The 144,179-nt window shown below is 35.8% G+C and overlaps 10 protein-coding genes, 1 long non-coding RNA gene and 2 pseudogenes across 11 annotated transcripts; 1 reads left to right on the top strand and 12 right to left on the bottom strand.

Moving 5' to 3' along the window:
• The first annotated feature begins 33,322 nt into the window (after positions 1-33,322).
• On the top strand, positions 33,323-35,123 carry LOC121248358 (transcription factor bHLH36-like). Its single transcript, XM_041146814.1, has 3 exons — positions 33,323-33,768; positions 34,095-34,430; positions 34,551-35,123. The coding sequence occupies exons 1-3, from the start codon at positions 33,463-33,465 to the stop codon at positions 34,635-34,637; spliced, it is 729 nt and encodes a 242-aa protein (XP_041002748.1). The 5' UTR covers positions 33,323-33,462; the 3' UTR covers positions 34,638-35,123.
• A 4,530-nt stretch (positions 35,124-39,653) lies between these two features.
• LOC121248269 (receptor-like serine/threonine-protein kinase At4g25390) lies at positions 39,654-42,636 on the bottom strand. The gene is made up of 2 exons (XM_041146676.1): positions 40,356-42,636; positions 39,654-39,773 (listed from the first exon to the last, which is right to left on the bottom strand). The coding sequence occupies exon 1, from the start codon at positions 42,468-42,470 to the stop codon at positions 40,467-40,469; it is 2,004 nt and encodes a 667-aa protein (XP_041002610.1). The 5' UTR covers positions 42,471-42,636; the 3' UTR covers positions 39,654-39,773; positions 40,356-40,466.
• Positions 42,637-51,492: 8,856 nt separating this feature from the next.
• LOC121248259 (subtilisin-like protease SBT1.3) lies at positions 51,493-54,286 on the bottom strand. The gene has a single exon (XM_041146662.1). The coding sequence runs from the start codon at positions 53,962-53,964 to the stop codon at positions 51,637-51,639; it is 2,328 nt and encodes a 775-aa protein (XP_041002596.1). The 5' UTR covers positions 53,965-54,286; the 3' UTR covers positions 51,493-51,636.
• A 26,910-nt stretch (positions 54,287-81,196) lies between these two features.
• LOC121249215 (3-ketoacyl-CoA synthase 5-like) lies at positions 81,197-82,681 on the bottom strand. The gene has a single exon (XM_041147935.1). The coding sequence runs from the start codon at positions 82,679-82,681 to the stop codon at positions 81,197-81,199; it is 1,485 nt and encodes a 494-aa protein (XP_041003869.1).
• An 8,573-nt stretch (positions 82,682-91,254) lies between these two features.
• Positions 91,255-93,631, bottom strand: LOC121248289 (pentatricopeptide repeat-containing protein At5g66520-like). The gene is made up of 2 exons (XM_041146708.1): positions 91,624-93,631; positions 91,255-91,341 (listed from the first exon to the last, which is right to left on the bottom strand). Exon 1 carries the CDS (start codon positions 93,529-93,531, stop codon positions 91,852-91,854), a length of 1,680 nt encoding a protein of 559 aa, XP_041002642.1. The 5' UTR covers positions 93,532-93,631; the 3' UTR covers positions 91,255-91,341; positions 91,624-91,851.
• A 471-nt stretch (positions 93,632-94,102) lies between these two features.
• LOC121248309 (mitochondrial metalloendopeptidase OMA1-like) lies at positions 94,103-98,432 on the bottom strand. The gene is made up of 3 exons (XM_041146737.1): positions 97,350-98,432; positions 97,080-97,228; positions 94,103-94,641 (listed from the first exon to the last, which is right to left on the bottom strand). The coding sequence occupies exons 1-3, from the start codon at positions 98,295-98,297 to the stop codon at positions 94,392-94,394; spliced, it is 1,347 nt and encodes a 448-aa protein (XP_041002671.1). The 5' UTR covers positions 98,298-98,432; the 3' UTR covers positions 94,103-94,391.
• A 1,856-nt stretch (positions 98,433-100,288) lies between these two features.
• LOC121248382 lies at positions 100,289-100,697 on the bottom strand (annotated as a pseudogene).
• Positions 100,698-111,564: 10,867 nt separating this feature from the next.
• LOC121248407 lies at positions 111,565-111,929 on the bottom strand. The gene is made up of 2 exons (XR_005937451.1): positions 111,804-111,929; positions 111,565-111,719 (listed from the first exon to the last, which is right to left on the bottom strand). It is a non-coding gene; the product is annotated as an uncharacterized LOC121248407 (long non-coding RNA).
• Positions 111,930-111,966: 37 nt separating this feature from the next.
• LOC121249213 (pentatricopeptide repeat-containing protein At5g66520-like) lies at positions 111,967-113,838 on the bottom strand. The gene has a single exon (XM_041147934.1). The coding sequence runs from the start codon at positions 113,683-113,685 to the stop codon at positions 111,967-111,969; it is 1,719 nt and encodes a 572-aa protein (XP_041003868.1). The 5' UTR covers positions 113,686-113,838.
• A 798-nt stretch (positions 113,839-114,636) lies between these two features.
• LOC121249212 lies at positions 114,637-121,744 on the bottom strand. The gene is made up of 4 exons (XM_041147933.1): positions 121,571-121,744; positions 117,968-118,909; positions 117,698-117,846; positions 114,637-115,060 (listed from the first exon to the last, which is right to left on the bottom strand). Exons 1-4 carry the CDS (start codon positions 121,742-121,744, stop codon positions 114,793-114,795), a joined length of 1,533 nt encoding a protein of 510 aa, XP_041003867.1. The 3' UTR covers positions 114,637-114,792.
• A 233-nt stretch (positions 121,745-121,977) lies between these two features.
• Positions 121,978-128,436, bottom strand: LOC121248266 (DEAD-box ATP-dependent RNA helicase 7-like). Its single transcript, XM_041146673.1, has 14 exons — positions 127,815-128,436; positions 127,494-127,628; positions 127,271-127,411; positions 127,039-127,150; positions 126,721-126,791; positions 126,424-126,578; positions 126,201-126,312; positions 125,241-125,342; positions 125,088-125,148; positions 124,833-125,001; positions 124,653-124,749; positions 124,421-124,515; positions 123,369-123,502; positions 121,978-122,557 (listed from the first exon to the last, which is right to left on the bottom strand). Exons 1-14 carry the CDS (start codon positions 128,298-128,300, stop codon positions 122,313-122,315), a joined length of 2,115 nt encoding a protein of 704 aa, XP_041002607.1. The 5' UTR covers positions 128,301-128,436; the 3' UTR covers positions 121,978-122,312.
• On the bottom strand, positions 122,994-123,112 carry LOC121251275 (annotated as a pseudogene).
• Positions 128,437-131,574: 3,138 nt separating the features above from the next.
• LOC121248372 (embryo-specific protein ATS3B) lies at positions 131,575-133,091 on the bottom strand. Its single transcript, XM_041146832.1, has 3 exons — positions 132,849-133,091; positions 132,597-132,704; positions 131,575-132,031 (listed from the first exon to the last, which is right to left on the bottom strand). Exons 1-3 carry the CDS (start codon positions 132,966-132,968, stop codon positions 131,708-131,710), a joined length of 552 nt encoding a protein of 183 aa, XP_041002766.1. The 5' UTR covers positions 132,969-133,091; the 3' UTR covers positions 131,575-131,707.
• Positions 133,092-144,179: the final 11,088 nt, after the last annotated feature.

Genomic DNA, 144,179 nt, shown 5'->3' with positions numbered 1-144,179 from the left:
TTCTTCTTCTTTCGAAGGAGCCGGTGAATCGTCAGATACTGACACTTTTAATACTTTTGACAAGCCCTGTTGTCGCAGTAAAGCCTTCATCTTGATGCGCCATAGACTGAAACTGTTCTGACCGTCAAATTTCTCCACTTCGAACTTAGCCATAGCCATCCCTCCAGATCACCCTGAGCCAAGCTCTGATACCAGTTTGTTGAGAATAACTGTAGCTAAGACTAACTCGAAGTATAGTAGCGGAACTAAACGAAAGAAATTGATGACAATCACACAGGAAGAACACTAAGAATTAAGTGGTTCGACTCAAAATGAGCCTACGTCCACTGGTGGGGTCGGTATCGAAGATTTCACTATCAACAGAGATGGAGTACAGATGAATACAACAAACTTCACACGGAAGTTATCTCTCAAACTCACTCTAGACTTCTCTCTCAAGAAAACACTTAAAACAAGACAAAATGTATTCTGAAGTTTTAAGGCAAAGAAGAGGCGCCGTTTGATATTTATAGGAAAAGTGAGAATTCACTTTTGTGAACATTGGCTCGAGCGAGTGTCGAGCGAACATAGATATTCTGCACTTCGCTCAAGCCAACAGTTGTGCGAGAGTCGAGCGAAACTCTCTGCCTGAACTCGCTCGAGCTGGGTGTCGAGCGAGGGTCGAGCTAAGCTCTCTGACTTGGATATTGCTCGAGCTGAATGTCGAGCGATACTTGAGCGAAGCTCTCTATCTGAATTCGCTCGAGCTGAGTGTCGAGCGAATGTCGAGCGAAGCTCTCTGTCTGACTTCGCTCAAGCTGAGTAAACCTTCGCTCGAGCGAACCTACGACACATGCACTGTTCAATCTGAATTCAAGCCACCTCTTAACAATGATTATTATAATTGAACAAGGAGCTGATATGCAGAGCCTCGAGAATGGATTAGGGGCTGGGCTCCACTTGTTTTCCTGCCAAAATCAAGTCTAGCTAGCACAGGGCTGCGTTTTATAATATATAAAGTTGTTGAGGCAATGTTGGGGATAAACCACTCAGATCATCATGAACCCACACACACACACATATATAAATATATATATATATATACACATATATATAATATAGGGTCGTCTAGAAATCTGCAGGAAGCATTATTGATCGTGAGCTCCCAAACCGGAGCACAGGTTGCCGTAATCCTGTTAGAGCACGGCAGTATGGCCCTATCCGTAACTGTCACTGAATAATTTATTGTATCCAACATTATGCATGGGAGTATGGCCATATGTATTTCCAACATGATCTGCTATCTGTTTTATAGCAGTAAAAAAACCAAAAATAAGTTACATTATTGATGCATGCCACGTGAGCCATTCAAAACAACTTTTTCTTTTTCTTTTTCTTTTGTTCTGATTATTTTATTCATTGTTGTCGTAATGTATATTTATTACCAAATAATCCTCATTAATAGATAGTATTTTTTTTAGTAATGACGACAAACAGATCAAGAAGGGATACGAAATCGATCGGAAGAGGGACGACGGAGTATCTTTCTTTTTTTTTTTTTATTAATTAATACTTCAATATTTTCTTCGATCCATTTGAAATGCTAATTAAGCAACCATGGAACTGGTGTGACGACGTACGTAGTTGATCTTATTGAATTAATAAATCTTTTACTAATGTAGAAAGAGATCATACAATACAATGATATGTTCTCAACAAATAAATTAATATTCTATAATTTATGGCATGGCCTTAAAAGTTTTCTGAAAATCACTCGACGCTAATGCATGGGTATCCCAAAAGTCACATTATTTTTTATTTTAAGATATCGTGGGTTTGGCAGCTTTATTGGCTAATTAAGAAGGTTTATTGGCCAGTATTTAATAAATGATCCTACTACTCTTGGGATTCAGGATATGTATGAGTTTCAATCCAAGATATATGTAGTTGGAGAATTAATGCATGTAGCAGTCTCAGTTGATAAATTAATCATTTGTCATTGGATAAGGTATATGAGCAATTGTTGTCTATTCTTGATTAGGAATTATTAAGATATAAAATAAATAATAAAATTTATCTTTTTTATATGTCTAAGTTTTTAGGACAAGTGGTGGTAATAAAGTAAATGAATTCAAATTCTGACTCTACATTCTATCTCTTTTAATTAAATATTTGAAGTGTTAGGTTATCTATTGAAGAGGAGTCTAGCTCACAAGTAAAGAATAATATTAAAATATAATATAAATAATGAAATTTATCTATTTCTATGAGATTAAACTTTTGAGTTTCAAAAGATGAAGGCATAGAAATTAATCATCTAAAAAGGAAAGGAGAAAACCAACCCCTTATGCAGTCCATAAATCCAATAAACCTCACGTTTTATATTTAAAAAAAAAAATCACTACATTCAATACTTGGCCCAAAAGTAATCTCTCATCAAAGGAAAAGCAAGCGAATTGGACTAAGTTCTGGCCAAGAAATGTGAATGCGTGTTACCTACAATTTCCTAGTCTTGAAATGGAAATACCCACAATTTTAAAAGGAAATAATAAAATTCGATAATTAAAAAGGACAATGATTGCTCTTCTGCGAAGACTTTCATTTGAGGGACAAGAAGGCATTGATCTTGCATAAACCACTCCAATTGGCTATCCGGAAGTTTAAAATAATAAATAAAGGAACTTGTGTAAATAAGAAAGCCAGAATATGATTCGCATCTGTTTTTGGTCGATCGACGTACCTTCAAAAGTACTTTTTTATTCCTTATTGCATAATTTCTTTTTCCAATTATGAGCCTCGTGGGGTATAGAGCACCACTACAACACAATTACTTTTTAATAACGATTAAAAAATTGTGACAGTCTCTAGACCATCACTAAAAGATATTTTCTGTGACAGTTTTTGAAAACCGTCACTAAAGATAATGAGATTTTTTTACGTTCTAACGTATGGGAAATATGCGTTCGAACGTTACATATACGTTCGAATATTATGTCTGTTTACGTTTGAACGTAAAATATTTTGGCGCAACCGTTCAAATGTTATTAATTTTACGTTCGAACGTAAAATGTTTGCACCAATATTCGAACGTTAAGTAATAACATTCGAACGTTCATTGTAAATTTAAATTAAATGACTTTAATTTAAAAATTATGTGGTTTTTATTGTGCATAATTTGTAAACAAGTCTAAAAAATTGAATTGTATATATTTATATATACACACTTTGTAATATATAAATATATATTATTGATTTATATATATTTGAAATGCAGTGATTTAGTATTAAAGTTGAAAAATATAACATCAAAGAAGATTAAAAATTGAAATTAAAAAACGATAGAAATATTCAATAATATTTTTCATTACAAATATTAAAAATAAAATATAAAATTTGATATTAACAGTCAGATGATAACGTTATCCGCAAAAGTCGAACTCCGTACCTCCTCAGTCAAGGTATCAACCTTGTCGTTAAGGATAGTTACACGATGGGTGAGTTCGGCAACAGACGCCGATATAGCCTCGAGCGATCGATCGATCTTATGATCGATATGCTCAGTCAGCTGTGAGATGACCGCATCAACCCAAGCAGGCCGCACATCTCCTGCAGATGACTACTACTCCCGACATGACCTGGCTCAGGCTGCGTCGGAGGAACTAGATCCTCTACAGGGGTGGCTGACGTCCCCTCGCCTGTCCAATGCTACGTCGATGCGTGGTCATGTCGATGGGGCTCATCTGATCTTTGACCCGCTCCTCTGGCTGGGTCGGCACTCCCTGTGCAAGTAATAGTCGGCTGATGAGGACACCATATGAGAGATTATCCGTGGAGACGATGCTCGCCTCGTAATGGATCCTCTGAAAGATGTGCAATGGCAAATCTATAGGATCTCCACGTGCCACTCGTATCAAAAATTGTGCCCGAAGCCGACTAAATGTGGTTTTATGAGCCACAGGATCGACATTTGTTGCAACAATAAGGTGCAACATGCGGAAGAAATGCAGCAGATGGTTCTGGTTGAAGGCATTCTTCCGCTCGATCTGCATGCGATCCATCCCGGTGAGAATGTAGAAATCCTCGTCTCGGTCATCATCCCCAGCCTCGACGCCAGTATCCTCAGCCTCTGACTGGCCTGCATCTCTGGCTGATACTGGCTCACATCCCCGACCAGTAGATGATGTAGAAGTGCCTACATCCTCTCGGGGTGTCGAGTGTGCAAATATCTCCACTCCTCGACGAATCCCAAGGTGCTCGCCGATGACATCTGCTGATACCTCAATGGAAACACCGCGTACAGTCACGGTGTGAGAGGATGCATCCTGAGGCATGTCACACATCCCCATATAGAATTCTTGAACCATTGAGGAGTATACCTTCCCCCTCAATGTGCAGATATTTCCCCAGCCTCTACTGAGGAAAACATCTCTCAGGTTCGTCTGCTGCCAATAGAATTCGTCGAACTCATTAATTAAGACCTCTCGCTCTACCATAACAGTACGAGCTCCGATACGGGCAGTGTCCGACGTGGCTCCTTCCCTCCCTCGTTTCTTAGTATGCAGTGGAAGAGCCATATCCTGAAAATATGAAAGGAAAAAAAATTATTTACAATAATGCATTTTTTTGTATTAATTTTAAGATGCTCTGCCGTAACGTTCGAACGTTTTATCTTTAACGTTCGAACGTTAAAGATAAAACGTTTGGATGTTTATTTATACGTTCGCATGTAAAATAATGTCAATATATTTACATTCGAACGTAAAACAAATACGTTCGAATGTAACAATGTACGTTCGAACATAAGCAGTAAATAAATATTGGCTGACGTACGTTCGGACGTTAAAACAAATACGTTCGAACGTATTTGTTTTACGTGTGAACATAAATATGAACGTCCGAACGTCGAAGCATGAATAATATAGAAAATCATTACGTTCGGATGTTATAATTAAACGTTCGAACGTGGAAGCCGTAACAGCTCTGTAATTTAAACGTCGTACGTTCGAACGTCTTGGTGAAACGTTCGAACGTTTCGACGCAGAATGGCTGAGTCGACTCAGCCATTATTGAAATCTCAAAAATTTCTCTACACGGTTCTAAATACCGAAATGTCACCGTGCAAATGAAGTATACACTTCAAGAAACATTTCTACGGTGACTATTCAGCCAATGACTAGCCGTGGTGGCCGGAAAATGAAGTTGAAAATCCGGCAACCACTTATCCGGTTTTAAACAAAACTCAATCCAAATCTCAATAAAATATATGTTACTTGAATAAAAGATGAATGCCTACCTTCAGTGACGATTGTGGCGGAGTTGACGGCGGCGGTGAAGGAGGCGTGGCGGCGTGCTAGGAAACGACGATGATACGTATTGGAAATGTCGTTTCGACGTTCGGTTTTGGCCTTATATACACAGAACGTTCGAACGTACTTATTATTACGTTCGAACGTTTTTCAATTTAATATTATATTATAAATGTTTATGTTATATATTAGGATGTTATATAATATTATTGACAATTAGATTATTGGTTTTTTTGTGAGTGCTTGTTATATTTCTAAAGTTTAGCAATATGTTTATATATATTGTTGTGATTTTATGCTTACTCTTGAAATAATTGTGATTATTGTTTGTGAATTTTGTGAATAGTTTATGAGCTTATGGTGTTTATTGATAATTTAATAAGTAGTATATAGTTATAAATAGATATATAAAATGTAGTATAAATATTATATTATAAGTTAGTATATAATAAAGAATTTAATAAGTAACAATTTAATATATATTATTGATTTATATATATGGTATAATTTATATATTATATACATTTATATTCTCATTTAAAATATTATGCTATCATACTATACAATGTAGTATATAGTTATAGATAGATATATAAAATGTAGTATATATATTATATTATAAGTTAGTATATAATAAAGAATTTAATAAGTAACAATTTAATATATATTATTGATTTATATATATGGTATAATTTATATATTATATACATTTATGTTCTCATTTAAAGTATTATGCTATCATACTATACAATGTAGTATATAGTTATAGATATATAAAATATAGTATACATATTATATTATTAGTTAGTATATAATAAAGAATTTAATAAGTAACGATTTAATATATATTATTGATTTATATATATGGTATAATTTATATATTATATACATTTATGTTCTCATTGAAAGTATTATGCTATCATACTATACAATGTAGTATATAGTTATAGATATATAAAATATAGTATACATATTATATTATAAGTTAGTATATAATAAAGAATTTAATAAGTAACAATTTAATATATATTATTGATTTATATATATGGTATAATTTATATATTATATACATTTATGTTCTCATTGAAAGTATTATGCTATCATACTATACAATGTAGTATATAGTTATAGATATATAAAATATAGTATGCATATTATATTATAAGTTAGTATATAATAAAGAATTTAATAAGTAACAATTTAATATATATTATTGATTTATATATATGGTATAATTTATATATTATATACATTTATGTTCTCATTTAAAATATTATGCTATCATACTATACAATGTAGTATATAGTTATAGATATATAAAATATAGTATACATATTATATTATAAGTTAGTATATAATAAAGAATTTAATAAGTAACAATTTAATATATATTATTGATTTATATATATGGTATAATTTATATATTATATACATTTATGTTCTCATTTAAAATATTATGCTATCATACTATACAATATATTATATAGTTATAAATATATATATAAAATGTAGTATATATATTATATTATAAGTTAGTATAGTAGGAATCGTACGTTCGAACGTTTCAAGTTAACGTTCGAACGTTAAAATAAGAGCGGGAAATTTCCCGCTCGATTAAGGTATCTGTGTGATTATTCAGACGTTCGGACGTTTAGACTATACGTTCGAACGTTATTTGATGAAAATCACCAAAAAATTATGTACATCCGAACACCAAATATGTTAACGTTCGAACGTTAGGTAAATTAGTGCGGGAAATTTCCCGCTCAAATATGGAGAGACTTTGATGAAATGTACGTTCGGACGTTTAAGTTAAATGTTCGAACGTTTATCTGTAAATTTACGAACGTTCGAACGAAAAATTGTGATACATTCGAACATATATGAGGAAAGTGCGGAAACTTTCCCGCTAGATTTTATGTTATAAATAAGAAGAGTACGTTCGAACATGTACTGTAAATGTCCGAACGTTATGAGCGGGAATAATTTTAGCAAATAACGTTCGGACGTACAACTTAAACGTTCGAACGTTTAAACTAATAATTTGCGGTATTAATCAGTACGCGCACGGGAGGAAGCGGATCATTTCTTCTTCTCCCGTGCGTGCAACAGACAGAGAGAGAGAGAGAGGGTGTTAGTGTGAGAGAGAGTTGAGTTAGAGAGTTAGAGAGTTAGAGAGAGTTGAGTTTTGGTAAGAAAAAATTTTTATTTCTTGTCTTTATTTGAATTTTATGATATTTATACAATGTGTTTTTGTTATAGAATATTTCTAATAAGTTAGTGTTGTATTTTTTTGAAGGATTGCTTGTTTTGGGAAGTTGGAAGATTTTGATTTGTAAGAGGATATTGTGAGTGCTAGGTATATTTCTAAACTTTATCAATATATTGTTGTGATTTTATGCTTACTCTTGAAATATTGTGATTATTATTTGTATAGTTTGTAAATAATTTGTGAGTTTTTGTAAATATGTTGTGATATGAATTTGAAATATTGTGTTTCTTATTAGAAATATATTTTCATTAGGCTTTGTTAATACATGTTTATTACTTACTCAACTTTAAAAATATGTTAATACATGTGGCATGTTATTTTGTGAATATATTGTGAGTTATTATGAATATGTTGTGATATGGACTTTAAATATTTAAATTATTATTTGTGAATGACGTTTGAATATATTTACATTATTACAAATAAGCAATAAGTTAGTATAGTAGGAATCGTACGTTCGAACGTTTCAAGTTAACGTTTGAACGTTAAAATAAGAGCGGGAAATTTCCCGCTCGATTAAGGTATCTGTGTGATTATTCAGACGTTCGGACGTTTAGACTATACGTTCGAACGTTATTTGATGAAAATCACCAAAAAATTATGTACATCCGAACACCAAATATGTTAACGTTCGAACGTTAGGTAAATTAGTGCGGGAAATTTCCCGCTCAAATATGGAGAGACTTTGATGAAATGTACGTTCGGACGTTTAAGTTAAATGTTCGAACGTTTATCTGTAAATTTACGAACGTTCGAACGAAAAATTGTGATACATTCGAACATATATGAGGAAAGTGCGGGAACTTTCCCGCTAGATTTTATGTTATAAATAAGAAGGGTACGTTCGAACGTGTATTGTAAACGTCCGAACGCTATGAGCGGGAGAAATTTTAGCTTATAACGTTCGGACGTACAACTTAAACGTTCGAACATTTAAACTAATAATTTTAGCAAATAACGTTCGGACGTAAAACTTAAACGTTCGAACGTTTAAACTAATAATTTTAGAACTTAATCAGTACGCGCACGGGAGGAAGCGGATCATTTTTTCTTCTTCCGTGCGCGCAACACAGAGAGAGAGAGAGAGAGTTGAGTTAGAGAGTTAGAGAGAGTTGAGTTTGGTAAGAAAAAATTTTTATTTCTTGTCTTTATTTGAATTTTAAGATATTTATACAATGTGTTTTTGTGATATGGATTTGAAAAATTGTGATAATAATATTTCAAATTAAGTAATAACAAATAAAAATAACTCTTTAAGAATTATAATAATTAAAATTATTGTATAACCATTGAAATTTAAGAATGATAATTAAATATTTATAATAATATTTAAAATTAAGTAATAACAAATAAAACTAACTCTTTAAGAATTATAATATTTAAAATAATATTATACTTCTTTTACAATTTAAGTATAACAATTTAAATTATATTTTAAGAATGATAATAATTAAAATTATAATATAACCTTTAAAATACTCTTCAATAAAAAAGTCTTGAAACTACTAAATAAGTAGAGTTTGAATATGTAAATATACTTATTTATTATAAACTAAAGAGAAAGGAAATAAGGATCAAATATATTCTTATATAAAAATTATATACTTATTGTCTATATAAGTAAATAACTCACTCAATTAAGTATAACAATTAAGATTATAATTGTGGAATGATAATAATTAAAATTATATAATAACCTTTAAAATTATATATAACAATTATAATCTGTAAATTTTGGTCTAATTGCTTGACTGTCATAGTCTCTTCGGCCTTGAGATGAGAGTCGAGGTCGGATAGTTTGTGACGGTTAAGTAATTAGACCAATTTTTAAACATTTCTTCAAGATCATTCTCCCTCGTTGTGTACAAGACACGAAACGTAGGGTCACATAATCTTCCATCCCTCTTTAGTTTAACAATATGGAGATATTGTTGTATGATTATACTGCTAGATGCGTGTGACATTGCATAAATACCCTTAGACCCGTTTGGGAATTAGTGTACATTTATGTGTCCACTGATTCCTGAATTGTCCAGTGTGGACAGTTTGAGATTATATTATCTGTATTGCACATTTTTGTTACTCGCTACTTTCCACGTTTAATATGAAGTTTCGGTGTCTTCTTCTATTGTTCTTCGGGTATACTGTTCGTAGGGTCACAATCTCGATATTTGAACATGTATACTTGGAGAATTATGGGGAGGTGCTGCCGAAATTTCTACTAACGTAGAAATTAGTAGAGTGACGAGATTTGTGCAATATGGAGAATATAATCTCGAATGGGATAGGACCAACTACCTTATCAAAAAAGTAATGACAATTGAAGCATGATATGCATGTGAATTTTCAATGTACGTGTTATTAATATATAGATGTTTTTAGAAATGGACAAAAATTGGATGCGTCTGGACGATAGACTTGGAAAGGATTACGTACCCTATGCATGTGGAGTAAGAACTTTCATTGATTTTGCACGGGCTTCTGCTGATAGTCGTGGTTACATTAAGTGTCCATGTCAAGGGTGTAAAAATTTGTGTGCGATAGGATTGGATGAAGTAGAGCGTCATATATTTGTGAACGGTATGGATCTGGGGTATACGCGATGGGTACTGCATGGTGAGCCGTATGAAGGGTCAGCAGATGTATTGGTCGATCATCACAATTATTTGCGGCACATGGATGATGATTATGAGCATGATGAGATGGAGGAGATGTTGGGTGACATTAGAGCTAGGATGTTTATGGATGAGGTTAACGACAATGCCTCAACTGGTGGATCAGGGACTGATTGTGATAATTTCCCTTCACTGTGGGAAGATGCAAAGCGCGAGCTTTACCCAGGTTGTACAAAACATTCCAAAATGTCGTTTATTGTGCGGTTTCTTCACATTAAATCATTGTGTGGGATGTCGACGAAAGCAATAAATATGGTATTAGACTTATTTAACGAGATTCTTCCCGAAGGGTCTGCATTGCCTAAGAACTTTTATAAAGCGAAGCAGTTGAGAAAGGGATTAGGATTTGAGTACAAGTCCATACATGCATGCAAGAATGATTGTGTATTGTTCTGGAAGGAGAACGAGGAGAAACAAGCATGTCCTGTATGTGGAGAGTCGAGGTGGAAAGGTAAGAAAAACGTCCCGGTTAAGGTGTTGCGGTATTTTCCCTTGAAACCTAGGTTGCAAAGACTATATATGTATAAGAAAACAGCTCATGATATGAGGTGGCACGAGGAGAAAAGAGTTAAGAATGACGGGTATATGAGGCATCCAGCTGATTCACTTGCGTGGCAGTCTTTCGATAATCAGTATTCAGAGTTCTGGTTAGAAGCTCGGAACGTACGCCTGGGACTCACAACCGATGGATTCAACCCTTTTGGGAATATGAGTACAAGTTATAGCACTTGGCCCGTGGTATTGATTCCGTACAATCTTCCACCATGGAGGTGCATGAAGGCGCCAAACTTTTTGTTAACTTTACTCATCCCTGGCCCTAGATCACCTGGGAATGATATTGACGTATTCATGCAGCCGTTGATTGAAGAGCTGAAAGAGTTATGGGAAACAGGGGTTAGAACTTATGATGCATCTAAGTCGACATCTTTTCAGATGCATGCTGCGATAATGTGGACCATAAATGATTTTCCGGCGTATGGCAATCTTTCCGGCTGGAGTACGAAAGGGAAGTTAGCGTGTCCGACGTGTAATAAAGAAACTGCTAGTGAGTGGCTAAAATTTTCTCAGAAGTTGTGTTTCATGGGTCATCGACGTTATTTACCAGCAAATCATGCATGGAGAAGAGAATGTGCCAAGTTTGATGGAAGAGTAGAGGATAGGATTGTACCAAAAGAGTTGTCTGGAGAAGAGATAGTGGAACAACTGCAACATGTTAGAGCGAACAATTTTGGCAAAGGTCGGGGAAAGAACAAGAGAAAACGAGCCGTACAAGAATTGAATTGGACAAAGCGTAGTATTTTTTTTGACTTGTCGTAATGGTCGTCATGCAAGTTGCGACATAGTTTGGATGTAATGCACATAGAGAAGAATATTTGTGATAATATACTGGGTACATTGATGAGTATTAACAAAAAGATGAAAGACACGATCAAGACGAGGAAAGATCTTGAGAGAATGAGAATTAAACATAATCTGCATTTGTGGGTGGAAGGCAACAGGGTGGTCATGCCGCATGCATGTTTTACGATGACGAGGGAGGAGAGGATGGATTTCTGCAAATGGTTGCAAGGTGTGAAGTTGCCAGATGGTTATGCTTCAAATATTGGTAGATGCGTGAGTCCTGATGATTGGAAAATCAATGGATTGAAAAGTCATGATTGTCACGTATTTTTGCAGAAGTTATTACCTGTGGGAATTCGTGGGAAGCTTACATCTAATGTACGTGTGGCCATATCTGAACTATGTATGTTTTTCAAGGATTTGTGCGCTCGGGTAGTAAATCGAGATGTGTTGTCGAAATTGGAAGAAGACATTGCTACTATACTACGTAAATTCGAGCAGATCTTTCCACCATCATTTTTTGATGTCATGGTCCATTTAGCAATACATTTACCGCGAGAGGTACTTCTGGGTGGACTAGTGCAGTTCCGTTGGATGTATCCAGTTGAAAGATATTTGGGTCGATTGAAGCGCACTGTTGGGAATAAAGCCAAAGCTGAGGGTTCAATAGCAGAGGCCTATATACACGATGAATGGTTAACATTTTGCTCTCTATATCTTCGTGGTGTTGAGACACGATTTAATCGTCAAGAGCGAAATGCTGATCTTGCTACTCCGCCTCCTCGTGAGCTATCAGTGTTTTCCCAGAATGTACGACCCTTGGGTGCACAAACAGGTTACGATTTAATTGATGGAAAGTTGGGTAAAGTTCGGTGGTATGTGCTAAATAACTGCCGAGAGATTGATGATTATCTTAGGAATGTCATTTCATTTCTTTGAATAATTATAGTTTTCTTTAAATTAATTAGAATTGTTGTGCTCAAAATATACTTCTTTTGCAACATGTTATAACAGTGACCACATGGACAAACTTAGGACGGAAGGCGTAAAAAATATAGAGGCAAGACACGAGGAAGAATTTCCCGGATGGTTTGAAGAACGTGTATGAACTAAAATTATATATATGTTATATTGTGAAATTTTTAACTCTGGATAATGAAATAATAAATATATACTATTTCAATTTATAGATTTTGGAACAACGTGCTCGTGATCCCGGATCAATTTCTTCTGAATTGTATGCATTGGCCCGTGGTCCCTCAAATAGAGCACTTCGATATACTGCATGCACGGTTCGAGGTTATAGATTCCATACTTTGGACCGTGAACGTAATAGAAAGACTCAAAATTGTGGTGTGTTGGTCGAAGGGAGTCATGGAACAGATGATATTGACTATTATGGTGTCATACGTGATATTATCGGATTGAAATATCTGGGTGGGTCTGTAACATATGTCTTTAAATGTGATTGGTGGGATCTAGGCGGTGGTCGGGTTTCGATACACAGGGATAATCACTTTACGAGTGTCAATACTGCATCTAAATGGTACGAAGATGATCCATTCGTATTGGCTTGTCAAGCTACCCAAGTCTATTACTTAATTGATCAAATGAAAAGTGCTGATGAAGATAGTGGGGAGATAACTTGGCGAGTCGTACAAAAATTTGTTCCTCGAAATATATATGAAGCAGGAACGGGTGCAGATTACGAGAATAGTGGAGATGAAGATGACACTCCGATTGTTGAGGCATACCAGGAAGATGGAGAGGGTATTAATTTGTTTGTTGACCTCGGTGCACTCGAGTTGCTCCCCTTGTGTAGAGATGATGTCCCACCCGTACATCTCGACCCGTCTGTATTAAATGATCATTCAATTCAAGTCAGTGAGGAGGAAGAAGAAAACGAGTCAGAAGATGAAGACGAATCAGAATCTGGGCAGGAGGTGGATAAAGATGATGAAGAAGAGGTGCATGATGATGATGAAGATGTTATTGATGGAGATTCTGAAACAAGCATGGAAAATTCATCTGAAGAATAAAAGTACTAAATATTTTATTCATATAGGTGACTATAAAATATCTTGAATTTTCATAATTTCTTCTAATTAATTTTCTTTGATATAATTAATTATTTTCAAGAATGCCGCCAAAACGACAACGAAGAAATGTGCCTCCGTCAAGTCCAAGTCCTGAACCCATTGAGGACTTCCCACTCGAGGAATCCGTTCCTGAAGATGAAGCTAACACAGAAGAGAACAACAGCCAGTCGATACCTACCAGTAAGGAAATATTGTCGTTGATAATTATATATATAGTTAATATTTTTTTCTCAATAACTATATAATTATAATTATAGTATATCTATTATCATGTAGTTGATGCATCTGCACGTCGCGGTCGTGGCTATACACGTGGAATCTCTCTTGAAAAAAATAGAAGGCATGGTAAACTGAAGATCACAATTCCTGATAATTCCACTGGAGGAGTGGATGATAGTGCAGCAGCGCTTTCCTCCTATATTGGCACAGTAGTTCGAGCTTATGCTCCATTTTATGTGCGCTCATGGCGAGATGTTCCGATAGAGATTAAGGAGCACATTCGAAGTCGTGTGCTGGTGAGTTTACTTTTCAGTATATTTTTTTCACCTAGATTAATATATTATATTTTTTACCTGATTCCCTTATTAGGATGAATTCGACCTCGACTTTGGCCGTAGCGAGGATTTGAGAACCGTGAATGAGTTGATGGCTACACTATTCCGACGTCACAAAGGACGATGTCATGACCACTTCAAGAAGTTTGAGACGTTGGAAGAGGCTGCGCAGTCTCCTTTTCAGCAGATGAAGTTAGATGATTGGAGAAAGTGTTGTGATCTTTTCGCATCTCCAGATTATTAGGTATTTTACATTTATATCTTTTAATTATTTACATTCATATTCGTTTTATATATTATATGTATACATATTACAATTAACATTTTTAATATATTTTGTAGCACTTGAGTTCTACAAATGCACAGAATAGATCCGTTCTGACTGTCCACCATCGTGCCGGTTCAAGGTCATTCCACTGTCTTGCTGAAAAAATGGTAATTAAAAAATTATAGAATTCATTTATTTTCCTGATATTATTTCTGATAAGTACTAATATTATCTTTTTAAAATTGTTAATATTCTCGCTTTGTTAGAAACGTGATGATCCTGAAAACTTTTCCCTCATTCATGTCTATGCTGCTGCTCACACTAATGAGCATAGTGAGTGGATGGATCCTGTCGCTGCAGATAATTATGTAAGCAGTGTTAATTTTGTTAAATAAATTATTTATATAATATTTTAATAGTTTATTTCTTATTTCTATTTCTTTTAATACGTTACTAATTATTTACGATCATTACCTTTTAAATTGCAGAGCAAAATGTTGGAGATGCAGTCGGCTTCTGAGGAATCCTCTCCTAGTGACATAAACATATTCACGCAAGTGCTTGGGCTGCAGTCTAGTATGGCAAGAGGTTTGGGACGATCTATCAAGCATAAATGTTCATCCTCCTCAACCTCATCGGCTTCACAAATTAATAATCTTACGGCAGATTTAGAAGCTGCACGGCGTGAGAATGAGTATATGAGGTCGAGACAACAAGAGTTAGAGTCTCTCTTAGAACAACAGTCTCATTTAGAGACGCGTTTGCAGGACCAACAGAGAGACCAGGAGGAAAGAATACGCAATGAAGTGCAAGAGCAAGTGCAACGGGAGATGATGGTGCAAATGGAACGTGTTATGTCGTTGCAACAGAATCCCCGTGGGCGAGGGAAAAAGAAGAAATAAATTTTATCAATATTTCTGACTAGTTTTAATATCTAATTTTGTACTTTTATAAGACATTGTTACTTGTTAATTGGGTATGTAATATGATACAATTGGTATTATGTTTTTAAAATTTATGAAATTAGTATTTCTGATCTGTACGTTCGAATGTAAATAAAAATCGTTCGAACGTTGGTTCACACTGTAACAAACGTTCGAACGTAAATACAATTGAATCGTTCGAACGTTAAACTATACGTTCGAACGTACTCACGCTAAAACGAACAAACCGTTCGAACGGTAAAGCGACTAACGTTCGAACAAAGAACTTGCATTCGGACACTCCTTCGTTTACATTCGAAATAACGTCCGAACATTAAACGCGCTACGTTTGAACATTTACGTTTACGTTCGAACAAATATTCGAACGTTAAATGTAATTAACGTTCGGACGCATTAACATTCGAACGTAAATTTTATACGTTCGAACACGATATCCAACGAACGTCAACTTCTCTCATTCGAACGCCAATCGGTCGGGTATAACGTCCGAACGTTTGATTTTACGTCCGAACGTGATTTTCTGTGACAGTTCATAACCGTCACAAAAAAAGGAACGTTTGAACGTTGTACCGAACGGAACACTTCCAACCGTCACTAAAAGTATTTTTTGTGACGGTTGAACAGTAAACCGTCACCAAATATTTTCTGTGACGCACTTTAGGTGACGGTCATGGTGACGGTTTCAAACCGTCACCAAATATGTTTAGTGACGGTTTGCCATTTTTTTGTGACAGTTTTCTCTATCACAAAACACACATTCTGTTGTAGTGCACCTCGCCATTCATTCGTGAAATCGAGTGAAAAATATTAGATTTTCTATTTTATTTTTCATCATCTTTAAATATATTTGTTAATATCACATATTTTAAGCGATCACCCGTTAAAATAAAGAGTATATTTTTTTAATAAATCACGTGTCACTATATGATAATGTCACGTCAAGAGAATCATCTAAACAGTAAATTTCAAGTGGTATAGTAGCCGTACTCATTAAATTAATGAACTACATGCTCTTACAAATCCAGGAGTTGAAGCCTAGTTAAGTATAGTATTGTGATAAGACTTTTCCATGGTTGTGAAAATAAAAAACAAAATAGAAGTTGTTTGTTGAATTCATTTTCAGAAATGACGGAAAGAAAGGAAGAAAAGTAAAGTTGAACAAATTAAAATGTATTCCCCACTTTGGGGTTTAGAGTGAGGTGAAAAGTGGAAGCGGGTAAAATATAAGTATTTGAGGTGTGATGACCACGATAACTTTCTACGTCAAATGCCAAAAGTGGTGTGTTAGTAGTAGGTAGTAGTAGGAAACGAGTCGAGTCTGTCTTTGTACTTTATATAGTATCGAAACTGTGCCGAGTAGAACTATTTTTTATATTGTTGTTCTTTGTTCTGTATTCTGTTCCGGATGTGCAAAATGGAGCTACTGAGGCTGGCATGGGAAATGCGATTTCATCCTGTTATTGGGTTACTGTACTTCTGGTCATGGTATATTAATGTTGTATTTATTCTGACATGCATGGCTACGGCTCGTGGTTGCTTTTGGTCTGCTGAGTTCTTGGTATTCTATGCGATCATGGCATAAAAATGGATTTTTGTCCTTTCAGTTATGGTTGTTTTCAGAGAAACAGATCTGTTTCTCTGCTTGTGCACTTCACAAGGTTCTTTGCAAAGAAGAATGTCTATCAGTAGAACCTCAGTCTCCAGCATTTCTAGTATGAGGAATTTGTAAAACTGCAGCAGGAAAACTCTTTATCCCCAGCCAAAGCTGACATGGTTATATGAAGCATTGTTATAACTAGTACTCTTTCTATACCAAAGTACTTGTGAGTTTAATTATCTCTAACAAACTTGCATAAGAGCTAGATTTCAGTGTTTGAACTTTGAAGGAGATTTGAAACTTTAAAACTAGTTATCTGCATGACCTCATTAGAAGTATCCTATGAATATAATATAGCATCAAAGTGTATGAATGTAATGTGGAGAACCATCTTATTTTTTGAAAGCAAGAGAATCCTTCTTAAAACATAGAAGAACCTTTGGGTAAAACCGTCGTGTATTATATGGCAATTCATTACAAATATATAGACAAAGTTACATGCAACGGGTATAAAGTAAATTAGCCTAGGATCATGCAGAGATTATATACGTTAGCATTGATTTATAGGGATTTTAAAAACAAAGTGCAACCTCTATTGCTGCGTGAGTTAAGCTCCTAAATTTCACGTTGCATGGGAGGCAACTTGCTAGTATTGATGGTTGTCAGTGGAAGTTTCCTTAATATGCCCTTGCAAGCGCAACGTGGAGGGAACAACGTTAAGCTTGGTCCGTAGTAGTGAAAACTGTGTAGAAACAATGGTTTAGCGAGCCCATTGGCCAGCTGATCTTTGCTGGATCTGAACTTGACTTCAAGTGATTTTTGTTGAACTTTTTCCCAAACGAAGTGGTAGTCAATTTCGACGTGTTTGGTGCGAGCGTGGAAGACTAGGTTGGCGGTGAGATCAGTAATGCCGATATCGCACCAAAGAACAGGACACTGAGGGAGATAGACACCAAGTTCACGTAACAAGGATTGTAACTAGAGTGATTCCGTAGTGGCATGCGCGGCAGCTCGGTATTCATCTTCGGTACTAGAAGAGCCACCATGGGTTGCTTTTTGGAGCTCCAAGACACCAGATTATGGTGCAAAAATATGCAAAAACCTGAAGTCGATTTGCGATCGTCTGGGCACTCAGCCCAATCTGCATCCGAGTAGATGGACAACTAATTTGAAGAGTTTGGTCAAAGCAGTAAGTCAAAGTCAAGTGTAAACTTGAGGTATCTTAGAATGCGTTTGACTGCTGTCCAGTGTGCATCGGTTGGCTTGTGCATAAACTGGCATGCTTTGTTTACAGCAAAGAAAATGTCAGGACGGGTGAGAAAGATATATTGTAATGCACCAGCGACACTCCTGTATAAGGACGGATCGGCACAGGGGGTACCAGAGAATAGAGATAACTGATGCGATGAAGACATAGGTGAAGAAACTGGCTTTGCAGCATGCATATATGTGCGCTGGAGCAAGTTGGTGATGTAGCGAAAAGAAGACCATCTGCAACGTGGAGAGCTTCAACACCTAAAAAATAGCTTAAGTGATCGAGTCCTTCGCAACAAATTCATTGCTAAGATCAGATATAAGCTTGGTAATTGCAATGCTATCAATAAACGTGGGATACCTTCTTTTAAAAAAAAAAAAAGATTGGTAATTGCAGAGGAGTTGGACTCAGTAATTAAGATGTCATCCACATAAACTAGAACAAACAAGGTGACTGTGCCGTGGTGAGAAATGAACAAGGAGGAATCCGAGGCAGAGTTGGTGAAGCCAAGTGTGCAAAGGTGTTCATGAAGTTGAGCATACCAGGCCCTGGGGGCTTGCTTGAGCCCATAAAGAGCTTTATGTAGTCAGCAGACACGGTTAGGGAAGCTCGGATAGACATAGCCAACAAGATGGTTCATAAAAACTTCTTCAAACAAATTCCCATGGAGAAACACATTTTGGATATCAATTTTTCGGATAGACCACTGATGAGAAACAACAAGGCTAAGTACCAACCAGATTGTCATGGGTTTAACCACTGGACTGAAGGTATCGAAAAAATAGATACCTTGTTGCTGGTGATAGCCCTTGGCAACTAGACAGGCCTTGCGCTGTTCCAGAGTCCAATTATACTTGTGTTTGGATTTAAAAATCCACATTGAGCCAATGATGTTCATACCAGGTTGCACAGGTACTAACAACCAGATGCCATTTTGAGAAAAATTAGACCAAAGAGAAGGTTCTTCTATTCACTCGAGAAATTGGTTACAATATAGTTATGCTGTATATATACAAGTATCACTCTAAGTAAGGAAATTATAAGGTATTCAAACTAAGAAGATTACAATAAACAAAAGAAGGAAAGTGTACAAACATAACTAGGAAAGAATCAAAAAAGAAAATAATTAACTGAATCAATTGCAGTCAACTAACAGACTGATTATCGTGATTTGTCTTTCCAAGAATGTAGATTGTTATCAATGCCATTAGTTAAGGCTCCATTGCCTTCATTGTCCAGCTATATATGGCCTTGAGTGAGGCCATCAGTCAAGCCTCCATTTGAGGCTGAAGATACTCTAGATACTTTAACATCCCCCTGCAAGCTGATGGATGATGTTGTCACTTTCAGCTTGTCTATTAGTAACAAGAATCAATCTGAGATGAGTTCTTTAGTAAAAATGTATGCAACTTGATCAATGGTTGAAAGGTATCTAGTGGTGATGTCTTTGTTGACAACCTTTTCTCTGATGAAGTGATAATCCACTTCTATGTGCTTTGTTCTTACATGAAAAATGGGATTGGTTGCCAAAGATAGTGCCCTTAAATTGTCACACCAGATGGTAGGGGCAGTAGTGATAGGTACCTTGAGCTCTTGAAGAAGCATTCAAATCCAATATAGTTCAGCAGTAGTGAGTGCAAGTGATCTATACTCAACTTCTGTACTGGATGTGCTTACCACAGTTTTCTTCTTTGCACTCCAGTTGATGAGACATGGCCTAAGGTATACGGCATAGCGTGTTGTAGACCTTCAATCATCTGGGTTTCCTGCCCAATCTGAGTCACGATAAGCATTGAGTATGAGAGATCCTTTAGTGAACATGAGACCATGATTAAGTGAGCCTTTGAGATATCTCAAAACTCTTTTAGTTGTTGTCCAGTGTGCAGATGTGGGGTTGTGCATCAATTGACACAGCTGATTGATAGAGAAACGGATGTCTGGTCTTGTTAAAGTGAGGTATTGTAATGCCCCCAACAAGCTGCCTATACTTAGTAGCATTCTCCAAGGGATCCCATGTTGTTGTGACAATTGACAGCCTATTGGAAGGGGTGTTTTTGTAGGTTTAGCTTCTTTCATCTTGAACCGAGAGAGTAGGTCTAGTGTGTACTTGGACTATGATAGCAGCATGCCATTGGGCATATATTGGGCATGAATACCAAGAAAGAAGTTGAAGAGCCAAGGTCTTTCATACCAAAGTGTTGCTTGAGACAGTGAACCAATTTTGTCATAGCTGGAACATTGTTGCTTGTAAGAATAATGTCATCTACATAGATCAATAGAAACAAGTGAATGTTAGATTGATGAAAGACAAACAATGAGTAGTCCACTTTGGATTCTTGAAAATCAAGAGCAAGGAGAGTGTTTGCAAGCTTGTTAAACTAGGCTCGATGGGTCTGTTTAAGTCCATAGATGGATTTTTGCAGCTTGCAAACATGGTGAGGATATCTTTGATCCACAAAACCATATGGTTGTTCCATGTAGACTTCTTATTTAAGTGTGCCATGGAGGAAAGCATTGGAAACATTAAGTTGTCTCAAGGGCCAATTGAAATGGACAGCAATAACTAAAATGGTTCTAATAGTTAACACTTTAAATACTGGATTGAATGTCTCAGTGTAATCAATTCTATTTTTTTGTTCATACCCCTTAGCTACTAGTCTAGCTTTGAACCTGTCAAGAGAACCATCAGTCTTTTGCTTGACTTTGAAAACCCACTTATTATGAATAACATTCTTGTGAGAGGGTCTTGGGCATAAGGTCCAGGTTTGGTTGGTTAAAAGAGCCTCAAACTTTTCTTTCATGGTCTTTGTCCAGTGCGGTGATTTAATAGCTTAGAAAAAAAGATAAGGTGTGGTTGGCAATGTAATATCTGAAACTAGTGTATGCGATGCCATGGGAGGATGATTAGTGGTTGTGTAAACTTTGCAATCTGAGAAGCTTTTGGGTTTCCTAGAACCATCCATTGACCTAGTTGTCATAGGATGTATAGGCATTGTTGTGGGTTGAGGAAAAGGTACAATAGTGGTTGTTGTGTCCTTTGCTTGAGGTGGCTCAAGTATGGAAGAGACTGCTGGCTCTTCTTCTTGTGATGGTTCCGAAAAATGGGTGTTGGATATATGATTCTATGGGAAACTAAATTCTGTGCAACAGTGGCATAATTTTCAGAAGTTGAAATTTGTGTTGATGCAATGTGGTGCAAAGGTAAATTAACATCATTAAAATACAAAGGACTAACCTGTTGAGGAGGCTCTCTTGCAGTAGACATAGGTAGAGATGGTTTCCAGTCTTGGGCAAGAAAAGACTACTCATCAAACACCACATTTCTGCTGATTAAAATTTTCCCTATCAAGGGATCAAGGCACCTATACCCTATATAATTTGAGCAGTAACCCAAGAATATGCATTTCTTGGATCTGTACATGAGCTTGTGAGTGTTATAAGGCTTGAGAAGGGTATGCACAACCAAAGACTTTAAGAAAAGAGTAATCAAGGCCTTGTTGAGTAGCTTGAAGTAAGGACAACTATTGTTCAACACAAGACTGGGAAGTCTGTTTATGAGGTATGCTGAGGTGTTAAAAGCATCAACCCAGTATGTATTTGAAAGTTTAGACTGAGTAAGGAGGGAAATTCTCATCTCAACTATGTGCCTATGTTTTCTTTTTGCAAGACCATTCTATTGAGTAGTATAAGGACATGATATACAATGGGTTATGCCATTAGAAAAGAGGAATTCTTTGAACTGGTTAGAGAAAAATTCACCTCCACCATCAAATTGAAAAGCCTTTATTTTTCTTGACATCAAATTTTCTGCTAAACATTTGAACTTGACAAAACATTCAAAGGTTTCAGACTTGGTTTTGAGAAGATAGATCCAAGTGAATATAGAGAAGTTATCAATAAATGCAACATAGAATTTGAAACCATTGGCAGAAATAACAGGAGAGGTTCATAAGTCAGAATGTATTATTTCCAATGGTTTCAAGGTTACATTAGCAGAATCTAAGAAATGAAGAGTTTTTGCCTTTGCCAATTGACAAGCCTCACACATGTCAACATTTTTATTGGACTCAATGATAGGAATATGAGCATATTCTTTGATTTTATTCAAGATAGGAAAAGCTTGATGTCTTAGTCTACGATGTCAAACAGTAGCATTGGCTGAGATTCCAAGAAAACTTGTAAATTTCTTGACTTTATTGGTTGCATTGGAGAGTTGAATAGGATAGAGCCCATCTCTACTTTGTCCTTGCATAAGAGTCTGCCATGTGAGGTTGTGGACAAAGAAATGACTGTTAGTTAGGTTAAACCAACACTTGTTATCAACACAAAATTTTTGGATGGAAATCATATTTGCTGCTGCATTTGAACAGTGTAAAATGTTATTGAGCTTAAAAGGTTTGTGGGAATGAAAGAAAGTTGATGAACCAATGTTTAGAATGGTAAACCTGAACCATTGCCCACAGCCACTTCTTCATCACCCTTAAATGGCTCTTAAAGTGTGAGATTGTCCAAAGTAGCAGTAACATGGTTGTTGGCACCACTGTCAGCAAACCAAGGTTGCTCATCAGGTATAGCAGCTGTAGTGTTCATCCTGGCAGCCATTGCAATCAACTGAGAGGGTGGATGCCTTCCTTGATATGAATAGTTCATTCTATGACCCTTAAATGGCTCTTAAAGTGTGAGATTGTCCAAAGTAGCAGTAACATGGTTGTTGGCACCACTATCAGCAAGCCAAGGTTGCTCATCAGGTATAGCAGCTGTAGTGTTCATCCTGGCAGCCATTGCAATCAACTGAGAGGGTGGATGCCTTCCTTGATATGAATAGTTCATTCTATGATAACAGTCCAATGCTTGGTGTCATAACTTCCCACAAATTTGACAAGGTCCTCTCTGAGAGCTAGATTGATTTGTCTCAATTTTAGGTCTATGTCCTTCATACTTCTTATAGAGAAAGGTGTGCCTTTGCTGTCCCTGCCTAGTGTTCTTCCCTTTGTAATTAGAAGATTTAGGCTTTTGAGTGTAGAGAGCAAAGTTTCTTGACTCACTAGTCTGTTGGTTGTGTTGATTTCCAAGAAGGATCTAATGGTTAAACAACTCGGCTTGAAAGTCTTCAAAAGACATTACTGGATCTCTAGTGGCAAAGTGAAAGGAAGTGATAAATGCAGTATACTTTGGGTTAAGGCCACTCAAAATATAGGAGATCAAGGCATCATCATCCACTGCTTTTCCTGCTACAGTGAGTTGGTCAGCTAGAATCTTGGCATGACCAAGGTATTGAGCGCAAGTTTGTGAGCCTTGACTTAAGGACTGAAGTTGTCGCTTCAAATAGGCCACTCTGGACCTAGATTGTGAGGCAAAACTTGTTGCCAAAGAGTTCCACACTAGCCTAGAGGTATGTAGGCCATAGACAGATGATAACACATTGTCAGACAAGGTGGTATTAAACCAACTAAGAAGGTATTGATCCTTCTTTTGCCGTAACAGAAAATTGAGATTGACTTCAGTTGTCAAATTCCCTGATTCATCAGAGAGAGGTTTTGGTGGCATGGCTTAGTGTCATCCACAATGTCCATTAAATCATGGTTGCACAACACAGGTAGGAACTGTGATACCCAGTTCAGATAATTGTTACCATCTAGTTTGATAGAAATAAAGTGAGTGATACTAGGTAGAGAGAGAGTGGAGGAGGAAGAGGAGGAGTTGGAAGACTGACCAGAAATCGACATAGTAACTAGAAATAAGAAACAAAGAAAGGTGTTAACCCCTGAGGGGCTTTGACCATGAGAAAAATAAGACCAGAGAGAAGGTTCTTCTATTCACTCGATAAATTGGTTACAATACAGCTTTGTTGTATATATACAAGTATCACTCTAAGTAAGGAAATTACAAGGTATTCAAACTGAGAAGATTACAATAAATAAAAGAAGGAAAGTGTACAAACATAAGTAGGAAAGAATCAAAAAAGGAAATAACTAACTAAATCAATTGCAGTCAACAAATAGACTGATCATCGTGATCTGTCTTTCCAAGAATGTAGACTGTTGTCAATGTCATTAGTTAAGGCTCCATTACCTTCATTGTCCAGTTGTATATGGCCTTGAGTGAGGCCATCAGTCAAGCCTCCTTTTGAGGCTGAAGATACTCTAGATACTTTAACACATTTTTCATAAGAGCAGAGAACTCGTCATCCATAGTTGCACACCACTCACTATGTTTGGAAGCCTTTGAGTAGCAAGAAGGTGTTTTCGGGACAGCACATGCGGTGATATATGTCCGAGGAAGAGGGTATCTGACAGTACCATTGATAAGGATAAAGTTCAATCGATATTAACTGATATTCAAACTACGTAACTTACCGAAGATATCGTAGTTTGGTGGTTGACGTGGTTCTCTGTTTTTCCTCTTCATGTTGTTTTGCAGCAGTTACCTTTTACACTTAAGTTTAAATTCTTGTAAATCTTATCTTTTGTAACAATTTTAATTATATATATATGAATACGAATACATACATCTCTGGTAAGCAATTCTAGAGTTGTTTTAGTTCTTTCATGGTATCACAACCTCCTATAGCTAACGCTTCTTTTGATTCTATGGCTGCTACTACGAACTCTTCGTCGTCTTCCTTTGCATTTCACCTTCCAGTTCAAGTTATTTCCATCAAACTTGATGGAACTAACTTCCTTGCCTAGAGTACTCAATTGCTTCCTCTATTTCGGAGCTATGGACTCATGGGAATCATTGATGGTTCCGATCTATGTCCATCTCATTTTTCCAGCGATGAACAAAAGGCCCAAGGTATTCTTAACTCTGCTTATATGGCTTGGCAGTATAAGAACCAAACGGAACTTGGCTGGATTATTTCTTCTTTCTCTCCTGCGGTGGTCTCCACCATTTATGGACTTGAAACTTCTCGGCTTGCTTGGCAAGCTCTTGGCACATGATTTGCTGCACCCTCGACGTCTCGTATTTCTCTTATCAAGAGAAAGTTGCAAACTTTACAGCAAGGCTCCTTGTCTTGCCAAAATTTTTTGGATGAAGTTAAGTCTCTTGCTGATGAATTATCTGCTATTGGAAAACCGATTGATGATTCTGATTTAATTCTCTCTGTTCTCAAGGGTCTCAATTCCTCTTTTCACTCCTTTGTGACAACATATATGCTTCTCGCCGAAGAGAAATCTATGTCATTTTCAGATTTCCATGCAGAGTTACTAAACCATGGTCTTATGCAAAAATTTCATAACTAGTCTCTCCACTCTGAGGTAGTTCCCTATGCTCTCTACTCGCATAAACCTGGTTCTAAACCAGGTTCTCGGTACAACAGTAACAAATCTCATTTCTTAGGAACATCTAAAGGCTCGAGTAATTCTCCTACCCAGTTTCGACAACCATTACCTCACCTGCCGTCTTCGTCTTCAGCTGCCCATGCTCCGTCTGAGTCACGTTCTCAATCCCCATGTCAGATCTGCAAATGCGAGGGACATCAGGCCTTGGATTGCTTTAATCGCATGAACTACTCCTTCCCCTCCTTCCACAGACGTCATCCTCCTACTGAATTAGATGTTATGGTTGCTGAGGCTAATACGACTTATTTAAATCAGCATCAATGGTATGCCGACAGTGGTGCTAATATTCATGTTACCTCTAATATTACTAATCTTGCGACTTCTCAACCTTATGAACGTGATGACTCCGTGGGTGTAGGTAACGAGACAGGTTTGCTCATATCTTGTACTGGCAATGCTTCCATTAAAACATCTTCATCTACCCTTGCCTTGAATAATGTTGCTTATTGTCCTAAAGCTTCCGCTCATCTTCTCTATATCTAACAATAATAATGTTCTTTTTGAACTCACTGGTTCTGATTTTTCTGTGAAGGATATCCTGACGAGGGACACGCTACTGACAGGACCAAGTTATAATGGATTGTACCCGATCAACCTGCGTCAATTATCATCACCAAAATTGCATGCTCTCACAATGACTGTTGGCGTCAAGGCTTCTACCTCCACTTGGCATTGTCACTTGGGACATCCTTCCATAGCAATTCTTCATCGTGTCATTTCTAATTTTTCTCTTCCAGTTAGTGATTCAATAAATAAATCGTCTATTTGTGTGTCTTATCAACTCGGAAAGTCAAAACAGTTGCCATTCTCTTATTCTTCAAGAGAATCAACTACTCCGTTGGAAATAATTCATTCTGATGTTTGGTCCACTTCCACTCCTTCTTTGAGTGGTTGTCGCTATTATATAATTTTCATTGATGACTTCACTCGTTTTTGTTGGATGCTTCCTATTTCAAATAAATTCGATGTTTACTCTACATTTGTTAAATTCAAGCTTTTAGTGGAAAAACAATTTAATTCCACCATTAAACAATTTCAAAGCGATAATGGTGGTGAATATTGTTCTACCATCTTTAAGCAATTTCTGAGTGCTAATGGAATTTTTCATCGATTATCATGTCCTCATACGTCTCAACAAAATGGCATCGCCGAGAGGAAACATCGTCATATTATGGAAATGGGATTTACTCTTCTCGCTCAATCAGGATTATCTAAGAAATTTTGGGTTGATGCGTTCTTAACCGCTACTTATATAATTAATCGCTTACCTACCTAGGTTCTTGATTATTTATCACCTTATGAACGGCTTTTTCATCTTCCTCCCGACTTCATATATTTTCAAGCATTTGGCTATCAATGTTTTCCATGCCTTCGTCCTTATACAAATGATAAATTATCATATTATAGCACACCTTTCATTTTTATTGGTTATTGTTTTAATCATAAAGGCTTTTGGTGTTCGTGTTTATATATCTCGCAATGTGATCTTTGACGAAGGAAAATTTCCAGCTCATGTACAATCCAACGTCACTGATCCTACCAGCCACATACACCCCTCAGGTAATTCTCCAAGTTTACTTTTCGCCCCTCCCTCATTTCCTTTTATTTCTTCCCCTGTTTCGTCTAATATTCCAGAGACTTCTTCCCCAAATATCTCGTACGATACTACGTAACTTATTGAAGATATCGTAGTTTGGTGGTTGACATGGTTTTCTGTTTTTCCTCTTCACGTTGTTCTGCAGCAGTTACCTTTTACACTTAAGTTTAAATTCTTGTAAATCTTATCTTTTGTAACAACTTTAATTATATATATGAATACGAATACATACATCTCTAGTAAGCAATTCCAGAGTTGTTTTAGTTCTTTCAACCATCTGTGTAATTTTGGGGTTTGACAATACCATCTCTTTTTACACTACGCCGTGCTCATTGCGTAGTGTAAAAAGAGAAGTGTATTCAAACCCTTGAAGTTTTTGCTATGGAGTTGCTCGACGGAGGCAAAGATACGTTTGTTAAGAGAAATCTTTAATGGGCCCAAGATGACGAAGATTCCTAATCACTTCGAGTATAAGGTTAGGTAGGGACTGAACCACTCACCGACCACATCACTGTTTGCTTGTGGGCACAGATGAAGCCCCACCCAGACTTTTCCCATTTAGGTGGACCATGCACGTCTTTCCCAGCTAAAAGATTCCTAATACTACGAATTTTATTCGATTTTCCTCCCATCTAATGCGATCAAGACATATGTCGGAGGACTTAGGTTTCGTTTCCGACCTAATAATTGGGGCTCTATACACTCATCAGCGTGTAAGCATCACAGTGGACTAGGACTGTTTGGACTGTAGAGAGGCTCAACTTCAAATGAAATAACAAGAGTGCAATATTATTGCATGGAAGCAAAAGCAATGAAACTTTAAACAGAATTTGCAGAATTGCAGATATGTACACGATGATTGTATTTATCTTCATGTTTAGCTGGCGAAGCGACCCGACAAATTTACAACTGTAAGCTAACTGCCACTGTTACAGTACTATACCCAACTCGAAACGGAACTCGATGGAGAGCACTAATCAAGCTCAAGCTCTGGCTGGATTAATTCCAGGTTTTATTGCTTAAAGTATCAGTTTTCTGCAAAGATTTTCATCTATAAACGAATCGAAACGACAGTATCATAAAGCTTCCGGCAATGATAAAGTAATCTACATGTTTCCCTTTTTTTGGGGTTGGTACGTACGTAGATTTGAAAGTAATATTCAAAAGTAAGAAACAAACAACATATAATTCCATTAAATTTTGTGAACAGGTCACTCGCATGAAGAAGACTCGGAATCAATTTATTCCCTTTCTCTATCTCGTTTTTTTTTAAAGAGAGAGAGAGAGAGAGAGAGAGAGAAGATAAAAGCAAACTGTCACAGCTAGCTAGCATTTGGAGTTGGCATCGTAAGCTGGAAGATAGCAATAACATTTCTTTTTAATTCTAGCTCCCCATTGGTGCATATTTTGCTTGCCCTCCAGTTTATTTACGAAGGTGTTGGAAGTTTGCAGGTTGGATGATGTCAATTAAGAAGTAGAAGGACAATTAAGAATTAGAAAGCCTTCTGATTGCCGCAAGTTGGATTTTTTTTTTTATATAATAATTTTATTTATGTCCAAGTATATATCTTGCCCGTAACAAATCATAGCCAAGAGAATCCCAAACATATGATCTAAACTAATGCTTCCTACTTTCAGTTGGTCAGATCTTGAACACATCATCATCAAGTAGAAAATATCAAATAATCCAATTAAATCAACCATATATATATGGGGACCTGTTCATGTTGTGTATTTTATATATATATATATATATATATATTATAAAGAGCCAATAGCCCCACACATAGTGATTCCGTCTCAAGTTTATTAAAAAACTCTCAACTATAGCAGAGGAATACCGTGGTTACAACTTATATACTTGAGAGTTATAATATTCATCATAAAACCAAAACCCAAGTATCCAAAAACCTAACCAACTTATTACAAACCAATCAACAAATAATCAACAACCAGCCAATAATATAAAACTATAGACCAACCAATATTGTTCGATGTTTTAGTTTTGTAAGCTAATAAAACTAGCTTATAAAACCAAAACATCTTACATTTCTTGTGCTGTGATCCACCGCATCCAAATTATTTTTAAATTATTTTTTTTTTTAAATGTGCTTGCCGGCACCAAAGATGTGAGATTTCAAATACAGATATTTGAGTTAATTTTATTCAATAAAAAAACTATCGGATATATATGTTTAGAATAAATGAATGAGATGAGTTTATTTGTTCACTTTAATCTTTCTTTTTTACGTGACATTATATATAAGAGTTTTATTTTGTACAAGTAAATTTACGTACTAATCTGCAAGTTAATATTGTTATCTTTTTATTCTAAATTTAAATTAGTATTATTTTTAATAAAATCTACTTTTTAATCAATTATATGAATAAATATACATATTAATATGTAAAATCACTTACAATTAAATTTTTTCTATTCTTAATAACTTTTCCTTAAAAAAACAAATTTCTAGAGCATACGTAGTCAATGGAGACAGAAGAACATAATCATAGCGAAGAAAATAAGCACCATGCTATTATATTGCTAGAGTGGCTCACGTGGCCTCAATTATGTCATATTTTCAATGATTTTCTGTAAACAGGGTAAATGCTAAATGCCCACGAGGCCTCACGTGGCCCTCAACTTCAATGACGTGAGCAAGCTGAGTTTATTTTTCTTTTCTTTTTTCAATAAAACTGACGCGAGCTGTCACTCGTAGACTCCGTAACTATTGAAGGTATTTGTCCTGATCTTGGCTTCTGCATATATATATATATATGGGTTTAACGAAATAATGGCATTATGCCAATAAAAAATTAAACTATCGCAGTCAATGTCAATGCCAGTATTCCTCCATTATCTCTGGATGCATTCGGTGTAATTAGTACCGTTGATGTGTTCCATTTTTTAAGCATGCTAGCTCTACAATATTAATTAAGATAGATTAAATATAAGTTTGTCCCAATTGATCATTCCATATTAATTCTTGGTCAACTTAAGTTGGAGCCAATTGATTAGCTATTTTGATACTATTTATTTGACAGTCTCATCTGATGTCTGTACTATTGGAGATTGCGGCCAGATGAAACACACTACAATTTATTAATTTGGAATGGTAGATGCATGGAGAGATTGATTGCATCTTCTTTCATCTTCAATAAAGGTTAAGACAGAGACTCGATCACATCTTAGTTAGGTAGAGAAGAAAACTGATAAAAGTAGCGGTAAGATCAGTAGCGTACGGCTCGTGTGCACCACATGATCATCGAGTCACCGACGATGGTGCATGGCCCGCATTTGCTGTTATTGTGCTGAGTTTTCCATGGAATGGTGGATTTTGTGTATAAAGGGTAGTGGGGCGGCACATGATCATTGCTTTTGATGGGTGGACATGAACACGGAATCGATCATCTTCTGCACTAGCTAGTACGTACAAAATTAGGGGAAGATAAAAAGAATGAAGAAGGAAAGGTTAAAAAAGGAAAAGAAAAGGCTGGATTGGATAGAGTATTGGGCATGAGGCTCATGACCAATAATATTTTGATCAGCTGAAATTAAAAGTCATGTGATATAATAAGATTAAAGTTTGCGCTCGTGATCTTTATATATAGTCTTCGAAAGCAATTAAAGCTGGTTTTTAGAACTACTGTTTTGGTGTCTCGAACTGTTCGGAAAGCAAAGTATTAACTGTTAAGGTTATAGACTTCATAATTATAATATTCGAGGTTTTAATTAGTCTTCTAAAGCAAAGTTGTTAAGAGTATGGGGTTTCTTGATCTCTATGTTCTAAAAGCAAATTAATGCCTCCGATGAATATTGTAAGCTTCTTGTGATAATTTATTCCGATAAAATAAGAAATGATCATTTTTATTGTAAATAATTGATCGCATATAAGTATTTTTTTTGTAATATATATTATATAGTATATATATATATATGTGTGTGTGTATGCTTTGAAGGAGATAATTAACTTGAACGGTTGAACCCACGTACAAAATATATCATAATTAATACGACACTAGGAACATTTGTGATAATGGAAGAATGCGCCTCTACCTTTAATTAATTAGTCCCTATATATATTACTACAATTTCTTGACCAAATTTCATCATTCCCAATCCTAGCTTCTCTCTAGTCAGGGACTGCTCATGAAAACGGTGGCCGGCAGTCGAGGCTACCGTCTATATGTAAGGCCCCATGGGCCATTAGAGAAAACGAGAAAGCTCCCATATATGCAAGTAATTAGTGGGTTAAAATGAAGAAAGCCATATAACATGTCTAATTGAGTACCAATTCAAACCCGGGATCATTGGGATTCAATTAAAAGAAAATTAGCCCACTCGAAATATGGAAGTGTACGTCGGAGAGAAACTATATATAAAGTAGTAGCATAAAAGACTGTAAAAGTTGACCCATAGCAGAAAAGTTGGCAAAAAGTGTAGATAAGATTAAAGAGTGTAAAAAATCTTAACAAAAGAAAATGAGAAATACTACGGCCACGTTGCGAGTTCCCATTACTGTATTTAATTTATGTGTTTTTTCTTTTGCTCTTTTTTTAACACTTTTTTAAATATTTTTAAAAAAATAAAAAATTTTATAACATTATTAAAAAATATTTCCTTAATTAAGAAATAAAATAAAATAAATAATCCAACGGGAAGATAATTAGTATTGTTCAAAGAAAATATACCCAAAATGTAAAAAGCAAATTAGTAAGAAGAGGAGTCAAAATGTTAATAAAAAATTCAGTACTGCAATGGAATTAAAACGGTTTACTCAAATTAAAAAAACCTCTTGAAAATATATATATATATAATCAATATAAAAAGCCGATTAGTACTTTTGCATTTCAAAATGAAGAGCGATTTTAAAATAAAATTTCGTTCTTTATATTTAAATGTATTCTATTGTTTTTAAAACCAAACATCTAATCCTAATTATTAATGGTAGCATGCATGCATCAGGTCGTCCCAAATATGTATATGTTAGCGGCGGCCAGCACCACCCCGGCCAGCCTCGCGTGTTCATTATTAGAGCTGCCACTAGTACTAGTTTTATGGTATTGTGGTTATCTGTACTAATCAAATTAGTGGGGTGAAGCCGCACGGGGAAAGAAAATAGGAAGCAGCTAAGACACGACTGACTGCCCTCTTCACATTATAATAGTACACATTACCAACTCATGCACTAGTCACAAGATACGACCTCATCTAATGCTATCTTCTTGGAGATCTTCCTTTGATACTGTTGGTGCTGTCCCTGCCTTTTTTTTTTTCCCCTCCCTTTGCCGACCCGGGCCGGTCTCCTTCTTGCAATGTGAGAGGGAGAACATGTTTTGGGAATTATTAACTAGATGGGGAATAAGATCGTTATAAGATAAAATAAAGAATTAATTGATTCAATTATTCTATTATTCTATTATTTGACAAGAAAAGGAAAATGGTGCTAGTCCAGGCCGATGTTTGATCTTATTAAAAGCTGTAAGCCAGCTAGCTGGTTATCGAGCGCCAAAGCAAACGGATACTGTATTGATCTTAATGATCTTAAAAGTAATTTGGAGATCATGTCGAGTTAGCCTTTATCATTATATATAAAAGATAGCTAAATTGTTATGAGATGTTTGATATAGGATATGTACGTTGATTATATATATATGATATATATATATATATGTGGATGCAAATGATTAAGGGTGTGTGTGGATGTTGAAGTGAGTTGAGTTGAGTTGAGTTGTGATGATAAAATATTATTTTTTAATATTATTATTATTTTAAAATTTGAAAAAGTTGAATTGTTTATTATATTTTGTATTGGGATTTAAAAAAATTATAATGATAAGTTGAGATGAGTTGAGCTGAATTTGGTAACCAAACGAAACTTAAGAGAAGGTTTGTGAGTCGTACGCTCTGCTTATAAGTCATGTGGCTACACATTTTTCTCCGCTATTAATGTGAGCGGATTTGATTTACGAGAAGCTTTTAAAATAGTTTTTCTGCACAATAGGGCCACTGAAAGCTTTTAAGGTGTGGACGGTGAGGTCACTCCTTATCTCACCATTTATGCCTAGAGACTAGAAGGAATCTTTGGCATCCTAGTCCTGTCAAAAGCATCCATCGGCTGGCTGCTTCTTTACCCTTAATTCCAAGATAAACTGGGAGAACTTTGAGAGCGTAAATAGCTCTCTCTCTCTCTCTCTCTCTGATCTCTCTCTCTCTCTCTCTCTGGGTACAATGTTTCCTTTACACCAAAGCAATGAGCTGGTCTTCCAGATTTGCTCTCACCCCCACCAACAGCACAAAATCCCTGATCAAGATCTGATCGTGGGTCATGCTTCACTGGATTGCAGTAGTTTTAACACCACCATGATAAAGGGCCAGCGGCGGAAATTATGCGATAGCTTGGATCACAACTACGGCAGTTTTAATGAGAAGAAGAAACAGAAGATGACGCATAGGGACATCGAGAGGCAAAGAAGGCAAGAAATGACTACGCTTTTCGCGTCTCTTAGATCCTCACTCCCACTTGAATTTATCAAGGTGAAGAATTAATCAGTATTTTCTTGTTCTTTGTCATTGTACTTTCTTGTAATCCCCTACTCCCTAGCTCTTGAATTTATCAAGGTTAAGAATCGAACCTGTATTTCGTTTTCCTCTTCTATGCACGCGTTTGTACTACTTTTGTAAAAGTTCATGGATGGGTAGAATTTTGTCCAGAAATTAAAGCATGACCGTTACATCTTCTTCCTCCTAAATTCCTGGAAGAATCTCCCCCTCTTTCTCTTTCAAAGCACCCTTTAACTTCACTGCTATAAACATATTCTTCATGATTATGACCTCAAGGTATACACTCCATGACGTTCCAGGGAAAGCGTTCCAAATCGGATCACATAAATGAGGCTGGGAATTATATCAAACACTTGCAGAAGAAGACCAAAGAACTGAGTTCTGTAAGAGATAATCTAAAAAAGCATTCCAATACTACCGACCATGGGAGTGGAAGCTCAAATAGTTCTCCACCCAGTTTTGTGAAGGTCAACCCATGTCGCGATGGAGTGGAAATCTTAATCACCAGCAGCTTCGAAGAGGAACGGATGCCCCTTTCAAGAGTTTTAGAAGTTCTTATTGAAGGAGGACTTACTGTTGTAAACTGTGTTTCCACCAAAGTGAATGAAAGGTTTCTCCACACCATCCAGTCTGAGGTACTTCGAATCAACATCTCATTGATTTGTCAGATTTAGGGTTAGGGTTTTTTGTACACCTTGAAAGATTTCACAGTGCAAGAAATTTTCTGTCACATACTAACTAATTTTACTTAACAGGTCAGCGATTCAACAGAACCTGATCTATCGGAACTGCAAAAGAAACTAACTGAAGCGATTCCGTCATTGAGATGTACATCCCCATAGAATCGCATTCATTGGAGACTCCGGTGTGGTACTGATCTACCGCCTCTGGTTTTTTTTTTTTTTTTTTTTTTTTTTTTATAAATCTGGGCACTGAACTTGGCCGGTTTGTATGACGTCTTGTGAATATCTGACCTCTTACGTACCCTCACATGATATAGTTTGATTGATTATGTTCTTGCATTACTCTGGTTTGCAAATGACTCTGCACGCCCAACCATATTTTCAAAACTTCGATCGTTTTCAACTAATTCACTGCAGCATAATGTTCTTGTTATCACTTGTAACATGGTTTGAGTTTGCTGTGATAGTTCATCTTGTCATGATCACCTCATCGTTGTACAGTTTAATTAAATACATACACGATTTGATCAGACTTGAGTGGTAGAGTTGATCGGGGTATTATCTTCATGTTTAAATTAATTAGATAAGAAAAATATTTTCAAGGAGAAGGTTCCCCCTATCTAGCTGATTTTGTGTTCCCTCGTAATTCTTCACCTGATCTTAATCTTCAGTCTCAAATTGAATGGAAAATGATAACGTAAATTAGATAAAATTTGACTAAACACAATATATATATATATATATATAAAATATCTGCAGTAGTATGTATCCCTTATTGAAATGAGTGTGACTTTGTCCTTACTATATATGGATACATTACAAGAAAATTGTTTATTTATTACGAGCTATTTTCTATAAAAATGATTATTTCTTGTGAAAATGAGATTATTTTCTGTGAACATGAGCCTGTTTTGTCTCAAATGGTCATTCTCGCTATAAATAATTGTCTCAAATGCTCTTTTTTTGTGGTGGTAGTACGAGCATAATCATGATCTTGCATAATCGTTTTAGTCCTTATAATATGATCAGTTGGTAATTCAAAAAAAAATCTAAAATTGGTTTTGAGTGCCAACTCCATATTTGTGTATCTGTATAACAACTATTCTAAAGAAATTATATTCTAGATATATATTGGACTCTGGGTTCTTTTTTTTTTTTTTTTTTTTTTTGTACTTGGATCTTCTTTAGTTGAAACTATATATATATATATATATATATATATATATATATATATATGTTTCCTTGCTTCTTCTACCAAACTTATGTTAGCTTCATTCATAATTAGTTTGTTTTAAATAATGGTAGCATATCTCATAACAATCTACTAACATGATTAGTTTAATATGTTGGAATATTAGGTCTTGATTCATTTGATTTTATTCAATATATTTAAGAATATAATATAACTTAGTTTTATATATCATCCTATATATAAGTAAGTTTTTAATATATTAAAAGCTTACTTATAACTAGAAAGTCCCTCCAAAGTCCATTTTTTCCATTATTTTCTTTTCCAGTACTATCAAAAGTACTTATGCTTATAAATTTGTTATTTTTTTTATTATTTTGAGAAAATAAGAATTTCATCCTATCATGTATGCATGATTTTGAAACGTACATCCTAAGTTATCAAAATTAATACACTGCAATGATCTTTTAATTGAGTACTATCACCAAATGCTAAATAACACCATATTTGTCCATTTCTAGACATGCATTAAGATCATTAATGAGCATATAAATATAGATGATGTATGTAACACAACATTAACAGATAACGAGGTAGATCATCAGTAACTAGTTTGGTAATTACAATTTGCACGTACTGCGTTCATTTTAACAGTTTTTGTGAGATATATATATATATATATATATATATATATATATATATGTACAATGAAAATCGCAAGTTAATTAAATGGTGGAAAGTGTCTAATTTTGCCCAATAAAAGTTTTTGAAAAGTTGATTATGTAGAGGGCAATTGTTGTTGTTGTAAATTAGTTAAATCCAGTTGACTTCCAATGCATTTTACTTTTATATGCTTTTCTTAATTAAACTTTTGTTATCTCACATAACCTACGATCGCGCGATATATATTCATCCAAATTCTCTAAATGCAAGAACCACATGCATGCATGCTGCATGCTGGTCGATATTAATATATTTCTTAGATTTTTAGAATGGAAATTAATAATAATTATTAATAATAATAATAATAACAGACATGTATGCATTAATAAAATTAATGATATAATGTGGCCTGAGGTCCCATCATGTTGTTTTGAACTCCACAAGGAATTAAATATATATATTTATGTAATATATGCTCTTGAGTGTTGTGATATATGAAATACAACCTAGCCAGGAGTGCTGCCAAAGTACTACGTATAGCCATTTCAATATTCTTCGATTCTCAGAGTTAAAAAGCCTCCAGCATGCATATATATATATAGAATCGATCTGATCTTTGATCCACAACATGCATGCAGTTTTTCCAGTACCTTGATCACTTAAAACAAATTAAACACAATGATCCCTTCCATGACTCGAGTATTCCACTAATATCTCCCGGCCAGCTTCAAACAACATAGGTTTAAACCTTTGGTTGCCGCCGGCCATTTTATCTATAGTACTTTTCTTTTTAAGCATTGCAATTACTGTAATGAGACTTTTAATTATTTGGGACATCCCATAATATTGGATCTCCTTCTCTTATACTTCTGACTATATTTTAATGTAATTCTGAGAATTAAAACAATACAAGGACAAGGGTGTGAAAAGAAAAAAACCCAAAAGACAAGAGGAGCTGTTTTATCGGAATTATATATCATGACATCATGTACGTGTTAGTGTGCGCTGCATGCATGCATTTATTGGATTAATTTTGCATTGGATGCTTGACACTGCAGCTAACCATGTCTTCCGGAAATGAAGACAATTTGAATTTACAGTTTCCAAAATTAAATGCGAACGTATTTTATCGTTAACTTTTCTGGGCCAAGCCCAATTGACAAAACCAAATAAGAAAAAGGATGGCAGCTAGCAGCTCCGGCCCATTCAACTCCACACTAAATTCAAAAGCCTAAATATCCAACCCTATTAAAGTTGGGTGATTTATTATTTTGTACCGTATAGTACCCTCTTTCTTTTTAATAATTTATTTTTTTATCCTTAATTTCAAAAGAAAAATTGTTTATCCTTTGAATCGGGCGTGGTCCATGGTTCATGACATGACCATGTTGCTTTTTCCCTCTTTATTTGGAATAATGCAGAAACTGATTTTAACTGTGCAAGTCTCTAACTTTTTTCTTTTTTAAAAAAAAAAAAAAAAGTTATTCTGTTGTATACATGAATAGGATACAAAATTACAAAAAATGAAGTTCAAAAGTCAACATTTGTTGGAATCGATGGAGTCTTCATTTATCACTTTTGTAGTCTGAAGAAATTACAAGGAAAAATAGTACTCGAGAATCAGTCGTTAAAACCTTCCCATCCTCCACATTTCAAATCCATTTTTAATCTTCTATTTTTCCTTGGGGGTCCGACCACACACCTTAAACTTTTTATTGACTTTGAAAGGTATGGGGTCTAGATGGAGCTTAATACGAATGTACAGCGGGCTTCAGTGGCTAGGAAAACACACGACGGGAGAGGGAGTGGAAAGATGCTACAAAATCCCTCTTCAGGCGCAGAAAACATGATGTGAGCTCCATTAATTTAGCCCCAATGGAGCTGGTGGTTAAGGAGGACATTTACCATCGCCTCATACGTGTTCTTCTAGAGAGACCACAGATTTTCAAGGAACGTAAAGCCCCACCAGACAACCAACCTTAAAGAGCAATTTCCTCTGCCCCTGATTTTACAAGTAATGTATACAAAGACTTGAGACCATACAAAGCCTCAATAGCAATTATCTCAAGGACCATAAATAACACGGCAATTAACCAAAAGCATAGCTGATAGCTAATACATCTTTCAAATTGCAATAATATTACAGCTTCTGTGTGTACTCCAGATAAACAATATTCCCATCTCAAAAGATTACATAATTGGGTGTGAAACTATTTTGCACGAGGGACTTAGCTGCTAAATGAAAGAGGATTACACACCTATGAATCCACAACCCAGATTTTTAAGTATGCATTACTCTTCCATTCAAAGGATACCCAGCCTGTTTTGTTCACACAATTCCATCTCCATGACAGAAAGCATAGGAATAACTCTCTCCACTTCCATTAATGTTATCTTTTTCATCTCAATGGTTAGTGATTTAAATGGAGAATCCTTTTTTGTTCTATGTAAAAGCTACAAGGACCCAAAACTATTTCACCAAGTCTCAACCACGATTGGTGTTAATGATAGACATTCTAAATTCCCATACTAATGACTCAAAGCATGTCTCAAAGTTTGGGAATTATAATTTCTATCAATTAAGCCTACTGACTCCATAAAAAAGAGATGATCTCATGCCTTCTCCTTGATGACAGGAAGCAGCAGAACATTGAAATAGGACACCGGCAAGCACCAAACCTAGATTATAAGTCGCAATATGGTAATGCCAGGACTTAACAGTTTCTCTCAACTCTTTCATGGATTTTTGGCTTACAGAATTTGACTAACTATTACTTCAATGTCAACTGATCCTTAACCAATACTTTTTTTATAAGTTGCAGAAACAAACACCGAAACCAAAACACATTCTCAATTAATTTTACCCTGTTAGCAAGCACCACGATCATCCACATGGGATGGTTAAATCCTTCTATCTACATAGCCAAAAAAAAATTAAAAAATCTATTGAAAGATCTTGACATCATTCCCTTTCGAACTAGGAATAAAGTTACATTGGCGAAAAGCTCCCCCAACTCCCAAAAGTAGGGAACAGTACAGGACAACTACCGAGGCCATAATTTCTCAAATGATGTTTTTTTTTTTTTCCTTTTGGATGAGAAAAGACAAAAAAAATGGACTGGTGGCCAAAGCACGGGGCATGGTATTGAACTCTGGGCTCTAATGAATATTTACAAAGATGGACTGGTGGCCAAAGCACGGGGCATGGTATTGAACTCTGGGCTCTAATGAATATTTACAAAGATGGACTCGTGGCCAAAGCACGGGGCATGGTATTCATAAAAAGCTAATCCAGTTACTCGTGGCATTCCTGAAACCCTGTGTAAAGAGGAAAGCGAGTGGGGTCGGTGTATTGATTTGCTTGAGAACTATGGCATACAGAAAGTTCAGGTAAGTTTCGGATTGGTAGGGCCTACCCGTATAAAAACCAAGGGCAAATAAAAAGAAGAGAAGTGCTACAGAGCAGCCACTACAATGTGTGCAACATTACACACACTACATGGCTGCTTCTGGTATTTTTTTTTTTTTTCCTCACTTTCTCTCTCTCTCTGCACTGGCCCGATTCTCCCCACACTCAATTTACCTTCAGCCCAGCCCGATGCCGCCATGCGCCGTCCAGCCTCACCGCCACCACCGGCGACTCCACCTCATGCCGACGACCAAGCCAGCCACCACCGATCTCCCCCACGCGCAGCTCTCTCTCTCCCCTGCGGTAACCCAACCGAAATAGGTGAAGGTTTCACCCATTTCGAGGCCACCGACGGCCCTATCGCCACCGTGCGTCGGTTCTAGCCCCACCAAGTAGCTACCCTGACCACCGCGACTCCTCCCCGAGCACCTCCGAGCCAGCCAAGCCCTCCACCTCTCTCTCAATCTCTCTGTCTCGCCCTCCACCTCTCTCTCTCTCCACCTCTCATCCATCAGCTCGTGGGAGATGTATGGTTTGGATGATGGCACGTCATGTGTGTAATAGATGTAGTCAAATAATGACTTCTCCTAAGATTATTTCAAAAACAAAACTCAAATCCATTTCAATCTTTTCACTCCTCTCATCCACAGGCACAAAGAATGATGAACCAACTATCTATAGCAGTATACAACTGTTAATGAAAACCCGTACCGAACATTTAAAAAGCTCACCGTATTGTCTTATGTGACTTGTAAGGAAAGCGGGATGGTGTTGAGGGGGATAATTCAACCGGCAGTTGGGGCCGTTCTGACTGGCCAGTCAGCATCCCGACAACCTCTTTCATGGAAGGCCGACGAGCAGGCCTCTTCTGCAAACAAAGCAACGCAACCGTGATGCAAAGGAGAGCTTCTTCTCGATCCAAAAACTGAACTGACTTATCAACCAAATCAAGAAGCTTTCCGGCGCGGGCAAGTTGACGCGCCCAAGACAAGAGATTGGCGCGTTGGAACTCCGAAATGGGCGTATTCATCAGCTGAAGTGGGCGGCGCCCAGAAATCAGAACGAGCAATACGACACCATAGCTATATACATCACACTTCTCCGAGATATCCTCACCCACGCCATACTCAGGGGCAACGTAACAAACAGTTCCCCTCATACTAGGAGTACTACTAATACCACCACTCTTGGCAATTTCCCCACTAAACGAATAATCGTGACTATTGCGGCGAGCTCTCCGTAACTCTCCGCTCAGTCCATCCAACCACCTATCCATACTACCCCGACTGCTCTGACTCCGGCTTCTCCCTCTCTTCTTTCTCCCAGCATGCAAACTCTCGTCCCTCGGCCACCAATCATCACCATTGTCATCGCTACTCACCCCCATTTGCTTCTTTTTCTTCTTGCTGCTGCTGCTGCTGTTCTTCTTCTTCTTCCTAGCTAAATCTTCGCAATACTCTTCCTTCCACCACTCCCTCGCCAGCCTCCGCTTTGAATTTTTCGCGTTCTTCTCCTCATCCATCGACACCCACCACTCCAATCGCCTCCGATTCTTCTTCTTCTTCTCCGACTTCGCTATTGCTCCACTACCGGAAGAAGCACCAATCCAATCGCTCGTAGGCCTCTGTTTATTTATCTCCGTCCCAATCCACTCCATCACATAGTCGTTCTTAATCTCCACCTCACCGTTCTCTTGCTTCCACCACCACTCTCTGCCCGAAGCACTCTTCATCCCTTTACCGCTCCTCTTTCCACCAATATCAACCAACTCTTTACCACTTTCAACACTACGTTTATCGAAATTCCCCTCAGAAACACTCGGTGATACCGGCGCCACAACCGTCTCCGGAAGTAAAGTCTCCGGTGATGGCGACGGTGACTGAACCAAACCTCCGTTGAAATCCTCAAAATTAGTAATCACGCTCTCGGTCTCCTCAACCACTGATCCGCAATCCTCCACTCCACCTCCACCATGACACTTCTTCACCTCTAATCCACGACCATCGTCTACGTCCATCGCAATCTGATTCTCTGATTTCAATCGGGTAAGTCCGAAATCCCCAATCTTGGCGGAAAAATGCTGGTCCAGCAGAATATTACTAGGCTTAATATCGCCATGAATCACGGGCGGATCCAAACCGTGTAGATACTCTAGCCCTCTGGCTATATCAAGAGCGACAGAGAGCCGCCTCTTCCAATCCATAAGCTCGGGGGGCCGTTTGGCGCGAAGAAGCGCATCCTGGAGATTGCCGTTCTGCATGAGTTCGTAGACGAGGAGCATACGGCGTCGTTTGCGGTCGGAAGAGAAGCCGAGGACGGGGACGAGGTGAGGGGAGTGGAGCTTGGATGCAAAGAAGAGCTCGTTGTGGAACTCGCGCTCGCCCTGGAGGGAGCCAGAATCCATGACCTTGACGGCGATGGGGACGGGAGGCCTGCCATGAAGGGAGCCGGAGAAGACGGGGCCGAAACCGCCTTGGCCGAGGTGGTGGGAGAAGGAGTTGGTAGCACGGCGGAGGACGGAGTAGGAGAAGCGATGGGGGAGGGGACGGGAGTCGGAGGGGGCGGTGGCGGTGGTGCGCTTGCGGGAGATAATCTTGCGAAAGAGGAAGACAAGGATAGAGAGGAAGGAGAAGGCGGCGATAAGGGATTGGGTCGCTGAGGGAATGGGCGGAGATGGCGATTGGGAGGGAGAAAGAGGAGGAGGAGGAGGAGGGATTTGGCGGCTTGGCATGGCGGCGAAGACTTCTTCTCAAATGGGATTACTGTATAGAGTGACGACGTAACGTCTCATGATCGAGATTCGAGAGTGTGTGTGTTCCGAAGTCTCAAATGGCACCTCTTCCTTCCTCCCGAATAATTGTTTCATCCTCTTTCATCTCAGTATCATACTGTATTGATGTGATCTTCTTCTATTAATAATAAAATTAAATAAATCAAATGAATTGTCTCAGAAGAAGAGGAATAAATGTCTTGAACTTCTAAAATTATAAACTGTTCAATTTTTATTCACTTGAATTCTCATATTATTTTATCAATGCATATATATCATGAATACAATGTTGAATATGAAATGTAAGTGTTAGATCTAAATATGAATTTTATAAAAATAAACTTACTCACTCACGAAATTATTATGCGGACTTATCTATTATTTCCAAAAATATCATTTTGTAGACTTATTTTTATACGATTCATGTGTAGACATATATAATAAATATGCATGTTTTGGTCTATCTATGTTTTATCTATAAACTCTTACATTTGACCCAACGTATCAATGGTAAATTTATTTGCAAACTTATTTATTGATACATCACACGCACTACTTATTTAAAACCTTGTCAAATCAGCCTATGTAAAAAATATTGTTACTTTGGATTTCTTATAAATAGAATAAATTAAAATTAACAATACTATATTAGTAGCATGCTACACGTCACACTTTTAAATAGTATAATTTTGAATAATTTTGGTTACAATTCTTTTTTAATGTTGTTTTTTATGTAATCGTGACGTGTTTAAAATCTGTAAGCAAGCAATTACTTTATTCCATAGAAAAACATAAACGAACGAGTTTTATAAATTGGTAATAAGTAATAAAAAAATAAAATATTTAAAACACAATATACAATTCTATATTTCGAAAGAGTAATTCTACTGATCAGTCACTGTAGACTTCTCGTATCCCATATCTATAATTTTTTCATAGAATATGGAGATGTTTTTTATAAAATATGAAATATAGGGTAGTGAATAATGACTAATAAAAATAATTTTTTATTTCAAAAACAAAAGAAAACTATGGTTTGTATATAGTTTGTATCTTGTATAATTTTTATTTATTTTTTTAAATATTTTGTATGTGCGGCGGAAAATATATAAAAATCAAGAATCAAAAGTCAAATAATTGCGAAGCGCAGCCAATCAGTGGGAAATTAAGTGCTGCAAAATTGCTGGCATGGGTCGTAGTTGGTGGATCAATGTTATTGAGAAAGTGGTTTAGGTAATATTCTGGTTTTTTCGTTTCGTGCTTATTCCCACCCTCACCCACCCATATATATTAATAATTCCTTTGTTTTCTTCTCTTTGGATTAGCTAATTAATTTGATAACGTGATGAAGTCATTTTCTTTTTCTTTTTCTTTTTTTAAAAAAAACGTATGATTGATGATTAATTATTATCCAATAAATTCATATGATTTTCTTGGTATATTAATAAATTATCTCTTTCTTGATTTGCAATCTCCGTGGTCATTGTGGAAACCCAATTTTGCTTTGACAATGTGAGATGCAAAACTTTGACAATTGGAATCGTAACATAAAAGTCACTCTCACTATGTATATATATATATATGTATGTATGTATGTATGTATGTATTAATTTTATAATACAAGTTGACAATTCTATAATATTAATAAAAAAAATTATTTTATTATTAAGTCGGTGTGCAGAACACACAATTCATATCATCTAAACAGTAATGATTAATTTTTAAGATTGAAAATTTAAAATTTATATTTCAAATTAAGTTATATCATTAATATATATTTTATTAAATGTGCTCTACACACTGATTTGATAATAAAATTCACATATTGTTTATCTTCCTTTAGTATCCATAATAAATTTAGGCTAAAGAATTGTAGATGATTTTGATTCCCTGAATATTATAAATAGAAAAACAATGATACATGAATCGATAGGAATATTGTAATAATATGGTTACAGTATTAGAATTAAAATTTAAAAAAAAATAGTAGAGAGTGAGAGGGGAGGGAGATAGCATAAGAAATAAAATTTTATTTTGTTTAAAAAATTAATTTGTTTTTCGAAGTGATCGTACGGAAGACAGGGACAATTTGATCGTGGAAATAGTCACATCCCCGTTTTTATTATGATGGTGTTTCGGCATAATTTAATACGTGTCGTTTCAAGTATGTAGAGTCTATTATTATTAAAATTATCGCGTTAAATATTTTAAATTGTAAACCATCAATAATTTGTATTCTCTTCAATTACCAAGATTGTGAAAAACTCATTCTTATTTTATCTCAAGGGTTAGAATCAGAAAAAATGCACAAGCCATATTTTTTCTGCTTGAAATGCATATTTCGTTAAAAACTTAATTATTGATCTAAAAGTATTAGGATTGTTAGATATTAATTTAGTCAAATACTAATTTAATTAAACCTTTAATCTCAAGATTAAAACATATTTTTTGTATAAAAAAAATTAATAAGAGAACATGAATAATTTGTATTAATTTAGAGCGTGTAATTTTTATGAAATTTTTTTTTTAAAATAAATAAAGTTTATTTAAAAAAATAATTTTAAATAATAAAATTCCATTTTAAAGTGTACAAATTTTACATCAAATTATATTTTAATGGGACCACCGATTTTACAGTTGGGAACCACCCCCCTCCCCCGAGAGTCTACGGTCTACCGTAGCCCACAGCCGGCGGCCCCACACTCTTACCCTTTTGTTTATTAATATAACAAAAAGTCTATAGAATATAAAAAGACCAGAAACAACAGCGCTTAGATGAATAAAGTCAAAGATTGGGGTCTGAATGAGTAAAGGGTATTCAGATGCCACGTGTGAATGGTTGATGCCGTAGTTTTGTTTTCAAGTGTTTGCTTTACTTCTGCACATGCCAGTAACGTCACAAAACTTAAGCCACGTGGATAGCGACCCGCTAACTTTTTTGCATGCATCACATACTTCCAACGCGTGGCTCGGTTTAGTCGTTTGCCTAATTTCCCACGTACACAACACGAAGCGTGACGTAATTTTTTTTTTTTTACTTTTTTTAGTTAAACGTGCGTCTAGAGAGGAAACACCTAAATCATTAATTTTCGATTCCTCCCCAAAATGAGGCATGAAAGGAATTTGGGTTAACCGGTAATCTTTCTGGATCAACAACTGCATCCCATGCTCATCATCAATATTTCTTGTTCAGTATGGACTTTACCCTAATTGAAAGTTTTTGGTCCACTAGCCTTTTTTCGCAATAACTATTATGCAAAGTACTTGAACAAGCCTTGAAATATATTTCTGAATCCAAAATTGAAAAAAAGAAGAAGAAAATAAGAAATATGCATATTCATGAGGTCCAAAATTCATACATTGAGAGAAAATATTTAGACTATCTCAAAATATTTGTCTGAAATCGAAAATAAATCTGCATATTTGTCTGAAATTCAAAAAGGAGCTCGAGCATGTTCTTCCTATATGGACTATTTCAAACACACAGATTTCGATTCACACAATTTTCATTTCTATAGATGGCAGTATCTCCCCCAACAATCTTAAAGCAAATTGACACACATATCTAATCCAATGAAATAAAAAAACTTAATATAGCAACTGAACAAGAATGAATATATATAATCGAAAGTAGAGGAAAAAAATTTGAAAGCTTTTGCAAAAAAAATTGAACTTGGCGTTGCCGTGATGAAGAAACACGCTCGGTGGTAAAAATGTAAGTCGAGCTTTTGTAAAAAAATTTACCCAAATTGCCTTTATGAAGAATAACGGCAGGAAGCTTCTCTCGGGATCGAGATCTGTGATTTTTTTTAGGGTCGAGCTTAGTCATTCATCTAGACTTTGGGCGAGCTCCGTTGAGTTGACGTCGTGATAGTGGTAGTGGTAGTCAAGGGCTTGAGAGAGGAATTTCTAAAGGGAGGTTGTGATAGTCTCAAGATTTAGGGGGGAGAGGATTGAGAGAGGACGAAGTTGGTTTCTGAGTTGATTCAGGGAGGGAGAGGCAAGAGAGGGAGTGTCAAGGAGGGAAAGTCTTCTATTCAAGAAGAACGAGAGATGGAAATCTGTTTCGAGGAGGGGGAGAGTCAAATTGGACCGGAGGAAGAAGGTGGACAGTCTGTCAGGTAGATTTCGTGTAGCGTGTGATGAATAAACCGGATTATGAATAGATTTTTCCTTATTCTTTTGCTAATATTTTTTTTCACCATTTTGTTTTTGTTTTTATAAGGATAAATATTTAAAACGTGACCAAAGCATAAAATAAGTGCTAACATGCAAGTAAAATCCATACATTTTAATTGTGTCTGGTCCACATCAGTCACCGGTATAATTGTTCAAGTATTTTAATAGAGGAATATATAAAATTCCATTTAAATTATTATTTAATTTGTAATCATATTTAAATTATTTGTAATCAATGGATAAAACTCAATGTTTAACCACAACCCAACCCAACCCATCAGCTCCAACGGATTATAGTCATTTCATTTAGATGTTTTGATATATTAATTTACCAATAATTTTTAAAAGCATAATAATTATAATTTCTTATATCGTAGTTTAGGAAACAGTATTTAAGTAAAATAAAGAGAATTTTATTCGTTACAACGCAGCAGAGAGAGACCAAGGCTCGGTCTTGACAAGCTTGAAATGTTTAATGATCAGCAAGATTCAAGATGCTCGGCCCATCAACACGAGAAAGACCAAACCTCTCTTGTCGTCCGGCTCGGTTTGGATGGCCAATGAGATAGTTGTCTGTACGGATGAGAGGATTTTGAACATCCAAACTGTTAGTATTTTATCTCTATTTTATCTCTATTTTATTTATAAATTTTCAAACTCATCTCAAACAAACCCAAAGGGTGGTGATCTACTACTCAAGTTTATTTCAAATTTTTTTTTATTTTTTTATCATTTTCTTTTTAAGTATTTTTTTAACATCCTTAATCACTAAGAAACAATTTAAAAAATCTATAATTTTACTAATATTCACTTCTTTAATCATTAAATAAAATAAAATAAAAATCAAATACAAAAAGAGTAGTAGTAGGGTAGTAACCCTATTATTATTCAATCTCAAAATGTCAAAACTATCTCATCTTATCTCATTATCCAAACATATATAAATTACAAATTATCACATCTCATCTTTACTCAAAAAATCTTACTACTATTTAAAACATTTTGTTTTATCTCATCTGAACTACCTATCCAAACCAGGCCTTAAAAAAATAAAAATAATAATAGTAAATATGAAATCACCACATGTTTGAGAGTTTAAATTAAAATTAAAATAAAATTTTAATTATTTGCACATATCTGGTTAGATTGTCTCCACACGTGAAATATTTAATTAAAGAAAGTAGGTTTGAATTCAAGATATCTACTCTAATTAGAGTAGATATCTATTTAATCATAGTAGAGATCTAGAATTAGATCTCTATTTAATTATAGAGATCTATAAATTTAAACCAATAGAAAGAGATGTATTTAATTATATGTATTAGATGATTAATAATAATATAAAAAAGAAAAGAAACGGCTGCAAAGGAAGTAACGTTGCTGCATCAGGAGGAAAAAGTGGGATTTGTGTTTTTTTTTTTATATCGGAGAACCTCTCCAATACAGGGTCTTTCGAATCTATTTCTGCAGAGTAAACTCTAGTCCCGTGCAATGCACTCTTAAAAATTTTTCTATAAAATTAATTAAATCACTAATTTTTCACCGGTAAACGTGACCCCAAAGGTGAGAAGATTTGAAAGCGATAACACAAACCCGTCCTCACATGCGATTAAATTGAAGCCAACAACACCCACCACGTGCTTACCCCCATGTGCGATAGTTTTGGTAGTTGTACCTTGCTATTTAGTATGTAAGCTTACAAATGAATGAATGAGCTTCATATAAAATGTCGTTTAAATGCTGAAAAATACTTCTTATCTGTCTCACCTTTCAACACAGACAAGAAATCGGTAATGGTGATTAAATCATAATACATTATTATGCACACAAGGGGTTTACAACTATGACTTCTCTCAAGTTTTAGGTTAACAGAGTTGTTCTGCTTCCATGTTCCTTGGAGAAATTGACCTAGTTTCCATATACAGTTGCGGGAACAATAGAAAAAGTAAATGAAAAGAACAGAAAGCTACCAAAAAATAAAAATACAATGTACCATAAAAATTCTCAAATAATGCTTAAAAAAAGTTTCGAACTTGGCAATGCCTAATGAAGTAAATGAGTTTGAAATCCTGATACTGACCCACACTTTTTTGGAGGAACAATGGCCAGCTTTGCCTGTTTAGCACCTCCTCCTCCTCAATGACATGCATGCCCTTCATTCCCAAAGTTTATTGTTACAGGACAGGCGTGCATTTAATGCTTCTTGGAGGAGGGAAAACAAGATCAGAAGTTGTAGTTGAGTTAGACGGGGGATCTGCACCATGGTAAAAACTTCACAGTTTTCATATGAGAGACGCTACAACTCTACCAGTTCTTTAAAGACAACATGAAAGAAATCTCTCTCTCTCTCTCTCTCTCTCTCTCTACACACACGAGATGTATGTGTATGGAGCGAGAGTGAGTTAGGTGTCGAGGAAGGGTATGTGTCTCTGTCCTTATTAACGGGACATCTTAACGGCGGTGCAACCCATAAGTTCAGAGGACTCGGATTTAGGCTTTCATAGCATCAATGTCTCCCGGATATGGTATGAATAATCTAGGGTCAAAAGAAAAATAATAATAATCTACAGCTTGAACTGAAAGGGCAAACACAAAACATCACTGCGAAATAAAAATTAAAATTTTTTACATGCATTTTGTGTTTGTATGGATAAAAGTGAAGAGATTCATTGAAAAAAATGTCCAAAAACATCATTGCCAGGCATCGATTTAGGTTGTTTGATCTTGTGGATAGATAGATATCTTCATCCAACACGCCGCAACAGTTTTGTAGAGTTTGATTGATTTGTGGCTTCTAATCATAGTTATTCTCAAATGTCCTTGGTTTTGCTAAAGTGATTGAACCCATAGCTAGGATCCTATCAATTGTTCATATTTTCTAATCTTCTGCATCGACCAGAAAGCAGTTGTTCGGATCTCCATCCCCTCATATTTCTAATTTTAAATTGCATATTCTTTAGAGAGAGAAATTAACTAGGCCCGGGTAACATTACCTGGATTGATACATCCGCACTATTTTTCGGTGCATCGCAACAAAATGGGCCAACTTGGGCCCTGGAGCCTGGATATTAGTTTTAGTTGGTTTATATGTTTCTTTTATTTTTAAGAGAGTAATGTTAGTATGCAAGTGCATTCTTTTTTAAAAATGAATAGAGTTAATTATTAAAAAATATTATTTTTATATGAATCTCATATTTATTTATTTATTTTTTCTTTTATGAAGAGTATGAGTCTATGCAGTATTTCCACACCCTAAAATTGAAAATATCATTTCTCATTTTATAATATCTAAATCTAAGCATGTTAAAAAATATAAAAATAAAGCAGTTCAGATTCTGAGCATTATTATTATTATTATTTTTTTTTTTTTTTGAGTGTGGGGAGGGGGAGGGCAGAACCAACCGCACTGCACCGCACCAAATTCTTGAGCGTTATTGGCCTCGTTTAGACAGTGAGATGAAATGATTTTAGATAAATTAAATAAAATATTGTTAGAATATTATTTTTAATATTATTATTATTTTAAGATTTTAAAAAACTGAATTATTTATTATATTTTATATGAAAATTTAAAAAAATTATATTGATGAGATGAGATAAAACTATCTTTGTCTCCAAACAGGGCCATTGGGTCCGTTTGGATATAAGAAGTGTTTCATCTCATCTTATTATTATAATTTTTTAAAATTTTCACAAAAACATAATAAACAATTCAAGTTTTTCAAATTTTAAAATAATAATAATATTAAAAAATAATATTAGAATAATATTTTATTCAATTTTTAAATTTCATTTCAATTCATCTCATCTCATCTCAACTCAGGCCAAACCGCACTGAATCTATTATGTATAGTACTTGAGAGTAATCAACAAAAGTATTCAACTTATTGGTGCAGTGACCATCGTATTCATGTTACCAAAATCCTATTTCTCTAAGAAATATGATAAATATATGGTCTAAGAATTGACCCCATGTTTGTCGCATTGCATTCGATGGGGACATAACAGGCCCAATATGTTCCAAAAACTTCGACCATTTGTCAACTTGTAGGTTCTGTACATTCACATTAAGTTATGGATTAACCCTAAAAGCTATCTATATTAATCTTTTAGAAGCACTGTTGATTTAATTAAAAATGGGGAAAAAACACTATTTGATTGAAGTAGACTTGCACAGAGACATCTCAAATAAAAGCGCATATTTTCATAAATTATGAAATAACATAGTCATGATTATAGAGTTTTGGACCGTATAGTACTTGATGATACCAGCTGTTTGGTCACATTCTGTGCAAAACAAGGTGTTTGATGTTCTGCTCTATCTTTTGGGTTTTCTGAGATTAATTAGAATAAAGAGTGGGTAGGGAGACATGCATAGACAAGTTTGAAAATAAATAAATAAATAAAGCTCCCAATAAATATTTTTTCTGGGACAGATGAGAAGGATATCTGTCGAGTCTATTATTAGTAAGATGTCATAACATTGTTGGATTATTTTCACTTTTATAAACTATACACTGTATTATGTATTTGAGACCTGTTATGGATGAACGAAATAATTACCGGGTGCTGTAGCGGTGGGCAGGTTGATAACAGTTTGTTTATCAGCCTGGAAATCTTCCCACCGGCGCGGGTGCTGGAAGTCAGAAACTGGAAAGAACGACAAAAACATGGACATGGCCGGGGCCGGGGGCAATGCAAACCACCCAATGGGAAATGAACAACTTCAGTTTTGTTCTTATCAAAGATTCAAAATGCGATCAGTTTGCCAACAGTACTATGTAATATGGGCATGACAAGATCATTGTAAGAAGAAATAGAGGCCGTTAAACATTTCTTGATTGAGAAGGATAGGACTGAACTAGTTGGATCTTAACAGAACATTTGTTTATTTTAGCTGCAGAACTAGAACCATAAAGATCTATGTAAAAAATCTCCAGTGCATGATTCAAAGGGGTGGCAGCCACGTGATAACAATTGGGCTCCTCACCCTGTGTACTCCATCCTTCCATACCAAGCCTCCAAACTCAGGTACTGTTTGCCGAGATACTGTAGTGAAGGTGATCTTATAAGATATTTTTTGATACTTCCTGGTAAAATGCAGGGTCTGTGGCTTGACTTGAACTGAAGCACCTTTAAACGGTGAAACTACGACGTGGTAATTCGAAACTGGAGGGCCAACATTGGTGACAGTTCTGTGAAGGGTCAGAGTAGTGATGGATGCTTTCTCCGGGAACACAGCTGAGATAGAGGGGTAATTCAAGTCCCCTGGATTGGCAAGAGAGTGTTGGCAAGATCTATTTGAGAAGAATTTCAGCTGGGCTGGAGTTAGGCTCTGCGTGCAGAGGAATTCGAAGTAATCCTGAGCCTTAATTTCATACACCAAACCTGGGTCAAGCGCTTTTATTGGGTTAATGTGTCCGGCTCCATGATCATATGGGTTTGAAGGTGCAGCTGTTGATGAATCTCTTAGAGGATTACCAGTGTTATCGTGGACATAAGCTGTGGTCATCAGGGCAGATTTTATTACTGCCGGACTCCATTCTGGGTGCCTTGCCTTGAGCAATGCAGCAACCCCACTCACATGAGGGCATGACATGGAAGTTCCAGACAGCAAGTTAAACTTCACTCTCCGGCGATCTGTCGGTAAACTTGACGGACCCGTGTCTCCAGTCCAAGCAGCAAGAATGTTCACCCCTGGGGCCACCACATCAGGCTTCAGAATTTCGAGGCTAAGAAAATTCGGTCCTCTAGATGAAAATGCCGCCACCACCGGAGATGGCCGAATCCCTAGCCGAGTATCAAGAAAGGCTAGATTTGCCGTGGCTTTTGGACTGGTTAACACATAATTCTTGAGTGCTTTCCCTTCTGTTTCTCCTACTGCAACTGCAGGAAGAAGGTGGCAATCTGCCACCAGTTCTTCTCCATTTGAAGCTGTGTTTGAAAGAACCATTCCCACCCCTCCGGCGTCTTTCACCACCTGACCCTTCTGCACACGTGGACTAATGCCTCGGTCACATATCACAATCTTTCCTGCAACCAGACGCCGATCCAGAGTACCCTCCAAACACAAGGAGCTCGGGTCAGGGCTGCTTGAGTTACTACCCATGTATACCATTGGGTATTGCTTATTTATTGACCTGCGGATCCTTTGCTCTCTATAGAGTGAAACGCCAATCAGGGTTCTGCCATTTCCCAGCTTAACGGTGGCCGGAAAATCTCTATCCATGGTGCTGGCACCAACAGTGGTAATCCAGGGTGACACGTTTGTGAGACTGACAGGGTCTGGCCCTCCATTCCCAGCTGAGCTCGAAATAAAAACACCCATCTCCATTGCCCCAAAAGCTGCTATGGACAAACTGTCACGATAGTAAGGAGACACTCCACCGCCTAAAGATATTGACAAAACGTTCACTCCATCATCCACAGCTCTATCAACCGCGGATAGAATATCCGAGCTGAAGCACCCACCACTCCAGCAAACTTTGTAGACTGCGATTCTTGCACCTGGTGCCATTCCTCTTGCCGTCCCATACGCATATCCTTGAAGGTTTGCACCGCGAACTGGAGAGCCTGCAACTGTGGCTGCAGTGTGAGTTCCATGCCCATCTTGATCTCTAGGGGATTTATACTCGGTTTGCTCGTTGATTTTCCCAGTAGCAGCTTCATACCCGTGGTAGAACACTCTGGCACCCACAATCTTTCTATTACAGTGATGTTTCTCGAATCCTCTGCCTGTCTCACATTTTCCTTTCCAATGAGCAGGAACCGGTGTCATGCCCGTATCGTTGAAGCTCTCACTCTCTGGCCAGATTCCAGTGTCGAGCACTCCCACTACGACATCATGGTCCAAGACTTTTTGAGACCAGACGCTAGTGCTATCCTCAGGCTCAAGCCCAAGGAACGCCGGACTCCTCGTGGTGTGTAGCTGGTACGTTGTATCTGGGAATATAGCCACTACACCATGTTCATCCTCTAGCCTCTCAGCCTCTTCTTCGCTCAGCAGAGCGGCAACTCCATGAATAGCTGTCTGGTAACTGTAAATTATCCTATCATCATCTCCCGCATCACCTTCTTTCTCTGGGTTGAATAGAACTGATTTTACTTTCGAGGAGTACCATTCGAGATGATTGGTAAAAGATTTTGGCATTGCCGACTTGTCCATTTGGACAATATATGTCTTCTTCGCTATGTGGGTGTCCGCAGCGAGGACTAGATCGAAGAATAGAGAGCTTGCTAGGATCAAAGACACCCATTTTACTGGGTTTCCTGCCATTTTGAGGCGAACAAAATGAAGAAGAACAATTTTGAAGAATGATTGGAGAACAGGGTGAAAAAACTAAAGATGAAAATACAGAGGGCATGGAATGGCTATCTGAGGGTTGAAATATGAGAGACCTCTAGCACCATGTTATCTCGTGCGGGCAATAAAGATGGTTGGTCGTTCCATGAATACCCCACTTGAAGAGGAGTTAAGGAGAGCCGGGTAGTGGCTGGTGGTAGCACTTAATTTGGTTCTGCTCCTCAGACGAATAGTACTTTAGAACATTGGTCCAAAAGGCCTGTTGTCCATGACATGGCAGATGACAATCAGCTGGGTCTTAGAGTTAAGAGTGCCGAGGCAGCGGTGATTGTTGGGGTTTTATATTTTGAAATGTCGGTGAGTGATAGGGCTGTCAAATAATGAGTACCTTGGGTGGGAGATCATGTGAACCAGTGCAAAAAGAAATTCTTTTAATACTTGGTGGGGTTGTTTTGTAAACTGAGATCAGACCCATGTGATCATGAAGGCATCTAGTCACATATGAGCATCGTCCAGCGGGAAAATGTTTAGAATGTGTTTGATCATTCATTTTTTTGTTTAGAATAAAATAAATGAACATGAAGAGACTTGATTTATAATGACAAAAATCCATGTTCTTTTAGCTATTTGTTTGGTTTAAGATTGTTTTGACAAAGACTCTTGCATCGGATTGATTATGTTGAAATTAGTGGTCTCTCAAAATAATTATGAAATGAATAAATCTACTTGTAAACACACTACTGAAGATACTTGGGAGTTTGTCCCATGTGCTTCTATAAAAGACATTTTTTTTTAATAAATATAAGGAGTCATACATTAAGAGAAATAATATGATAATTACAGTAGTAAGTGTATAAGCGTCACACAATCAATTTGAAAAAAATAAACAAATACAGGATTCATATGGAAAAAAAAAATTTAATTTTTTAATAATAGACCTTACTCTTTTTTAAAATAACTACAAAATACTTACGCACTTCAAGATTGTATGTAACATTACTCGTTAATTAGTATGTTGACTTATAAATAGTATAATTTATGTTTTTAAATCATTAGTTAAAAGTTATTATTGGATTGGTTGAAATTATAATATATGTTAAAAAAAATTTCTCTCCCTAATAACGTGGGATGTAATATTCCATTAATACGTTTTCTAATTCCATGTTCACGGTGATCGATCCACTGTCTGCATGGTGACATTTCTCTTTTATTTATTCGCCCATCAATATTTAATAACTCAATATTTTTTTTTTTTTGAAATTTTTAATAACTCAATATAGCCGATAGGTTTTCCCTTCATGCACACAAAATTTAATAACCTTACTCTTCACCTATACCATATCTTTATATAATATCAACACATTCTAATTTAGCCAATAGGTCATCCCCTTCGTACTAAAACTCGTAACGTGGTGTTTACTTCTAATCTCAATTGCTAGAGTCTAATTAGGAAAACTCAAGTAATATTAAACTCATCATAATTTTTTTAAAAAAATAAAAATGAAATATTCTAACCATAAAAAAATTATATAAAAATAATTTCAAATGATATATTTTAATATTTTTCATATTATAAAATTATTTTTATTATAAATTATCTTGGCAAGTTCTTCTTTTTTATTTTGTCCCACTTTCCAACTGTATTACGAGCTGGCATGTACCTGGCTCGACATTTTTATTTTTTATTTTTATTTATTTTTTCGAACCTGGCTCAACATTAGTCTCAGGGAAACAGCAGTGTAATTGGAAGTCTTGGATGCTGCTTTGAAAGTCGGAATGCCCTCTCTAGCCATCAGTTTGGATATTATTAATTTCCTTTTTTCCAGTGCATGCCAATGACTCTAAGCTCAATGCTTTATAATGAATATTTATAATAAATTTTTTAATATAAAAATAATTATTTACAATAAAAATATATTCGTTTTGATAAAAAAATATATAATCAATTTAGTAGAAAATAATGGATAGTAAATGAACAATTTTTTTGTAATGATTTTACGAACAATTTTTTGGATTCACAATTCATTTTATTATTATTCATCAATTTTAACTCATAAATCTTACTATTATTTATAACTTATCTTTAAATCCAAACAACTTCTAAACCGAATTAACTCGATCACATTTAAGAGGTAAATTAATAATTCAAAAAATAAGTATCCTGATCTCTTCGAATATTTTATTAATAAATAAATATAGATAAAAATTATTATTAAAAATATATATTTTATATATATGATATTATTTAAATCATATATTTTTTTAAATAAATATTGAGAACAATCAATCAAAAATAACAATATAATGAATGTAAAGGATAGACTGTTACGATATTTATCTCTAACATTACTCTTCGCTAATTACAAAGAAGGCTAGGAAAAAGAAAACAAGATCGATCTTATTGCAGTTATCGATCCCTTCCTACTTATAGTAAATCAAGTAGTGTAATTATTATTTTGATGTACGGATGGATTAAGTTGGGTGGCATACATGATGGTTGACAGCTCAATGCATGAGTCATTAGACTAGTCCAAATCTAACGAAAACGACAATTAGTTCATACCGACAGTCGCAACGACACGTATTTAACCAGCATTGCTCGGCTTGCGGACATCACTAGTTGTACAGGACTAAAATCTATTTATCATCTTAATTTTTATTATCTTTTTATTATTTTATAATATAACATTAAATGATAAATTTATAAATAAAATATAATAAATAATTTTTAATCGTCTAATAATATATTATAAAATAATAAAAATTAAAATGATGAGTATTATTATTATTAGATAATAAAAAAATATATAATAAATAATAATTTAATAGTAATAAATATATCATATTATATTTAATAAGATAAAAATAAAATGATTATATGGTGTATAAAATTTTCCTGATTAGATAGAAATAAGCTGCTTTGGTACTGCTTTTGAAAAATTGACTCGATCATGGGAATATAAGTCAAGATGGCTTATTGTATACTTTATATTAATGGGCAACATTTTAATTTCTCACTAACAGAATTAAAGATCAATCCCTTTCCTCAAAGTCAAGATAGATTATTAATAGATTCTATAAGAATAATAATGACTTTTTTATCTTATCATTTAAAATATATTACTAAAATCTATTTTTTCTAGCTTATATATTGAGTTTTATAATATATCATACATCAGTTTATCTATTTTTTTATATCATTTAAATATTCTCATTTTTAATATTTTTTATTCCTTTAAAATATTTTCTTTAAGTATCAATGATATTCTCACGTCTTTTGATATTTACAATTCTTTTCATATACAATATTATATAATTATGTTTTATTTTAATTAATCTAAATTTATAAGCTAAACTAAAGTATAAATTGATTACAAAAAAAAAAAAGATTATATTTATGAGAATATTCTCAAAGTATTTTACGAAAATAAGAAAGAAAATACACAACAACCCTTTTATTGTATATCCACCCCCTCATCCGAATAAGAAAAAAATGCTAGTCATAGAATGCAGCTATACTCAAGGTGCAGATTTTATTTTATTTTGTTTACAGTGATGCCATGAAATGTTAAGTATTATGTCATGAAATAAGAGAGAAGGGTTGAAATGAAAATATGATAACTTTTGAGAAGTGGGAAAAGAAATTTAGAGGAGAGATAAATTAATGTAAAATATTTTAAAGTTATGAATAATATTCTTTACATCTAGCGGGATTACTGTAACAAAATGTATAATAAAGATAAAATATAAAATCTATTGAAATGGACTTTTAAGTAACTTTCTTTATATTTTATAAAAAATGGTATTTTAGAGCACTACCAATGACTTTAAAGAAATATGGTCAAAAGTCAATTCTATTGGATCATCTATTCTATTTTTATTTTACACTCAGCTATAGCAAATTTTCTACATGTAGAAGTTATTGTTCATTCCTCTAAATAATTTTTTATTATTTCTGTCTCATTTCATCATCTTTCTTTTTTTATCTTATTTTTATTTTAACATTTTTATCACTTTTACACATACTCTACTTTCTTATCTCTCATCTACTCTCTAGCATTCTATTTATAGTTTCTCCGACTTTTATGCATGCAAAAGTTTTGATATTGTTAATAATAAAGTTTTGATATGGTGTATAGATAAATATTTGAAATAAATAATGTGTAGAGAATATAATATGTAAAATAAATAAAAAAATTAAAAAATATAATATTTTAATAATATAAAAGAAAAATAGATTATTTATATATGACAGACGGTAAAAGTTAGTATATAAAATAAATATATTTTAAAAAATAGGATACGTAAAGAAGACATTGTGAGTGCTCTAGACAAAAGCTACTGTGACAACTCAATGCATGAGAATAGTCCAAATCTAACGAAAACGACAATTAGTTCATACCGACAGTCGTAACGACATGTATTTAACCAGGATTGCTCGCCTTTCGGACATCACTAGTTGTAGGGGACTGACATGATTAGATAGAGAGATGCTGATTTGGTACTGCTTTTGAAAAATTGACTCGAGCATGGAAATATAAGTCAAGATAGCTTATTAATAGATTCTATAAGACCTCCCATGGAACTATCGATCGAGTAAAAATTATGATGTCTCATCACCCATCAGCATATTAATGTCAGGATCACTATATTTTTTTCAATTTCGTAATTTCAAGATTTAAAATTAGGGTTTTCAATACAAGACATACAAGAAAGTATCCCATTTACTAGAGCCATTAACCTTCATTCTCATGAGCCAAGAGAAAGAAATACATAAAAATGGATTTCTCATGCATCTACAATATTAAACCATTCTCTTGAAGTTTGTACAAACTACGTACACAAAATTTTAAAGATTATGATATGTATGATTTGAGACAAATTCAATCACTAGCAAGAGCTCCAATTGAAGAAGTCAATATTGGAGACTGTTAGACTTCTAGTTGCTACTGCAGTACTGATAATAAACATATTATTTGTTCGAGTATATATATGGAATATGTTTTTAGGAAGATAATGATATCTTAATTTTATTGATAACCATCACTTATACTAAAAGAATACCGTGATTACAACCGAATACAAAGGGATTACATATAATCATAAAATCCAAACCCAATCATCAAAATAAAATATAAAATAACTCAAACACTATACAATATACTAAAATAAGCATATAAATTAAAAGCAAAACAGCATACATACCTTAATAATTCAACTAAACCTAAATAACCTGCATAAAACCTTTTTGTCTATGTCGAATTACGTGTAAACCAGCTTGATCTAGTGAAATGAATGTCTTTCGGAAGGCTATCATTATTCTCAAAGATCGCCTCTTGACCATTAGAGTCCAGCTTGGCTAATATGTCTGCGATGTGATTTGTTTCCATACAAGAATGATAAATCCTTACCATCATCGAGCGAGCCTACATTTTTGCCTCATTCCAGTACATCTAACTTCTCTAAGGGACTAACCCACTATTTTCCCACCAATTAACTACAAGCATAGAATCAGTTTCAATTTCGATGTGGGTTATATTCATTTGTACACATAAAGTAAGACCATTCGAGTGGGCTCGAATCTCAACAATATTGCCTGAATTTATACCATAACATCTGACAAAAGTAAATATCATGTGCCACTCTACATCTCTCAGGATTCCTCCACCTCCCATTTTTCCTAGATTGCCAAAGCTACTCCCATCAAAGTTTAGTTTAGCAAAATCCTGCTTCGGGCGCATCCATTTCAAAATCTGAATTTTCTTATTATTGATAGGCATTGCTAGAAGGCCTAGTTGTTGTAAAACTGCACCATCTGAACATTTGATGAATAGTTTATTTGTTTTTGTATGTATAATTTGAGCCAGAAATCTCTTGATCTTATAGCACACTTGCTCTCTGGTTTCAATAACCCCCTCCATACGAGCCTTACATCTGTATAGCCACATAAACCAACTGATTATATAAAGAAGAATTCCAATCACAACACTGATATGAGAAATTTCCAAAGCCTTAGATAACCATTGTTGTATTTTCCCCGCCCATGTGCGATTTGGCCCAAGTTTCAAGCCCAAAGCAACTTCAAAAAAATTCCAGACATAAGCAGGAATCTCTCCCATTAGAAGCAATGATCCAGTGATTCACAATCAGTTAGTTTACAACATTCACATTTAGATGTCATAGATCTATTCAACTTCATAATATTCTAGTCAAAAGGCAAACCTTTATACATACATTTCCACATAAATGTAGGAATTTTACTCAGCATAAGTCTGTGCCATATCCATTTAACCCATGTCACTTTGCCCCTGTTCATAAATGTAATGGCAAGCTAAAAAGGTAAAAAACTTACCATTTTGCTCAGATCTCCATATAGGAATATCAGGACTTGAGGAGAGTTTGACATTTTGGCACTTCAGATCTTCACATAGGGTATTCCTTATTAGTTCCTGGATTTTCTCCCAATTATCTCTCATGTAAGAGTATACATCAGCTACTTTCAATTAAGGATCTGTAATCTCCGAAATTTCACCAAGTATTCCAATGGATGACCAATTTTCAAACCAAAAATACATCATGCCTTCCTTAATAACCCATCCTAATCCCCTTATAACCAATTTCACCAAAGGTTTTAACCAGTGTTTTAAATTTCGTACCGTATCGGCCAGTACGGTCAAAATTTTTCGTTTCAGCCGTCCAGCCGGTACAGGTATTATACCTGTTCCGTACTGGCCAAAATACCGGCCGGTCTCAATTTCGGTCTGTACCGACCTATATTTCAGCTGGTACCGGCCGATATTTCGGCCTATGTGTTTTTTTTTTTTCCTTTTTTCAAACTACAAGCTTATTTTTTAACCCCCAATTCAGACTAGACTATTTATAATTTATATATATATATGTATTTATATATAATTTATTTATATATAGACTATTATTTTGGAATATAATTTATATATATATAATTTATTTATATATCGACTATCCCGAAACGTTATCCCGAAACGGTACCGGTACTGAAATATTTCGTTCCAGTGCCTTGACCGGTACGGCGTCCGGTACGGTATTCAAAACATTGGTTTTAACGCATTCCAAAAATGAGATTCATAGGAGAGTTTATCTAGAAGGAATGGATGATCTTGCTTTCTATATTTGGCTTGGAAAAATCTGCCCAAAGAGAATCTTCATATAGGAACTGCTAAACAAATTTCATATGAATGACTTTCTCCATGTCTTCTAGCTTCTGTATTCCGAGCCCACCTTTTAGCGTAGGCCTACAAACTTTATTCCACGCCACCCATTTCTTTTGCTTCTTGCCATCCTTGCTTCCCCACAAGAAATTTTCAAAAATCTAGTTAAGCTTATGAAATACACTACGAGGTATATTTAACACTGCTAAAAGATAAATAGGAATGCTGGATAACACATGCTTTAACAGCATTAGTCGACCTCCCTTAGAGAGAAGCTCATTTCCATGAGTCTAATTTCTTTTGCACTTTCTGGATTAATGGCTCAAGATGAGAGGCAGGTGTACTACCTTCACTAATAGGTGCACCCAAATACAAGCAGGGGAGAGAACCTTCATGAAAACCTGTAGTTTAAAACCCAATCGTCTTGCGAGATGTACAAGTATGTTTAGCAAAATGCATAGTCTATTTGTTATTAATCCCCTTTTGACCATAGATCTTTTCATATAATCGTGGTGTATCCATACACACCTTCAAATAATTTTTCGATCCGTTCAGGAATATCATAAAATCATCTACATAAAGAAGATGAGAAATTCTAGGACATCCTTTGTGAGTTTTGTACTCAAGCATCTTACCATCTGAAGCACTCTTCTTAAATAATTAGCTCAACTCCTCTTCCGCAATAATGAATAAATAAGAGGATAACGAATTCCCTTATCTCCGTCTCCGTCTCCATGATGATTGAAAGTAGCATTTACTAGTATCATTCATTAAAATAGAGAAAGAGAGGGTGTTTATACAAATTGATATCAGTTGTCTCTACTTTTCAAAGAATCCCAAACCTTGAAGTACTTCTAAAATAAATCCACATTCAAGTTGATCATATATTTTAGCCATATCTATTTTTATCATCACATTGTCTCCCTGGACCTTGTCGTTTATGCTATTAAGCATTTTCTGAGCAATTGTAATATTTTCATGTATATTACGACCTTGATAAAAGCTCATTGTTCTTTCAAAACAATTTCGGAGAGAAGAGGGTTAAGCCTTTTCACCATAATCTTTGAAAAAATTTTATAAATCACTATGCACGGACTAATAAGTCTAAACGTAACAAAACTTGAGAGATTATCTTCCTTCAAAATTTAGTAAGGAGAGTCCCATGAAAAAATTCTGCTTTACAAAGGTTTTGCGGAAGGAAATGATCATTATAAAAGGTCTTTTTTTTTATTTATTTAATTAATTTTTTTTATATGTTTTTTATTTGATCGCTTGTAAGAATTGGTTTGTTGTTGATTATGATCATCTACGTACGTTTATCATGATCAACGTTAAATAAATATTAAATTTGAAACTGTGTTTAAAAAACTGCGCTATATATTAATCTATCGCATGAATTTAATTTGATCCTCACTATTTTGTTTTAAATATGTTATACGAAACTTATATATATTCATCCTCCTTAATTTAGATACCACCATATAATAGCTGATGATCTCGATCTATATAAACATGATTTTTTTCACCCACGAAACTCATGATCTGTGGACTACAAAACCAAAGTTCAGTCAGCTATCTAATGAATGGGGTAGATGATCAGAAATATTGGAGTGTACATGCACTATATATATATATATATATATATATATATATATATATATATATATATATATATATATATAGTTGGGAAGGTGACAGGTAGCTGTAGTACCACTGGCGCTCGCGATGAAGATATATAGTAATTAATGAATAGAATTAGAACCCATGCATGCAATATGATTTGTCCATCCCTCATATACTGCTACTTCATTAACATATATATGAAGGTCATGTTAAATATATCTATTTACTATATATATAGTTGGGATTATAATTTTAATAAACAAAAAACTTTTGATCGAATTAAACGAATTATCAGATTATGTAAATATTTTCTTATATATTTTCAATTAATTTAAAAAAATCTATTTACCTACTTTTATTTTAATTTTATCTTTTTATTTTATTCCTCTGGACAAGTACAGACTAACAACTCTTTACAAAATTAATTGCAGCAGCAACAGTAGTAGTGCTATAAGTAGCCAGCTATGTAGGAAGTAAATTGTGCCGGACGTCGTCGTCGGCTTAGCCACCCACCGAAATTTTATCATCATCATTTAATGATAAAGTATGAAAAATAAAATGGAAGTGCAGTGCATTGAAGTTGTCCGCGCCTCTAATTAATTCCAATTAATTACGTACAAATTGTTCAATTAATAATTTTTTCTGTAGGCTCAACAACTTACTTTAGCATTAATACTAATTAATATATATAATTAGGAATATATATATATATATATTTCCCATGCATGGGACATGATCTGATCAACAACGTACGTCCTGGATCTAGCTTCAACTATAGTTTGTATCAGAAGTGTGGTTTTTAGGTCTAGTTTGTTTTTAAGAAACATCTCATTTTATTCTATTTTATCTTACTTTATTATTATAATATTTCTAAATTTTTATATAAAATAAAATAAATAATTCAATTTTTTTAAATTTTAAAACAAAAATAATATTAAAAAATATATTCTAATAATATTTTATTTAATTTTTTAATTTTAATCTCATCTTATCTTATCTTTAAAAACAAACGAACGCTTAAATAAATGGATGGATGGATTGCAGTTGAGGGATGGATGGATGGATCATGATGACTAGCTAGCTAGCTAGCCTGCTCTAATTTTGACGCGGGAGAATATTGAATATACAGCGCCATCTGATCTTTCGTATTTACTGCAAGTCTGTTGAACTCCCCATATCCACCATTTATGTCTGCATTCAATGCTATCATTAACTAGATTTCGTGTAGAGGGCGATTGATTGCTGCACGGATATTTACCAGCTCGTAGTACTCGGCCAGTCGTTGGAAATCAATCCCAGACTGGGAAACATTTGAATCAGATCTCTCTGTTCTTTCCTCGGGTGGGTGGTACTATATAAATCAACTTTAGAAAATTCTTATTATAAAGAGTGTAAGGGAATGTTTGGTTACTAAATATTTTTTAATTCTTAATTTATTATTATAATTTTTTTAAATTTTAATATAAAATATAATAAATAATTTAATTTTTTCAAATTTTAAGATAATAAAAATATTAAAAAATAATATTTTAATAATATTTTATCATCTCAACTCAACTCAACTTAATTCATTTCAACATCTAAACGCAACTTAAAATCGTTCATGATTAGCTAGGCAAATGCAAATAAATTGACCCAAATGACTAATAAAAGATAAAAACATACCACATTAGATTAGGCAAGTTACTGGAATAAGAATTTTGAGCTACAGTAAAATAAGGCGAGAACTGTAGCTCGACCAAACCCTTTCTTCAATATTTTCTTTCTCAATAATAGAGCAAATAGTGACTCAGCATCAAAGGAATCTTCTCCAACAAATTCTCAACAAACTCGTACAAAGGACGTGCTTGAATAAGTCTGGAAATTCCCATTGCTAAGCACACCCGTACAAAGGAAGTGAGGAATAATCTGGAAATTGTTATTGTACATTTTTCATTTTCTATTTTTCTTTCATTCTGGAATATAGACTAAATGAAGTCTATAAACACTGCACTGTGCTGGTTATATTGTAAGAAGGAAAAACTCAAGTTATGAAATGAACTCTTTTAGTTCAAATTCCTCTCTGTGGCATTTTATCAAATAGATACAATGCAACTCTGTGTTTATATTTTCAACATGGTATCAGTCAGCCATTAGGACCCCCGTGTGCCTCTATCTCGTTTCCTCATGGCTCTTCAAGCTCTTCCAAAACCTAACCCCAATATCACCTCTTTCGCCGCTCATACCATCACAATCAAACTTACCTCTACCAACTATCTTCTCTGGCAAGCCCAGGTCATTCCATTTCTCAAAGGCAATCAACTCTATGCCTTTGTGGATGGATCGTACCCCAAACCTCCTCCCACTATTGATGATGCTCCTAACCCCAACTATGAAAAATGGGTTCTTCAGGATTAATTATTAATATCTGCTCTTACTGCAACTCTCACCGATAGTGTTCTAGCACAGGTCTTGGGTCGATCCACCTCTCATGAGGTATGGACGACTCTCCATGGCCTCTTATCTGCTCAAACTCATACTCATCTCATGCAAACACATATCCAGTTGGCCACTCTCAAAAAGGGAAATGAGTATATTACCGAGTACTTCAATAAAGCTACGACACTCTCTTCTTCCCTCACTGCCGCTGGTTTTCCTATCTCTGGTTTTCCTATCTCTTCTACTGAATTTAATGTCTATCTTCTGGCGGGTCTTGGATCTGACTATGAATCGTTGGTCACGTCTATCTCCACCAAACCCGACCCACTCACCTCTTCTCAAATCTTCAGCTACCTTTTCAATCATGAATCGGTCCTTACTCATCAAACAAACTCTCTTCTCACTAGCAGTCCACTAGCTGCGCACTCCACATCTGTTTGGCCTCCCTCTTCTCCATTTTCATCAAACCGAAGCCATGGTCGTGGCTTTCGTCGTGGACGGGGTGGGGGTCGTGCACCTTCCTCTCCTAATTTCTTCCATTCATCATCTCCAAATCGTCCTATGTGTCAGGTTTGCCATAAGATGGGTCACATGGCCTTAGACTGTCACCATCAGTTTAATCATTCCTACCAATCTTCTCCCCCACAGTCCCTCTCGGCAAACAACACCACTTATTCTCCTTCGCCCAGTAACCCGAACAATTGGTTCCCTGATACTGCAGCTACCAATCATTTTACAGCTGATTTTTCTAACCTAAGTTTGGGTTATTCTCTGTATCAAGGCACTAACCAAGTATGCATCGGAGATGGCTCTTCACTTCCCATCCAACACTCTGGCAATGACATCCTCCCCACCCCACATGGCAACTTTCTTCTTCGTCATTTACTTCACGTTCCTTCCATTTCTCATAATTTATTATCAGTTCGTCAGTTTTGTTTAGATAACAAAGTATTCTTTGAATTTAACTCTTCTGGTTTTCTTGTGAAGGATTTGCGCACTCAGGCGGTCCTCCTCCGTGGTCCCATTAAAGAAGGCTTGTATGTGCTTCCCGATGATGCTCAGGCTGTGTCTAACCCATCCAAACAAGCCCTCATTGGTGAACGCACTTCCTCTCAAATTTGGCATTCTCGACTTGGCCATCCTTCCCCACGTATTACAACTTTTACTATTCGGCAATTCCAACTTCCAGTTACTACTAAAGATATTGTCTCACCGTGCTCTGCATGTCTCCAAGCCAAATCTCATGCTCTCCCACATCCATCATCATCAACTCGTTCTACTCAACCTTTTCAACTTTTATTTTTAGATGTTTGGGGACCAGCGCCTGTGCTCTCCTCTAGTGGTTTTCGCTTTTACCTGTCTATTGTTGATGATTTTAGTAAACACATTTAGCTTTTTCCTCTACGTCTCAAATCTGATGTTGTCCCCATATTTCTAACTTTTATTAAATATGTCTTGAACACCTTCTCATCCAAAATTATTGAAATATAAACTGATTGGGGAGGTGAATTTCGCCCCTTCCAAAAATACTTCAAAATTTTGGAATCTCTCATCGCATCACATGTCCATATTCTCATTCTCAAAATAGTAGCATTGAACGTCGTCATCGTCATATTGTAGAAACCGGGCTATCTTTATTATCTCAGTCTTCGGCTCCTATCAAATATTGGGTTGATGCTTTTCAAACTGCTGTGTTTCTTATCAATCGCATGCCAACTCCCATTTTACAACATCACTCTCCTTTTCAAACCCTTTTTCATAAAGTCCCTGATTATTCATTTTTACGTATTTTTGGCTCCGCTTGCTGGCCTAATTTACGTCCCTTTAGTACGTTTGGATGTTGAAGTGAGTTGAGTTGAGTTGATAAAATATTATTAGAATATTATTTGTTATTATTATTATTGTTTTGGGATTTGAAAAAGTTGAATTGTTTATTATATTTTGTGTTGTGATTTAAAAAAGTTGTAATGATGAGTTGAGATGAATTATATTTCCAAACGAAGCCTTAAGCATCATAAAATGGACATGCGCTCTAAACTGTGTGTTTTTCTTGGCTACACAGCTGATCACAAAGGGTATAACTGTCTTCATCCACCCACTGGACGCATTTATATTTCTAGAGATGTCTACTTTGATGAAAATATGTTTCCCTTTGCTATTAGCGCAGGTCTCCCTTCATCCACTTCCTCTACTCCAACGCTGCCTAACTATGGTCTTCTTCATAATTCTGAGCCTTCCTTAAACTCACGGCCCATGGGCCCAACTGCTGTTCCTCACTTAAACACTTCATCTTCTCATATCTCTCCAGACCCAACGTCTTCTCTCAGTCCAATATCCCTTCTCCAACAAAACTCTTCAGCTCGGCCCGATAGTCCTCACTATGCTCCCGAAACTTCTTCTCTACATCCTGAGTCAGCATCTCCTTCCTCAAACCCTAATGTTTCTCCTCTGCTACTAGTGCCGCCGCTGTCATCCACTCACCCCTGCCCAAACCCGAGTCACATAAACCTCATATCTCAACCTAACTCTTCTTCTCACAGCACGTTTTCACAAGCTCCCTCTGCATTGTCGACTAGCAATACCCATCCCATGATTACTTGAGCCAAAACAAACACTCACTGCCCCTTATTACACTCCGACGGTACTATACTGTGGCCCTCTCCGAAACCCTCCTCTCACCTTACGGAATCAACAACAATTCCTGAAGAACCCCACACTTACACCGAAGCCTCCAAATTTGCTGACTGGCGTGCTGCCATGGCCAGTGAATTTGAGGCCCTTCTACACAACCACACATGGACTCTTGTTCCACCTCACCCCACTCAGAACATCCTTGGTTCGACATGGGTTCTCAAGACTAAGTGACATGCTTATGGCACCCTAGAGCGACGTAAAGCTCGTTTGGTTGCTAAAGGGTTTCATCAGCAGGCTGGTCTTGATTACTCTGAAACCTTTAGCCCCGTTATTAAACCCGTCACGATTCGGTTTCTGCTCTCCATTGCTGTTTCACGTCACTGGTCTTTGCATCAACTGGATGTTCAGAACGCTTTCCTTCATGGTGATCTAGAGGAGGACGTTTTTATGCAGCAACCAGTAAGGTTTGTAAATACTGACTTTCCTCATCATGTTTGTAAACTCAAAAAACCTATTTTATGGGCTTAAACAAGCTCCAAGGGCTTGGTTTTCTAAGCTCAGTTCGAAATTAATTGGTATGGGTTTTCATGCAGCTGTTTCTGACTCATCATTGTTCATATACACTTCAGATTCTGTTTCTATCTATGTGCTTGTTTACGTAGATGATATCATAGTTACTGCTCCTAAGTTATCTCTCATTTCTGATTTCATCACTACCTTACATTCTACCTTTCTTGTAAAAGACCTTGGAATGTTACATTACTTCTTAGGAATCCAAGTGTCGAGAACCTCTGCTGGTTTGTTTTTGTCACAGTCCCGTTATATTTCTGATCTTCTCTCACGGACTAATATGCAAAATTCCAAACATGTATCAACGCCCATGTCAACCTCCACTAAACTTAGTGCTCTTGATAGGTCTACATTTGAGAACCCACAACTCTATCGTAGTGTTGTAGGGAGTCTATAGCATTTTTCTTTTACAAGGCCTGATATCTCCTATGCTGTGAACAAGGTTTGTCAATTTATGCATTGTCCTCGTCTCTCTCATTGGTAAGCTGTTAAACGGATACTTAGGTATCTTCGTCTAACAACTTCCTTTGCCTTACATTTCTCTATCAATTCATTGCCAAAACTTCATGCCTTCTCTGATACTGATTGGGCTGGCTGCCCTGATGATCGAAAATCCACTGGTGGTTTTTGTATCTTTTTTGGTTCACACTTAATATCATGGGGCTCCAAGAAGCAACCAACAATTGCTCGCTCTTCAACAGAAGCTGAATACAAGTCAGTAGCAAATACTGCATGTGAACTATTATGGTTACAATCTGTCCTAAAAGAAATGCGCATTTTTCTTACTGCTCCTGCTGCTTTACTATGTGATAATCTCGGTGCTACTTATCTCTCTGTAAACTCTGTTTTGCATTCTAGAACAAAACATGTGGACTTGGATTATCACTTTGTACGAGACAGTGTGGCAGCCAAGACACTCACTGTGTCCTTTGTCCCTAGTCATGATCAACTTGCTGATATTCTCACCAAGCCCTTATCATCAGCTCGCTTCTCCTTACTGTGATAAAGTCTTACCATACTTCCTATGCAGCTTAACTCGAGGGGGGCTAATAGAGCAAATAATGACTCAGGATCAAAGGAATCTTCTCCAACAAATTCTTAACAAACACGTACAAAGGACGTGCTTGAATAAGTCTGGAAATTCCCATTGCTCAACACATCCGTACAAAGGACGTGAGGAATAAATCTGGAAATTGCTATTGTACATTTTTCATTTTCTATTTTTCTTTCATTCTGGAATATAGACGAAATGAAGTCTATAAATACCGCACTGTGTTGGTTATATTGTAAGAAGGAAAAACTCAAGTTATGAAATGAACTCTTTTAGTTCAAATTCCTCTCTGTGGCATTTTATTAAATAGATACAATGCAACTCTGTGTTTATATTTTCAACACTCAGGAACACCCTCTCTTTCAGTTTTTTTACCTAGATTTCTTGTTGGCTGTTTTTTCAGTTTCCCCACAACATTTCTCTCAATTTAATAACCATAAACATAATTATTAAATGATAATTAAAAATATGACTTTTTAAAATAATAATTTAATTAGAATATCATTATTCATATAATAGTAAGTTGATCAATTGTAAAATGTGACAAAAAATATTAAATTAATAATATTTTATAATCCAATGTTAGGATTAAATTTAAATAAAATAGGCAAAGGCAAAATCATATGATATTAGCCAAAACATGAGTTTGTCTTTTGCTATATATTCCAATGAGATTACTCTAAGACATGAAATAATCTATTCCAATATGGAGTAGATTATTTCATTCTTTTTTTTTTTTTTAATCTCTTCCCCCCTCTCTCTTTATCTTTCTCTCTCTCAAATATGCTCTCATTTGTAAACTCCAATTTTAGCTGTGGCCGAGAGAAAAGGTTTGATTTCTTCCGTTTTGATTGTAATGCTTAATTCTTTTGTATGCGAGATTTGGTCTCTTGCTTGTCAATTTTTGTTATGATTCTACTTGTAAATATTTGTAATGGATCTGTAATAGACTAGTAAAATGGTGAAGATGAGTGTAGAGAAGATGAATGGAAATATTGAATATTCATACGTATGGGTGTGTTCGGGGCCACCCAAATTCCTCCAGGAAGATGACAGTTTTCACAGGTTCCAAAAATCCCAACCTCAACACAAGCTTGGGACTTAACAACCAAAAATAGTAAAAATGATAAAATGCTCTTTTAATACTACAGAACATAACATAGTGAAACTACATTGTTTAATTGCCCAACTATCACTGGAACTGCATCGTTTTATTTAACTAAAGCTATGTCGTTTTCCTTCCCCATCTATTATAGTGTTTCTCGAACCCTACATCCTTCCCATTTGTCTTCGTCTCTTTCCTTCCATTGTGACTTCATCTCTTCAGCAACTCAAGGTTCCTCTTTTACTCCTCTTTCATCACTTCAGCGAATCCTCTTATGTGAGTCTCGTAACAATCCCCCACCCACTTGATTAGGACCTCGGTCACGGCCTTGTTCCCTTGTCGTCGAACACACCGCTCGATCACTACCTTTGGGTCCAAGACCTCACCGTCACCATTGTTGGGAGGGAGTGTGAGCTTGGGCTCCCAGGTTCCTCTTCAGGCACGACCCGTGAAATACTGGGTGGATTTGGGATGCAGACGACAACTCGAGGTAGGCTACGAATCCCAGCTGTTGGACCACCTTGAAGGGTTCATAGAAGCGCGGAGCTAGCTTTATGTTGCGGCAAGCCGCCACTGTCTTCTGGCAATATGGTTGGAGGCGAAGGTACACCCAGTCCCCTACTTTAAATTCTCGTTTGGTTCTTTTCTTATCTGCGTAGTTTTTCATCCTGCTTTGTGCTACCGTGAGATTGTTCTTCAAAAGGTTGAGAATTTGTGATCTGTTTCTTAGTGTCTAGTCCACTACCACGTTGTTTGAAGTTCCCAAAATGTAATCGATAAGTCTAGGGGGTGGCTACCCTTAGAGTGCCTCGAAAGGTGACAACTTGGTTGAGCTGTGATAGGTACTATTGTACCCCCACTCTGCTATAGGCAACCATTGGTTCCATCCTGTGGGTTTGAGGCCTGTATAGCAACTCAAATGCCCCTCCAATACCTTGTTTAACGTCTCAGTTTGCCCATCACTTTGGGGATGGTAAGCAGAATTAAAGTTAAACGTTGTTCCTTGGAGGTCAAACAACCCCTTTCTAGAATGAGCTCAGGAACACAGAATCTCGGTCTGACACTATGGTCCTTGAAACCCATGTAACTTGAACACTTGAGCCACTTCTAGTGTTGTGAAAGGGTGAGAAAGGACCATAAAGTGCCTGTATTTAGTAAAGTGATCCACGACCACAAAAATAACTGAGTATCCTTTAGATTTCAGTAGCCCTTCAATAAAGTCTATAGATATGTCAGTCCATGCTTGCTGAGGTATATGGAGGGGCTGTAGCAGCCCTGCTGGTGGCAGTGTCTCATACTTAATGGCCTGGCACGTATCACACTCCTTCAACCATTTTTTTATGTCTATTTTCATGTTAGCCCAATAGAAATCCTGCTTGGCCCTTTGATAAGATTTAAGGTAACCTGAATGACCCGCCATGGGATCATTGTGTATATACCGAAGTACCTTCAGTTTGAAGGTGGAATCCAGCACCACTAAGATCATGCCTTTCCTCAAAATCAGTCACTACTATAGAATGACACCTTTAGGTACCTCCTACTGGTTTTGTAACTTAGCAATCAGATTTGTAAATGCCTCAGAGTTTAGGTAACTTTGTTTTAATTCTTCCACCCATTCAGTTGTGGGAAAAGTGATCTATGCTAGCAAACTCATGGACTTAGTTTCGACCTCTTCCTTTCCTGATAACGCATCTGCCACTAGGTTCTCCTTCACTTTCTTGTACTCTATCTTGAACTCCTAGCCCATCAACTTGCTAAGCCACTTGTGCTAAGCTTCAGTCCCAATAATCTGCTCAAGAAGGAACTTCAGCGCTTGCTGATCTATCTTGATGATAAAGGACTACCCCAAGAGATAGGGGCATCATTTCTGGACAGCCGTAACCACAGCCAGTAGTACCATTTCATAGGTAGAGAGGAGGAGGGCCTTACCCTTCAACATCTTATTGAAAAAAACAATCGGTTGCCCTAACTGCATTAGGACCGCCCCAATACCCTTCCCACTAGCATCACATTCCACTGTAAAGGGCTGTGAAAAATCAGTGAGTCTGAGTACAGGGGGCTGGGTGACAACCACTTTCAGTTTGTTAAATGCCTGCTCGGCTTCTTGTGACCACAAGAAAGCATTCTTTTTTAAAAGACCCGCAAGTGGAGCTGCTAACAACCCATAGTTCTTAATAAATCTCTGGTAATAACCGATCAGCCCTAAAAACTCTCTCAAGGCCTTGGGATTCTTAGGTGCTGGCCACTTCAACATAGATCTGATCTTTCAGGGATCGGCTTTGACCCCATGCCCAGAAATTATGTGGCCCAAATAATCCACTTCTTTGACCCCAAACATGCACTTAGAACGTTTTGCATTCAGTTGATGGACTTGCAGCTGCTATAACACTTGTCGAAGGTGGTCTAAGTGCTCTTCATGGCTCTTACTATAAACCAATATGTCGTCAAAAAATACTACATCAAACCTCCTCAGCAATGGTTTAAATACATCATTCATTAACCCCTAAAACATAGAAGGGGCGTTAGTGAGCCCAAATAACATCACTAAGAACTCAAAGTGGCCCTCATGAGTTCTAAATGCTATTTTGGCTACATCCCAGGGTACCACCCTGATTTGATGGTAGCCCGACCTTATGTCCAACTTTGAAAACACTACAGCCACTTCAAACTCATCCAGCAACTCATCTATCACTGGAATTGAGAGTTTTTCTTTTATAGTTTCTTGATTCAGAGCTCGGTAATCAACGAACAGCCTCCACCCCCCATTTGCCTTACGCACCAGCAGCACCGGAGATGAAAAGGGGCTGGAAATAGGCCTCGCTACCCCCTTTTTAGTAATTTAGCTACTATATTTTAATTTCAGACTTTTGGTAAAGGGGTATCTATAAGATCTAGTGGAAATGGGCGGTGTACTCTCTTTTAGTACTATCTTGTGATCATGGCTTATTGAAGGTAGGGGTGATATCCTCCCCCTATGGGGCGGGGCCACCCCTCCCCTGCCCCCACCCCCGCATGAGCGAGGGTGTCAAAATTTTCCCCGTCCCCACCCCCGTCCGTTTGCCGGGGTGTGGGGGTGGACCCCCATCCGTTCGCCCCCTACTGGCCTTCGGTCTAGCTCATTTTTTAGGCCCTAAATGACCCAGAATCTATTTTTGGGCCACTTTGGGCCCATAATTTAATTTGAAAAAATAAATATATTTAAAAATTGAATATATATATATATATATATATAGAACTATTAATTATATACTAAATTTCAACTATTAATATATACTAAATTTCAACTATTAACTAATTAAGTAATAATTATCACTAAGGCACTAAACTATTACAAATTACAATTTACAATTATACAAATTAAGACTCTAAGAGAACTAATAAACTTAAACTATTACAATATTACAAACTCCTCTAAAAATATTAAATATTAAAAATTGTACTGTTAACTATTGTAGCAACATTACACTTAATTGTAACAATTATAACTCAATTATTCAATTTGATCAATTTGGGATGGCGCTATGGCGGTGAGTTCACTGAGTGGTGAGTTGTGTCAACTGCTGTGAGTTTGAAAATCAAGATCATAAACGTTAATAAGTTATAAAACCTGAAATATTAATGAGTTAAAAATAAAACAAATTAGAATTATAAAGTTATAAAATGAAACAAAAATTTAAAATATTAAAATACAAAATATTAAAAGTACTAAGCAAGATGAGATTGCGATTGGGCAATTGGGAATTGAGATGAAGATGAGGAAGATAGCATAGATCGGTCATTAGGAATCTAGGGATTCGACATATGTATATTGAGAATATAAAAGCTAAAAAACATACAAGCAAAATAATTAGATATTAAAATATAATATAAAATTATAAATGTAAAAAAGAATAAAGGACAAATTGTGCAAACCATGACAATGGTGGGTCCAATACAAAGTCATACTGTATCGGAGGTAGCCATAGACGACATCTCATGCATCACTATAACAATAAAATTTGAAATGAAATTAATGAATACCAATTAAATGAAAATAAATAAATTAATAAGAAATTAGAAAATGAAATTAAAATAAATACCAGATCCAGGTTGATCACCACCCTCCTCTTCGACATCGGCCTCCTCATACTCAAGAACATCTGAAACATGAATTGGAGTTCTCTTGATCCAATTCTGCGTGCAAATCAAAGCCTCCACAGTGGTAGGAGCTAGTTAACTCCGAAATGAATCCAATACACACTCTCCGGTGCTATAGGTCGACTCTAAGACTATGGTGCTAACATGGATGGCCAAAAGACTGTGGGCTATCTCTCCAAGGATGGGATACTTCACGGCATTCACCTTCCACCAACTTAATATATCGAAATCTCCTGAAAATGGTATTACCTCCACTGCTAAGTATCTGTATATCTCTGACTGAACCTCTACATAACTTTGCATTAAAGGGGTCTACTCAAAGCTCTCACCTCAGTCCAATCTACGTCTTTTCCCACTATTGACTTCTTAAACCGGTGGGGGGTAGGTGTAGGTGCCGCGATATTACCACCCCGCATGACGGTAAACTCATCAAATAATCTACTAAGGGTTTCCCAAACCCTTGTTGCAATAAGCTCTACCAATGCTTGCCCGTATGCAAGGCCCAATCCAAATACCATGCCATCCACCTTAAACCTCGGGTCAAGGATGATAGCTACATATAACAAAATATTAGCCCTAGAAAAATCTCCCCAATACTTGTCATACTTTGACCTGATAACCAATGCCATGTCCCGCAACCTAATGTGACCACCCGCGACCATTTCATCTAATTTTTCTTTTACCTTACATATTTGCTAACAGAATTGATGGGATGTAGGGTACAAAGTTCCAGATACCGTCGTGGTGACCTCATAAAAAAACTTCAAAACTCTACAAAAATAGATACAATCTCCCAATCATCATTTACGGGTTTCCCCAATCCTCCGTGATCATCAAAATATTTAATATATTAGATGTCTTCATCACCCAATAGTGCAAATGCCAGCCTATATTCTCGAGCTGCCTCCAATATCAAAAATGTTGAGTTCTATCGTATAGGCACATCAGTATAAAGGCCATTCTTGGATGTTAGGCCCGCAGACCTTGAAGCAACCTTGAATTTCTCCAACCTCGAAGGAGAAGATCTCATCCATCTCACAGCAGTCTTGACCCGAGCAATCGAGTCATGAAGATCCTTCAAACCATCAATAACAATAAGATTCAGAATATGTGCCGCATATCTCACATGCAGACACTCACCACCCAAAATTGTCTTATTTGCCTCTCTAAGATAGGTTTTTAGATGTCCCAAGGCGATATCATTAGAAGAGACATTATCAACTGTGACTGTAAGAACTTGGGTCAACCCCCACTCCTTTACTACGGCCTCTAAGGCGTTCCCAATTGTCTCACCCTTATGATCGGTGGTTTGACAAAATTTTATAATTTTCTTATGTAATGTCCAATTACAATCAACAAAATGCACAATTAAAGACATATAATTAAAATTTTGGACTGATGTCCAAGTATCAGTCGTAAGGAAAACAAATTGACCGGCCAATTCACCGCTCAACTTCTTTTTTTTTAGACCAAAAATACTTTTTTTTACATCATTTGCCACCGTATAGCGAGAATGAATATTAAATCTTGGTTCCAAATAGCGAGCAAACGCTTGGAACCTTTTCTCATCAATAACTTGAAAATGTAACTCGTCCATGATGATCATACGAGCTAAGTGTCTTCTACACTCATCGGGATCATACTTAGTATAATCCCTCAAAGTTGCACCCCCACTAGTCTCATCCACCATTTTTTGAAGTCCAATTTCTAACTTAGATTGGCTCTTCTCTTGTAATGATCTTAATATTGTAATTTTTTTACATTGCTCTTCTAAGTGCACATTTAATTGTGAGGTGCCATGTTTTCTATAGTGGCATCCATAGATTTTTCCACAATGATTACACTTGGCTTGGGGGTTATTGAGGTTATCACCCTCTAGTTTGATGAAATGAGCCCAAACTATAGAAGCAGGTTTCTTGTTGGGTTTGGGGGTGGGGCAAGGTGCCGTAGGGGTAGGGGTAGGGGTAGGGGTAGGGGTAGAAGTAGGAGTAGGGGTAGGTGTAGAGGTACCCTGGACATGAAAATGAGAGCTCGCACTAGAATATGCTAGCATATCCATTAACTCAAGGAAACAATAAATCTGAAATTAAAGTAAACATAGCAACATGCCAAACAATTAACATCCAAGCATTAACATATATATTGGAAGTTAGAAGATCAAACATCAAACATAAGAAAACTTAAATACCAAATTAAAATGAGTTATAAAAGTTGTAAATAATTTTTACATAAAAATATAAGAATGTGAAAGTATATAAAAAAAATACTCAATTAAAAACACAACCAAATCATGCTATGACTACGTTTTTGAAACTAAAACAAATTAGATCGATAATTTGAATACGTACATTGATTGTTATCTTTTATTTTTGTGTTGGCATATTCACGTGTCAAAACATGTTCTTGTGTTAATGTATTCAGCATTAAGGCGTAAGTTGGTGATGAATTCGATATAGGATTTGAAAGATTCCAATTTATGTACGTTGTTTTTTAGGAAAAAACTAGTCAAAGTTAAAACAAAACTATATCTTGATCTATACATTGGATGAATGGAAACTTGGTGACGTTGAAAAGTTTATTCAAAATTTTATAACTTTGTATTTCATAGAAATAGTGTTTAGTGTGTCAAAACTAAACATATTGAGGTGAAATTTTCCACCTCAAAACTTACCATATTGAGGATTGGAATCCTAATTTAGGGTTCCAGATTTGAAACCCCTAAATTATTTTAGGGTTTCAAAAAAAATGAAAAAATAAACTAATCATGGAGAGATTCACACACGAACACACTGTACAAATGAAACATCAACCATTCAAACTAGTGAACTACGTGCACAATCAAGTCTCCACAGCACACAATTCACAAAATTTCATCCTCAATCTCCAATTAAACCCATCATTCCTCCAATCTTCATTCCATAAAATAAATATCACAAAAAATTGTAGTAGATTTAGGGTTTCTTACCTTCGGCGACGGGGATGAAAACGAAGTCAAGGAAGGCTGCGGCGACGGTGATGGCGGGTGATGGAGTGAGACACAGAGAGTGCGGCGACTGGAGAGAGAGAGAGAGAGAGAGAGAGCGGGAGTCGCCCCTATCCTGCCCGCGCCTTGGGGGTCAGATGCGGGCGGGGCCACCCGCCCTCTGCATCTGACGGATGGGGTGCTCCGCCCTGTTGAACGGGGGCGAAGCGGAAGCCTGGCGAAGCAGCAGGGATGGGGCCCCGCTGCCCTCCCCTAATTGAAGGAGGTAAACCTTGCGGTTCATCAAACAACCCACTAAATTCACTAAGCAAATCCTCTTCTATGAGTCTTGTAACATTTTTCAATTAAGGCGGCCATTTCAATGATTCTTTTTCAAACTTCTATCTTTTCCGTGATTCCCCCTTTTCAAATATTTTTTCGAGAATTTAACTTTCCAATTACTCAGCCCTTTTCCTTTCTTGAATAGTTTTGTTTTTATTCTTTTTCCTTTCTTTGAAACCATGATACTAGATTTGCTCTTTCTAAGAAAAAAGGGGAGTCAAACAAAAAAAATGGTCTTTTTACTCAGGTGCCTGATTGATGCAAGGTCAATTGAACGGAGTGTCTAGACTTTTTACTTTCCAATGGCTGAGTTTATTTTCTTGCATTTTCTTAGTATGGAAACTGATAAAATTACAAGCTACATACACAAAAGGTCTTGTTTTTCATTCTCATGGATCACAAACTTGACATGAGATTTCTTTGTTTTACATTTTAAAAGCCAACAATCATATTTTTGATGGATTTCGCCTTTTTGGTGGCAGATAAGGAGGTCCTCATACCATGATATGATAAGGGTCTCTAGATTGAGAGATTGAGAGAGAGAGAGAGAGAGAGAGGGATGGGGGTGGGGGGAGAGAGAGAGAGAGAGAAGAGGGGGAAGCAATTCTTCTACGAGCAGTCCATTTTGCACATACTTTGCGCACCCTCGTTGACGTGGTGGGGAAATTTAAAAAAAAAATGCAGTCAAATCTAGAATTGATGAAATTATAGGAAAAAAAAATTTGAAAAGCCGACACGTCTCTCTCGCCACCAGCAAAGTTTCGCACTCACGGCTCTCTAACTTTCGTGCTTCTTGTGCATATATGATTATTGTTAAAATTGACATTTGTTTCCCTGTTGTTCATGGTTTTCTGATGTGATCGATTGCTAGTTTTTGTATTGATGTGAGGAAGATAATACACAGTTACGTTATCTGCCAAGCTAGCCTTTTTTGCATACCATCATTTACACAATCTTGATTAAATCCAAGTTTGGCCCAGATGAGAATCATATCAGACATACATTTGCCCAAAAAAATTCATCAAATTTCAGATCTCCCATAGTTTGGCTCCAATGATTCTCGATTTGTCGAATGCAATTTTCAATTGGTAAACGAAACGCATTTCCATTCGCACTCCATTAATATGTTAAGCATCCTTAATAATCGTCAATACAAACAATTCCAATTGGTTTTGTACAACATTACAGATTAGAGTGACATAATAGAGCCGATAACACTAGAAAAATAGAACTCGCAGATCACAAAATCGGGAGAGGCAATTTCAAAAGCTGGTAAATTTGGTGATGACCTTGGTACTCTCGAAGACGGCGTGCTTAGCCAGTTCACCGGGCAGCACCAAATGCACGACGGTCTAGATCTCCCATGAGGTCTTGTTGTAGCAGGCTAATCAGGATGACTCTTAGGCGAGCTTCTAGAAGATGTCGTTGATGAAGCTGTTCATGATGCCCATGGTCTTACTGGAAATTCTTATGTCGGGGTGAACCTGCTTAAGGACTTTGAAGATATCAATCTTGTAAGTCTCAGTGTTCTTCTTCATTCTCTTCTTCTTCTTGAGGTCGTTGGTGCCACCTTCATTGGGTATTCTCTTCTCAGCTTTCGGCTTCTTCTCCATTGGAGCTTTCTCGGTGGCAAGCTTCATCCCCTCTAGCTTCTTCTCCACAGGAGATGCGGCAAGGCTCAGGAAAGAAAGGGAAAGTTTCGAACTTTGATGGATGGGATCGTTACATTTAACCGCAGTTGGACTTTGTGTGCAAGGGGTGCACGAAATCGTCTGGATTTAGTTTTTTCCTTTTATTGAAGTAATTTACTTCATGCGGGGGTAAATTTTAGTTTACTACACATTCTACATAGCGGATTTTCATTAATTGGTGTTAAATTGGAGTTTTCAACCAATCGATTGGGAGCTTTTTCCTTCTAAAAGATCCAGAGAAAATGAAAAATTTTGAAATAAGAAAAACACACAAAATTTAAAAATAGAAAACTAGAAAAATATTACAAAAGTCAAATAAAAACTAAGGAATGACAGCCACCCCTGACCAGCCATGGCCTAACACGAATAACAAATATCATTATCTCATTGTGCGCTTTATTTTCAAATACACATTTTATATTGCTGAAATAATAGAATTTAATTTGTAAAATATTTAGTTTTAAATTTTTGTTTACAAATAAAATTGTCTTATTAGTAGGAAATGTATGCTCTTCGTAGCAAATTTTCCTTCACAATTTTCCTTCTTCATTTTGATCGCTCATGTATTTAATTTATTTAAAAATTGACTATTAACGTATTAGTATACTTTTTTATTTTTTAAAATATATTCAAAAATTATTTAAAAACTATAAAAAAGAAGGTGACATTCGACCTAGTGGCACGCCCGCAGTAGCAGGCTACTAGCAGCCCCCAATTACAAATAGTACTTTTCAATCTCATTTGCAAAATGTCATATTTCTCCCAAAAGGCATTCTTTTCTGCAAGTGGGTTCAGTTTATATGGGCATGGTTGATAACTTGATCTAAGGCTCGGAGGATGTTGGAACTTGTATCTGGACTCAAGTACTATTGGCCCAAGGCCCATTAGTTTATTTTAGTCACAATTGGTTACAGCCCACTAGGTGCTGAAACAATGGATTACGTTTTGTAATCCGGTAATCGAGAAGCTTACTGCAAAATTCAGTCTCTCTTTTGTCTCGAGGTTCGAAAGTATCCTCAAATTGGCACAGTGGTCAGTGAACAAATATTCAATGAAAAAATAAAATTAAAACGAAGAAAAACGGCATGAGAAGAATTGCTTTACAGTTAAGTAATCCCTAAACTTTAGCCCTTGGTCATAAGCATAAGTACTATAAATTAAGCCCCTCAATTGATCACGAGAAATGAAAGAATTCTAATTCGCCAAGAGTATTTTCATAACTAAGTTCAAAAAAATAAAAATCAAAAGAAAAATGTTTTAGCTACAAAGGAATTTTACAAAAATAAGTTCGCAAACTGACATATATTAATGTAATACGCTAGATTGTAAAATTCTTTTATTATAAAGATTGAAAAATTCATACGTAGAATTTTGTATACGTAGAATTTCTCAAATCAAAATACATGCACCTCTAAAATAATATCTACGGTTTGGAAGTTTGAAAACAGATCTGGCTGGTGCATCCACGTAGAATTGTAGTATCAGTTAAAGCCCTTGATCAACGGTCACGATCGGATACCGACAAAGATAATCAGCCCATGGGCCCCTCTTGGATTCCCCAACTATGGGCCTTATACACTCCAAAACGACACTGCTGCACTTGAGCCCACTCCCAAGCCCAAGTAGCCAAACCATGTCTCCCTTCTTCACTCTGTCTTTGGCTTCCAATAACGCTAACTCATACCACAGTGCAGAAGAGGACTGGTTCCCAAACCTCTCGAGTGTCATCAATGCAGGCTCTATGTCTTTGTCTTCAAGCTTTAGCCCTTTAGCTATCTCTCTTATTGTCGCCTTCCCTGCAGTTGGCAAGCAAAAATGCTGTATCACAGTCTTGAAACTCGGCACGTAAGTTTCATGCCTAGATTTGTCGATAAATATTTTCCGTAAAATGGAAACAAAAACCCGAAATTTCTCCTTAAAGGGCAAGATTGAGGATCCAAGAAACGTGACGTTCGATCTGAGAACTTCTCCGACGGCTTGTTGTACACCTTTGTTCAATGTAAACCCCAGATTTCCCTTGGAGTCCTCCTCGCGAACTGCTGAAAAATAAGCCTTGTCGTCAGAGGCAGTTTGGGTCCTCAGTGTTCGATACAGTTTGTATTTCGAACACTTCTTTGCTTCACTTTTGTTGGAGAGCAAAATGGCCGCACTGCCCATTCTGAACATACAGTTAAGGAGCAACTTCGGCATCTCATTGCCCGGATACCAGCCGGTAGACAAGATTTCAGTGCTAAGAACAACGGCACAAGAGTTTTTGTGAATTTTCAGAAGACTTAGAGCCATATCAACTGCGATAGTGCTTGCACTGCACCCCATGCCAGAGAGAGTATAGCTCTTAATATCACTTCTCATAGAGTATTTGTTTATAATAATGGAAGAGAGTGAAGGGGAGGGGCAGAAACCGCTACAATTGACAATGAGAATATCTATATCATGAGGCAGCAGTCTAGTTTTGGACAGAAGGTCTTCCAGGATGGGGAAGAGCACCATATGGACTTCTTTGATGGCTTCTTCAACGTGGGGTTTTGGTGGAATGTAGTGTAAAGCTGGGGGTAGATAGGTTTCTTCGCTTAGTCCAGAAGAACTGAGGACCTTGGCCATGAAAGAGATACTTTCAACGTCGAAGCATTCCAACATGGAAGCATTTTCCAGGAAAGAAGAGAAGGGAACTCTGCAAAAGCTTGGCGGTCGAAGACATGAGAAGTCAACTAAATAAACCGAAGAAGCTTTTGAGAGGAAGTGTTTGACAATGAAAAAGAGGATGAAACAAATGAGAAAGAAGACATGGAAAATTGGTTTTCGTTTCTTCAAGATGAAGAAAGCTTCGATGGATGTTACAAGAATGAAAGAGGAAAATCTTAGAAGTTCCATGAAAGTTGAATGAAGATGCTTTGAGAGGAGACCGGAAGGGAGGGTGCTGATGGTATTGCTCATAAGAGGGTCATATCTGAGCTTAGACACAGACTCCATTAGAGAGAGAGAGAGAGAGAGAGAGAGAGAGAGATGAGGCGGAGAAGGTGGTGGTAATGGTGCGCTGTTTTGAGGTCAGTAAACCAATTCTCTTCTCTTAAATATAAATGGACGGTGCACGTGTGAAGGAGGTCTGCATGGAAACTGCAAATCGGTGCGGTGCTTATTACAAGTTCTGTTTTTCCGTGTTCAAGAGTAGTTTTTAAGTTAATTCACTCAGAAATGGTAGTTACTACCTACCTAGCGCCTTCACAACTTCTCTGCAACTTGTTAATAAAATACTATTATTACTTTTTTATTTATATTTTATTTTATTTTTGATGGATTTTTTATTTTAAACTTTAGTGAATCGCTTTTACCATGTCGAAACTTTAGGTTCTGTACGGAGAGATTTATTTTATTTCTCCTTTTTAAAGGATCTATTAATTGGAGTGGATGAAAAACTCTTTGACAAGTTTAGGTGCAAATAGCTCTAGCTCTAATTAAGAAGGAACAAAACAATTTAATTAGATATTTCAAAAGCATCAATTGAAGTTGTATTATTAAGTTGTATAAAAATTTATTTTTCATAAGTATAATTAAACGTAAAAGGAAACAATGCTACCGGAAATTATATTTTGAGAAAGGAAGTATAATTGGGCGCCACGTCCCAACATTTAGATCTATGAAGAAAAAGTATGGGAAAAAAAGAAGTGTTAAAATTATAAATTAGAGAGATTTTATTAAAATAAATTCAGAGATGAATAATTTATATAATACGTTACATTTTTTTTATAATAAAAATAATTTTATAATTTAACGACATAGTTTGTAATGTCATGTTTAATTTTGTTATCTAGGTCTCACAAATTAATGTGCCAAATATTTAACGGCTTTAATTTTCATTATAATTAATTTATAATGTACCACCTAAAAATGTTGCAGCCGAAAATTTTAATTTCTCCTACATTCTTGCTAGCTAGTGTATCTTACTAAATTTGGTACGGCAAGATGTAATAGGGAGAATATTATTATTTAATTTCATTGGCCTACGTAACAAATGGTGGCATGAACCACCCGACGCCTTACACAAATATTAAACATACATTATCCCAAGCCATATAGCAGTACGATAGGTACGTCTACAGTATGTTTGGTTAGCAGATCAAGACAAGAGGCCTTTGTGACCATGCCTGAAAGAGTTTTTTGGGAGTGGTCTGGCCACGCCAGCCTCCACTTTTTTTTTTTTTTTTTTTTTTTTTTTTTAAATTTCAAAATTAAAAATAAATATATTAATGGTATTTCGATATTGAAAAAAAATCATTCTATAATATTTTGAAAATCTCACTTTTGTTTTTTGAGCAAATTGACTACTTTTATATATCATAAAAGTTGCCCAGCATTGACTAGTCCTGCTCTCTTTCTGAAGATGAGTTTCTTTCTCTTCTTAGTAGGCCTCCCCTTTACGATACCCACCGAACCCTCCAGTTTTAACCTACCTCACTTCTCACCAATCTTTTCAGAATCTTTGAACCAGTCCTTAACCTACCTCACTTCTCACCAATCTTTTCAGAATCTTCAAACCAGTCCTCCATCAGTATCCCTACCCCACTTTCCACCAATGTCAACAGCAAAAGACAAAGAAAGGGTTGAACAGCTCATTGAACAGACAATGGCACTAACATGGGATGATATCATCTTAGTCCCTGAATCAGAAACCGCAACAAAGATCTCAAGCCAAGCCCTGATTAGAAATTTGGTCACTACCAAAAATCTTAACAAACATATCTTTCAATCTACAATCCGTGCGGTTTGGAATTTCGTTCATGGCCTCACCATTGAAGACCTTGGAACCAACATCTTCCTTTTCACTTTCCCATCCCTGCATGACAAAAATAGGATCTACTCTCAAAGACCCTAGAATTTCAAAGGGTTTCATATGGTGCTCAAAGAATGGCCACCCAGTCTAAATCTTAAGGAAATAGATCTCATGCATTTGGCTTTTTGGATCCATATTTATGGATTGCCACTCAAGATGATGACAGAAGGAAATGCTGTAGAAATAGGTAGGTCCTAGGCAACTTGAGATAGACCAAGCCTTTCTTCTAAGCAATGGAGTAAAACAATGTCTCAGGATTAGAGTTGAAATAAATACAAAAAACCCGCTCTTTGAAGGATTCATTCTACCAAGACTAAACAAGCAACCTGCAAAAATTAGCTTCAAATATGAACGACTCTCAGAATTCTGCTAGGATTGTGGATGGCTTGGACATCTCCAACAAACTTGTCCCATCTATATCAACCCAGTTGAAGAACCAGTTTTCGGTCCTTGGATGAGAGTAGAACACCAAGATTTCAGAAGGCACCCTCATCTTGATGATCAACTAAAGGTCTTGCAACAGCCTAGCCAACATCATGTAAACTTAGCATTAGGGGATCAAATGTATCAAGGACCTACATCTCTCCCTCCAGTTTGTATCCATGAACCACCTGACATTTCTCCCTGAGCCCATCAAAGGAAAAACAGCCAGGTAGAACATCTTGGCAAAAGGAAAGGCCATCATGATCAGTACTGGACAAGGGCATAAAAAGGTTTTCTGCATCAAACAACTATTCTCTGCAACTCAAAGTCTTGGAAAAGAAATCCGAGAAGACGACACTGTGCTCCCTAAGGGAACTCAAATAGTTCCAAGTGAGGAGATCCATCTCCCACGTGGTAGCAATCCAAGTCCCCCGACAAAACCGTCTGTTTCATTTAAAGAGCGCAACCAATCAATCAACATCTCCAATAATGCATTTGTCTCCCTAGAAGCTTTGCATACTGACGTGCCCCCTCCCCTCCACGTGTCCTACCTAGAACTTAGTAAGTCAACGGTTGAAATGGAATTCCAATCCAATAAACTGTAGGCTTTTCTTCCAAACACAGTGCAAATCACTCTACCAAACACAAACAATGAGCCCATTGGACCTATCTCCATTGAACCACAACCCAAAACATCCCTGATAAAACATTTCATTTCCCAGCTCAAAGAAAGAAATGCCTCAACCAACTTCAAAAACCCAAACCACAACATATCCCTTTTGGTCAACCCATCAGGCAAAACTTGCTTTATTTTTAACACAATTCAACTGAGCCCAACCCACATAATATCCCCAACCCATCAAACGCAACCAAACCATCTACATTCCCAAATCCTCTCCCCTTCAGCCTCGATATAATCTCTAGCAAAAAAAAATATGAACACCTCTGCAACAGGCCCCCAACCTACAATTACCATCCATGAGGAGACTGTAAAGAAGAGAAAAGACTTGTTTGAAGAGAGAAGCATCCCTCCCTACCCTCTCAAAAAATGCATGCTGAGTATCACATTTCCAGTCTTCAGAGTTCACACCGATGCAACAGATGGAGCTTAGAACGAAAGGGCAAAGGAGGAAATCCCGAAAGAAGACACAACACAAAGGAAAGCAACATAGAAGAAAAAAATGGAGGGGACCTGAAGGAAACAACCCAAGAGGAGTCAAACAACACTCAGGTTCGCCCCCTATCAGAGTCAGCAAATGAAGGCTACTAGTAACAAAGTCCAATCCCAAATTATGAACATTTTTCCAATGAATCCAATGACTGAGGTGGCAAGGTCCTCACTGTTACTGGAAAAGCCATGAGAATCCTAGCCTAGAATTGCCAAGGAATAGCCCGACCTCGTGCAATCAGATCACTTAGGGCAAATATCAGGGCCCATAACCCTGAAGTTATATTTCTCTCTGAATGTTTATTAGCTTCTAATGACTGCGAACATATTGCTAATATGTTGGGTTTTGCTCATTTTGTGTTTTCCCCCTTTCCTGGTAAATGGCGGAGAGGGGGACTTTTGCTTCTGTATCGACTTGGGGTCGATATTGAAATTGTACAAATATCTAGTAATATTATCTCTGTTTTGATGTACTCTGATCCTAGCCATCCTCCGTGGTTGCTCAGCTTGATTCATTGTCCAACCCCTCTTGGAAAAAGGCATAAATTTTGGGACCTTCTCACAAACATCTCACTCTCTTTTTTGGGTCTTATACTAACTCTGGGGGATTTTAACTCTATTATTACTCAATCATAAAAATGTGGGGGGAAACCTTTTACTCAATCCTAAAAAAACCAGGGCCTCAATTTGTTCATGAATAATCTAGGGTTTATTGACACAGGGTTATCTCGTCCAAAATTCACTTGGACTAACAACAGATTTGGACCACACCAAATATGGGAAAGGCTTGATAGAGGAATAGCAAACATCTCTTGGTTGGATCTTTTTCCCCAAGCTACCCTCACCATCATTTGCCGTGTCTCTTCTGAACATTCACCCATCCTTTTAGAAACTTCAAACAGGAAGAGTTCTCCTATATCTTTCAAATTCGAGGAATTTTGGATTTGAGATCCCTCCATTTTCAAAATCATCAAAAGGGTTTGGAACTCACACTTCACTAGTACATCATCATTTATCCTCTAAAAAAAAATAAAAGCAACCAAGCTGGCCCTTCGAGAATGGAACCATGACAACTTTGGCCACATTCAATCCCAAGGCAAAGCCATGACCAAGTCCATTTCCTCTCTTCAAGAGCAAGATTCTATTTTCTCAAACACTCGGGAAGCAGACTTAAAAGAAAACATCAATGAACTGCTCCTAAATGAAGAATCCCATTGGAGTCAGAAATCTCGTATTACATGGCTCACTTCTACCGATCTCAATACAAAATTCTTTCATGCTTCTACTTCGATCAGAAGAAGAAGAAATAATATTCACTATCTCAAAATTGAAGGAAACACTTGGTCTGCTGATCAAACCACAATCCTCACAAAGATTCAATACCATTTTCAAAACATATTTTCCACTTCTCATCCCATCCCTCCAAATGATATTGAGCACCTATTTCCTAGGAAAATCTCGGATCTGGAAATATAGGGGAGGTCTAGGCATTAGAAACATGTTTTCTTTTAACTTTGCTTTTGTCACAAAATTCACTTGGGCCCTCCTTAATGAATCAACAAGTCTTTGGAAGGAAGTCATTTAAAAAAAATACTTAGGCTCAAAATCCTTTATGGAAATCCTTCACAAACTGACAAATTCTTTGTTCTGGAAAAGTCTCCTCAAACAAAGAACTTTTCTCCGTTCAAGTATTTTTCATCAAATTAACAATGATATCTCTACCAAGGTTTGGACTGATCAATGGATCCCCACCATGCCCCAAGGCTTACCTCAACCAAATCCTCTTAATAACATTAATCCAGATCAAAACATGAAAGTCTCTGAACTAACTCTTGAGGATCCAAGATGTTGTAATATTCTTCTCCTTAATACTCTATTCTCGAAAAACACCTTAAAAGAGATCCAAAAAATCCCTCTGGCCACCCATAACTTCCACCACATCCAAGACAAAATCAAATGGCTTCATCATACTTCTGGAAACTTCTCAGTCAAATCAGCTTATGCTGCCTTAGTGAATGCTAGCGCTATCTTGGTAAATGACAATAATCACCCCAGCACCAACAATGGCCTTGTAAACTGGAAGAAATTGTGGAAATTGAAATTGCAAGACAGACTTGAACTTTTCCTCTGGAAAACAAGTCATAATATTCTTCCAACCAAATCTGAGATTAATAAAGTCATTCACATTGAGGAAGATCAAATTGTTTGTCCTCTCTGCAATACTGCTTCAGAAGACATTTCTCATTTTTCCTTAATTGTATATACTCTAGAGTTATATGGAGACAATCCAAATGGCCACTTGATACCTCCATATTTTCTAGACAACCATTCCTAGCTTGATCAAAAACATCAGTAACCCGTTAGAGACCCTTAAAATCCCGAAGGAAGAGCATCACCTTTTCCAAATCTTTGCAACAATTGTTATGGATAACCTTTGGTTTCTTAGAAACAAAAAGGTGCATAATCAGCTTGCCTCCATTCCTACTCCTCTTGAATTTGAAAAGTCAGTATTCTCAATCTTTCATCAGCACTCTGCCTCTTGGTTAACAAAAAGTTCTTCCTCTGTCTCTAATGAAGATACTCCCCCAGATGGTTACCTCAAAATCAACTTTGATGTAGCAGTTAGGGACCATGGCAGTATTTTGGCAGGTATATGCTGGAATGACTTAGGTGATCTTATCTTTGCAATCATTGACTTCATTAGCAGTGTAAACCCAAACATTGGAGAAGCCACAACAGTTTTAATGGCCATCACTGAAGCAAAGAGACTCAGTTTGCAAAAAATATTTCTTGAAGGGGACTCAAGCATCATCATTGAAGCAATTTCCAATCCTTCCAATGTAAATGACTAGACAGTTAGTCCTATTATCAGTGACATCAACCACAATCTCCATTTCTTCAAAGAATGGAAGATTAGGAAAATTCATCGATCAAAGAATTGATAAAGTGAATTTAGGTGGTTCCAATCTCACTTCAATTCCTTTAAAACAGTTGCCCTCATATGGGTTGGGTAGCTGAAGGACATGATTAAATTATTTAGGTTAAAGAAAATATATTTAGTTCAAAGTTTGAAGCATGCATGCAAATCATTTTTATGTTCGACGGTATCTATTACATATTGAAATTACTCAAATACCCCTGTCTTGTAATACAATGATCTATCATTTCACTCAACAAATTGGATAGTGATCAATAATGAAATAATTTGATAATCAATCAAATACATAAAGTAAATAAAGTGCTTTACACCAATTTTGGTTACAAAGGGAAACCCTTAAAGAGCTCTTTAAAGGTAAAATCCTATGGAACAGCCAAACCCATAAAAGTCAATTCTATTATTTGAAAATCAGTTATAAGTAATTCTCAATTACAAAACCTTTGCTAATTGACCCTCTTACTTGACCCTACAAACGATCCGTTTGTCTCTACCGTAGTAGCAGCCAAAACCTCTGACGATCTTCAAATATTGACTTCTTTCCTAGAACTCCAGTGGCTGAACTCGATCAATCAAACTCCAACATAGAGTAAACATACACTCAATGAGAGAAAAATAGCAAGAGCTTAAGAATTTTCTCACACATAAGAACTCGGAAAGACTCTCCAAAAACTCCAAGACTGAAATCTCTCCAAATCCTAACCAGTATGATCCCTTAAATAAACAATCTGATAGGAATTTGACTCTCAGTAGAACTCTGCTGATAGAACAAATCTTATAGGAGTTTGAGTCACAGTGAAATTCTACTGACGGATTTTGCAAACGCCTGATACTTATCTTCTCAGCGTTGGAAGTTTCACATTCAAACTCTTTTCTGGATAAGATATATCTCTTGGAACTTGACTTATCTAAAACACTTCCTAACAACCTCTAGATAAAATCAAAATAGTCATAGATAAAGTCAAAGTGTTTTACATTCATCCAAATTACAAAACCAAAGATAAGATAAACTATCATCTTATTCACTTAGTCATATCCAAACTTATCAACTTAGTTACTTAGTTCTAGCCAAATTTTTGCATCTACACATATAATTGATATTTTAATTTTTAATGAAGTTATAATATTATTTTTGCTCTGGTAATTGGCATCAATAGTATTCAATATCTATTAAGTTTATTCTGTTAAGAATTTCATTGTTACTATATATACAGTGATTATAAGTACTTGTGTGCATAATGAGAAGAAAGATATACACCTATTAGGCTATACCACAATTAAGTTTGGGGGTGACACAATTACATTGAAAAATTATTTATTATTTAAATTTAAATTTAAATTATTTGACATTGCATGAAGAGAATAATATTAGAGTTATCCGAAAAGGGTGGATCATGTCTATGAGATTTGGCTTGAAATTTGAAATAAGTAATGCTACTTTTCATTCTTGATTTTGTTATTCTCGGTCACACTTACTAAGTTGACATATTTTGAATGGTTAGCTATTCGATTAAACAGTTGAGATATAAAATTACTTCTAAATATAATACCCCAAAAGAATTTAACTTAAAAAAAATTAAAAATCAAGAAAATCATTTGCCAATATAATAAAAGCATGCATGGACTGTGAGGTTGACGCTGCATGGGGACGACGCATGCATTGTGGGAGCGTCCAGTGAATACATAATTGGAGGTGTCAAAAAAAATAACTAAGTAAAAAATAAAAAATAACCAGCGGTCCAATGGAAGTGTCAAAATGAGTGGGCATAATAGGTTTTCCTACGTAAGTAGGTTGGCTGCGAGATTGACGGTACTACGGTATGGGCATCTGGCTATAATCCAACGAATGAGCAAACTCCAGAGGTAGCAAAGCCCGCAAAGGAATAAAACTCAGAAAAAAGAACAATATATTTTTTAAAAATTTTCTTTTCATTATTTGATACTTATATCATGGATTCAAATTTGTGTTTTTATTACTATATTTGAGTTTTTAATTGGTTCGTTAAATTTTCTTTTGTTTGCCTAATATGGGAATTTAGAGTTTTGTTATAGTACTGCTCTTAATCCATATTTTGATCCTTAAAAATAATTTACGAAATTTATTTAAAGTATTAACGTTACCATCTGTCTGTCTATCTAACACACGTACAGCAAATGTACGTTCTTGTCGGTTGTCAGATAGCTCGATTATCCATGTTATTATGTCGAAACAATTGATTATTGGATAAAAGTTGACCCGTCGTGGACTATATATAGTCAGATGCAAAATAAATGTCCTGCAAAAACCATAACACATATCAGACAAATAAAATATATTGGTACATGAAGAACTGCCACATCAAAACAAGATCAATGGAAAATTAAGCAAAATGGAAAGAATCATGGTTCAATTATTAAACAGACAACATGAATCATATTCATCGCCATGAAGAACAAAGTGAAATTCAGGTAATTCGCGTCAAAATAGTTGGACCAACCAAGAAGTGTCATTCTAGCAGTATGGAGAGCAGCTGTAAATTTGTAATGCAATGGTATTAGCTAGAAATTAATGGTATTACCTCTGGGTGATGCATATCTCACCACTTTGTTTCCATGCATCTCCCGTCCATGAATGGAGTCAGGGGCCTGCACATATTTAGTATATCTCAATAATTTTCCTGGAACAAGAAATTTCTTTTTCTAATGGTGCCTGGAGGTTGCTGAATAACTTTGACGTACTCCTCAAACAGCAGAATGCTGGTTTCCCAAGTGTGAACACGTTTGATTTAGAATAAAATATTAGCATATCATAGCAACATTGTTGCCTTCAATGATATCTCATCACGATCATTCAATGATATCTCATCATGATCAAGCAAATAACCTTCTATCTTCATCACCTTATTAAACCCAACCAGGGTCCAGACTAGTTCCTCCAGTGCAACTTCAGGTGATCCTCTCACTGAAAATTCATGAACAACCCCTTCAACTTCAATCATGCTGCAACCTGGGACTTCCTTTATTATCCCTTTTTCTTTCATTAAGGTTCTGATTCTCTTTATGTCATCAAATCTATTAGCTTTGGCATATACATCGCACAAGTTCACATAAAAAGAATAATTCAGAGGTTCCATATCAATTAAATACTTCGCCACCCTTTGTCCCAATCCCACATTCCCATGCATTTGACAACCTCCAAGTAATGCACCCCAAACAAACACATCTGGCTCCAGTGGCATGCCTCTGATAAGGCATTCTGCCTCGTCAAAGAGCCCAGCGCGGCCAAGCAAATCAACCATGCAAGCATAATGATAAACCTGTGGCTCAATTGAGTAAACACGTCTCATCCTGTCAAAACACCAGCGACCTTTCTCTACTAGACCAGAGTGCGCACAAGCTGACAGTAACCCAACAAAAGTCACATGGTTGGGCTTCGCCCCAAGGTTTTCCATCTCTCCAAAAAGATTAAAAGCCTCTTTAGCAAACCCATGAAGAGCAAAGACTGATATCATCGCTGTCCATGCCAAGGTATCCATTTTAGGCATATCCTTAAAGACCTCATATGCTTTTTCCACGCATCCACATTTGCCATACATGTCAACCAGCGCTGTACCAATAACCACATCACACTGTAGGCCACTTCTTCTCAAGTAACTATGCACCCATTTTCCCTGATCAATTGTGCCCAGATAAGCACAGGCTGAAAGAACACTAGCAATTGTAATCTTGTCCGGTTGGACCATAACATCACATATAATCTGCATTTCATGAAAAAAATCCAAGGCCTCCTTCGGCCGGCCACCTTGAACAAACCCTGTAATCATCGAATTCCAGGTAATAATATTCCTCTTCTTCATCCTCCTGAACAAATCCAACGCCATGTCGAGTTCCCCACTTCTCAAATAGCCAATAATCATCGAGTTCCAAGAAACAACATCCCGATCTAGCATATTGTCGAACAACTTCCAGGCAAAGGTCAAATATCCACACGCCATATACAAGCCTATCATAGAATTCTGAACAAATACGTCATCATAGAGTCCAAACTTGATGGCTTGGGCATGAATGCTTTGACCGGTGTCACCATCAAGCCTCCTGGTGCATTCCTTCAGGAGGAACGGAAAAGTGAGGTAATCTGGTGCAATGCCACCATGAAGCATTTGCTTATATAGAATCAAGGACGGGCACGAATTTGTATCATCACCACCATTGGTTTTGCTGGCATAAGCTCTAATCATAACGTTGTAGACAGAGGTATTTGGGTTCTTTATGAGTCGGAAAACATCGGCAGCATGGCTGAGAGAGCCTGAATCCGAAATGGCACAAAAGAAAAGGAGACGAGTCAGAAGAAAATGACGCTCGTTCGGGAGTAGATTGGGAGACGTTAGGATATGGGTATTGATTTGCTTAAGCTCTCTCATGGTCTTGAATTCTTTGATTAAGCGTGAGATTGTGTTCTTGAGAGTTAGCCGTTGGGTTTCTCTCATTTTGACGCCTCATCGACCATATTATGGGTGCCTCAAATTTGGAACTTGAAAAAGCGGCGGTTTTTCAAGAAGGGACAAGCGAGCCGGAGTCGGACATGGAGATGGACCGGAGGGTTAAACTACATTGGCTGCCTTAGAAAAATTTTCATTTCAGCGATGCTTCAAGCGTATTAATAAACAGAGTGAAATGACTACCAAAGAAAAAGTCATTTCAGTCCTCCACGAGTTTCGCACAATTTTTTTTTTTTAAAAAAAGAGTAAATACAACTTCTAAACAAAAAATAATAATAATTTTTTAATAATAAACTCTACTCTTTTCCAAAACAATTGGATGGATATAACATTACTAGTTAAACAAAACTTGTAAATATATATATTTTTTTCTCTTCATTTCTAACATCTTCAGTGAAGATGATAACTTCGTACTGGTCAAACCCAGAACCACGAGGTGCCATTTCCTCGACATGAGAAGAATCCAAACACTCACCAAACTGCCGCTAAACCAGCAGGTATTAAACATTCAGCAGGTCAGGGACGGCATAAGCATGGCTACAATTAAACTATATACTGGTTGAAAAAACCATATTGTTTTTATTTATGCAACATAAATAAATGAAAAAAAAAAAAAACTAGTTCTATAACAGAGAATTCTCCTCGGGTCCAGAAATGGTTATTGCAGCTGAGAAAAAAAGGACTGGGTTGAGAAGAATCCCATTACACATAAATATACTGTTACTGAGACCAAAAAATATCAACAAATAAAATGAACAAAAATCTTTAAGTAGACAGGAAGCCTTCGATTCAAGCTTGTCAGACCTAAGGAAGTTGCACTTAGGCGCTTGTGTTGTCCTACAGATGTCCTACAGAAAACCTTCGATCCCACGACCAGCTCTTACTTGCCCGTATATAGTAAGAGCTTCTTCCATGACTTGGGCTTGAGCCAGCATCTGAGCTCTCTTTTTTCCGGACGGATGCGTGGAAAGATAATCCCTTAGTTTCGAATCGCCTGTCAACTTTCCCAACTTTTCATACACTTTAGGGGCCACACGAGGATCACATCCAGCTGAAGCAATCAATAGCAGCCCTATGTAATCTGCTTCAATTTCCATCCTGCACAGAAAATCATTTATAGAAGGGTGAGCACCCGGTCTAAAATAAGTTCATTTTCACCTGTGTGTTGCACTATAATCCCTATTAAAATACTAGTAGGGAAATAAAGTTTATAACAATTCATAAATATGAAATAAGCAATTAAAAGGATTCCGGTGGCAAACCATGTGGCTTAACAAACAAGAATATACATAATAATTAATGGAATGCACCACCAAACTCCACCACCACTCACTCTCCTCCAAGCATTTGGATCTCCTATAGTTTCTTCCCCAAATCTAGGGCCTAAAATGAAAGGGAATTATATGCACAAAGTGAATTCCATAACATTTATTGCTACCTGTGGAACACACTTTATATGCCTTATATTTTTCTCACTCTTGACCCTAGGCAGGAACTCTAAGAGACTTGGTGCTCCCAAAGGCAGGCGGGAGGGGAACACACCCACACAACATATTTGGTTGTTGGGTGTGTTCCCCAACAACCAAAGGAACTAGTGGTAACGTTTTTAAATATATATATAAAAAAATTACACTAGGTGGCACTTTTGGGGCCACGTTTGGAGGGCAACCAAACATTTTCCTTTGAATGCACTAGGGGGCTCTTTTGGGGGGCAACCTAGCATCACCCTAATTCAAAACAGAAAGGAAAGCAAATTATCTATCCAGGAACCTTATGGAAGTTTACAACATTCACACTTACTGTCTCATTCCAAATAATTACATCCGACTAGGGGGGCAACTCCAAAAATTTTGTGAGCACCAAATAGATCTCAGATATCTTTCCACACTAGAATGTAAGGCTCCGTTTGAATGATAAGAGTATCTCAGATGATCTAAGCTTATATGTGAATGGTAGTAAGTTAAGATATTTGAGTGGGTTTTGTGTAAGAGCGTGGGTCCAATTGAGATGTGTTGGATGCGTTTGGATGTATGAAATAAGTTTAAATGTGTTTACCTTTTCATGGAAAGTTGAAATGTGTTTACCTTTTCACAGAAAGTTGAAAAGGTAGTGGATCCCATCAATAATTGGTTTGTTGTTGTAGTGATGGAATAATTATGAGAAGTTGAAAAAAGTAGTTGGTCCCGTCAGTGATTTGTCTTCTCAATAAATAGTGATGAAAACACGACCCACTTCAGATGAGCATTACATGTGTGTGTTTGGATGTTAAGTATAGTCTAACGTATGGAAGTACCTTAGATCACCTTAGCATCCAAACGTAACCTAAGCTTTTTTACATTCTTAGTCGCCGCAAAAGAAATCAAATTTGGCCAAATATAAAAATAATGTCATAATTGGTTCAACATTTATACAATTCATAAATTTTGTGGTCTGATGTTGTAGGAAACAAATGAGAGAAAAAAATGAACTTTATGAACTGGAACTTATTCAATATCCAGCAAATATTTGAAGAAAGCTACACCATTTTGAAGGAACTTGTGCTCATTAGAAACTCTAAGATATTAAGGTCCATTACTAGGACTATATGGACGGTCGTTTGTGGAAATATCTTTTAGTGCCTACCTATTTACTTGCTACATCCATAAAGAGATTTCACAAAAGTAAACTTTTTTTGATAAGTAGATTTCACAAAAATAAACTTATAAACTAACATGGTTTCATATGATACGTTAGACCTACTTTACAATAAAAGTAACCGTACAATTTGACGTACCATATCAAATCACATTATTTTTTAAGTTTATTTTTGTGAAATCACTTTGTAGCTAAAGCATTTTTGTTACAAAGATGTCTTTCACATGGGGCCTTTTCAAGATTAAAGTAATGGATAGTGCCAGCTTTTTTGCCCTGTTTTCGTGTGAAGGCCGTGAAAAGGCCCCATGTTTCTGCCATCTTTAACATGCTAAAAATTCATTTGCTGTGTTTGTTCATATGGTTGATCATTTGATCCTATTTAGCATGTACGCATGTACACAGCCCGCAACACCACATCAATACTGACGCTAGCCCCAAAGTACGCTGTTATCATGCTGCCTTGTTGACCACTTCATGCTGATGTCGAACAACTTAAATCCTTTCACTTGCATAATACTGGCACTAAACTAAACTTGTTATGGATCCTTGTAACATTGAGGCTTTTCTGAAGAGAATTTGGTTATAGCCAATAAATTCTTGCAAGTCAAACCTCCAAGAAGTCCCAAAACTCTATGAGAAAGACAGATCTACATAGGCGTAAATCATTCACTTTTTTAGTTCTAATCATAATGAAGTCCTAGTAAGACTAGAACCAAATATTTGGAGCATGAAGTGAAAAGCGGTTCTGAAACAATAGTTAAAACAAGGTAACCCTGAACGCCAACATTCTCAACTTTCCAATAGATATATGCATCTAGCTGAAGATCATAAACAACAACAAAAAAAAAGCGAAAAATAGAATACGGAATTCAGAATTTCATTCGTAAAGAATTATGGTGTACCTCCGAGAGAAAGGAAGCCTTAGGAAAAGAACAGACATTGTGTTGACAATGTCAGGCATAACAAACTGATAAAGTATCAGTTGTAGAATAGCAAACCACAGGTTCTTTGTAATCGACTCCGCGGCATGTCGAGCCACAGCATGCCCAACCTAATTAATCAAAACAAGCTTTCTCACATAGCAGTTTAAAAGAACACAAAACAATCAGAAATCTTTATCCCCCGCATGGCGCATATTATAATAAGTGGGGCTAAACAAAACGTATCTCTACCTCATGCCCAAGTATTGTTGCTATCTCAGCATCACTTCTAAAATGCTCGAGCAAACCTGTAAACACGACAATCTTCCCACCCGGTAAGCAGAACGCATTAACAACAGGCTCATCAACCACCAAAACCTCCCAATTCAATCCTTCCAAATGCGATGTTTCTGGTTGAGACCCTCTCTCCAGTCCCTTCTTCCTGCTCTGGTGAACCCACTCATCATCAAGAATTTCATCCTCTTTAAACCACTTCCCTTCCTCACTGTCTTTCAACGCCATCAAGGTCTCATGGGCCTTCGCCTCGTGCACCCCGCCTACACTCTCGGATGCATACTCCAAATCACTCCATACCTTCTCATTCCTCAGTCCTCTCTGCAACGCTTCAATGATGTCCCTGGCTATCAGTCTCACCCTCACGCTTTCCGGGTGTATCGCCGGCAATATTTTGCCCTTAAAGGCCGCCTTCATGTTCTCGAATTGCGTCTCCCCGAGCTTTCTCTCCATGCTTCTCGATAGAAGCACGAAATGTTTTCGATTGGTATATGGGACAGTCTCCAAATTCCCGAAATACACAGTGATCACAACCCCAGAACCCACCAGAACCACAATCAGCATGTTTCTCGGGTTCTGAAACCACCGCCGGGGTCCACGAGGCTTAAAATGCTGAACCCGGTACCTATCGACATAGTAATATCTCTTAGCGCCACCAAAAAAGGAATTGCTCTGATTGAACTGAATATTATGAAATCTATTCGGCGCAACTTGTAAACTCCTTTTATGAGAAAAATTGGAGTATGAAGAAAACTGGGAAGACTTGGCTGTATTGGCTGAAAATATAGAAGACCCAGTTTGGGAAATTCTCGAACTGGGTTCTTGGATTGAACCATTAGATGTGATCCTGGAAGTGAAATTCCGGAAAGCATCGAGGGAGAACTTTGTTCTTCTAAAGTATCCCATGACGATGAATAAGAACTACAAGCAGAAATTTTCGATTTTCGGTTTCAGATTCGAATAGGGCACTGAGCTCGTTCCGGATTCAAGTGAAAAAAAAAAAAAAAAAAGGGATGCTCCTGGCCGCTTCTTCTTTTGGATATGAAAGGAAAGAGAGACAGAGCAGGGAAAGATTTTGGGGTATGGAAAAGGAACACATAGGTTGGCAGAAGCTTGGGGAAACCCTATGTTGCGGAAGAACGTTGACGCATCTGTAACGGTGGACATTTCTTCTTCTTTTTTTTTTTTTTCCTCTTTTCTTTTTCTTTTTTTTTTTTCTGTTATTATTATGAAAGGACAATGCTACAGCCCATTGGGATTTCCGGCTGGTAGTGTAGGATTGTTTTACATGTATTTTTTTTTAAGTTATTTTTTATATAAATTTTTTAATATTTTAAAAAAATAAAATAAATTTAGAATATCATTAAAAATACACTTTCTTAATTAGAAAGTAAAAAAAAAATTATTAAAAAATACTTCCTTAATCATGAAGTAAAATAAAAAATTATAAAAATATTTTTTTATTTTACTTCATGATTAAGAAAATATTTTTTAATAATATTATGATCTTTTTTATTTTTTAAAAATATTTAAAATTTTTAAAAAAATTTATATAAAAAAAAAAAACTTGAAAAAAACACATAAAAATACACTACTAGACCACAGCGGGAGCTCCCAGCGGAAGATAAAGCATTTTCCATTATGAAAACCCTACTCTTACAGTTGGTAGCTCCCGCTGGATCTACGGTTGTTTTTTTTTTTTTTCCCTAATGATTAAGTGTTAAAAAAAATGTTATTTTAAAAGTGTTAAAAAGAATTCATGTAAAGAAAAAACAAAAAAAACAAGTAAAATCAACTGGCGAGAGCCCCAGCAGGTAGGGGTGTAACGGGTCTGATTTGGTCTATTTTTAGATAAAATTTAAGACCGAACCAGTATGTACAGGTTTGCATTTTCAAAAATCGATTCCGCACCGGTTACCCCACTAAACAGGTACTTCTGATTTTACCAATTTTGATCTGGTACGGTCCGATTTTAATATACTATATTATATATTATATAATAGTATATAATATTATAGTGATAATATATTGTAGTATATTATAATTGTATTATAAACTATAGTGATATATTATAAAAGCCAACAATCATATTTTTGATGTCATCTTTTTTGTGACAAATATGAAAGTCCTCATACCATGATGTGATAAGGGTCTCTAGAGAGAGAGAGGGAGGGCTTGCAGGCGACTGGGATGGGGGAGGAAGGGAGATAGAATAGGGGGAAGCAGTTCCTCTACGGGCAGTCCATTTTGCACATACTTTGCGCACCCTCGCTGACGTGGTGGGGCAATTTGAAAAAAACACAATCAAGCCTAGAATTGATGAAATTCTTAAAGAAAATAAACAAAACAAAAAACTGAAAAGCCAGCACGTTTCTCTCGCCACCAACAAAGTTTCACACTCACGTCTCTCTAACTTTCATGCTTCTTGTGCATATATGATTATTGTTAAAATTGACATTTGTTTCCCTATTGTTCATGGTTTTCTGATGTGATCGATTGCTAGTTCTTGTATTGATGTGAGGAAGGTAATACACAGTTACGTAATTTGCCGAGCTGGCCTTTTTTGCATACCATCATTTGCACAATCTTGATTAAATCCAGGTTTGGCCTAGAAGAGAATCATATCATGCTTACATCTACCCATAAACATTCATCAAATTTCAGATCTCCACTATTGTTTGGCTCTAATGATTCTCGATTCGTTGAATGCAATTTTCAATTGGTAAACGAAACGCATTTCCATTCAAACTCCATAAATATTTAAGTATCCTTAATAATCCTCAATACAAACAATTCCAACTAGTTTTTGTACAACATTACATATTAGAGTGACATAATAGAGCTGATAACACCAGAAAAAATAGAATTCTTAGATCACAAAATCGGGAGAGACAATTTCAAGAGCTGGTAAATTTGGTCATGACCTTGGTACCCTCGGAGACGGGATGGTGAGCCAGTTCACCGGGCAGCACCAAACGCACGATGGTCTAGATCTCCCATGAGGTCTTGTTGTAGTGGGCTAATCAGGACGACTCCTAGGTGAGCTTCTCGAAGATGTCGTTGATGAAGCTGTTCATGATGCCCATGGTCGGAAATTTCGATGTCGGGGTGAACCTACTTAAGGACTTTGAAGATATCAATCTTGTAAGTCTCGGTGCTCTTCTTCATTCTCTTCTTCTTCTTGAGATTGATGGTGCCAACTTCCTTGGGTATTCTCTTCTCGGCTTTCGGCTTCTTCTCAATTGGAGCTTTCTCGGCGGCAAGCTTCATCTCCGCCGGCTTCTTCTCTACCTTTATCGGTGCCATTGATAGACTAGAGAGAGTGCAACGTGAAACTTCTAGAGAGAGAGTGCAAGGGGTGCACAAAATCGTCTGGGTTTAGCTTTTTCTTTTTATTGAAGTAATTTACGGCATGTGAGTGTAAATTTTAGTTTATTACACGTCCTATGTAGTGGATTTTCATTGATTGATGTTAAAGTGGAGTTTTCAACCGATTAGTTGGGAGCCTTTCCCTTCTAAGAGATCCAAAAACTTCAAAGAAAATGAGAAATTTTGAAATAAGAAAAACATACAAAATTTAAAAACAAAAAGCTAAAAAAATATTACAAAATTCAAATAAAAACTAAGGAATGACAGCCACCCTCGACCAGTCATGGCCTAAACATGAATAACAAATACCATTATCTTATTGAGTGCTTTATTTTCAAATACACATTTTACATTGCTGATATAATAGAATTTAATTTGTAAAATATTCAATGAAAGAATAAAATCAAAAAGAAGAAAAACGGTATGAGAAGAATTGCTTTACAGTTAAGTAAGCCCTAAACTTTAGCCCTTGGTCATAAGCATAAGTACTATTAATTAAGCCCCTGAATTGAATCAATCTTAGGATCACGAGAAATGAAAGAATTCTAATTCCCCAAGAGTATTTTCATAACTAAGTTCAAAAAAATCAAATCAAAAAAGAAATGTTTTAGCTACAAATGAATTTCACAAAAATAAGCTCACAAAATAACATAGATTGATGTAATATGTCAAATTGTAAATTCTTTTATTGTAAAATACATTTGTATAATATAAAGTGATGCCAATTTGTGAATTTACTATTATAAAATCTTTTTGTATATGTAGAATTTCTCAAATCAAAATACATGCACCACTAAAATAATATCAACGGTTTGGAAGTTTGATAGTGCCTCTGACAGGGTGCGGGGAAGGGGTGCCCCTGCCTCGTAGTGGGCGGGTAGCACCCCTACAGAATAATACAACTAATATAGGCATTTTACACTAACAAACTAACAGAATCAATTGCCCAAAAAGATTACAATCTGCTAATTACAAAGAATGAAAGAATAAAATAAAATGTAAATAATATGAAACAAAAAAACAATTTACTATCCTTTATCCAAACGACATGTAGTTGCTGTAGAACGACATGTAGCATCATTTTTATTATGTAATAGCCCCCCGCAAAATGGAGAATAGAGGTTTGATATTCCCATCTTGGACAAATGAGTCTTGAGAAGGAAAGAAGGTATAGTTTTAGTAAACATATCTGCTAGCTGGCTGTGAGAAGGAACATGAGAAGTAGTGATGTTGCCTTCTTGAATCTTGTCCCGAATTAGGTGACAATCCATCTCAATATGTTTAGTTCTTTGGTGAAAAATCAGATTTGCAGCTATGTGTAAGGCCGCTTGATTTTCATAGTAAGGTAAGGCAGATTGAGAATGAGAAATCTAAAAGTCAGCAAGCAAATATCTCAACCAAGTGAGTTCACAACAAGTAGAAGCCATGCAACGGTACTCGGCTTCAGCCGACGAGCGAGAAACAACTGATTGCTTATTTGTTTTCCAAGAAACCAATGAGTTACTAAGGAAGATGCAATAACCAGTGACTGAACGACGAGTGTCGGGACAAGAGGCCCAATCGGAGTCACAAATAGCCTTAAGTTGGAGCTAAGAAGTATAGGACAACAAAATGCCTTGACCAGGGGCAGCTTTGATGTATCTCAATACCTTGTGTGCAGTAGCCATATGTGTAGATGTAGGATAATCAATAAATTGACTCAAATGCTAAACAACATAACATATGTCGGCCCTAGTGAGTGTTAAGTACAATATACATCAATGAGTCGACGATAGGGACTTGGATCAGCCAGAGGAACACTAGTTGTTTTGCTGATCTTAAAATTATGGTCAAGGGGAATTTTGAGAGGCTTGCTCCCAAGTGTACTCGAGTCGGCTAAGATATCCAACGCGTATTTTCTTTGACATAGATGGATGCTTTTGGATGAACGGGCAACCTCCAAGCCAAGAAAATAACGCAAAGACCCAAGATCACCTAAGGTCTTTAATTTTAAAGTGACTATTGAGGAATGCTTTGAGAGAAGCAATAGAAGAAAAGCAATTTTCAGGCACAATAATATCGTCAACATATACAAGCAATGCAGTAAATGATGTGCCTTCAGATTTAGTGAAAATGCTATAATTAGCCTTAGATTGGTAAAACCGAAAGTAATAAGAGAGGAAGAGAATTAGGAATACCATTGTCTTGAAGGTTGCTTGAGGCCATATAGACTCTTAAGCAATTTGCACACTGGGTGAGATCCTCCTGTTGTGTATCCCAGAGGTTTACGCATGTAGATCTCCTCTTCCAAATCACCGTGGAGAAATACATTGTTGACATCAAATTAATGGATGAACCAGCCTTTAACAGTTGCTACTAAAAGTAAGACCCGAACAGTGACTAATTTAACAACGGGAGAGAAAGTCTCCGTGTAGTCAATACCCTCTTGTTGGGTGAAACCTTTGGCGACAAGCCTAGCTTTCAGCCTCTCAACAGTCCCATCAGAATTAAACTTTGTCTTGTACACGTATTTACTGTCAATTGCTACTTTTTTAGGAGGAAGATTAGTGATGAGCCAAGTGTTGTTTTGCTCTAAAGCTTGCAGTTCAAAATTCATTGCTTCACACCAGCCAGGGTCCTTAAGTGCTTGCTTGTATGTTTGTGGGTCAAAAATGAAACAAATTGAAGTGGAAAAGGTAGTAAATGAGGGAGAGAATTTCTGGTATGTGAGATAGTTTGATAAAGAATAATTGTTACTTGAAACAATGTCTTCCAGCTTGGATGGCAATGGTGGGGAAGCAGGGAGTATGGCATGTTGACAGTGGAAGTCTTGAAGATATTGAGGAGCTTTCCTTACCCATGTTGTCCTGCGAATGAGGGGTGTGAAGGAGGAAGGCATAGTGGTATTTGTGGAAAAAGGGTGGGAGAAGTGTGAGGTGTGGTTGCTATATTTTTTGGAGAGAGGGTGGGCTACCCAGAATTATTTTGTGATGGCATGGGATGGGATTGTGTAGCTGTTTGTGGAAAATCAATCAGGTCTGGAAGTGGTTTGGTAAAAACAAAATCATGATGTGAGGGTGGGAAAATATTGGGAGTAAGTGAGTGAAAAGGGAATATTGTCTTATGGAAGACAACATCCCGAGAGATGAAGGTTGATTTGGTGTTAAGGTCAAGAAGTTTATATCCCTTGATGCCAAAGGGATAGCCAAGAAAGATACACATGCAATCTCGGGGATCAAACTTTTTCCTCCCATGAGGGAGTGTTGTTGCAAAACAAAGTGAACAAAAAAATTTCATGTGTGCATACATTGGGAGTTTTGTTTTGAAGAAGAGGAGTAGGGGTTCGATTAATTAAGTAAGTGGCGGTCAAAACACAATCATTCCAATATTCAAGTGGAAGGCCAGCATGTATTTTTGGTGCTCGAGCTACATTAAGTAAGTGTTGGTATTTTCTTTCCACAATGTCATTTTGTTGTAGAGTGGCAACACAACTTCTTTGATGTATGATGTCTTTATTGTTAAAAAAATCTGTCATTTAAAATTCACTTCCATTGTCACTTCGTAAAATTTTGATTTTGTGGTCAAATTGATTTTCAACCAAGTTAGAGAAGGAAGTGATACATTTTCTGGTTTCTGATTTATTGTGGAGAAGGTACAACCAAGTACTTCTTGTGTAGTCATCAATTATTGTTAGAAAAAATTTGGAACCATCATATGTAACAATTGAGCAAGGCCCCCATAGGTCACAGTGTATTATCTCAAAGGGTCTAGAGGTCTTGTGTTGGTTGTGAGGAAAAGGCAATCGATGGAGCTTAGCCAATGGACAAATGTAACAAGGTTTTGTATTAATAGATGAAACATCTTTCTTTATAATGGGATTTGTAATCAGATTAATACAAGGAAAAGAAGGATGACCTAGGCGACAATGCCATAGGTCAAAAATATCTGTACGGTGAAAAATAGAGGCTAAACCAGTAAAAACAGCAATGGAGAAGGTTGAAAGTTTAGTGACTAAAGTGGAAGGAGAGACCCCAGTTCTCAAGAAATGATCGAGGCCACTTCGTACTTCATCCTTCTCAATCGTTCTCCAAGATAAAAGGTCTTGAATGAGACAAGAAAACTAGACAACAAGTGAGAGCAACTGCCAATTTTTTTTGCAAAAATTAAATTAAATTAGAAAGAAGGTATGCATAAAACTTCATGTAGACAAATTGATGGAGTGAGTTGGATAGAGCCAATATGAGTGACAGAGGCCTCAGTGCCATTTGGCATTTTAACAAAATAATTAACATGGCAGTGATGGTTGTGAGTAGTGAGGTGCAGCAGACCATGTGGTCCGTTGCACCAGTGTCAATGATCCAAGAAATATTTGTGAAGTGAAGTGGAATGTGTGTGCATGTAGAGAGGCAAAGAGAAATGCTAGAAAGGTTGGGTTGCGGGTTAAGCATATTGGCAGAGGTGAAATTGGACTGAATTGAATGAGAGGGAGGCTGAGTAGCAGCAGAAGGTTCCCGTGGCTGAAGCAGAGCTAGTAGTTGCTGATACTAAGTTCGAGTTAAACCCACTCTTCCTTTACTAACCGTATCAAGGTTAGAAGCAAGAGACAATATAGTTTGTGTGGCAAAAATAGTGGAATTAGTGTTTTTGTTGAAAAGCTTATGGCCCGGTGGATAGCCATGCGGTTTGTAGCACCTCTCCATGGTGTGACCAGATAAATTGTAGTGAGAACAAACAGGAGGTTCTGCATTTCCAACTTTAAAACATGTTTCAAATGTGTGACTAGAAATTTTGCAATATGTGCAATAAGCACGGTCTTTCTTAGCTGTATTTTTTGTCTGAGTTGTGGTTCTAGTAGGTTGGGTAAAAGGCCTGTTGATGGCTAAAGCCATGGAATCAGGGGATGGTTTATGGGAAAGAAGTTGGTGTTGTCACTCCTATTGTTGAATGAGGGAGAAAATTTTGCTCACGGGTGGAAGGGGATTTAACAACATAATCTAGTCACGGACATTGGAATAGGTATCATGCAGACCCATAAAAAATTGAAATACACAATCACGTTGATATCTATCGAAGAGGGTTTTCACAGTTCCACAAGTACACACAGGAATCAGATCATAAATTGAAAGCTCATCCCAAAGAGTTATGAGCTTACCATAGTAGATACTTATAAAGTTTGTATCTTGATTAAGACTGGCTAGAGTTTTCTTTAACTGAAAAATCTGTGGACCATTCTAATGGGAGAATTGGGCTTGAAGATCAAGCCATATGTCGTGCACATCATCAACAAAAACCACGCTCGACTTGATTGAAGAATTGATGGAGTTCTGGATCCACGACACCACCATGTCGTTGCAACACTCCTAGAGCTCAAGAAGAGGATCCATGGGTTCGATTGGTTTGGGAATATCTCCAAAAATAAATTTCAATTTGTTTTTGGCACGAAGGGCCCGTCGCATAGCACGTGACCAAGTGATTTAATTATTGGTTGTGAGCAAATCGGTGACGAGAATAACAGTGGGATTGTCGCCTTTATCTAGTCAGAAAGGATTTCCAAGATTGCTCAAGTTGAGGTATCGGGCCATATCGACAGCACGAGGAGTGTTTGGGTTGGGGTTAGAATGGCCAGATGCGTGAATAGAAGAAGAATCTGCAGAGCTTTCAAGTTGGTCTTCCATGGAGGTGGCGCTTAGGCTCGTGATACCATGTAAGATTGCGGAAGGAAACAGGGGAAAGAGATGGGTTGTAGAGAAAGTCTGGAAGAATCCTTTTCAGTGTATTCCGTATATCTCTTATCGCTCAATGCAGAATAATACAACTAATATAGGCACTATATACTAACAAACTAACAGAATCAGTTGCCCAAAAAGATTACAATCTTCTACAAAGAATGAAAGAATAATATAAAATGGAAATAATCTGAAATAAAAAAACAATTTACTATTCTTTATCCAAACATCGTGTAGCTGTTGTAGAAACCTATTTAGATACAAATAGCTCTAGCTCTAATTAAGAAGGAAAAAAAAAATTGGATATTTCAAAAGCATCAATTGAAGTTGTATTATTAAGTTGTAAAAAAATTTATTTGTATTGTTGAGAACGTACATAGTTAATTATGAATGTTGGGGTGTGTTGGAGATAAATTTAATAGCCAAGTGTTATTGGTGGGTGTGTACAGTTCGGTTGGTGAAATTATGGAAGATTGAATCATTGATTTGTCTTTTTTAACGTGTCTGGATGTTTTTAAATCCGTCTAAGTTTCATCTAGACTTACTTTAAGTAAATTAGTAAGTCTTAATTATGGGTATTAGTTAGAATTAAATCATGTTTATGTCATTGTTATATGGTTGAATTTAGACCTTATTAACGTTCGGATAATAAGGGAATAGAGGTCAATATATGTGTTGTCTAGCAGCATGTTTACAATCTAAGAATTTGGGATTTATCAATTGTGAGGATAATCTTTTTGGACAAGTCTAAATTCATGTTATTAAGGATTGAGTGAAATTTTAGAGTTAAATGAAATTATTTTATTGTAGAAGTTGATGTATTTTAATAGTCTTGAAATAGGTTCTGAGTGACTGTTGACGAACGAATATCGTGTGATTACTTTTGACTAGAAATCGAGATAAATGACTCTTAAAGGGTTTTTGGTAAAAGAATTGGTTGGTTTTTCAAAAGTATAATTTAACGTAAAATGAAACAATGCTACCAGGAATGATATTTTGAGAAAGGAAGTATAATTGGGCGCCCCATCCCAACATTTAGATCTATGAAGAAAAAGTATGGAAAAAAAAAGTGTTACAATTATATATAGAGATTTTATTAAAATAAATTTATAAATTGATATGAATAATTCATAAGATACATTAGATTTGTTTTAAAATAAAAATAGTTTTATAATTTAACTTGGTTTGTAATGTCAAATTTAATTTGGTTATCTTGGTCTCACAAATTAATGTGCCAAATATTTAGCGGCTTTAATTTTTATTATAATTAATTTATAACGTACCGCCTAAAAATGTTGCAGCCGAAAATTTTAATTTCTCGTACATTCTAGCTAGCTTGTGTTATCTTAATAAATTTGGTACGGCAAGATGTAATAGGGAGAATATTGTTATTTAATTTCATTGGCCTACGTAAATATGATGGCATGCACCACCCAACGCTCTACGCAAATATAAACATAGTACATTATCCCAAGTCATATAGCAGTATGGTTAGCAAATCAAGACAAGAGGCCTTTTGTGACTATACCTGGAAGAGTTTTTTTAGGAGTGGTCTGGCCACGCCAGCCTCCACTTTTTTTTTATTATTTTTATTTCAAAATTAAAAATAAATATATTAATGATATTTCGAAATTAAAAAAAAAATCATTTTATGATATTTTGAAAATCTCACTTTTTTTTTTTTTTTTTTAGCAAGTTGACTACTTTTATATATAATAAAAGTTGCCCAGCATCGACTAGCCCCGCTCTCTTTTTTAAGATGAGTTTATTTCTCTTTTTACAGTATCTTCATTAGCTTAGTTAAATGTATCTTTAAAATTTAGTTAATATTATTTTTTTTATATTTATTTATTTTATTTAAATTCAATCTCCACGTTAGATTAATCATTCGCTCTCTATATAATAATAAAATATTATTAAATTAATAATTTTTTATTTCATTTATTTATATCACATTTTATAATTCTACCAATTTATTATTAATAAAAACTATATTCTAATTAAATTAATATTAAAAAATCATATTTTCAAATGTCATTTAATACTAATAATAAAAAATATTTAATTAAATTCATCTAAATTTCTATCTAAATTTCTTAATTACAAACTAAATAGTATTTTTGCTTGGAGTGAAAAATTAATATTTTAATATTTGCTTGGAATGAGAAATTAGTATTTTAATATTTGGTGAATCAATTATGATTCTCCATATTTGGTCAGCCATTATAGTAGAAGTCCATCTTATTTTAGATTTGGCCAATCTAATATGAGGTGTATTTTATATCAATTATATAAATTTTAGCTAACTTTTCTATTTAATCAAGTCAATGTGAATGCTCTTAGTAGGCCTCCCCTTTACGATACCCACCTAATCCTCCAATTTTAACCTACCTCGTTTCTCACCAACCTCTTCTCCAGAATCTTCAAACCCGTCCTTTAAAATAGTTGCCCTCATGTGGGTTGGGTAGCTGAAGGACATGATTAAATTATTTATGTTAAAGAAAATGTATTTAGTTGAAGCAAGCATGCATATCATTTTTATGTTCGACGGTATCTATTACATATTGAAATTACTTAAGTACTATGTATTGTATTACAATAATCTATTAATTCACTCAACAAATTAGTTAGTGATCAATAATGAAATAATTTAATAATTAATCAAATACATAAAGTAAATAAAGTGTTATACCAATTCTGGTTACGAAAGGAAACCCTTTAAAGAGCTCTTTAAAGGTAAAATCCTACGGAACAGCCAAACCCATAAAAGTCTATTTTATTATTTGAAAATCAGTTACAAGTAATTTTCAATTACAAAATTTTTGCTAATTGACACTCTTACTTGACCCTACAAACGACCCGTTTGTCTCTACCGCAGTAATAGCCAAAACTTCTGATGATCTTTAAATATTGACTTGTTTCCTAGAACTCCAGTAGCTGAACTCGATCAATCAAACTCCAACATAGAGTAAGCACGCACTCAATGAGAGAAAAATAACTAGAATTTAAGAATTTTCTCATACATAAGCACTAAGAAAAACTCTCCTGAATCTCCAAGACTGAAATCTCCAGATCCTAACCAGTATGATCCCTTAAATAAACAATCTGATAGGAATTTGACTCTCAGTAGAACTCTGCTGATAGAACAAATCTGATAGAAGTTTGAGTCACAGTGAAATTCTACTGACGGATTTTGCAGACGCCTGATACTTATCTTCTCACCGTTGGAAGTTTCACATTCAAACTCTATTCTGGATAAGATATATCTTGGAACTTGACTTATCTAAAACACTTCCTAACAACCTCAAGATAAAATCAAAATAGTCATAGATAAAGTCAAAGTGTTTTACATTCATCCAAATTACAAAACCAAAAATAAGATAAACTATCATCTTATTCACTTAGTAATATCCAAACTTATCAACTTAGTTACTTAGTTCTAGCCAAATTTTTGCATCTACACATATAATCGATATTTTAATTTTTAATGAAGTTATAATATTATTTTTGCTCTGGTAATTGGCATCAATAGTATTCAATATCTAATAAGTTTATTCTGTTAAGAATTTCATTGTTACTATATATACAGTGATTATAAGTACTTGTGTGCATAATGAGAAGAAAGATATACACCTATAAGGCTATACCACAAGTTTGGGGGTGACACAAATACATTGAAAAATTATTTATTATTTAAATTTAAATTTAAATTATTTGACATTGCATGAAGAGAATAATATTAGAGTTATCCGAAAAGGGTGGATCATGTCTATGAGATTTGGCTTGAAATTTGAAATAAGTAATGCTACTTTTCATTCTTGATTTTGTTATTCTCGGTCACACTTACTAAGTTGACATATTTTGAATGGTTAGCTATTCGATTAAACAGTTGAGATATAAAATTACTTCTAAATATAATACCCCAAAAGAATTTAACTTAAAAAAATTAAAAATCAAGAAAATCATTTGCCAATATAATAAAAGCATGCATGGACTGTGAGGTTGACGCTGCATGGGGACGACGCATGCATTGTGGGAGCGTCCAGTGAATACATAACTAGGTTGGCTGCGAGATTGACAGTACTACGGTATGGGCATCTGGCTATAATCCAACGAATGAGCAAACTCCAGAGGTAGCAAAGCCCGCAAAGGGAATAAAACTCTGGAAAAAGAACAACATAGTTTTTTAAAATTTTCTTTTCATTATTTGATACTTATATCATGAATTCAAATTTGAGTTTTTAATACTATATTTGAGTTTTTAACTGGTTCGTCAATTTTTCTTTTGTTTGCCTAATATGGGAATTTAGCATGATTTTTTAAAGTTTTGTTATAGTACTGCTCTTAATCCATGTGTTGATTCTTAAAAATAATTTACGAAATTTATTTAAAGTATTAACATTCGGAAAATGATTTATACACAGTATTTTTCATAATATTTTACACAACTGCGTTTTAAATTAGAGGTATTTTTGTAAAACATCTTATAAAAATAATATCGTTTTATAAAAATATTTTTATTTTATACCATTATTGTATAATGTATTGAATATAACGTTACTATCTATCTGTCTATCTACCACACGTACAGCAAATGTATGTTCTTGTCGGTTGTCAGATAGCTTGATTATCCATGTTATTATGTCGAAACAATTGATTATAGGCAATGCTACTCTGCCGCCCAACATTTACCGCTGGGCGTGCCGCCCAGTCTGTTTTTATTTTTTTGCTTTTTTCTTTTCATATTTTTTTAATACATTTTTATTTCTTAAAAAAATAAAAAAAAAATACATCAATACACTTAAAATTACTTCCTTAATCACTAAGTAAAAAATAATAATAAAATAAAAAATGATCAGCGGTCAAAACAAGTGGGCAAAGAAGCTTTTCCCATTGAGTATTGGATAAAAGTTGACCCGTCGTGAACTGTATATAGTCACATGCAAAATAAATGTCCTGCAAAAACCATAACACATATCAGACAAATTTTGATTTTAGTAAGGAACACTAAAATTATCTTGGTACATGAAGAACTGAGATCATATATTCTACTGTGATATATTGGTACATGAAGAACTGCCACATCAAAACAAGATCAATAGAAAATTAAGCAATGCCATTGCATTAAATGGAAAGAATCATGGTTCAATTATTAAACAGACAACATGAATCATATTCATTGCCATGAAGAACAAAGTGAAATTCAGGTAATTCGCGTCAAAATAGTTGGACCAACCAAGAAGTGTTATTCTACCTACGGGTAGAAATTATTGGTATTAGCTAGCAGTATGGAGAGCAGCTGTAAATTTGTAATGCAATGGTAAATTAATTGTATTACCTCTGGGTGGTGCATATCTCACCACTTAGTTTCCATGCATCTCCCGCTCTTGAATGGAGTCAAGGGCCTGCACTATTTAGTATATCTCAATAATTTTCCTGGAACAAGAAATTTCTTTTTGTAATGGTGCTTTGAAAGTTACTGAATAACTTTGACGTACTCCTCAAACAGCAGAATGCTTTCCCAAGTGTGAACACGTTTGATTTAGAATAAAATACCAGCATATCATAGCGACATTGTTGCCTTCAATGATATCTCCATCATGATCAAGCATATAACCTTCTATCTTCATCACCTTATTAAACCCAGACAGGGTCCAGACTAGTTCCTCCAGTGCAACTTCAGGTGATCCTCTCACTGAAAATTCATGAACAACCCCTTCAACTTCCACCATGCCGCAGCCTGGGACTTCCTTTATTATCCCTTTTTCTTTCATTAAGGCTCTAATTCTCTTTATGTCATCAAACCTATTAGCTTTGGCATATACATCACACAAGTTCACATAAAAAGAATAATTCAGAGGTTCCAAATCAATTAAATACTGCGCCACCCTTTGTCCCAATTCCACATTCCCATGCATTTGACAACCTCCAAGTAATGCACCCCAAACAAACACATCTGGCTCCAGTGGCATACCTCTGATAAGGCATTCTGCCTCTTCAAAGAGCCCAGCACGGCCAAGCAAATCAACCATGCAAGCATAATGATAAACCTGTGGCTCAGTTGAGTAAACACGTCTCATCCTGTCAAAACACCAGCGACCTTTCTCTACTAGACCAGAGTGCGCACAAGCTGACAGTAGCCCAACAAAAGTCACATGGTTGGGCTTCGCCCCAAGGTTTTCCATCTCTCCAAAAAGATTAAAAGCCTCTTTAGCAAACCCATGAAGAGCAAAGACTGATATCATCGCTGTCCATGCCAAGGTATCCTTTTTAGGCATATCCTTAAAGACCTCATATGCTTTTTCCACGCATCCACATTTGCCATACATGTCAACCAGCGCTGTACCAATTACCATATCACACTGCAGGCCACTTCTTCTCAAATAACTATGCACCCATTTTCCTTGATCAATCGCGCCCAGATAAGCACAGGCTGAAAGAACACTAGCAATTGTAATCTTGTCCGGTTGGACCATAATATCACATATAATCTGCATTTCATGAAAAAATTCCAAGGCATCCTTCGGCTGGCCACCTTGAACAAACCCTGTTATCATCGAATTCCAAGTAATAATATTCCTCTTCTCCATCCTCCTGAACAAATCCAACGCCATGTCGAGTTCCCCACTTCTCAAATAGCCAATAATCATCGAGTTCCAAGAAACAACATCCCGATCTAACATATTGTCGAACAACTTCCAGGCAAAGCCCAAATATCCACACGCCATATACAAGCCTATCATAGAATTCTGAACAAATACGTCGTCATAGAGTCCAAACTTGATGGCTTGGGCATGAATGCTTTGACCGGTGTCACCATCAAGCCTCCTGGTGCATTCCTTTACGAGGAACGGAAAAGTGAGGTAATCTGGTGCAATGCCACCATGAAGCATTTGCTTATATAGAATCAAGGACGGGCACGAATTTGTATCATCACCACCATTGGTTTTACTGGCATAAGCTCTAATCATAACGTTATAGACAGAGGTATTTGGGTTCTTAATGAGTCGGAAAACATCGGCAGCATGGCTGAGAGAGCCTGAATCCGAAATGGCGCAAAAGAAAAGGAGCCGAGTCAGAAGAAAATGACACTCGTTCGGGAGTAGATTGGGAGACGTTAGGATATGGGTATTGATTTGCTTAAGCTCTCTCATGGTCTTGAATTCTTTGATTAAGCGTGAGATTGTGTTCTTGAGAGTTAGCCATTGGGTCTCTCTCATTTTGACGCCTCATCGACCATGTTGTGGATGCCTCAAATTTGGAACTTGAAAAAGTGGCGGTTTTTAGCAATATTTGAAAGTGAAAACAAGAAGGGACAAGCGAGCTGGACTCAGTCAGACATGGAGATGACCGGACGGTTAAACTACATTGGCTGCCTTGAAAATTTTTCATTTCAGCGATGTTTCAAGCGTATTAATAATCAAAGAAAAATGGCATTCGCAGTCGTACGAGTGTACAAACGTTACATAATTTATTTAAAATAAATAAATATGACACCTAAAAAAAAAGAAAATTAATAATAAATTTTACTCCTTTTTAAAGTAATTTCGCGATATTTATATTCTACCTTCGTACTGATCAACCCAGAGCCTCCAGGTGCCACTTCCTCGACATGAGAAGAATCCAAACACTCGCCAATCTGCCGCTAAACCAACAAGTATTAAGCTGCGTTTAATTTTCAAATTCTATTAAGCTCGAGTTCAATCTAATTTTAAAATGACTCTAACTTCTAAATATCAAATTCTCAAATTATTAAACTTATTTCAATTTAAAATCTTCTTACACGTGAGACCTATAAATTTTTCAACTTAAAACATTTTTATACGTGAGACCCATAACCTTTTTTAATTTTTCATAAAAAATATTAAACTTATCTTAACATTCCAACACACTTTAGTTTAAATTCAGTTTAGATGAACCTTATATAACCTTCTGTTACTCAACTCACTACAATTCATAAAGAATTCTACTGAACTGAACTCAGCTCCACATCTAAAAACAATCTTAAACATTCAGCAGGATAGGGATGGCATAAGCATGGCTACAATTAAACTATATACTGGTTGAAAAAACCATATTGTTTTTATTTATGCAACATAAATAAATGAAAAAAAAAAAAAAAAAAGCTAGTTCTATAACAGAGAATTCTCCTCGGGTACAGAAATGGTTATTGCAGCTGAGAAAAAAAAGGACTGGATTGAGAAGAATCCCATTACACATAAATACTGTTACAGAGACCAAAAAATATCAACAAATAAAATGAACAAAAATCTTTAAGTAGACAGGAAGCCTTCGATTCAAGCTTGACCGACCTAAGGAAGTTGCACTTAGGTGCTTGTGTTGTCCTCCAGAAAACCTTCGAAACCACGACCAGTTCTTACTTGCCTGTATATAGCAAGAGCTTCTTCCATGACTTGGGCTTGAGCCAGCATCTGAGCTCTCTTTTTTCCGGACGGATGGGAAGAAAGATAATCCCTTAGTTTCGATTCGCCTGTCAACTTTCCCAACTTTTCAAACACTTTAGAGACCACACGAGGATCATATCCAGCTGAAGCCATCAATAGCAGCCCTATGTAATCTGCTTCAATTTCCATCCTGCACAGAAAATCAATTATACAAGGGTGAGCACCCGGTGGAAAATAAGTTCATTTTCACCTGTGTTGCACTATAACCCTTATTAAAATACTAGTAGGAGAATAAAGTTCATAACAATTCATAAATATGAAATAAGTAATTAAAAGGATTCCGGTGGCAAACCATGTGGCTTAACAAACAAGAATATACATAATAATTAATGGAATGCACCACCAAACTCTACCACCACTCACTCTCCTCCAAGAATTTGGATCTTCTAGAGTTTCTTCCCCAAATCTAGGGCCTAACATGAAAGGGAATTATATGCACAAAGTGAATTCCATAACATTTAATGCTACCTGTGGAACACACCTTATATGTCTATCTTTTTCTCACTCTTGACCTTAAGCAGGAACTCTAGGAGACTTGGTGCTCCCAAAGGCAGGCAGAAGGGAACACACCCACACAACATATTACTAATAATTCAAAGGAAAATGTTTGGTTGCCCTCCAAATGTGCCCCCAAAAGTGCCACCTAGTGTATTTTTTTTTTTAATATTTAAAAAATTACCACTAGTGAATTCGTGTCTGTTTTTTAACAATTGAAAAAAAAAAATGCACTAGAGGACACTTTTCGGGGGCAACCTAGCATCACCCTAATTCAAAACAGAGAGGAAAGAAAATTATCTATCCAGGAGCCTTAAGGAAGTTTACAACATTCACACTTACTGTCTCATTCCAAATAATTGGGGGGGGGAAGGGGGGCAGGCAACTCTAAAAAATTTGCAAGCACCAAATATATCTCAGATATCTTTCCACACTAGAATGTAAGGCTCCGTTTGAATGATAAGAGTATCTCAGATGATCTGAACTTACTGAATAGTAGTAAGTTAAGATGTTTGAGTGGGTTTTGTGTAAGAGTGTGGGTCCCATTGAGATGTGTTTAAATTTTCAAAATCCTAAGGGTTGGCTCAAGTGGTAAAGGCCTTGGGCTTGGGGATATGCTCCCCCTAGGTCCAAGGTTCAAGTCTCCTTGGATGCAAACAATCTCTAGGGGCCACACCCCCTAGTGACAAGCCAGCGATTTAACCAGTTATGTGTGAGGAAACTTTCGAGGGTGCAGTGCACGGGATCGGGGTTTACTCTGCAGGGGTAGGTCCGAAGGTCCTTGCCTTGGAGAGGTTCCCTGACATCAAAAAAAAAAAAAGATGTGTTTAACTTTTCATGGGAAGTTGAAAAGGTAGTGGATCCCATCAATGATTAGTTTGTTGTTGTAGTGATGAAATAATTATGAGAAGTTAAAAAATGTAGTTAGTCCCATCAGTAATTTGTCTTCTCAATAAATAGTGATGAAAACACTTGACCCACTTCAGATCACTTCAGATGAGCATTACTTGTGTGTGTTTGGATGTTGAGTATAGTCTAACGTATGGAAGTACCTCATATCACCTCAGCATCCAAACGCAACCCAAGTTTTTTATATTCTTAGGGACTGCCGCAATAGAAATCAAATTTGGCCAAATATAAAAATAATGTAATAATTGGTTCAAGCTTATACAGTTCATAAATTTTGTGGTCTGATGTTATAGGAAACAAATGAGAGAAAAAAATGAACTTTATGAGCTGGAACTTATTCAATATCCAGCAAATATTTGAAGAAAGCTACACCATTTTGAAGGAATTTGTGCCCATTAGAAACTCTAAGATATTGAGGTCCATTACTAGGACTATATGGACAGTTATTTGTGGAAATATCTTTTCCACACTTGCAGTGCCTACCTAATTACTTGCTACCTCTACAATAGTAAACTTACAAACTAACGTGGTTTCATATGATATATTAGATCTACTTTATAATAAAAATAACTATACAATCTGGCTTACCATATCAAATCACATTAGTTTGCATGTTTACTTTTGTGAAATCCCTTTGTAGCTAACGCATTTCTCTTTACAAAGATGTCTTTCACACGGGGCCTTTTCAAGATTAACAGTAATGGATAGTGCCAGCTTTTTTGCTTTGTTTTGTGAAGGCCGTGAAAAGGCCCCATGTTTCCACCATCTTTATCATGCTAAAAATTCATTTGCTGTGTTTGTTCCTATAGTTGATCACTTGATCCTATTTAGCACGTACGCATGTACACAGCCCGCAACACCACATCAATACTGACACTAGCCCCAAAGTACGCTGTTATCATGCTGCCTTGTTGACCACTTCATGCTGATGTCGAACAACTTAAATCCTTTCACTTGCATAATACTGGCACTAAACTAAACTTGTTATGGATCCTTGTAACATTGAGGCTTTTCTGAAGAGAATTTGGTTATAGCCAATAAATTCTTGTAAGTCAAACCTCCAAGAAGTCCCAAAACTCTATGAGAAAGACAGATCTACATGGGCGTAAATCATTCACTTTTTTAGTTCTAATCATAATGAAATCCTAGTAAAACTAGAACCAAATATTTGGAGCATGAAGTGAAAAGCGGTTCTGAAACAGTTCTGAAACAATAGTTAAAACAAGGTAGCCTTGAACGCCAACATTCTCAACTTTCCAATATATGCATCTCGCTGAAGATCATAAACAACAACAAAAAAGCGAAAAAATAGAATACGGAATTCAGAATTTCATTCGAAAAAGTGTAAAGCAATCTGGTATACCTCCGAGAGAAAGGAAGCCTTAGGAAAAGAACAGACATTGTACTGACAATGTCAGGCATAACAAACTGATAAAGTATCAGTTGTATAATAGCAAACCACAGGTTCTTTGTAATCGACTCCGCGTGATGTCCAGCCACAGCATGCCCAACCTAATTAATCAAAACAAGCTTTCTCGCATAGCAGTTTAAAAGAACACAAAACAATCAGATATCTTTAACCCCCGCATGGCGCATATTATAACGAGTGGGACTAAACAAAACGTATCTCTACCTCATGCCCAAGTATTGTTGCTATCTCAGCATCACTTCTAAAATGCTGGAGTAAACCTGTAAACACGACAATCTTCCCACCCGGTAAGCAGAACGCATTAACCACAGGCTCATCAACTACCAAAACATCCCAACTCAATCCTTCCAAATGCGATGTTTCTGGTTGAGACCCTCTCTCCAGTCCCTTCTTCCTGCTCTGGTGAACCCACTCATCATCAAGAATTTCATCCTCTTTAAACCACTTCCCTTCCTCCCTGTCTTTCAACGCCATCAAGGTCTCATGGGCCTTCGCCTCGTGCACCCCGCCTACACTCTCGGACGCATACACCAAATCACTCCATACCTTCTCATTCCTCAGCCCTCTCTGCAACGTTTCAATGATGTCCCTGGCTATCAGTCTCACCCTCACGCTTTCCGGGTGTATCGCCGGCAATATTTTGCCCTTAAAGGCCGCCTTCATGTTCTCGAAGTGCGTCTCCTCGAGCTTCCTCTCCATGCTTCTCGATAGAAGCACGAAATGTTTTCGATTGGTATATGGGACAGTCTCCAAATTCCCGAAATACACAGTGATCACAACCCCAGAACCCACCAGAACCACAATCAGCACGTTTCTCGGGTTCTGAAACAACCGCCGGGGTCCACGAGGCTTAAAATGCTGAACCCGGTACCTATCGACATAGTAATATCTCTTAGCGCCACCAAAAAAGGGATTGCTCTGATTGAACTGAATATTATGAAATCTATTTGGCGCAACTTGTAAACCCTTTTTCTCATTTTCTGAGAAAAAATGGAGTATGAAGAAAACTGGGAAGACTTGGCTGTGATGGCTGAAAATATAGAAGACCCTGTTTGGGAAATTCTCGAACTGGGCTCTTGGATTGAACCATTGGATGTGATCCTGGAAGTGAAATTCCGAAAGGCATCGAGGGAGAACTTTGTTCTTCTAAAGTATCCCATGACGATGAATAAGAACTACAAGCTGAAATTTTCAATTTTCGGTTTCAGATTCGAATTGGGCACCGAGCTTGTTTCAGATTGGGTTGTCTATCTAATTTTTTAAAATTTTCATATAAAATATAATAAATAATTTAATTTTTTTAAACTTTAAAATAATAATAATATTAAAAATTATATTATAATAATATTTTATTTAATTTTTAACAAAAACATCTCATTTCCGTTTAAATTTCATCTCAGGAGAAAAGTAGAAAGAGCGGGAAAGATTTTGGGGTATGGAAAAGGAACGCATAGGTGACAACCAATCGAAGTACTATGATTTGGCAGAAGCATGGGGGAACCATATGTTACGCGGAAGTATGTTGATGTGTCTGCGACAAATAAAGAACGAGAAAATGGGGTTGGGAGACGGGACTTTTCTTTCTACTTCTAGAGAAGGTACTTATCGATAATGACTAGGTTTATTACTTTCTATACTCGTTTATTATTTTTTTAATTTTCTTTTTTAAATTTTTTTACACTAATTTTTTATTTTTTATTTAAATTTTTTAAATTTTTTTACTTAATAATTAAAAAAGTGATTATTAATAAAATTATATATTTTTTATTTTTTAATGATTAAAGATGTTAAAAAAATACTTAAAAAATAATAATAAAAAAAAATTTAAATACAAGTAGTAACAAGATGGTAGGAAAATAGTAAACCTATCATTATCTTAAAAGAGATATCCACTCAAAGTAGACTGAACAAATATTTCACTATTAAAAGAGTGGTTCACTATTAGAGCTGAGCACCGACCACTTTGGAGTCGAAGGGCCCAACCTTGGAGTTCGAAATGTATAGAATCCACTCCGCCTCTGACTCTGACTTGTTAGAACGGAGTCGAATTTTTGAACTTTTTTTTTGTCTTTTTGAACTTCTTATTTTACCCACTTTTTAAAAAAAAAAAAAATTGTGGGCTTTCATATTTCAATTTTCTTAAAATTATAATCTAAACTTATTAAACTTTTGATTATAACAAAAAATACAACTAAATAAAACAAGTAACATACTAACATGCATTCAAAAATTAAAAATAAAAAAAAATCATATTTTTACATGTACTCTCATGATCCATAATTCCATACCCACGTCCAATTAATCACTACAATAAACAAAGACACCGTATACGAAATGAAGATTCAAAAAAAAAATGCACCGTATAATTATTATAGTATACTATTATAATTACTATGAATCTATTTTTAATTTTATATATTATATATATAGATGAAGATTCGTAAAAAATAAATGATATATATATTGTTATATATGAATATTAACAAAAAAAAAAGGCACCATATACGAAATGAAGATTCAAAAAATAGTATTACTATTTTATATATAATATACTATTACTATAATATACTATTAGTCTATTACTATATCTTATAGTATAATTACTAATACTATAGTATGGTACTATTAGTATGTTAGTGATTTAATATTATATATATATTAAATCTCTGATCTCTTATACTTGATATATATATTAATATATATAAATATCAGTAATACACTGATAGTATTAGTATATTAGTGTTAGTATTAGTTATACTAATAGTTATATTAGTATTAGTTATTATTAATACTATATATTATACAAATAGTGATATTAATACTATATATAGTTATAGTGATTAGTATAACTGCATTAGTATTAGTTATAGTGATTTAGCATAACTATATTAGTATAAATTATAGTGATTTAGTATAGGTATAATACTATAAGTTATAACTATAGTCTATATTAGTATTAGTATTAGTTATAGTGATTAGCATAACTATATATTAGTCTTTGCTAGTGATTTTAATTTAGTATAACTATATAATACTATTAGTATAAATCACTATACTAATTATATCACTAATAGTATTAGTATATTAATACTAGTATATCACTATAGTTAATAGTATCATATAGTAATATAGTATTAGTAATTAATACTATAGTGATTTATATAGTAATTTATATATAGACTTGAAATGGATTACTAATAGTATTAGTATTAGACCATAAATCTAATTAATATACTAATGTATATTAGTATTACTAATATATTTATCAAAATGAATATGTTGAGAATTTATTAAGTCAAAAAATATAATTAATACAAGATATTGTTATATAAAATTTATATGAATAATACTTTAGTGATTATACATTAGTATTATATGTTATTATAAATTTATAGATTAGTGTTTATCCATTAGTATATATAGTCATATACTAAACTATTATTATTTATTAGTCAATTTAGTCTATATAGTATAGTATAAATATATTATTTAACTAGTATATTATTGAGTTTAATTAACTATATAAGATATAGTTGTATAAAATTTAAACGATTAATATATAGAAAAATACATATCTTTTTATAAAATATGTATAAAATCGGATGCAGAGGCAGAGTGTCGGAAGCGGATCGGAGCAGAGCCGGAGTCATTACTATGACTCCGCCTTGTCGGAGTCGGAGTCAGAGCGGAGTCAAATTGTCGGATTTTTGCTCAGCCTTATTCACTATTAAAAGAATTTTACTATTAAAAAATTAATTTTCTTTTCATGTAAATCTCGTAATTATACCTTTTTTAAAATAATTATACAATACTTGCATATTCACGACTGCAACAATCAATTCTTGACAAATATTCCAGGTAACTACGGTGGAATCCTGAGCAATTCAGAGTGCAAGCAGGGTTCATCCTATAATTGCCTTTCAAAAGAGATGCACCCGCGACTGAAAACCTTCCAGCCGAGCTGACCGTCGAGACCCGCATCACGTACCATGCAATGTTAAGGACCAAAAGTTGTAACAGAGAAGGTTAACATCTCTAATGAAAACCAATCTACTTCTCCACATGGCAAGAAGCCTTCACTACTATTTGGTTTCTTTTATTTTTTTCAGTACTTTTTGCCTTTTGTTCTATTCTTTCGTTTCTGTGGAGCTTCTAGTCGATGCCCGAATTTATAATGCATGACAAAGAAAAAGAGTCGCCAAAACGTCGATATGGAATCTAATATACTCTATTTTTTTTTTTCTCGTGAGACAATCAATAACAACAGAGATTTGAGAAAGATCTTACATTTGCAGCCAAAAATGAGAAGCAAATGGGGAGACAAGTAAAAATCCCCAAAGCCTATAAATAAGCTTGATTTAATTTAAAAAAAAAAAAATAAAGTGAAATCGAAAAAGAAGAATTCTATACCGAGCATGCCTAGAGATTTCAAGTTTCCTCCGACAAGGCCCTATAACGAATATTTTCTTCATTATCACGCACATCTCTTCCTCCACTGCAAATCAATGCAGACCACTGGCTAACTTGATACCGACAGCTTAGAAGCTCTTCACCATTTTTTGTTATTGCTACCATAACCCCTCCCACCAGAGCCATTGGTGAACCTATCATTTCTTCTGCTAGAAAAGCCACCACCCCGTCCGCCCCGTCCACCAGAAAACCTTCCCCAACTTCTATCACCATAGCCACCCCGACCACCACCACCAAATCTTCCCCCTCTTGACAGCTCTCTTTCCTGAAAAGGCGGCAATGTATTCAACACCTCTAAGCTCACATTGGCTGCATTTTCTTGACCTGCAACCCAAAAACAAAAAAGATATGATAAAACATCCCATTAGAGAGCAAAGATTCGCCGTTCTATCAAAAGAAGGGTTAATCAAATGCCAAATAGTAAGTACAGCTCAGAAAGCTATTCAGTAAAGTTCAGAAGCATAAACAATCATCACACGCACACCCTCATATAGATAATGATGTTAGACCAAGCTGTAATCACCACCAACGTGATAATTGTAAGCAGTGTTAGACGAAAACTGCTGGGAAACCCAAGCAGGTTTGCCAGGAAGGTGACCCTTTTAAGCAATTGATGTTTGAAATGGATCACTTAAAAAAGGCAAAAGTCCTATGCCCTTTCCCTCTTCTCTCTCCCTTCTCTTCACCCACCCAACCCTTCAACAAACCCTTCGACAGGGAAAAAAAAAAAAAAAAGGAAGAAAGTGAAGAAAAGATAAAAGAATGTGACAAAGTTCAGTCAGCAGATTAGTTGACAGAGATCGATTGGAAAAAGAGGGCTCACAAAAACCGGCCAGTTACTTCTATGAGTGAATGAGTCATTTGATTTGGCTACAACCGCTTTGGCAAAGTCAAGACCAAGGGTACTGATCGAAGTCATTGCCCTTCCCTTGGTATATGTAGCCTCCACCAAAATAAAATCAAACAATCACACATCCATTAAAGGCTGGGAAGCTAAGTGTTAGGGAAAGAGAAAGAGAGGGCAGCTTTGACAACTTGGTAGAGGAATGTGACCTAGAAAATGTGAAGTCGAGTCTAATAACACCATTGACACTAATAATAGTTACAAACTAACAATCTATGACATTGAACATACCAGCAAGAAATGTATCCAAGTCTTCAGCAGGAACGTCAAACACTGCACCCTTTCCATCGGCGGTAAGAGCAAGACCCTTCACCGCCTCAGCCTTCTCCTCTGGCAAGAATCTCCTCAGGACACTATAAGCAAAACTGCGACAATTCATGGAAACTTTAAGTCAGGCAGAAGTCAACCTATAAGAGGGAGATGGACGCCGAACAAAAAAAGTACAGTGAATCCTAATGCCGATACTTTATAATCGCATGAGGTGTACGATTATACATCATTTTCCATCAATGCATGCGCATGCCAATAATAATAACAGCAGCAACAACTGATGGAAACCACAAGTCAGGAATCCTCAAACATTATGAAGGTTATAATATTTAGGGATCCCTAAGCATAGTATTAAACAACAAAAGAGAAATATATAAAAACATAACCACATACAAACAAAATCCCAGAGCAGTATATCTTTCATACTTATGGCCAACGCCCGTGTTAAGAATAACCTTCAAATTAAAACCAACTTGCTTTTGCCGCAAACATAATTTTATTTTAAAGTAACTTGCTTTTATAGCAAACATCCAATTCACAATCTACCATTGCCAAAAACAATTAATTGTGGTATTTGAGTCTCTAATTTCAGCACTTCCAGCATTCCAAAAAGTTCTTGCCCGTCCAATAAAGTAGAAAGACCATTGTTTTTACTCATCACATTATTTTTTTTTTTTTTATGTCGGGGAACCTCTCCAAGGCAGGGCCCTTCGGACCCACCCCTGCAGAGTAAACCCCGGTTCCTACTCATCACATTAATTCTTGGATCTGAACACAAATTAGATGATACCCAAGTGAGAATGCAAGCTTGACCAAAACTATTCCAGACATAACTTCTACAGCTCATTTTGCTAGAACTGAGCAGGTGACACACATGTCAGCATCCATTTTATTTACTCGTTCTACTTGTGCCAAAAAGGATGCAGGTCCTTACTACAAGTAGATTCCAAGATGTAGCATTGTGCCGGACGAAACTATTGAAAAGAAAAGGATGTAAGAGTTCAAGTGCTCACGATGGTGTATAGATTGGACTTCCAGCCTCGAGAAGTACTGTGACGTAATTCTCCATTGAAGTGAGAAGTGATCTCTTCTTTATTTCAGTATAACCCTGCACGACACACGATAGCTTATATATTTAAAACTACAGGCAGGATAACAAAATTGAAAGAAGATACAGACAAATATAAATAAAAAATAGAAAATTAATCATTTGAGATGGGGGAAGGGGGAGAAAGGGAGACTCACAGCAGCCTTGGCAAGAGCTTTTGCAAGTAATTCAACTGCTGATAGACCAGAGTTGTTCAACAACTCCTCGGCAGCAGACTTGAAGGCAGGAATTACACTGAGATTTCAAAGCATGTTAGTGCTTACAGCCAACACGCACAAAATTATCTACCAGCTAATGCTACAAAGAAACATGCATACTTATCAGAGACTTGGATTATCATTTCTGCAGCTTCTCCACCAGCAGCTTTGGCAATATCAGCTTGTTGAGGAGCAGATATGTGCTCAAACTTTACACCGGATTCTCTTTCTATCTTAGATATATTGGACTTTCTTGGATCATAAAGCATTACCGCCACTCCAGTATTACCTTCAAAGGAAATTGACAGGAAGACCTCTCAGTACACCAGAACTACCAAGTCATTCAAAACAAAAGCTTCAAGTCTCAAAAATTACCTGCCCTTCCTGTGCGTCCAGATCGATGGATATAGGCTTCAACATCACGCGGAGGTTCACACTAAGCACAAACACCAATTCCACTTAAATTAACAAGCATTACAGTCTCTGTATATACACCTATTCTACCCACCTACAGATACAGACACAAACCTGAATGATTAATTGCACGTCATTGATGTCCAATCCCCGCGCCGCCACATTTGTGGCGACTAATGTCATGAACTTTCCAGACCTGAAGCCAGCAAGTGTGACCTGCAAAGACCAGTACCAGATCACAACTTAGATAAGAAAAGGAAAGAGAAGTCTCTCTCAATAGGGAAATGAACATAAAATCATAAACCCTTTTTTTTAATCAGTGAATTAAATCATAAGGGCTTCGCCTGCTTCCTTGTATTAATAAAATTTTCATTTTACTTATAAAAAAAAAATTAAATCATAAAACCCTTGTTCCTGCTATGGTTTTTTTAATAAGTCCTACTGGGAATGATTCAGGAAAATAGGGAAAGTCCTCCTTCGAAAATTCATATGATAGCAAAACAATTTGCTAAATATAGAAACCCGCTGTTACCACTATTCTGTTAGTGATCAATACATGCAACATAGACAAATCTACACAGGATTGCTACGAGTGTCCAACAAAAGAATGGACAGTATGAAACATTAAAAATAATTTTTTTTGTGGCTAGCTTGTGGCCAGACCCTCTGAGAACCCGCAAACACCCATTGTATCTGCTACAAACATTGGACAGTTGAACAGATGAACAGGAGTGGAGAAATGAAGCAGAACCTGCAGCAAGCTGGGCCAATTTCCATCCAATTGAAAAAAATTATATCTTTTTTTTTGGAGGGGGACAAAGGGGTTGGTTTGGTTGGACAGAGGTTTGATAACTTCAAGGAATCAATTCTTTACACGTAATAGGTTTGAAGGAGCCTCTATAAATATCACAAGATTGACTGGAATATTTGAAACTAAGCCTCCACATTTCTCAAGGAAACAAACTTGTTTATCGTAGCCCCATCCCATCTATTTATTTATTTATTCTGTGTGTGTTGTTGGGTGGGTTGGGGGGAGGGGGAGAGAGAGAATGCGCAAGTATATAACCAACATACCTCGCGTTGAGCCTGCTGTATATCTCCATGCAATGCCCGTGCTCCAGGCAACAACCCAGCAAGTGTAGAAGCAGAATCCTTTGTTTCAGTAAAAATAATTGTCCGGCCTCCACTAAATCAGAGACAATCCCACCAGGAAATAAATGAGGAACGCGATTCAACTATTAAGGACATTTAAGCATAGTCTAAAAAATGATGTTGGACAACATTAAAAAAAACAAACCTGCCATAACAGCGAATAACATCTGGAATAAGCTGGGATCTTGCAGAGCTAGAACAGGGAAGGACAATATGCCTAACACTGGTACTAGCCTTCATTTTCTCATTACCTACAAGGTCGGCAGTTTTCTTGTCTGGTTTAAGAAACCTAGCAGCAATCTAGCAAAAGAAAACAGAGGTTCAGTCAAGATTATAATAAAATGCATACAAATTCCATGATTTGAAAGGCTATATAGAAGAGGTAACCTGAAAGCTGAGTTGAGGAAGAGATTATAACTGGAAATCGTAGTAACATACTAACCTGCTTAACCCAGCTAGGCAATGTCGCACTGAAGAGCAGTGTCTGAACTTTACTTGAATCCTCTACCTTTCCTGGAGAGTCCAAAGGAAATAGTTAAATACATGTAAGCACCACTGAAATAGACAGGAAAGGACACATTGTAGTACAAACTGTAACAACTTTTCGAATCAAAGACTCGCTCCTTGCGATAAATTAGACTAAAGATTGTACTATAGTTCAGTTATAAAATAATGGCATAAATAGTCAAACGTGCCTAACAGACTCAAGAAGAAGCCAATCATATGCGAAAAGCCCCAAACAATTTATGCAATTACATACCTAGAATTAGTTCAACATCTTCAACAAAACCCATCCTCAGCATTTCATCAGCCTCATCAAGAACCCGGAACTTCAAAGAGCTAAAGTCAATATTCCCCCTCTCTATGTGATCCTACAATAAATTTCGGTGGAAATCTACAAGCGTTAGAAATATATAGACCCAAATTTCCACATACCAATACCCTCATGCTTTTCAAAACCTTGTCTAAAAGGAAATTGATAATAATGGTACCTTAACTCGGCCAGGTGTTCCAATGACTATGTCAACCCCTCTCTTGAGTCTAGTCTCTTGACTTTGGTATGGAGCTCCGCCATACAAACAACATGACACCAACCCCAACGCTCCACCATAAACTTCAAAGTCTGCATAAACCTGGAAGTGACCCAAACAAGTATTAGAAAACACATATTACTGTCACAGAAGGATAAATTCCTTTGATACCCTAATATATTACCTGGTTGGCTAGTTCTCTAGTGGGTAAAAGTACCAAAACACTTGGTGCCCTCCCATATCCAGTTTTTCGTGAAGCTTTTGCTGGTCCATTTGTAAGTGACTCCAAGATGGGCAATACAAAGGCAAGTGTTTTACCCTACATCGTAAACAAAGCCAAGCTCAGTATTCAACATGCATAGAATAAAAGATTTAGAACTAGCCAGACAACATTCTTTTTTGTTCTACGTAGTCAGCAGACAGACTGTTAAAGACGGATACAAACATATACACGCATCAATACATACATAGGTACATAAAGATATAAGTCGCGAAGAACATATACCTGTCCGGTACGCGCGCGACCGACCAAATCGGAGCCGTCAAGAATGGTATCAAAGGTCATTGCCTGAATTGGAAACAACGACTCGATCCCCTTCTCCTTCAACTTGGCCCTCAACTGCTCCGAAATCCGAAATCTGGACACCGCATTCGGATCTCCCTCACTCTTGTCTTCGTCATCTTCCTCCTCATCCTCCTCAACCTTCGCCTTCTTGCTCTTCTTCTTCTTTTTATTCTTCTCTGACTCCTCATCCTTCCAGTTAACCGGCTCAAACAGCTCCGAGCTCGTCTCGCTCCTCTCCTCCGCATCCTCGATCTCCAAAGCCTTTCGCTTCTTGCTCTCCTTCCTCTTCTTCTTCTCGCTGATAGGAGCGTCACCTTCTAGGGTCCCGTTTATGGTTACCATACTCTTCATCTTCTTGTTCTTCTTCTCCTTCTTGTCCTTGGAGGCTTCGGAGAGAAGAGGATCAGACAGAGATAGTGAAGGCATAGTTATCTAGTTTTCGATATAGTAAGTAAAGGTACGCAGGTGTGTAAGGAGGGAGAGAGGCGGGGGGGCGCTTCTCCTGCTGCAGAGAGATGAAGCAGTGAGTTGCAGAAGCAGGAGAGGAAGAGGGGCGGTTAGGGTTTACGGCTTTATGCTTTAGGGGTGGACCGATATAAAAACGTTGGATGATGGAAGCCATATGATTTGGATTGTGGCCGTTAGATTAGAATTTGGAGAAGAATACGCCTTTCCCTCCTAAAATATCTCGAGCGGAAGGCATCGGTAGCGTTCAGTGAAAAAAGGATTTGGGAATTAGGAATCAGAATAATCCAACATTCTTAATTCGAACTATAATTTTAAGAGATTATTCCTCTTTTTTTTTTTTTTAGATTATGTTTTTTTTTTTTAGAATCAACGTCAATATGTTTATTAATAAAACTCCATCAAATGAGAGAAATAACATGGATAAGAGAAATTTTATTTACAATCCTGACTTCTGAGTGGAGGATTACGTGTACAGTCTAATTGATGAATGGAAAAAAATATTATTTTAATTTTTTTTTTAAATATAATTGTATGAACTTATATAAAAAATTTTCATTTGAAGACTGTATGTAAACTAACTCAATGGACAATCCTCCATCTCAATAGAATCATCCTTAAGAGTTCTTGGCTAAACAATGAGCCACAACATTGGTTTCTCTTCTAACATGCCTAACAAACCATTGATCAAATTGTAATAATCAGATCTACATTATTACAATAAAAATCATGTTACTTTATGCTATTAATAATCTGGAGAGAGTCACTTTTGAAGATAATACTCTTTAAGCCCAACTCACTACAAAAAATTGTTGCTTGCAGAGCACCAAAAGCTTCAGCCAGCAATGAATAGAAAAAATCACATTGCATTCTTTTTGTAGCCAGAACATTACCATCACCATCTCTTATTATAATATCAATCTTTAATAAATCACGAGGTTCCCACCTGCTCATTAAATTCTCTGCATCTGTTGCTGTTCCTTATAATCAACAAGTTGCTTCTTTGACTGTTGCATCGCCAAATTTGGATCAGAAAAACTGTTGTTGAAAATAAAACATTCACTACCAAAGTCTCATTTCTGTCGCAACTATTTCTTCCATCTGTTCTTCATCGGCAATATTATACATAGCAACAAATAAATCCTTAAAACAAGCTGCTATTAAATAGCTTTTTTGAATGAGGATATAGCACTCCCAAAGAACATGTATTGTACTTTCTTCTTATTCTAAACAGTAAACACACTAGACAGTTTGGTGACTATTAATTTCATTTTAAAGAGTTTTCCTTTTAGATTATGTTCTTGAATAATAAAATGAACAGCTTCACATTTTGTTGAACTATAACCAAGCCAAGATATTATTTCTCTTTGTAAATTATTATGTAAGAGGTTCACCTTATTTGCTTCTCTAGTTTATCTTTCAATTACTTTCGAGCTGTGGTTATGATGTTGTGAGGAATGATGAAATTGTTAGATTTGCAGCCTATCCATGTCATAAGATTACTCTTTGGTTACAAAAAATTGAACTCTCTTATCAAACTATTCTGATCGATATCAAGAAGTTGTGTTATCATTATAACTTTACGTTTATAGGTCATTCTCAGTTCAATGACATGATCTATCAACTGAGCAAACTAATCTCAAGGGTAGGCTCCAGTAGTAAAAGCTTTGGATTTGAGATATACTTCCTTAGGTCTAAAATTCAAATATCCTTGGGTGCAAACAATTTTTAGGAGTTATTGGATTGGAGGATTTTTTTCCTGAATTACCTGAAGTGCACTTGCGATAAACTTATTGTCGAGGGGCTGTGCATAACTGAGATTAGTCAGAACGCTGTTCCTAGACGCCGGTGCCAATAAAAAAAAAAAAAGAACCGAGCAAACTCAACTTAAATATTGATGTTTCTTAAAAAAACGAATCTTGGGATTGCTAGCCAGAGAATTGCATTATGGTCTTTCATTTATAGATTTGCTTGTTTTTTGTGTTACGATATTTTGAGTTACTGTACAAATGTGTTTGTGGAAATTGAGTCTTGACTATTGAGGCCGATTCACTGTTTGTGGTTTAAGAACCAAAAATAGCCTCCTTAGATGTATTTCAAATTGTGCATGATGGCTGATATACTTGCTTTTGATTTTCCTTTCGAGATAATTCATACCTATTAAGAAGGAAATAATTTGGCCGATGCTCCGACAAATTTAGGTGTTGTTGGGCGTGATGCTTTTTTTCTTAAATTACTTATCTCTCAAAGCATTTTACATAATTATATATGTTTTGACAAAATCTATGGAAAATTATAGTATGACTCCTAAATATGCCCACTTATATATTTTTATATTTATTTTTATTTTTATTTTTTTTTAATGGTTAAGGAAGTGACTATTAGTAAATTTATATATTTTTTATTTTTTCTTAATAGTTAAGGAAGTGACTATTAGTAAATTTATATATTTTTTATTTTTTCTTAATGGTTAAGGATATTTAAAAATTACTTAAAAAGAAAATAAAAGAAAAACAAAAAAATTCATTTCACTAGTTTGCATATTCGGGATGCCCATTTGGTGTGCACCATAGCATTGTACAAAATCTATACGGCCTCATTTTAGGAATTTGATCAAGTGTTATTATTTTACAAAGATATAGAGATTTTTCTTTGTAAAAAGCATTCCTTCACTAAAAGTGGAGGTTTATTAGTAAAATTAGAATGTCATCCTCAGCAAACATTTAGGCTCCGTTTGGATAGTGAAAGTGTTTCATCTCATCTCATCACATCTCATTTCATCGTTATAACTTTCTCAAATTCACATACAAAATATAATAAGCAATTCAATTTTTTCAGTTATCTCACTATCCAAACCAAGATCACTCCCACAATTCAAGAGTCTTCTCCAATCATCCACCCTCTATTTTGGATGAACAATGCTATATACAATCTTAGAATGTACAAATCTTACATACCCCTTTAAAAAAAAGTGAGATCTACTATTAAAAACTAATTTTTCATGCGTATTTTAAATTTAATCACTTTTTTCAAAATGAATACAATGGTAGAGTTTTGCACGGTTTAAGACTGTAAATATTATTTCCCATTCATAATTTCATATATTGTTTTCGAAGTTTGCAACAGAATAAAAACAAAGGGGGAAAAGCAAAAGTACAGCTATTGGAGAAAAGAAAGGAACCAGTGATCCTTGGCTGTATGCTAATCCATACAACAAGGAAAATGCTAGTTTATATCATTTAAAATTCACATGCTGTGTTCTGGAATTCAATCATTGCTATCGATGTCAATAAACAAGTATAACAGGTTACACACTTTTACCAAGGAAGACGTAATAAGAGATGTAAAAGCAAATGGTAGATAAACACTCACATCAGAGCACCAACAGTAAGCCCTAGTACAACAAACATGAACCATTTCCAACCAGAATGGTGACCTGAGGAAGAAGCACTCTGACACAGATTAAATCCATACCAGATATCACTTGGGATAAAGACATCATAGTAAAATGTAACAGCTCTGCTGTTATAGCCATAGATTTTCACACTCTTAGGTTTCCAACCATCTGGTCCTGTACGATACAGATACACATAACAGATCTGGTAGGCACAAGGTCCGTTTATCTGATATGTATCCGATGAACACCGTTCAAATGCCCTCGACGATGGATCGTCCAGCCTCGGTGCATAAATCTGATGATCAGAGTTTTATAGGACTTTAGTAAAAAAACACCGATTTCTTGTTCTTCAGCTTCAGTGACACATTAAAATTTCTTTCGGTTTTCTTATTTGAACCCATCTTCAATTATTCTGTAGAAGGAACTAAAGAATGACACCAACTTTTTTTTTGTGGGAGATCTACGGTTGAACTATAGACACGTCACCGGATATTTATGAACTACGGCCAATTGGTGTTTATGGAGTAGAATTCAAGAAAATTAACATCAAATTCAGTCCCATTATTTACAATCTAATCTCCTTTCTCTTCCATAATTTCATTGCCTCCTAAAACTGGAGTCCTATGATTTTTGGGTATTTAACAAAAATATAATCCACAGTTTATCTAATGGAGAAATTCTATGTCAATACCTCAATAAAAACCCGATCATCCAGATAAATCCTACTTACCCAATATCAAGTTTTCAATTTCAAACGATGGTGTTCATCTAAATTTGAGAAATTAGATTGAAACGTAATTTGGGAAATTCGTAGACGTGAAAAAGGAAATTGAAAAAGAAGAGAAGAAAAGAGAACGAACCTGATTGCCATAAGCGTCGCCAAAAGAGATACTGATCTGATCTCGGGTGTGCCTTGTTGAGGAACAGCTTGTTGTTATAACAGCCGTGTAAGAACAGCTCGCCGCACTCTTTCGGAATCAAAAGAAGAACAGAAAGACAAAAAGGAGAAACTTTTAATTCGACGAGATGAAGAAAGCCCAAAAAAAAAAAAAAAAGGAACAGTCGAACGAAAAAAGAAAAAGAAAAAAAATGTTTATGATGAAACAATCAACCTGGATATAGCTGATATTGAAGGATTCTGCCGCAGCTTGGGGCTGTAGCCAGGAAGATTTGGCTTCTGAGAGGATAAAGATGAAGGCAAACTGGAGCAGAAAACGTAGAGGCTTGTTCATTTTTCCTCTTTCTTTCCTTCAAAATGGCACTTGGGAGAATTGGGATGGAAAGAATCAAGGACGGCAGGCACCTATGTCGATGTCATATAGGGAGAATGTGAATACTGAATACCATGTTTTTGTCTTCTAAGTTCTGACCAATAGTATTGAAGTAGCGTCTTTTTCTAATTTTACACCCACGACTTACCCAAGAAATAATAATAAAATATATATAAATAGAGAAAATTTTATAATCGGTCCTTTTGCCCTTCACCAAAAAAAGTCTTTCGATAGACGTACAATTTTAATTAAAATTATAATGTGACCGCACATAAGGAAATCCCACTCCCACTTTCCTTCCCACACTCAGATCTCGTAGTCCCCCATTGCAGCCCCTCACTCCCCTTCTCATACTCAGGTCTCCAAAGCTCCTTATCCAACTCTTCTCCCCCTCTCGAACATAAACAAGAAAATCATCGCCGTCTGTCCTCCAACTCTCTGGCCCTGTCGCCAGAAGATAGGAGATGCGTTGTGTTCATTTTTGGTAGATACAAAGAGTCTTGGTTTTGCTTTCAGAATGAGATGGGGTGTTGAGAAAGAGAAGACAGAGAGGCAACGTAGAAAGAGACTACGACAACCTTTTTCTTTTCCTTTTTTTGTTAACATTTGTTTCCTAAAACAGGTTTAAACTTTAAAACTGGTTTTAACATTCTTTGCAATTTGGAAAACAGACATTGTAAACTTATTTATTTTTTCTTTTTCTTTTTCTTTTTGTAATTTAGTTTCGTTGTTTTCTATCACTCAAATCTTAGTATCATGAATCTCTTTGGTTTGGTTTTGACGAGCAAGCACTCAATGGCAAGCACCAGCATCTAAATGTGCTACCCAGGTATTAATTACTTTAGTTGTTGTGGAATGTGGATACAAGAAAAATATGTTCTCTCTAGAGACTGCAGAATGATAGGAACTTCAAAACATAAAGTGACAGTGGGAATGAAAACTTTAAAACATCATCTACTGACCCATACAAAAAAATAAAAATCAGAAGAGAGGCTTCAACGATGAAAACATTTCAGGACTCTTAGACTTGAAATAATTGGATGTGATAATCTTCAAAATCCTTTAAGTAGAGTTGCTAATGTGGCAATCTTTCTTTGGAGGCTGTTAAAGCCAAAATAATAGCCCGACCGCTTCAAAGCGACTTTGATATAAATATTGAATTTCTTGCCATATTAGTAGATTTTCGTAATGAATATACGACAACTCAACATAATGACTTATTTTAAATTTTGCCTGCGCAATGACCTCTGTTAGCAATTTTAGAAGAAGTCATTATATGCTTTTCTCGTGCTAGAAATGTTTGAATAATGACTTGAGATAAGAGATTAAAAATTAAATAAAATATTATTAAAATATAATTTTTTTAATATTATTATTACTTCAAATATTTGAAAAAGTTGAATTATTTATTGTATTTTTGTGAAAATGTAAAAAAATTATAATGATTAAATGAAATGAATCGAGATGAATTAAAAGACTTTTTTTATCCAAACCATCCCTTAGTCACATACATATAAAAGGTACAGCAATGAGCATGTACTATTTTAGTAAGTTCAAATTATTAATACAAGAAAAAAAGTTCTCTCAATTTCATTTTCCCTTTCCTCTGTTTCTTCTCTGAAACACAATCTTTGTTTTCTAGTTCTTGGATGTAGCTATAATGGTTGTCCAAGTTTTATCATGGTATCATAGCGAAATCTTCCGTAGCTGAATCTGCAGATTTTTTCTTCTTTCGTGAAAATTTTTCTTCTCTTTTATTATGGCGACTTCATCTTTTTCTTTTTTTGTGTATGATGATCCTGCTGGCCCGTGTTTTTTTCACCATGGAGAAAATCCAGGGACAATGCTTGTCTCGCAAGAACTTACTGAAGAAAAATTTCATTCATGAATATGCTCGATGTCGATAGCTCTTAGCACCAAGAACAAAACTGCATTCGTAATAGGAGTGTTGAAAAAGCTTAACGATGATCATCCATTAGTGAATGCTTGGATTAGGTGAAATGATACTGTACTTTCTTGACTTACAAACTCCCTTTCTAAAAAGATAGCTTCCACTATTTTGTACATGACAACTCCAGTTGATATATGGAAAGATTTGCATGAAATTTTTTCTCAAAGTAATCGACTTTGGGTTTTTCAACTTCGAAAAGCTCTTTTTGTACACAATCAAGAAATAATTATGTTATTTATTATTTTACCGAGTTGAAGTGTCTTTGGAATGAATTGATGAGTTTTAAGCAAATCTTGTCACGTGGATGTACATCTATGAAGACATTGATGCAAGATCATGAGGAATGGTATGTAATGCAATTTTTTATGGGACTAAATGACTCTTACTCACACATAAGGGGTCAAATCTTGTTAATGGATCAGGGGTCAAATCTTGTTAATGGATCATTTTCCTCCATTAATAAGGTTTTCTCACTGATTTTCTAAGAAGAAAAATAAAAAGGCCTTTCCAATGGCAGAACACAACAAATGAGTACTTCTACTGCTTTGATCTCCAAAACCAGCGCTGGTAATTCCAATTCAAAGGGCAGTGAAAGAACACAACAGCCAGTGAGAAAGGTCGCATCTAAAACCCTTTAGCTTTCCTATGCAGCAAAACCTTTGGCCTAGAAAAGATGATGGCATCCTTTAGTCAAATCCTTATTCATATAGAAGGCTTATTGGTTGATTGATTTATTTGACAATCACAATACTAGATTTAGCTTCTTCAATTCAAGTGCTTAGCCAATTTATGGACAAGCCCAAACTAAGACTGTTCATTCGAGCCGGATTTTTTTCCAGCCCAATCCGAAACCCGAATAATCGGATTCCGGTTCTGGATTCCAGCCCGAATCAAATCCAGGCCGGAGCCCACATTACAAAATCAGGATTCATCTGAGCCGGATCCAGTTATGAAACCTGGGTTCTGGATATATATATATATATATATATATATATATATAAACCCTCATTCTTCCATGCGATGTCCTCTCAAAGTCCAGCTCCAAACCCTCGCCTCTGACTCCCTAGCTCTCCATCTCTCTCTCTCACCCAAAGTTTCAAACGAAAACCTTAGCTCTCTCTCTCTTTCCAGTCTCTTGCCCGTAATAAAGGGAGAAGCCTTCTCTCTTCTCTTCTCTTCTCTCTCTCTCTGTGTGTTTTGAGCGTTTAGATCTCTTCTCTTAGAGGGAGGTTTCTTTCGTATCTAGAGTGTGTTAGGGAAGCCAAAACCCTAGCAATTGTCGCCGGTGACTAGTAGAGCTGCCGTTTGGCTAGATCTGTTCTTTTCTTTTTGGGTTTTATTTCGTCGCCCAGATTTATAACCTGTTATGTTGTGGTAGAGTATGAGTAGTGTTTTGGTTGGCCAGATCTACCAGTTACTCAAAACCCTCATTCACTCACTCACTCTCTCTCTCTCTCTCTCTCTCTCTCTCTCTCTCTCTCTCTCTCTCTCTCTCTCTCTGTTGAGCTTTTATAACTCATGGATTGTTTGGGACATTGGCGTCTGGTGGTATTTGTTAGATTTTTGTTTAGTTTAAATTCTTTGCTATTATTATTTTGTTAGTTGTGATTGGTGGTGAATAGGGTTTTATAGATTTGTTTTGCTTGACAATTTCAGTGAAAAGCAAATGCGTTTTATAGATGATTGGTGGCCTAATAATGATGTTTAGCTCATGCTTCTTTTTTCTAATCTCATGTTTAGCAAATGCATTTTGTGTATTCTACCAAGTCACTAATTCAATTGTAGTTGTAGATCCTTTCAGATTTACTTATATGATTTTTATCATTTAGTACTTACTGTATTGTTTGGCTTGATATATAAAAGAACCGGTGCAACCTATTAGTAAAAGGGTGGGTTTCCGCTCATTTTTGTGGAAAATGTTCTTTACGAAGCATTGACTACAAGCTGGTAGATGGAAGTTGGAACACAATTCTTTCTGGTGAAATGGTCTGGTTTTCATGTAGTAACCTTGGGAAAGGAACACGATTATTCAATTCATTTGCTTTACTTATATATATATATATAATTAAAAAAAAAAACTACAAGGTAGATGGAATGAAATATTTCTTTTGTTACTGAACCTTATTCCTTGAAAAAATGGCATGAACCAAGTGATGAAGAAAGTAACCCAATTGAAGCTTTTAAAACATTATCAGATCTCATGGCCATAATTGAAGAGCAATGGTGGATAATCATAATTAATTGCCTTCTAAATTGAAAAATTAAATAAATATAAGAAGAAAAACTAGAGTCTTGGGAAGTTCTATGTTGAAATAAATAATAAATTTTAATATTATATGCATTTGCTTGAATTATGCATTTGTTAGTTGAAGTTTTTTTTTTTTTTTTAATCTAGTTACATACTTCTATTCATTGAAAATTATTGAGTTTAACTCATATAAAATGTTTGATTATTGCCAAACTTTGTTGCTGCACCCAATCAATTGTACTTATAAAACATTATTACCAAACACTAGCACATGCATTTGCAAGTATACAATGGACTATTTTGGGTGATATTGAATCTGATATGCATCTTTTTTATGACTGTCCATTAGCTAGCTAGGACTATTTGGGTGCATTTCTTGACATTATTTTGATGTATCGTCATTAATTTCAAAACCATTTTGAGATGCTGCAATCTTTATACATAAAACCATCAATTTTTATACTCATTTTCTATACTGTTTTTTAATATTCTATTTGAATATAATAAGCAAAACTAGTTAATGAGCTTTTTGATTTCTTGGCTGTAGGAATTGACAATGGATTATTATTTGGTGTGAGATTAAATCACTGATGGAAAGATCGTGCTGCTGATTTTGTAACTCATTTCTCGTAATTTTGTGTTTGGTAATGTAATTTATAAATACCATTAGTGTAATATGTAGTGAATTGCATTGTGATACATGCATAGATGAGTATTTGATTTTTTTTATTATTTCACATGCATTTAGTATTTTAAGAACACAAATATTATGCGTTTCATGAACTTAACTTCTTAGAAAAAAAAATAATAAAATAAAGGTTTTTACTTAAAAAAATAAAATAAAAATGTGGGTACAACCCGAAACTCGGATTTTTGGATTTCAAAAACCCGAATCCACCCGGGTTTCAACCTGGGTCTAACCGAACCAACCCGGTCCAGGTTCCGGCCTGGGTTTGAAACCCAGGTTCCCGGGTTGGAACCCGGATGAACACTCCTAGCCTAAACAACCACATTTGGAGGCAGTACAAAGGGTACTTAGAGCATTGACAATGACCTAGCTATTGCCAAGTCTAAAGTTTGGGTAGAATTTCAAGTTTTGGCTATAAGGTTTGGCGAGGTGAATCCATATTAGACTAGCCATATTAAAACTAAAATAGTAATATAATATTATATATTTTAATAATATTTTACAATTTGTTTTTTTATATTTTACAAATACACTCCATATATTAATTAATAAATATAATGCATATAAATCAAAACCAAAAAGAAAAAAAAGGTATAATAATGATCTCCTTACTCATTTTTTCCTATATATTACAACTTTATTATCTAAATCCAGTACTACTTCATGTACAACAACTTTCATTTGAGCTAATGAAACCCTACAAATAACAAGGAAAAATCAAGGGTCCGAGCACTAGATCATACATAAAATGCACGTCATCCAACTTCTTCTTTAGTTCGAATTCTACACATCTTTGATATATGAAACAGAACAACCACCCTTGCCACTGGAAACAAACTCTACAGACACAACCACCCTTGCCACAGTCCCCATTACAATATCCATTCTTCTCCACCTCAGTCACTGCATAGTTCATTCAATATAACAGTTTAGAAATAGGACATTGGAATATTAGTGAGTTTAGACAGATAATACCATTCCACAAGCTTGCTGTAAAAACAAGTCAAGCTCTTACATCTGAAAACTTAAAAATTTACCTTTTGTGGCAGTTACAAACAAGGCAAAGTAAAAAAAAGAATTCGCATCGCTATTGCATGTAGAATCACAAACATATATTTGAGGACAAACCTACAAATAAAAAGACAAAATATGGACAAAACAAACACTTATTTAACTGGTTTGCTATTTAAAGCGAACTAACGTGATTAAAATGGCTTATGACATCTTTGGCATGGAAGGAAATGAAGTTCTTGATTTCTTCAAGCTAGTCGATGTAATGGAAAGACTACATGAAAATTGTATTTAGTTCAATTGGTCCACTTTTTAGGATTTAGAAGATAAACATAGCAGATTTGAGTTACCTTCATTTGGAGGCTTAAAAAGCACTGTTCCAGCTTAAGTTTCTTGTTCTCAATTTCTTGTCGAAATAAACAAAGGCAGAATGAATTCTCTAAATGCAAGCCCTTGCAAATACGTAGATGGGGAAAAAACTAGACATCAATGTGACTTCAATTGTAGCAGGATAATTAAAAGGTTCCAAACCATCAACAGCCAAAATAATTGAATCTATTTAGCCATTCTGATCCAAAACAGGCCAAATGATCAACTGAGACTGAATTTTCTTTTTCAATTCATCAATAAATTCTCTAGATACATATTGTTCTGAAGACATTGATGACTTATTATCTGTGAATGAGACCAATTGCTCAAGGTTATTCACTCTTTCTCGTAATTCTTTGTTCTCTGAACACTAAAAATAACCAGATAATTAAGCTTGATAAGTCGACCTTATTCTGCAGCTGCTCTTGAAGGATACGGTTGCCTGCTGATTTAATCTGCAAGACCGAATACAAATCATCCTAATTAGATGTTACAGATGAAATATTATGCTTCATGATATTCCATTCATACAATTCAATTTAATTTTTGTCTAACCTTTTCACTGTCTAACCTTTCCAAGAGCCCCATAATTTAATTTCTTTTCGAGAGCATTGCAAGAAGAACAGAATCCTTCAAATCCAAAGGAAAATAACTAATCCATCATTCAGTATTGTGAATTTAGCATAGATAATGCATCATTTCCAAATAATGACGCACATATTTTCATATATCACATAATTAAGGGGACCTATCTAAACCAAAACATAAAAACAAAATTATCACAAAGAAAATCACAGACAAAACGAAGCAAACAAAAGAATAAATTGGTGGTGGTGAAGTTCAGTTTCAGTGAGTAAAATTTACATAAGGGTAGGGAAAAAATGAGCTTTAATGTGCATATCCGAGAAGGAAAATGGAAGAGCAGCTATGTACCGAGAGAGGAATGATGGATTTGCCACCACGACAACTCCGTTTAATTGCTTATTGAAGAGAAAATGAGAGGTTTTTTGGAGCACATTAGAATCGGAGCAAAAAATGAGAAAAGAGGAAGTGGAGAGACTAAAAGAAAATGCACAGAGAAGAGGGAGAGAAAAGCGAGGAAGAGTTACCATTTGGCCTGGTCTAGAAGAAGACGGGAGAATCCAACCAGTTCACGAGAGAGAAGAGGGCCGAACGAGGGAGAGAAGAGGGCGACGAGAAGGTTGCAGGTCTGGAGGGAGAAAAAAAGAACGAGGGAAAGAGAGAGGGGGGGACGTTGATGAAAAGAATAAAATAATGAGAGTGAGGGTGAACAGTAACTCGACAATATTGAAGAGGTCTCCTAGTTTATTATAGCTCATATGTTGAGTTTTGGAGTATTGGCTAGTCCAATATAGATGTTTTTTCTCACATTTAACCAAATTATGGACTTACATTGACATTTGGTTAGTCTAATGCCACTACTCTAAATATCTTAAATATGCTCCTAGTCAAGCTATATTTTTTCTAGCTCAAACCAATCTTCATCTCAAGGCCTTTACAGACTCAGATTGGGCAAGATTTCCAGACATTAGAAGGTCTGTCGCAGGTTATTCTATATTTCTTAACGAGGCTCTTATATCTTGAAAGTCTAAAAAGCAACATATTGTTTCTAAATCATCAGCTGAAACTGAGTATTGTGCAATGACTTCAACAACCTGTGAGAAGACTTGTTGCTAGCTGTGCTATCAGCTTTAAGTGTTGATCATCCTAAGGCCGCCCTTCTATTTTGTGGCAATCAAGCAGATTTACATATTACTGCTAACACTATATTTCATGAGAAGACTAAGCACATAAAAATAAACTGTCATTTGATTCAAGATAAAATTCAAGCTTGCGTGATAAAGACCTTATGTGTTAATAGTGCTCATCAACACAGTGATCTCCCTACCAAGCTTCTCGGTCCTGCTCAATTTAATCACTTTTTGTCCAAGATGTGTGTTACTGACATTTACACTCCATCTCAGGAGAGAGTGTTAGCAATTTTAGAAGATACTAGAAGAAGTCATTCTGTAACGATTTTGAGATACATTTTCAACATGTGTGTATTTACTTTTCACGTGTTAGTCACTTACATATAAAAGGCAGATCATGTACTATTTTAATAAGTTCATATTACTAATACAGAACAAGAAAAATAAGTTCTCTCAATTTCACTTTCCCTTTCCTCTGTTACTTCTCTTACACAGTCTTTGCTTTCTGCTTCTTCGACGTAGGTGTAATGGTGGTCCAAGTTTTATCAACCTCTCCTACACGAAAGGTCTGATTGGTCATTTGCCGGACTCCTTTTTCTTTTGTTCTTTTGTTTTGTTTTGTTTTGTTTTTTTTTTTTTTGTTGGGAATGAAAATGCGGAACAATTTGTGTAGAGTTTCTGTTATAACTTTTAACTTCAAATTGATATGCTATTTCATATATATACATAGAGAGAGAAGTAAGTAGCGCGTAATATTAGCCATAAAAATTTTGGATTTAAAAAACTAAATCATAACATCCAATTATGGTATTATTACCTTGGTAGTTTCTTACAATTAGCATCACCAACCTAATTTGGTCATTTTACTTATCAATTTAAATATTACATAACTCCTTTGTAAAATATATTCAAAATTCTTATTAAAATTTGAAGAAATATTGTCCCAACGTTTACTAGCCCAAAGTAATATGCACGAGTCCCAAGAGAGCCCATAGTTGTCGGTCCAATATCGTGGACCTTGTTGATAAGGCTTTCTACGTTACTCTCTCGCCCTCATACACCGAACAAAAAACTCTTCCTTCTCTCTTTGCGTTCCATAGGCATTTTATTGAAGAAAAATGATTAACACACAATATTTTATACAATATTTTTTATAATAATATTTTAAAATGAGAGATATTTTTATATAAAATGCCCCTCATTTTAACAAAAATACCCTTAATTTATAACATGTGTTGTATAAAGTGTTGTGTGTTTATCACTACTTTTTATTGAATTCACCTACATTTATCTTCATTCACTCTACCGTACATCCTTATATACAAATTTTTTTTGGAAAATCAAAATATTCCCTAATTTTTAATCATAATTTTATAAATATAGAAAATTTCCCAAAAAAATTTATAATCTCTATATCCTCTACAAAATTTTATAAAATTCTAAACTTATTAATATGGATTAAAAAGTTTTTTGTTATACAATATTAGGCTTCTTAATATAGAGTAAAAAAAAATATAAGAAAAATCATTCAAGGTTGGTGATCTATATGGAAAATAGTTGAGAAGTTTTATCCTCTAGACTTCATTGAGCAAGAAAAAACTTATTTAAGGTCTCTACTATAGTATTATATGCTTAATGTGACGGGAAAATATCTAGAGTTTATATGAAATTTAATAAACTAGTTTAGATATCAGAATGAAATATGACATTCTAAAAGATTACTTGATAGTTTCTATAAAACAAATAAATTTTAAATATTTCATTACAAAAATAATAATTGATGAATATTATTTCATGAAACATTATTATCAAAAATCTGAAACATATATTAAGATCTATTTTTAGAATTTTTTTTCTACGTATATATTGCAAATTATTGAGATCTAATTTTATATTTAGTTATGTTTTTATGATTTTTGAATTTCAATACGACACACACTAGAAAATTTGGCCTCCCCTCAGAAAAATTGCTAACCACTGCTTATATATATATATATATATATATATATATATATATATTGAAAAGTTTAAAATGCAGCCCCAAAACAACATTGGAGCACAAACTCATTACCTTTCATAATTAACAACTGCCAAGTCGCCTCGCTTCTTATCCTTGATGATTTTTTAAAATTTTATATATTTTATCAAGTATGATATAAATAATTAAATTAAATAATTTCACATCATTATCCTATATTTAAAATAAAATTATAAAACAAATTTAAGTGTGCATTTTTTTTTCATTTAGCGGTTTCTAAATAAAGCATAGATTTCTTCATGACCAAAAGGGTGGCTCTACTCTTACTGTTGGGGCTCCTCTGGTCGATTTTGGTTTTTTTTTTTTATATGTAATTTTTTAAATATATTTTTTAAAAAAAATCATAATATTATTAAAAAAGAATTACTTAATCATTAAGTAAAAAAAAAAAAAAAAAAAAAAAACCCAAGGACAGCCCCTACAGGAGCTACCAGTGGGAGGAGTAGATTTTTCCCGACCAGAATATGAAATCTTAAAAAAAAAAAAAAAAAAAAACATATTATGTTAAAGCTGAGAATGATGTTAAAATAAAAATAAAAAAGTAGAGTCAAACAAATTTAACATTGTATGCCGGTCTAACAAATCCGTTTCTAAACTTATGTTTCAAGTTTGTCTTTTTCTTTGGACTGGACTTATAATAAGTTTAAAATTGCTGTAACTATATATTATATATAGATAGATATATAATATATATATCAGTATTACTATATTATAAAGATTGAACAGTACCAGACAGATTTTGGGTAGGTGGACGGGAGCCACCGTTCTCCAAATAAACCCCATTCCCTCTCGACTAGTACTAAAGAAACCATATACTTATTTTTAATTCCCAAACACTTAAGTCTCAACTCCCAAAAAATATATATTAATTATATTTTCAGAAACTCGTATATTCATTTTCTATTAATTTCTTAAATTTTAGTCCCAACTTTTTCAAAACAATTATTTTTAATTAACCTTTTTCAAGGAAGCTGGGATCCATGATAATTTTTTTAACTTTGAATCTTAACAACGTATGTGTTGGTCATATGCTTAATAACAATTATTATTTTTAGAAATGAATTGAAAAAAGTTTCCTCCAGATATATTTTATACCTTGGCATATGTTTGCCACAAATTTCTGTACTACTAATGTAACAATATTCAAATTATTTT

This window comes from Juglans microcarpa x Juglans regia, chromosome 2D (genome assembly GCF_004785595.1).
Source record: "Juglans microcarpa x Juglans regia isolate MS1-56 chromosome 2D, Jm3101_v1.0, whole genome shotgun sequence".
Taxonomy (NCBI): Eukaryota; Viridiplantae; Streptophyta; class Magnoliopsida; order Fagales; family Juglandaceae; genus Juglans; species Juglans microcarpa x Juglans regia.
Note: the sequence above shows the minus strand (reverse complement) of the source record. Positions and strands in the feature narration are given on the sequence as shown.

Coding starts and splice junctions, on each gene's coding strand:
- LOC121248289 (XM_041146708.1), bottom strand. CDS start 93,531: ATGAGAGAAACCCAACGGCTAACTCTCAAGAACACAATCTCACGCTTA.
- LOC121248269 (XM_041146676.1), bottom strand. CDS start 42,470: ATGCCAAGCCGCCAAATCCCTCCTCCTCCTCCTCCTCTTTCTCCCTCC.
- LOC121248266 (XM_041146673.1), bottom strand. CDS start 128,300: ATGCCTTCACTATCTCTGTCTGATCCTCTTCTCTCCGAAGCCTCCAAG. Junction 125,149..125,240: donor ACGTGCAATTAATCATTCAG/GTTTGTGTCTGT, acceptor GTTTGTGCTTAG/TGTGAACCTCCGCGTGATGT. Junction 123,503..124,420: donor AGTCCAATCTATACACCATC/GTGAGCACTTGA, acceptor GAATTGTCGCAG/TTTTGCTTATAGTGTCCTGA.
- LOC121248372 (XM_041146832.1), bottom strand. CDS start 132,968: ATGAACAAGCCTCTACGTTTTCTGCTCCAGTTTGCCTTCATCTTTATC. Junction 132,705..132,848: donor TCAATATCAGCTATATCCAG/GTTGATTGTTTC, acceptor TGATTCCGAAAG/AGTGCGGCGAGCTGTTCTTA. Junction 132,032..132,596: donor GCGACGCTTATGGCAATCAG/GTTCGTTCTCTT, acceptor TCTGATCATCAG/ATTTATGCACCGAGGCTGGA.
- LOC121249212 (XM_041147933.1), bottom strand. CDS start 121,744: ATGCGGGTCTCGACGGTCAGCTCGGCTGGAAGGTTTTCAGTCGCGGGT. Junction 118,910..121,570: donor GTCGTGAATATGCAAGTATT/GTATAATTATTT, acceptor GGGATACTTTAG/AAGAACAAAGTTCTCCCTCG. Junction 117,847..117,967: donor CAACAATACTTGGGCATGAG/GTAGAGATACGT, acceptor TTGATTAATTAG/GTTGGGCATGCTGTGGCTGG.
- LOC121249213 (XM_041147934.1), bottom strand. CDS start 113,685: ATGAGAGAGACCCAATGGCTAACTCTCAAGAACACAATCTCACGCTTA.
- LOC121248259 (XM_041146662.1), bottom strand. CDS start 53,964: ATGGCAGGAAACCCAGTAAAATGGGTGTCTTTGATCCTAGCAAGCTCT.
- LOC121248358 (XM_041146814.1), top strand. CDS start 33,463: ATGTTTCCTTTACACCAAAGCAATGAGCTGGTCTTCCAGATTTGCTCT. Junction 33,769..34,094: donor TCCCACTTGAATTTATCAAG/GTGAAGAATTAA, acceptor ATGACGTTCCAG/GGAAAGCGTTCCAAATCGGA. Junction 34,431..34,550: donor TCCACACCATCCAGTCTGAG/GTACTTCGAATC, acceptor TTTACTTAACAG/GTCAGCGATTCAACAGAACC.
- LOC121248309 (XM_041146737.1), bottom strand. CDS start 98,297: ATGGGATACTTTAGAAGAACAAAGTTCTCCCTCGATGCTTTCCGGAAT. Junction 97,229..97,349: donor CAACAATACTTGGGCATGAG/GTAGAGATACGT, acceptor TTGATTAATTAG/GTTGGGCATGCTGTGGCTCG. Junction 94,642..97,079: donor AGGCTTCCTTTCTCTCGGAG/GTACACCATAAT, acceptor TTTTCTGTGCAG/GATGGAAATTGAAGCAGATT.
- LOC121249215 (XM_041147935.1), bottom strand. CDS start 82,681: ATGGAGTCTGTGTCTAAGCTCAGATATGACCCTCTTATGAGCAATACC.